Source organism: Scyliorhinus canicula, chromosome 16, assembly GCF_902713615.1.
Source record: "Scyliorhinus canicula chromosome 16, sScyCan1.1, whole genome shotgun sequence".
NCBI lineage: Eukaryota > Metazoa > Chordata > Chondrichthyes > Carcharhiniformes > Scyliorhinidae > Scyliorhinus > Scyliorhinus canicula.
The window spans coordinates 117,215,842-117,335,993 of NC_052161.1; the positions used below are offsets into that span (position 1 = coordinate 117,215,842).

The window sequence follows — 120,152 nt, forward strand, 5'->3', positions numbered from 1 at the left end:
AGCATCTGTTACAGTGTCAGAAGCTTCCTCCAAAGTCCACAGCACTTGAAAAAACTTCAAATCCCCTGACTGCCTTGTAAATGCTAAGCATCCATTACATTTCAGAGCAATACCTCACTAGCAGCTCCTCACCACTTCAAATGCAGCTAAGTTATTGCTGCTGTGAGAAAAGAGGAAGAGAAACCACTTAGTTCCTTTGATATGGTGAGGAGCTGTCAATCAATGTTTATAAACATTGTGGTTAGCATCAAAGCAGGGTACTTGAGATGCATTCAAGCATGAAGGGAAAGTTAAATAAACAATCCACCAAGCAACTGTCTCTGAATCATTAAAATGTGAATCACAGGTCAGTGAGGTATTCCTCTGTGAAATTAAATGGATGCTTAGTATTTGAAATGCTGTCAGGGAATTTGAGGTATTTCAAGTGCTGTGGGCCCTCCGGGAAACCTCTGACACTTGTAAAACTGCTGTTTTAAAGGTTTTTATCTGAAGGAGCAGATGTGAGGAAAGGGAAAGAATTTCTGCATTTATTCTGCACTAGACTGCTCTTCAGCTGTCAGGCAGTTCAGAGTGTAAAGACACATCAGAATTTAAAAACACAGACCAGGGGTCTGCTGTTGAGCAGATGGCTGCCTGAGATCACCATGCCAAGGTTGCCCAGGGCTAGAAGGGGTAAACCGGACACGGGATCCCTATCCCGGTGGGGGGGTGGGGGGGGGGGGTGGAGAGGGGGGTATCCCGGGTCAACCCCTCACCTACAGCCTGAGACTACCCACCCCCCAGAATCATTGGGTACCCCCCCCCCCCCATAGCCTGGCAGCAGCAGAGGGGAACATGGCTTGACCCCCTTGGAATCCACCATGCTAGATGTGGGTTTCATGCCATGGTGCCAGGGGAAGTGCACTGTTGACAATGCCAGGGCGGGGGACAGAAAGGAGTGGATGAAGGGAGTCTCAAAATAGCAGCCCAGTTCCCAATGGAATCCAGTGACCTGTCCTCCATGTATAAATAGTTCAGGAGTGAGATCCGTACCTGGGCGCTGCTCCAGGCGCCAGCAGAGACCTATCCAGATTCTCCGCAGGCAGGAACACCTAGTCTCCAGAACGGAGAATCTAGGCCTAAGGGCTCATCGTATCGGGGGTGATATATTAGCATGGACACAGGATTGGCTAACAGGAATGAGAGAGTCAGGATAAATGGGTCATTTTTAGGTTGGCAAATTGTACCAATACAGGGATCAGTGCTTGACTATTTATGACATATGTTAATGACTTGGACTGCATTGTAGTCTGATTTTTGAGGATAGGTAGGAAAGCAAGTTGTGAGGAGGATGCAGTTTGCCAAGGGATATAGATATGCTGAATGGGCAAATATTTGGCAGAGTATAATGTGGGAAATTGTGAGGTTGTCCACCTTGGCAGGAACAATAGAAAAACAGAATAATATTTAAATGGCAAGACTCAGTAGTACCAAAGGACCTGGGCATCCCTGTACATTATTCCAAGAAGTTAGCATGTCGGTATAGCAAATAATTATAAAGGCAAATAGACTGTTTGCCTTTATTGCAATAGGTTGGAATATAAAAGTAGGAAAGTCTTGCTACAACTGTACAGGACATTGGTGAGACCACACCTGGAGTACTGTGTACAGTTTTGGTTTCCTTATTTAATGAGTACTTGTAGTGGAAGCAGCTCAGAGAAGGTTCACCAGGCAGGTACCTGAGATGAAGGTATTGTAATATGAGGCAATACTGAGCAGGTTAGGCCTATATGTTAGGAAGAATGAGAGGTGATCTTATTGAGATACCCAAGATTCTGATGTATCTCAATAAGATAGCTTGATAGCGGATTTTCTTGTTGGGGAACCTAGAACTACGGGGCAGACTTCAAAAATAAGAGGGGCGGGATTCTCCGTTAGCTGACGCCACAATCGGGAATGGCGATTGGGCAGGGAATCGGTTTGGATGCCAAAATCGTGGCAGACATCGGTTTGACGACAAATCGCAATGCTCTAGCACCTCGACAGCGGCATCCATGCATTCCAGAACTCACGTAGACACCGTTTGCATGTCATTAGCCGGCCTGACCCAGTATCCTCTGGGCCTCCACGATTCTCCGCTTCCGATGGGCCGAGTTCCCTAAGGCGTGGTACACTTGTGTTTTAAAAAGTCATAAAACCAGCGTGGCAGCTTCTGAGGGAGAGAGAGGGGTACGGAAGGTGTCCAACATCGCCATAGTTGGCTGACTGTTGTGCCTCTGGCCCGGGGGTTAGGGGGATGGCCTGGGCTATGGGGTCGGGCTGGACGGGCACGGAACACCATTGCCGCAACCGGCAAGGCAGCCATGCAGCTGCGCACACCGCTAACAACCAACTTCGAACCTAGTGGTATAGGTGCCCCCCCGGGGCACCCCCCCCCCCCCCCCCCCGGTGCCCTCTGGCCCCAGCCGACCCATTAGCTGTACGGGCACGCTCCAACACAACTGGTACCATCTTGTTGGCTGGGATAAGTGAGTGTGGGGAGTGTAATGTGTATGTGCGGCTACAGCTTGTCAGCCCCTCGAGTGGCGATCACGGACCCGGCGAATCCCGCACCGCTTTTCATCGGTTCGACTGTGTTCCACGTGGCACTGGGGCTAGCCCCCCAAGAATCGGTCCACGTACGGCGCCGGTTTTTCTGTCGTAAAAGTCCACGGATTCTGTGTTGGCGTCAACACTTAGTCTCAGAAACGGAGATTCCCGCCCGAGGTCTTTCATTTAAGTCAGAGACGAGTAGGTTTTCTTTCTCCGTTGGTCTGTGGAATTCTCTTCCTCAGAGAGCAGTGGAGGTTAAGTCAGTGAATATATTCAACATTGAGTAAGACAGGTTTCTGATTGATAAGGCAGTTAAGGGTTATGGGGTGACAAACAGGAAAGTGGAGCTATGGACACAATCAGGTCAACCATGATCATATTGAATAGCGAAGCAGACTCGATGGGCCAAATGGCTTACTCCTGCTCCTATTTCTTAAGATCTTGTGCGTGCAAACCAAGTATTGTTGATTATGTTCTGCATTATTCAGGGCAATTCAAATTCTTGTAAGCTTCAATATTAGTGTTCATCTGAATGATGTGACAGTGTGGTGTCTATCATATTTCAGTGTGGGCAAGGCGAGAGGGTGGGTAGCCTGTAGTCAATGTTGTGAAACATTTGGGTCAAGAGTAAAGGTTGCTACTTCGAGTGCTTGGGTCTTTCTCAGGGTGCAATTAAATCTAGACAAGAGTGAATATTTTGTGGTGTCTCGGCCAGCGGTGGGGGCAGGAGTGGGGGGGGGGGGGGGGGGGGGGCTGCCATTCCGTAAGGCAGGGTCTCACTTTAGATATCTGGGGGTGCAGGTTGCTCGGAATTGAGGGGGGGGGGGGGGGGGGGGGGGGGGGGGGCTCCGTAGGTACAACATTTCTAGTTTGGTGGGGAGGGTGAAAGCTGATCTGGCAAGGTGGGATGGTCTCCCTCTGTCATTGGTGGGTCGGGTACAGGCGGTTAAAATGAATGTTCTGCCGCGATTCCTGTTTATTTTTCAATGCCTGCCGATTTTCCTGTCAAACGCATTTTTAGAGAGATTGAAGGGATGATTACCTCATTCATATGGGGAGGGAAGTTGGCCAGAATTAAAAAGGTGGTACTATAGAGAGGAAACAGGCAGGGGATTTGGGTCTTCCGAACCTGATGTATTATTACTGGGCGGCGAATGTGGAGAAGGTACGGAGCTGGGTCAGAGGGGTTGAATCCCAATGGGTCAGAATGGAGGAGAGTTTAGGTTGGGGGACGGGATTGAAGGCACTAGCGAAAGCGCCGCTCCCGACGGCCCCGGGGAGATACTCAGGGAGTCCGGTAGTATTGGTTTGTTGAAAATTTGGAGGCAGTTTTGACAGCACTTCGGGTTGGGAGCAGGGTCAAGGGAAATGCCGATTCGGGGGAACCATAGATTTGAGCCAGGGAAGTGGGCTGGAAATTTTCAGAGATGGGAGGTGAAAGGAATTAGGACACTACTAAATTTATTTCTTGGGGGTCGTTTTGTGGGATTGAAGGAATTGGGAGGGAAGTATGGGCTGGCACAGGGGGAAATATTTAGATACATGCAGGTTCGAGACTTTGCCAGAAAGGAGACACAGAGCTTCCCAGTAGAACCGGCTTCCACATTGCTGGAGGAAGTGCTGACGACAGGGGGACTGGAGAAGGGGGTAGTATTGGCGGTTTACGGGGCTATTTTGGAGGAGGAGAAGGTGCCGCTAGACGAGATCAAGGCAAAGTGGGAGGAAGGATATGGAGGAGGGGTTCAGGTGTGACGAGTTCCAGAGGATGAATGCCTCCACCTCGTGTGCGAGGTTGGGGCTGATACAGCTGAAAGTGGTATATAGAGCACACCTCACAAGGTCGAGGATCAGCCGGCTCTTTGAGGGGGTATAAGATGTATGTGAGTGTTGCGGGCCGGGGGGGGTGCAAACCACATTCATATGTTTTGGACCTGTCCAAAGCTGGAGGATTACTGGAAGGAGGTTTTTAGGGTAATCTCTAAAGTGGTGCACATGAAACTGGACCCGGGCCCTCAGGAGGCCATATTCAGGGTGTCAGACCAGCCGGGGTTGGTAACGGGTGCGGACGCAGATGTTGTCGCCTTCGCCTCGTTGATCGCCCGAAAGCGGATCCTGTTAGGGTGGAGATCACCTCTCACCCTGTGCCCTGGCGTGGTGGGTGGACCTGCTGGAATTCTTAAAGCTTGAAAAGGTCAAATTTGAACTGAGGGGAAGGATGGAGGGATTCTACAATTCATGGGCGTTATTGATTATGCACTTTTGAGAATTGGATCACATCGAACATTGGGCGGATGGCTGGTTGGGAGGGGGGGACTGTATGTGTTAATGGTGATTATGGGTAATTCCTGATTCCTTTTTGTCATTTGTTTATGTTAACGTGCGGGCCAATGTTTGGGGTTTGGTGGGAGGATGGGATCGTTGTTATTGATGTGGGGATAGACATTACATTCGTTACTGATTATTGTTTATTGTTGGGTGTAAATTTGGCAGTAAATGTGAAAAAGTAGAATAAAAAATATTTTTTAAAAAGAGTAAAGGTTACAGCTGTGGCACATGATTCCTTTCTTGTCATGCATAAAGTTACAATATTCACATTGTAGGAGAATCAGGATTTAAGGATATTGCATTTTGCTGTTAATATGAATTAAAGAGTTTGGGGGATCCAAATTGAAAAAATAAATAAATTTAGAGTACCCAATTCATTTTTTCCAATTAAGGGTCAATTTAGCAAGGCCAATCCACCTACTCTGCACATCTCTGGGTTGTGGGGGCGAAACCCACGCAAACACGGAGAGAATGTGCAAACTCCACACGGACAGTGACCCAGAGCCGGGATCGAACCTGGGACCTTGGCGCTGTGAGGTTGCAGGGTTAACCCACTGTGCCACCGTGCAGGGGGATCCAAAATAACAATATGTTTTTCAGGCATCAGAGATTTGTTCTGCACAATGGGTTTACTTAAAAAAAAAATTATCTGGATGTGGGCATCAGCATTTCTTGCTCATCCCTAGTCGCCCATGAGAAGGAGGTGGTGAGTTTCTTTCTTGAATCATTGCATTCCACGTGGTGAGCGTTCACCGACAGTGCTATTAGGTAGGGAGTTCCAGAATTTTGCTTCTCCAGCAACAAAGGAAGGGTGAATATATCTCCAAGTCGACGCGGTATCTGACTCAGAGGGTTGCTTGGAATTGATGGGTGTTTTGACTTCTAGGTGGTGCGCTTGGTGAGTTTCATCCTGTAACTGGTACAGACTATAACCATGTTGCACCGGCCGTGAAGAGCTAAAATTTTTAAGAAGGTGGACAAGCTGGTAGATGGCTGCAGATCAAGTGGATTTGTTGGAATTGCATAGAGAAGCGTGGTTAAGGTACCTTATAAATGGCATCAAGCCAGGTAATCTGTATGAAGTCTGTGCCCTGTTTAAATCAGGAAGTGTCTGTTCAGTTTGGTGATAAAGATTGATTACGAATTTCCTAATTGGCTTTGCTAATTAATGGGTAGATGTAAGCACACAGCTTTCTCCAGTGGACTGGCTGCAGCCACAAATCAGTAACTTGGTAAAGAACCTGGATGTACAAGGCACCAGGGACTGACGTGTTCCTGATGGAATTTTACAAGAAGTTCGCGGACCAGCTGGTTCTGTCACTGATGGGGATGTCAATGGCTATTTGGCCCAGAGTTCCCTTCCTGCGACACTTGGGCAGGCATCCATCTCCTTTCTCCTGAAAAAAGACACGGTTCCTAGGGAATGCGGGTCATACGGTCCTATTTCACTGCTTAACGTAGACACAAAGCTGCTAGCTAAAGTTCCAGCATTGAGGTTGGAACCCTGTCTCCTGGAGGTGGTTGGGGAGGACCAGACAGGTCCTGCTGAATGTGGTTCTGGCAACTGCTGAATGTGGTTCTTACCCCAGCAGACAGGCCGGAGATAATTGTGTCATTAGATGCAGAAAAGGTGTTTGATAGGTTGCAGTGGAGGTAGCTCTGCGATTTTGGAGAAGTTTGGATTGGGCCCCAGGTTTGTGTTGTTGGTACGTCTGCTGTACAATGCTCTTTTGATCAGCATGTACAAATACCATGGAGGAATTTTCCGTCCCGTCCATGTTTTCTGGTGCGGTGCTCTGACAGCAGGATGCTCTGTCCCAGCAGGCTGCCAATGGGGTTTCCCATTGTGGGCACCCCCACTCCGTCAGGAAATCCATGGGCATGAGTACGCTGCCAGCGAAACGGAGGATCCCGCTGATGGAGAATTCAGCCCCATGAGTTTGGGATTTTTTTCAATTGCACAGGAGGATGAGACAGGTGTGTCTTATGTCTCCCCTCTTGTTTGCATTAGAGATTGAGCCATTGGCCATTGCCCTGAGGGCTTCGGGCAAGTGGAGCGGGATAGTTAGGGGTGGAGTGGAACATAGGGTGTCCCTGTATGCAGATAATCTTTTGTCATATGTGAAGGGCCAGTGTCCACCATGAAAGGTGTAACGAGGATAACTGAAGAGCTTTTGGTCCTTTTCCGGATACAAATTAAATTTGGGGAGGGCCAGTATTTTCCGGTCAACACCCTGGGGAATGAAACCAGTCTGGGGATACTTAAAAAATTTTAAGAAAAAAATAAATTTAGAGTACCCAATTATTTTTTCCAATTAAGGGGCAATTTAGCGTGGCCAATCCACCTACTCTGCACATTTTTGGGTTGTGGGGGCGAAACCCACGCAGACACGGGGAGAACGTGCAAACTCCACACAGACAGTGACCCAGAGCCGGGATCGAACCTGGGACCTCAGCGCCGTGAGGCGGTTGTGCTGCCCACCAGTCTGGGGATACTTGCCTTTCACTTAGCCAAGTCCAGCTTCCGGTATCGAGGGGTCCAGGTGACTCGATTGTGCCTGACTCAGTCAGCTGAATTATACCAACCTGGTGAATAAGGTGAAACTTGACCGACAAACGTGGGACAACCTTCCTTTGTCTCTGGCGGGTACGGTCCAGTCAATTAAGGTGAATGTTTTGCCAAGGTTTCGGCTTCTATTCCAGTGTCTTCCATTCTTTCTTCACAAATCATTCTTTGGGGAAGATGGGGGGGGCGGGGGCGAATGGAACAGTTAATATCAGCCTTCCATCGGGCCCCAAATCTCCGAGGACTTGGAGGGTTATTCTACAGAGGGATAGGCAGTCAGGAATTCTCCCACAGCCAAAACCAATATTCTATTCCTGAGCTGCTAAGGCAGAGGTGTTGGGATGGTGTGGGAATCCGGGATCTACCTGGGTGCAGATGGAGTCTGGGTTGTGCTGGGGGTTCCAGTTTGGGTGCACCGATGACGGCTTCTCTTCCATTCACGCCGGCAAAGTACTCAAAAAACTTAGTGGTGGTCTCCACTTTAAAAATATGGAGGTAACTGTCAACATTTTAAACTGGGGTCAGTATCAAGACTGGCTGGCCCCCATTTGAGCTAACCACATGTTCAAATCAGCCACATTTGGAGTGTAGAAGGAGAAGGAGCTGGAGATGTGATTTATTTTTGGAGGGATGCTTGGCAGCCTGGAGGAATTGAAAGAGAAGTTTGGGCTCTTGGGCCTGGACGTGTTTAGATAACTTCAGGTATGCCATTTTGTGACCCGGCATTCCCAGAGGCACCATCATCCTCCTTGGTAAACAGGATGCTTTTGTGCGCAGGGTCGAAGGAGGGTAGCATGTCTTGCATATAAGGACGGATTCTGGTGGATGACTCAGTTTGGGTGGAGGGGGTGAAAGCCAAGTGGGGGCAGGAGCTGCGGCCCATATTAGAGGATGAGGTGTGGAGTGAGGCCCTTCGCAGGGTGAACGTTATGTCTTTGTGTGCGAGGCTGAGCTTGATCCAGCTTAAGGTAGTGTTTAGGACGCACCTGACCAGAGCTAGAATGAGTCGTTTCTTTGCGGAGGTTGAGCTCAGGTGGGTGCGCTATTTGAGGGGGCCGGCTAACCACACTTACATGTTTTAGTCCTGCCCAAATTGGTGGGATTTTGGATCTCCTTTTTCCACACCATTTCAACGATTCTGAACATCGAGTTAGAACCCTGTCCCTTAGCAGCCATATTCAGGGTATTGAACTTTCCGGAGCTGCAGCGGGAGCAGATGTTCTTGCCTTTGTCTCGCTGATTGCTCGGAGGCAAGTTCTGCTGGGATGGAGGTTGACAACTCCACCCAGTGCCTTGGCTTCGCTAGGTGACATAATGGAGTTTCTACACCTGAAGAAGATCAAATACATCCTTTTTTAAAAATAAATTTAGAGTACCCAATTCATTTTTCCAATTAATGGGCATATTAATGTGTCCAATCCACCTACTCTGCACATCTTTGGGTTGTGGGGGTGAAACCCACGCAAACACGGGGAGAATGTGCAAACTCCACACGAACAGAGCTGGCATCGAACCTGGGACCTCGGCGCCGTGAGACTGCAGGGCTAACCCACTGCGCCACCGTGCTGCCCTAAAGGTCAAATACATCCTGAGGGGGGTCAATTGAAGGATTCTATTGGAGATGGTGACTGTTTATCATGTACTGCTGGGGGTGGGGGGCTTATTCTTACCATGTGAGGTGTGGGGGGCTATGCTAATTGTTGGGGTCCTTTTTTCTTTATTATTGTGGGGGGGGGGGATATTATGCAATTTGGCTTTTTGTTTTCTTTTACTATTGCTGTTTCTATTTGTGTACTTTATAAACTGAAAAGGGTAAATAAAAATATTTTTAAAAGAGCCTGGATATACGGCATTTTTTTTGAGCAATTCTTGTGAGCTTCAATATTAGTGTTTGTCTGAATGACATGACAGTGTGGTGTTTTTCATATTTCAGTGTGGGCAAGGCAAGAGGGTGGGCAGCCTGTAGTCAATGGTGCAAAAGATTTGGTTCAAGAGTCAAGGTTATCCCTGCGGTAACCTTCGTAATTGAACAATACCTTACCTCTCCCACGTTTGAGGTTGGGGGTGGGACAGGGGAATGAAGCAGAGCAAGGGATAAAATTGAAAAGGCACTGGGCACAACAGGATTCACTGAAAGGTAAGATCTGAAACATTGACCTATCTTTCTCTCAGATGCTGATTAGCCTGCTGGCCACTTCCTGTTTTCCCTTTTCTGTCTTATAATTGCGGTCAGTTTTGCATTGGCAATGTTCTCACAGAAACAGACCTATGGAGGTGCACTCTGAGAGCATCCAGATTTATTTGGCTACAGCTGCAGACTTCACTATGAGATCCTGAAAACAAGACCAAATGCAACTGCAGACAAGTCAAGTCAAATCCCGATGCATCAATGACTGTATAATATGACTCATAACATCAACAGTTTGCATTAACAAGAGTCAACCAATACCACTGGTCAAGAAAAGTCATTGCCAAGTGTACTAATGACTTGGTGACAACTGAAGCTGACTGCCGGTGGCATTTGATATTCATGGCAACTTCCAATTCGACACTGGGGAATTTTAAAACATTCAGTTTGGAGTTTTATGGCTCTGAGCTGTGCTCAGTCAGGACTGGTGCAGTGAAACACTTCTCTGATACAGAAACAAATCTTTGACCAATATCTGAAGTTAGAGAGCTGACTTTTGGCACAAATGATATCAAGATGCCACCGATGTACTCCTGGAAGGAGCATGCTTTGTTTAGCTTTAATACAGTCGACCCAAATGTTTCATTCTGACTCACTGAATATGTGAAGGCTGACCCCATCTGGAGAATCACTACTGATAATCTTTCCATCCCTCAGATCGAGGTTAAGGCACAGTGGATGAGTACACTTACCATGTCTTTTTGAAACCATCATGATTTTCTTTCAGAATATGAATATTTCTTAAGTCCACTTCAGAAACCAGAAAAATTGATAATGTTGCCAAAGTATTCCCAGGAAAACCTGAATATAGCTAGAATAATAAAACCACCTGTCATTGATGAATCCATTTTTTGTACGCCATGTGAGGGGTCATAAGAAAAACAAAATCAAGGGCGAGAAAAGACGATTTGGCCAAAGTTCACGCTTCCAGTCTTTATCTGTCCAAACCTGGTAACCAGCTGTTTTAAACACCTACAAGTAGCTGTTTCTCGTACCTGGACTATCACCAACCTTTGCCATTTGTGTCCTATCCTATGTGCTACGTAAAGAATCCAACTGAAGAAACACAGTAGAAATTTTGAGAAGACATCCTGACACCTGGAGATGTGTGTTGGTGAGGGTAGGGGGCTGTGGCAGGGATGGTTGGCAGAATTTAATTGCAAGGCTCCTATCTGCAGGGTTTCTGCCCACTCACAGACCAATTTGACAGGCTGGAAGTCTTTCAGGCAGGAAGCTGGCTTCACTGGGCCGAAGCCTATGAGAACAGCTAGGTCTGACAGATCCTTTCTTTTACCCTACAATAGTGCAGCTTAATTCATAAAGCACTAAGATTTTCAGAAATGAGTTATATTTTGGTGTAAGCTCATTATAGGTATTTGTTTAATCTATCTGCAATTATTGTAAAGAGAAAATTTCCAGACCTCTGTCAGGACTAAGAATTACCTTCAGAGTATTGAGGGAGTAGGAGAATACAATGGGGTGAGGAGTTTCATGGTGGCCTGGGGGGGGTCCCAATCATGGGTGAATGGTGGGATGGTCTTGTCGGACACACACATCCCAATCGCACTTGAGCCTGATCATGTTTGGGACAGTTCACGTGGGGATAAGGGGAGGGATGGGTGCAGTTTACTGGGTTAGCTTGTTGGGTCAGGAAGAGGCACTCCTGCTCTTCCTGACCCACACGCTACATTACGGATGCAACTCCACTTTCCTCCTTTTTGCCGGGTCTCCTGAGGCCTGGCACTGAGTTGAGGCCACATCAAATCAGCCACGATCTTGTCAATGCTGGAGCAGCCTTGTGGAGACGAAGGTTCTACTCCTGTTGCAATTCATATGCCTGGCTGTCTGGTTAAAAATAGACTACCTGTTAAAATGGAGGCACGCAACCTCATTAAAATAGTTAAATGAGCAAACTCTTTCCACTCTTTCAATTGGTTGCCCGCCCCTCATCCAAAGTTGAGTTGGGTGGGAGGGTGAGCTGTGAGGAGGATGCAGAGATCCTTCAGTATGATTTGGATAAGTTGAGTGAGTGGGCAAACGGTAGCAAAAACAGGAAGGCAGAGTATTATTTGATTGCCCATAAATTAGGAGAGGGGAATGGTGCCATGAAACCTGGGTGTCCTCATACATCAATCTCTGAAGCCAAGTTTACAGGCGCAGCGGGCAGTAAAGGAGGCAAATGGCATGTTGGCCTTCATTGTGAGAGGATTCAAGCACAGGAACAGATTTGTCTTGTTGCAATTATACAGGGCCTTGGTGAGGCCACTCCTGGAATATTGTGTGCAGTTTTGGTCTCCTTATCAAAGGAAAGATGTTCTTGCTCGAGAGGAAGTGCAACGAAGGTTTACCAGACTGATACCTGAGATGGCAGGATGGACATATGAGGAGAGACTGAGTTGGTTAGGAATTGGGCAGCATGTGGTTAGCACTGCTGCCTATGCCGCTGAGGAGCTGGGTTCAATCCCGGCTCTGGGTCACTATCTGTGTGGAGTTTGTACATTCTCCCCGCGTCTGTGAAGGTTTCACTCCCACAACCCAAAGATGTGTAGGTAAGGTGGATTGCCACTAAATTGCCTCTTAATTGGAAAAAAATAATTGGGTACTCCAAATTTATTTTTTTTTAAAAAGGATTGCATTTGCTGGCGTTCAGAAGAATGAGGGGGATCTCATAGAATTTACAGTGCAGAAGGAGGCCACTCGGTCAATCAAGAACCTCGGAAAGAGCATTCTACCCAAGCCCACACCTCCACCCTATCTCCGTAACCCCACCTAACATTTTTGGACACCAAGGGCAATTTGGCATGGCCAATCCACCCAACCTGCACATCTGTGGGAGGAAACCCACTCGGGGGAAACACACACAGACAGGGGGAGAACGTGCAGACTCCACACAGAGAGTGACCCAAGCAGGGAATCAAACCTGGGACCCTGGAGCTGTGAAGCAACTGTGCTAACCACTGTGCTATCAAAGTTTATTATTTTTTCATTGTCTCCCCAAGTCCATTTTTGGCAAAGTCACCAATTAATGTCCTTCTTTATTTGGGAGGGTAAGACTTCAAGGATCCCTGGGTTATTTCTCCAAAGAGACAGACAATCATGAAGCTTGGCTCTACCCAATTTATTGTTTTACTATGAGGCAGCCAATATTCAGAAGATATTGTTGTGGTTCCGCAATCCTGGTTCCATATGGGGACAAATGGAAGCGAGCTCCTGCACCGTTTCTCGTCTTTGCGTAATGGTTACTGCATCAGTGCCTTTTTCTTGAGTGAGATTTTCCCTGAATCCAGTGGTGGTCTCCACGCTGAGAATTCGGAAGCAGTTCAGGCAGCATTTCAAGCTCTGTTCCCTGTCTCCGCTATCCCCCATCTGCAGTAACCATTTTCTTCTGCCTGCCGGTTTGAAGTCATGGGAGGGGAAAGGCCTGAAGAGGTTTAAGAGACCTGTTCGTGGAGGGGAGGTATGCTAACTTTAAGGAGTCGGCAGAGAAATTCCAACTGCCTAGTTCCAGCCTTGTCAGGTATTTGGAGATTTGCAATTTTTCGCACAAGGCTTTCCTCCCCTTTCCCTTGCCACCACCCTCTTCCCTTTAAAGAGTATTTTGTCTCTGGTCGGGTCTGATGAGCGGACTATTTCAGCCAAATATGAATATATCCTCTCAGTGGAGTCAGCTCCATTGTGTGAGGTGAGGGTGAAATGGAAGGACGAATTGGGTCCGATTCTGGATAGGGAGATGTGGAGTGAGGCCCTTCATAGGGTCAACTCCACATCTTCATGTGCTTCGCTAAGTTTGATTCTATTTAAGGTGGTGTACAGGGTACATCTGCCTAAAGCGAAGATGAGCGGATTCTTCTCTGGGGTGGAGAATCAATGTGCGCACTGCTCTCATGGGGCCGGCTAAACACACACGTGTTCTGGTCTTGTCCCAAATTGGTAAGCTTCTAGGCCTGGCAGCACAGTGGTTAGCACTGCTGCCTACACTGCTGAGGACCCAGGTTCGATCCCAGCCCTGGGTCACTGTTTGTGTGGAGTTTGCACGTTCTCCAGGTCTGCGTGGGTTTCACCCCCAAAGATGTGCAGGTTAGGTGGACTGGCCACGCTAAATTGCCCCTTAATTGGAAAAAAATAATTGGGTACTCTAAATTTATTTTTTTTAAAGTTGGTACACTTCTGGGCCTCTTTTTTTAAACACCATGTCGGAGATATTCAATGTACATTTGGATCCATGTCCGCTGGTGGCCATATTTGGGGTGTCAGACTCGCTGATGCTTCAACCGGGGGTGATCTGTTTTTATTTAAATAATAATATTAATAATAATAATCGCTTATTGTCACCAGTAGGCTTCAATGAAGTTACTGTGAAAAGTCCCTAGTCATCACATTCTGGCACCTGCTTAGGGAGACTGGATGGGTGCTTCCAGCTGCTCCCGTATTTTGCTCTCAAACAAAAGTGAGTTATTGTTATTGAGGAACTAATCCCAGGCAACAATATTCCTGAATCTCCCAACCTGTTGAAACAGGGCCGCACAGTAGCATAGCGGTTAGCAATGTTGCTTCACGGCACCAGGGTCCCAGGTTCGATTCCGGCTTGAATCACTGTCTGTACAGAGTCCGCACATTCTCCCCGTGTCTGTGTGTGTTTCCTCTGGGTGCTCCGATTTCCTCCCACAAGTCCCAAAAGATGTGCTTGTTTGGTGAATTGGACTTTCTGAATTCTCCCTCAGTGTACCCGAACAGGCGAAGTGTGGCAATTAGGGGATTTTCACAGTAACTTCATTGCAGTGTTGATGTAAGCCTACTTGTGACAATAATCAAGATTATTATTATTATTAATAAGGCGGATGTCCTCGCCTTTACCTCATTGATAGCCTGGTGACGAGTTCTGCTTGGATGGAGGTCTCCTACTCCACCTAGTTCCTTGGCTTGGTTGGGTGATCTCATGTCTTTTCTACATTTGGAGAAGGCTAAGTATACCATTACAGGGTCGGTAGAAGGGTTCTACCTAAGGTGGCCACCACTCATTTCCTTTTTTAAGGAGCTAGTCACCGTCAGCTGTTAGAGGTTTAGTTTAGTTTGGGGGGGTTAAAGTTAATGCGTCTTTGCTTATTTGTTTCTTTTTTTAATTGTGCGATTTTGGTTAATTGTTTTGGATGATTTTGTTTAATATTACATTTTTTTAAACTAACATTAGTTAAAAATTCTAACAGGACTAGACAGGGTAGATGCAAGAATGATGTTCCCAGTGGTGGGCATGTCCAGAACCAGGGGTTCGGAGGATGAAGGGTAGACCATTTAGGACAGAGATGAGAAGTAATGTCGTCACCCAGAGAGTGGTGAGCCTGTGGAATTTATTACCACCGAAAGTAGTTGAGGCTAAAACATTGTATGTTTCCAAGAAGCAGTTAGATATAGCACTTGGGCAGAAGGAGATCAAAGGATATGGGGGGGGGGGGGGAAGGCGGGATTAGGCTATTGAGTTGGATGATCAGCCATGATCATAATGAATGGTGGAGCAGGCTCGAAGGACCAAATGGCCTCCTCCTGCTCTTATTTTCTATGTAAAACTGGAAGTGGGCTATTTCAGTTCCTGTTACAGATTTTGTACATTTTAATTTCTCACATGAGCTCAACCCACCCGTCTTTGAGAATTAAGATTGAGCCCTGAGAGTCCAGCTCACCGCGTTAATAGCTTCAGAGGTTTCTATGTCAATATTGAATCAAAGTTTTCTCCTTGCGTTATTCTCATCTGCCATCCTCCACACCCATCTGCCATCCTCCACACCCGTAACTTACTAATTCACCATTGTACCTTTGGCTGAAATTAGCTTTTACAGGCAAGAAATTGAAACAATTCAAATTTCTAGCCTTCTTCATACAGACAACACTAGCATCAGGTGACACAATACCAATATATTGTTTGGCAATAACGTTTTTTAATTATTTGGTTTTTAAAAAAAAGAGAAAAAAAACAAAGACCAGAGGTTGCACTAAGCAGCCATTGAAGATTACAGCAACATTACTACTGTCAATTAAGGAAAAAAATAGCACAAACACCTTCATAAAACAATTTTTACCAACTGTGAATACTGAATGTGCCTCAAATGTGACAAATACCCAGCTGAGGTGGTGCTGCTGTGTCAGGTTTGACAAAGGCTATAAAAGAGTAAAAGAATGCTAAACATTTGTATACCCAGAAGGTGAGATACATGAACTTTATGGAGGAAACATGATAGACTTTCCACTTCTCCCTATGGCTAAGCCAAACATTAAGCAACCTCCAAAATCCATCCAATGTAGACGACTACTGACCTTGCTCAAATTTTAAATCTATGGTAGCATAGTTGTTAGCACAATTGCTTCACAGCTCCAGGGTCCCAGGTTCGATTCCCGGCTTCGGTGACTATGTGGAGTTTGCACGTTCTCCCCGTGTCTGCATGGGTTTCCTCCGGGTGCTCCGGTTTCCTCCCACAGTCCAAAGATGTGCAGGTTAGGTGGATTGGCCATGCTAAATTGCCCTTAGTGTCCACAATTGCCCTTTGTGTTGGGTGGGGTTACTGAGTTATGGGGATAGGGTGGAAGTTTGGGCTTGGGTAGGGTGCTCTTTCCAAGAGCCGGTGCAGACTCGATGGGCCAAATGGCCTTCTGCATTGTAAATTCTATGAAACATGATTCCACCATGAATACTGCACGTACACATAGATCATCTTCCAAGGATTCAAACCTGCTACTTTTGTCCTACCTTCTCCTTGCTGCGCCAAACCAGCTTTGAGAATATTCATTAAAAATCATAGGCAGCTTAAACAGCATTAGGGCCGATATTTAAATAGACCTGGGATTGTCTGGCTTATGGGCTACCAGTGAATATTGTGGAGTGAAGCAGTAACTCCAGAATGGCACTGAAATAAAATACTAATGTTGCTGAAACTTGACCACAAGAACCAGTTTGCCAGTGGTAGAGGATATCTGCAGTTAAAACAGGTTTCCCCCAACAATATCCTAAAATAATGATTCTGACTGAAATTGGCTTCCTTTCAACCAACAGATACCCATTTGCCAGCCCAAATGTCAAAACAGTGCCAGCTGATTACTGTCCGACACAGCTCTTATTGGGCAGCATCAGATAGGAACTACTATTTTCCTTGCAAGGAGAACCAGAAGAGCCAGGTCTGTATTGCCATGAAAACGTTCAAGGGCCTCGACTGCTTCTTGCTGAGTAAATCCTGATCTTCTTATTCGTTCAACATTCACAGCTGGGAAAGTCCGGTTTGATAAAGACGGGGAACGCAGTTCCAGAGGACTATCCAAAAAATGTCTATCAGACGGATTCACGTTTGCTTCCATGGTCCCTTCCCATGTTATCGGAGCAGGTGAAACGTCTGTGACCTCTGAAGGGCATGGTACATTATCTGTCATCACTTGTGAATGTGCCCCACTACTTTGTGACATCTTTGCAGCCGCTGCAGTGTCAGCTGTATATACCATGCTCTCTACCGATAATTCCTGTGTCTGCAATGGTTCCTCAGGGGGAGAAACTTCCATTTCCTTTGTTAGATCCTCGGACACAATAATAAAAGCTGCAGCCGTATCCTTTGTTTCTTGTATACACATCTCCTCAGATTCAACTCGCGTCACATCCGAGCTAAGGTTTGCTGGAAATACATTAGAGCATTCCACACTGTTGTCACTTTTAGGAGAAATTTCAGAATTAGCTGCAAATAAAGGTTCTCTTTCCATTTCCACAGCAACAGTTTCCAGCTCTGTGCTAACACACATGCTGCTCAAAGCATCATTATCTGAACATTCTTCATACACTTCCATTAGTTGAACACATTCCTCTTGATTTGTTGTGTCTGCCTGATCGCTGTCCGCTGAACCGGCTGGTGTCTTCCAGGAAGCTTTCTGACATGAGGTGACTAACTCGCGATGCAGTTCAAATAAAGTAGCTACAGGGGAGAAGTGTGAATCAGAATCTGATGCCTGATCCTGCTGATAGGAAGACTGTTTAATCTCAGTAAACAAATGTACCTCTTCATGCTTTTTATCGGCATTGAGGGCAATTTCAGACTTTTCTCTTGCGTAGCTACTTGTAAACTCAACAGGTACATCCACCTGAGCAATAGAAGTGATTGAACTTCCACGTCCATCTTCAAATTCCTGATCTGAAACATGGACTTTCTCATTTTGAGAATTGCTTTCTGTTTTTTTAGATGCTGAATGTCTAATTTCCTCAATTTCATCGCCACAGGATTCAATGTTGCCAATTAAAGAATCCAATGATGGTCTTTCACCAGTCTCAATTTTCCTTTGCCAGCTGCATAGATCTTCTTCAGCTATTTCAAGGCTCATGTCTGATGGCTCAGTGACTTGCTGCACTTGGCTGCCTGGCTCATTCATCTGCTTTCCAGTTTCAATGGGCTGCTGCACTTCATCGGTGTTAGAAGGAGGATCAGAAAGGATTAGTTCAGATGACGATGGCTGGATTAACCTGTCAGCAACACCCTGTTCAGGCACTGGATCACAAACTGGTTGTACAGCTGAAGAAATCTCTCCAACTCTTCTTAGGGGTGATTCCTCCAAACCTTCATTGCTTCTGCTATCCTGCCGAGTTTTGGTTTTAAAATTTGGAACAGAGTGTTCTTCCTGTGCAGCGTCACCCATTTCCATGCCAACCTCGGGTGGACTCAGGTCTGACAAGACACGTTTTGGCAGTGACTCGTCATCAGTATCGGAAGTTGAATGTTTCAAGAGGCTCTGTGAGCTACAATTAATGCTTTCACACCGTGATATGTGCTTTTTCCTTAATGATGCCTGAGAAGGAGCAGACAGATTAGCAGGAGACAGAGGAGTCAATAAACTGCCCAAAGATCCTGACAATGTCTGTTTTTCTGCCTGTGTTTCCATGCACTCCGGAGTGACCTGAACGTTTTTTACACCTGTAAGTTCAAACTTGTTCTGGCTTTGTGAAGGAAGGCTAGCAGGGACGGAAAGTGAACGGTCCAACTGACTTTGAGTTTGGGGGGCTTGAGATTGGTCACTTCTTGTAATGGGAAGAGGGAGATGAAGATGATGAGGTGCTGGTAATGAAGGGCTTTCCAATGAGGTAGTTTTGCCATTTTCTTTCCCTAAAATAAAAAAAAGAAAATTTGAGTACTAGATTACAGCTATACACATTGTATTCCAAAGTATCTTGTACCAAAATGACCCAGCAGTTCCAATATCGTTGTTTTATTGTTTCTATTCATTACAAAACCAGCACCACATATACAATTTAAAAAATGTGGGTTACTGATTAAGCTGCTTAATGGCCACTTACAGGAAGTCAGTTGCAGTTTTCCAGGAAGCCTTCAGGTTCCCAAAGGCTGCAGAGGCCAGTTTAGCCACCTGGAGATGGCCTCTCGGCAGCAGACAGGAGGGTCAGTGCTCCAGGCGGGCTGAGATGCACTTGTTGCCTGTCTGGGTGCATCAGCCCCCAGGGCTGCCCCTCTGCAGTGGTGACTTGGCTGCAAGAGCCATTTTTTAGTTTAAGTTTTTATATTTTGGAGAGAGTATCTTCCATTTTTTATGTGCCCTCTCCCTCACTTGCCGATCACTGCAACCTGCTGTTGTTTCCAATCTGGAAGATCTCTTAGAACATAGAACATAGAACAGTACAGCACAGAACAGGCCCTTCGGCCCTCAATGTTGTGCCGAGCCATGATCACCCTACTCAAACCCACGTATCCACCCTATACCCGTAACCCAACAACCCCCCCCCTTAACCTTACTTTTTTTATTAGGACACTACGGGCAATTTAGCATGGCCAATCCACCTAACCCGCACATCTTTGGACTGTGGGAGGAAACCGGAGGACCCGGAGGAAACCCACGCACACAGGGGGAGGACGTGCAGACTCCACACAGACAGTGACCCAGCCGGGAATCGAACCTGGGACCCTGGAGCTGTGAAGCATTTATGCTAACCACCATGCTACCCTGCTGCCTCTTATTGGCCCTCCAGCTTCTAGAGCCTGCTCATTGCCCTTAATTGAATAAGCTCACCCTCTGGCCAACAATTGGCTACTCAAGGGAAAATCACAATAAGTGGCTGTTTCCCCAGAGTGTGGGCTTCTGATCCACATTTGAGCCTGACAGCAGGGTTCAGAAATCCACAGGAAAATTCCGGCTCATTGTAACAGGAAAGTTCAAATGAACGGTGCTTAATTGAATCACAGATGCTTGTAGTTAGTGATCAACCCTGCTCCAACCTAGTCTCGGCCATAATTACTTGAAGGCTGACTGTTAGGTGGTGAGTGCAAGCAGCATTGGATCTTAAAAAGTGAGATTATGCATCAGTAAATTGTGGAATACTTATTATAGGATGCACATTATTGTAGGATGTAAAACATTTGTTAGTAGAGTGTCACACAGAAATGCAAATATCCTAACATGTGACAGGCGATTTTTCGAATTTCCAGATGAGCAACAGAACCACAAGCCAAGTATTAATTCAGAGGTTTTCAGTGTGTTAACCTAACATACCTGTGCTAACTTTATATAGGAGCAGGTGAACAGACAGGAAGCCAAGAATTGTGCAGATGTTACACCAAAGACTGGAGATAGATGGGTAACTGTAAGAGGGACTGGGAAGAAGAAGCAGTCAGTGCAGGGACCCCCTGCGGTCGTTCCCCTGAGTAACAAGTATACCGTTTTGGATACTTGTGGGGGGGGGGACTTACCAGGGGTAAGCCATGGGGTACGGGCCTCTGGCACGGAGTCTGTCCCTGTTGCTCAGAAGGGAAGGGGGCAAAGGAGTAGAACATTAGTAATTGGGGACTCAATAGTCAGGGGCACAGATAGGAGATTTTGTGGGAGCGAGAGAGACTCACGTTTGGTATGTTGCCTCCCAGGTGCAAGGGTAAGTGATGTCTCGGATCATGTTTTCCGGGTCCTTAAGGGGGAGGGGGAGCAGCCCCAAGTCGTAGTCCACATTGGCACTAACGACATAGGTAGGAAAGGGGACAAGGATGTCAGGCAGGCCTTTAGGGAGCTAGGATGGAAGCTCAGAGCGAGAACAAACAGAGTTGTTATCTCTGGGTTGTTGCCCGTGCCACGTGATAGTGAGATGAGGAATAGGGAGAGAGAGCAATTAAACACGTGGCTACAGGGATGGTGCAGGCGGGAGGGATTCAGATTTCTGGATAACTGGGGCTCTTTCTGGGGAAGGTGGGACCTCTATAGACAGGATGGTCTACATCTGAACCTGAGGGGCACCAATATCCTGGGGGGGGAAATTTGTTAGTGCTCTTTGGGGGGGTTTAAACTAGTTCAGCAGGGGGCATGGGAACCTGGATTGTAGTTTTGGGGTACGGGAGATTGAGAGTATAGAGGTCAGGAGCACAGATTTGACTTCGCAGGAGGGTGCCAGTGTTCAGGTAGGTGGTTTGAAGTGTGTCTACTTCAATGCCAGGAGTATACAAAATAAGGTAGGGGAACTGGCAGCATGGGTGGGTACTTGGGACTTCGACGTTGTGGCCATTTCAGAGACATGGATAGAGCAGGGACAGGAATGGTTGTTGCAGGTTCCGGGGTTTAGGTGTTTTAGTAAGCTCAGAGAAGGGGGCAAAAGAGGGGGAGGTGTGGCGCTGCTAGTCAAGGACAGTATTACGGTGGCGGAAAGGATGCTAGATGGGGACTCTTCTTCTGAGGTAGTATGGGCTGAGGTTAGAAACAGGAAAGGAGAGGTCACCCTGTTGGGAGTTTTCTATAGGCCACCTAATAGTTCTAGGGATGTAGAGGAAAGGATGGCGGAGATGATTCTGGAAAAGAGCGAAAGTAACAGGGTAGTTGTTATGGGAGACTTTAACTTTCCAAATATTGACTGGAAAAGATATAGTTCGAGTACATTAGATGGGTCGTTCTTTGTACAATGTGTGCAGGAGGGTTTCCTGAGGACAGGCCAACAAGAGGCGAGGCCACATTGGATTTGGTTTTGGGTAATGAACCAGGCCAGGTGTTAGATCTGGAGGTAGGTGAGCACTTTGGAAACAGTGACCACAATTCGGTGACCTTTACGTTAGTGATGGAAAGGGATAAGTATACCCCGCAAGGCAAGAGTTATAGCTGGGGGAAGGGCAATTATGATGCCATTAAACATGACTTAGGATGTGTTGGTTGGAGAAGTAGGCTGCAAGGGTTGGGCACACTGGATATGTGGAGCTTGTTCAAGGAACAGCTATTGCATGTTCTTGATAAGTACGTACCAGTCAGGCAGGGAGGAAGGGGTCGAGCGAGGGAACCGTGGTTTACCAAAGAAGTGGAATCTCTTGTTAAGAGGAAGAAGGAGGCCTATGTGAAGATGAGGCATGAAGTTTCAGTTGGGGCGCTTGATAGTTACAAGGAAGCGAGGAAGGATCTAAAGAGAGAGCTGAGACGAGCAAGGAGGGGACATGAGAAGTCTTTGGCAGGTAGGATCAAGGAAAACCCAAAAGCTTTCTATAGGTATGTCAGGAATAAAAGAATGACTAGGGTAAGAGTAGGGCCAGTCAAGGACAGTGGTGGGACGTTGTGTGTGGAGGCTGAGGAGATAAGCGAGATACTAAATGAATACTTTTCGTCAGTATTCACTCAAGAAAAAGATAATATTGTGGAGGAGAATGCTGAGACCCAGGCTATTAGAATAGATGGCATTGAGGTGCGTAGGGAAGAAGTGTTGGCAATTCTGGACAAGGTGAAAATAGATAAGTCCCCGGGGCCGGATGGGATTTATCCTAGGATTCTCTGGGAAGCCAGGGAAGAGATTGCTGAGCCTTTGGCTTTGATTTTTAGGTCATCATTGGCTACAGGAATAGTGCCAGAGGACTGGAGGATAGCAAATGTGGTCCCTTTGTTCAAGAAGGGGAGTAGAGATAACCCCGGTAACTATAGGCCGGTGAGCCTAACGTCTGTGGTGGGTAAGGTCTTGGAGAGGATTATAAAAGATACGATTTATAATCATCTAGATACGAATAATATGATTAGGGATAGTCAGCATGGTTTTGTGAAGGGTAGGTCATGCCTCACAAACCTTATCGAGTTCTTTGAGAAGGTGACTGAACAGGTAGACGAGGGTAGAGCAGTTGATGTGGTGTATATGGATTTCAGTAAAGCGTTTGATAAGGTTCCCCACGGTCGGCTATTGCAGAAAATACGGAGGCTGGGGATTGAGGGTGATTTAGAGATGTGGATCAGAGATTGGCTAGTTGAAAGAAGACAGAGAGTGGTAGTTGATGGGAAATGTTCAGAATGGAGTTCAGTTACGAGTGGCGTACCACAAGGATCTGTTCTGGGGCCGTTGCTGTTTGTCATTTTTATAAATGACCTAGAGGAGGGCGCAGAAGGATGGGTGAGTAAATTTGCAGACGACACTAAAGTCGGTGGAGTTGTAGACAGTGCGGAAGGATGTTGCAGGTTACAGAGGGACATAGATAAGCTGCAGAACTGGGCTGAGAGGTGGCAAATGGAGTTTAATGCGGAGAAGTGAGGTGATTCACTTTGGAAAGAATAACAGGAATGCGGAATATTTGGCTAATGGTAAAATTCTTGGTAGTGTGGATGAGCAGAGGGATCTCGGTGTCCATGTACATAGATCCCTGAAAGTTGCCACCCAGGTTGATAGGGTTGTGAAGAAGGCCTATGGTGTGTTGGCCTTTATTGGTAGAGGGATTGAGTTCCGGAGTCATGAGGTCATGTTGCAGTTGTACAAAACTCTAGTACGGCCGCATTTGGAGTATTGCGTACCGTTCTGGTCGCCTCATTATAGGAAGGACGTGGAAGCTTTGGAATGGGTGCAGAGGAGATTTACCAGGATGTTGCCTGGTATGGAGGGAAAATCTTATGAGGAAAGGCTGATGGACTTGAGGTTGTTTTCGTTAGAGAGAAGAAGGTTAAGAGGTGACTTAATAGAGGCATACAAAATGATCAGAGGGTTAGATAGGGTGGACAGCGAGAGCCTTCTCCCGCGGATGGGGGTGGCTAGCACGAGGGGACATAGCCTTAAATTGAGGGGTAATAGATATAGGACAGAGGTCAGAGGTGGGTTTTTTACGCAAAGAGTGGTGAGGCCGTGGAATGCCCTACCTGCAACAGTAGTGAACTCGCCAACATTGAGGGCATTTAAAAGTTTATTGGATAAGCATATGGATGATAAGGGCATAGTGTAGGTTAGATGGACTTTAGTTTTTTTTTTCCATGTCGGTGCAACATCGAGGGCCGAAGGGCCTGTACTGCGCTGTATCGTTCTATGTTCTATGTTGACTTAGCAGTGTGATTCCCTTAATCTACTGCTGGTCGTGAGGACCATCCAGGTCCTCAGGACAGTGCAGTGAAGAACAAAGCAAAATCCCAGGATCACAGGGAAGAGAAACATAAAACCTGACCAGCTATACATCTTCGACCTCAAAAAATGACAACTCAGAGAGAATCTTATGTTAACACGCAAGATACATAAAGGAGGAAAATGTAAACTTAGGGCAGCGAACACAGTAGTCAGCATTGCTGCCTCACTGCACCAGAGATGCGGGTTCAATTCCGGACTCAAGTGACTGTGTGGAGTTTGCACATTCTCCCGTGTCTGCGTGGGTTTCCTCTGGCTGCTCTGTTTTCTCCCACAGTTCCACAGTGCAGGTTAGGTGGATTGGCCATGCTAAATTGCCCCTTAGTGCCCCAAAGGTTGGGTGGGGTTGCTAGGTTACAGGGATAGGGTGGGAGCCTGACCCTAGGTAGGGTGCTCTTTCAGAGGGTCGGAGCAGACTAGATTGACCAAATGGCCTCCTTCTGTTCTGTAGGGATTCTATGAAACCAGGAGAGTAGCAAAAAAAGGGACAAGGTCACTGTTGTGAAGGACAAAGTATGGTCCACTGTTGGGATGAGATTTTATACAAAGGTGATTGACATGTTTCCAAAATTACAATTGCTGCCACATGTTGCTGGATTTTTTAAGCACTGATAACAGCATGCACCAAGAACTTGTCATTATTTTACCAGAAAATTTTGGGCTTACTTACAAGAAGAGATTTGCTTTGACAGTCCTTCACTGAATGACAGTGGTGAGCTCAGGTCCAAGAAGTGGGCTACAGTATTGAATCCCTATCACTGTGTGTTGTTAATTCCCTAACAATTACTTGAACTTTAGAGCTCTGTTACTGATACATGTACTTTATAGTGAAACATGGCATCGTAACAAGAACTGAAGGAGTATCTAGATGTTATATCGTTATTCCTGATTTGATATGGGAATTGGAGGATACAAATGGTTGAGATTTTCCAGGTATGGCTGTCCCACTTCTACTCAGGGCTACATAACCCCACTGAATTGCGAAGATGGCTGGGAACTCTTTACTTTATTGGGTGATTGACACACAGGAACAGTCCACCTCAACATTTTGTTTTTTTCCATCAAATGCAATATGAAGTGCTAGGAGAGGGTATGGAGGCGGGGTTCTGGTGTGAGGTGCTCTGGAGGGTGAACGCCTCCACCTCGTGTGCGATGTTGGGACTGATACAGCTGAAGGTGGTATGTAGAGCACACCTCACAAGGGCGAGGATGAGCCAGTTCTTTGAGGGGGTAGAAGATGTGTGTGAACGTTGCGGGGGAGGGCCCGGCAAACCACGTTAATATGTTTTGGTCCTGTCCGAAGCTGGAGGATTACTGGAAGGAGGTGTTTAGGGTAATCTCAAAAGTGGTGCACGTGAAACTGGACCCAGGCCCTCGGGAGGCCATACTCAGGGTGTCAGAGCAGCCGGGGTTGGAAACGGGTGCAGAGGCAGATGTTGTAGCCTTCGCCTCATTGATTGCCCGAAGGCGGATCCTGTTGGGATGTAGATCAACCTCTCCACCCTGTGCCCTGGCATTGGGGGGTGGTTTGGGGGGGGGGGGGGGGGGGGGGGGGAGAGAGAGAGAGAGAGAGAGAGAGAGAGAGAGAGAGAGAGAGAGAGACGGACACCTGCTGGATTTCTTGACTTGAGGAGGGCAAATTTGAACTGAGGAGAAGGATGGAGGGGTTCTACAATTCATGGGCGTTACTCATTATGCACTTTCGAGAATTGCATTACATCGGGCATTAGGAGGGGGGTTGGGAGGGGGACTGTATGTGTTAATGGTGACTATGGGTGATTCCATATTCCTTTTTGTTTTTTGTTTATGTTAACATGCAGGCTGCTGTTTGGTGGGAAGATGGGATTGTTGTTATTGATATGGGGATTGACATTACATTCGTTACTGATTATTGTTTATTGTTGATGGGTGTAAATTTGGGAGAAAATGTGAAAAAGGAGAATAAAAATATATTTTTTAAAAAAGCTATTTGAAGTGCAATTCTGAAAGTGACTGTTCTACTTTCCAGCACAAAAGGCATTATTCATTTCAGTACATAAACAGAAAAATAAGAAGTTACGTTGTGAAACGAGCCATGTGACTCGACAAAGTATCTCTTGTGTACATGTTTGGCTGTTGTGCCGCAATAAGTTAATTATAAGTAAAAGAGCATTAAATACCTGGGCTATGATCATCTTCAGGGGCAGCAAAAGTGCAACATGCATCAGTGATGCTGGCGTCCTGTTAGGATAAAAAAAAAACCCAAAACAAACCATACAGCAAACTTGATTAGCGAACGTACACATGCAGCATGCATATACTATTACAAATCACTATGGATATCAAACAGATCAACATTCCACACAAACAGCACAACTATGAGCGATATTATTAGACAGTATTCATTCCATTAACACCCCTAGCTTCTGGAGCTGATCAGAGAGGCTGGACTGACCAGAAAAAAAAGCACCGGGGTGGAGGTATCAATGTTTTGTTAATTACAAATACACACATGTTACAGACACACTGAAACCTAACAAAATGGAGTAGGGAATATAACAGGCCGACACATCTCCCAGGTGATAGTGTGAATCAATGTGGTTTTGACTGTGAATGGCTAAAGGCTCTGTCTGACGTATCATCTTGTTCTGTGTACCTTAGTGCTAAGTCCAATCTCCAGTAAATGCCGAGTAAGTCAATTTTGTCTGTGGCTGTGGCAGGGGTTACTTAAATTGGCGCCCGAGAGGAAATCAGCCATGATTCCTGCGCTTGATTACTATGCAGTAGCTCCAATCTTGTCATGCATGTAGTCTTTGGATGGGAGTAGGATTGGACTCAGCTCTGATCCACTTTATGGTCAAAGGCCTGTGAATGTTTACTGTCGGATCTCAGGCTAAAGTTTGCCCCTTTGAGAGATAGTGGAGGCTGCCATGCCCATGGGGTTACACCCAAGCAAAAGCCAGCCACTTTCACAAAGCCAAAGGAATAACAATGGCACAAAAAATTTAAGTACGCTGTGCAAAAGATAGAAAAGGTTTCTACTTACCCTCCCATGAACAATCATGAGACCAGGACGTCACCCAGGATCTACCAAGTAAAACCTTTACTAAAGACTAATTTGGGTGGCTGGGTTATGGGACATTCTGCCTGCAGTCCACTGGGGCGCCAAATTCTAAATCACTGCATTTCATAACTAAATCTACATTTACACAATTCTGGTAATAGGAAACGACTTGTTGCAAATTTACCAGATTCCTCTGCCGATCTGTGTAGTGCCTCGGCCAGCTCTGCATCTGCCAGCTCCTCAGGTTGAAGATCATCTCGTGGAGCACCATATGCCAACCTGGCACACTCTGGCAGCTCTGCTTCAGATAAAAAGCGGGTCTCTGTTCCTGTGGTGCCAATAACTAACACGTTGCGTTTCAGGTCAATTGAACACTGCAAGCAGACAGGAGTAAAGAGCAACTGCATTTATTTCACAGGAAATTAAAATAATCAGTGAATCAAAAAAAAAGCAAACAGCTAAATCTTTAGAGTTAGTTTTTAATTTTCATAAATGAGACAAAATGCTGTCTTAATAGGCAGAGCCTTTCATCATCAAACAGGGTTCACTCTGGATCGCTATCTCTCTGCGTGTCTACACTGGTTGAGACAATAGTTTGAGGGGTGTTCTCTATCCAATTTCTCTCCTTTCCTAAACACACTAACTCTTGCTGGACCACAAATTTAACTATTGTGTGGCACCTCCAGTAGTTCACCAAGGTTCTATATCTTCATATTAACTTGGACACTGAAGCCCTGATTTTAACTAATGCAGTAATGCAAGGGCATGTCAAGGCAGCTAGTGACCCAGTTTAACATCAGCAGAGGGGCCCAGCCTCATCTGCATACTTCTAAGTCAGGCTCCTGCCCAAAACTGGCTGCAAGCGACAGGTATTCAGTGGGTGAGAGCACCATTTTAAGCAGCAGCAGCATGGACCAAGTGACAGGAAAGGGATTCTAGAGGGTCTCAGGATTGGAGTTGGGAAGCTTGGAAGAAGGTTTGGGGCAGGAAAAGTCTTAGCTTTCCTTGCGGGATCCAGAGGAGTAATCAAACTGGCCCAGATTTATTCTTCTCGCTGGTCTAGCCAAGTGAGAAATCTACAACAGCTCACTTGTGCAGAACTCTGGTTAAAGTAACAGGCGGCAATGATGTTATCGGAGCCCGATCTACATATTTAAAGAAGGTACCCACCTGTTTCCAGCTTTAGTCTTCCTACCTGCCCAGAACAGTAGGCTAAAATAGGAGATTGGGAGAGGAGAGTGGACCTGGGGTAATTAAGTCCAATGGCAATTTTAACTATCCACCCAGTTTTCATTGGAAAATACAAAACAGAAAATCGATGTTGCCAGTTATAGCGGGAGCCGGTGAATTCTGAAAGAGCCTCGGTGTGTTTCATGCCGTGAAAGTAGAAGTTGCAGTTGCACGAATGGGTGAATGGCCTAGCATAATTAGAAACAATGGCTTACTATGACTGGCCTATTACGATCAGAAACAATGCTTTCATATGAATGGCCTAGTATTATCTGGATCAATGTTGACAGTTTATGGGATATCAGCTCCAGATTTTGGACTGTGTTACCTTCACCCTAATGAGTTTGGCTCCACTGTCTAGGATTGTTGCTCGCCTCTTACCTGGTGTCTTTTGAGCATGTCAAGTCCAAGCAACATATCCATTGGTTGGTCTTCCAGGAGAGAGAAAGAGCAGGGAAGGAAGTCACCTTCAATCTGAACCTGGGCTGCAAAAAATAAAACATTGACTAAAGCCAGGTGAATTGAATGCCAAAAACAAATACGGAACACTTTTCCCTGTCTCTGTGCACAAACACTTGATTTCACCCATGTTTCCCTTCCTGTGACTAATGACTTTCTTTCTGAAGCTGTTGATAACACTGCTCTGAAACTAATGGGTGGTATTTCTGCTCTAAAAACAGAACAGAAAGTCACACAATTATTTTTTTTTCTCAATTAAGGGGCAAGTTAGCGTGGCCAATCCACCGACCCTGCACATCTTTGGGTTGCGGGGGTGAAACCCACGCAGACAAAGGGAGAATGTGCAAATCCATACGGACAGTGACCCAGGGCCGGGTTTTGAACCCGGGTCCTCAGCGCCGTAGGCAGCAGTGCTAACCACTGTGCCGCCCTGTTGTTGAGCATATTCAAGATGTGGACCAATAGATTTTTGGATACAAAGGGAATTACAGGATATCAGTAGAGTGTACTGAATGGCGGATCAAACTCAGAAGATCAAATGGCCTAATTCCTGTTCTTTTTTCTTATATTCTGATAATATTTTTGTCTTGGACCACTACACTATTTTTAGTTATTTTTCGCTGTATTGTTTCAACTGGATTATATTCTTTCTTGCATTTTTTGAGGAATGGGAAGTGGGACACTGCACTACTCAAATGTTACATCAACTCACAGCCGATCAGAAATAGTGAGATACCAAATAAAATCTTCTCCAATGAGTATCTCAAGGACAGATGAGGGACAAAAACTGGAAAGAAAAAAAACCCATAAGAACTAGAAGCAGGAAAACATGTTCTGTGAAACCCCGCCTCCACATCATGTCCATCACTATTACCTTTGCAGGAATGGTAATTTATATGTGTGGACAAATTAAGTGATCTCCTCCAGCCATTTCCAATTCATACCATTACACGTATTCTGCTTTACTTCCCAAAACAGTATTAGTGGAAGCCTGTTGCAATTTTTAAAAAAATCAGATACGTACAATCTCAAACTACTCACCCAAATGAACTCTGCCAATTATTTTTTGTGTTCCAACACCTTTAGCGATTCCCGCCCACCGCCTATCAACCAAGCGCATAATGTTGCACCTCTCAGCACATGCCTGGCTCATGATTGTCATCTGTGCTCCTGTATCAGTGACAGTATAAGCTTATTAACAGACTTGGATGCACAATTTCACTGTTAGATCACTACCTCACAGTATCAGTCCCATTTACTGACGTGCTCAAAGGTAATTTGATCATTCCAATTTAAATATTTACTCCAACACTTGGGAGTTTTTTCCTTGAGTGCTAATGGTGAAATTATCTGCAGGACACTTGGAAGGAACAGCTATGAGGTTCAGTAATAGGCATTAATGATTGTGTACTAATGTGTAAGTAGAGAAGGGATGGACAAAGCAGCAATTGTGCATTTAATGTTTGTCCAGAGGATAGCTTCAAGTGGCTATAGCATGTGTACAACAAATACAGCATTTACACATGGAATAATGGTGCTGTAATAAACTTTGCTAAGTGTAACAAAGCTGTAGCTCACATGTATCTGTTACGTCAGACACTGGGATCCTGCATATCTGATATTATTCAACTATATAGTTTCTCTGCATTTCCCAACCTGGCCTGCTCTAGTGCTACCAAGAGTTTTATAACTATTGTTTCAAGGTAGCTCAGAATCTATATAAAATGTAATCATAAGAGAACATATGTACTCACCTGAATCCACAAATGCTTTAACTGGCATCCCATTAACCTTGCAATTGATGTAGAGCATAACCACCTGACCAAAGCTCTCCGGCGATTCTTCCATTGCAATTGTCATGTTCTCCTCAATGTTCTGCTGCCTGGAGAACAAAATTACCTGTTAACAGGACAACAGAAGAAGGTAGAAGAGCTGCCAGCACCACAACTACAGGCTAGACACAGACAATTAGCTATCAAAATTCACTAGCAGAGGTCGCTTGAAGTATGTGGCTAAAGCTAGCACAGCACTGTCAATTCACCCCTTTTCTGTGTCTACTGTTATTCTTATCAGGAGAGGGATGTGGTGAGAACCACTGAGTAGCCACAATTAGACCAGAACATACACAGTGAACCAGATGGAGTGAAGAGGAAAACAGTGTTTAACTCATCCAAGAATTTCAATTGACATCTGAATGGCGGGCAGGTGCTTCCCAGTGGGAGACTGATGATGGTGGTGGATGGGTTTGGGAAAATCAAGCAGTGCATGGACAAAACTCTCCATTATTTCTCAATACTGCAGCAAAATGTGCAGAAGATACTTGTGGCCTAAGTAATAAAAAAAAAATTATTAGTGTCCTAGGACCAGCAAAACATTACCCCAGCTCTGCAAGCTCAAGTATACTTCAAAATATTCGCTTTCTAATTTTCTCCCACTCTCATTTAAAAGCACTGGATTTCTTGCCAGCGAATGATTCCATGGGCTCGAAACGTGCCCTGATACTATGTTCAGGTTGCCATGGTTCTCATGTAAACCAAGAGTGTATCCAAATGCTATTCAACTGTAGAATGCATCACAGTCTCGCCTAATTTTGTCCCAGTCAACGTCATACACTTTCCAGCAGAGGGGCACCTGGAAGCAGGAATAATGCTTGATTTTTCCCAGCCTAATGTAGTGCGCCGAATCTGGTGTCTGTGTTGTGTTCTTGTGTTCAGACAGAAACCACTCAACACAGACAATCTTAGATGTATAAGGAAAATAGGAAGAATAAAGACAAATAAGTCCCTGTGATTACTGAGCATCTTATCACCACCAAAATGTCTTTATAGTGTTCCACAGAATTAGTTACTTTTGGGTGCAGCAAGTGTTAAGTCGGAAAGTTCAGAGTTCAAGCAGCTCTATACCTGATGTCTTCCTCAATTTTGGCCTGTGCCTCCAGATCAAAGGGGTCAGCATTCAGAAGTCGGATCCTCTCCTGTTCCCGCCGTGCCCGTTCGAGCTGCTGTTCTCGTAGCACCTTTGTAAACTTATCTTATGGAGATATAGCACAAAGTGGAAAAAACTGCTTAACCATTGCGACAGTACAAAATAGAGAACAGCCATGGGTGAGTTGTAATGAGCACAGCCAAACAATCAATCACTTAGCTCAACATTAATTAATAACATAGCAGTCTTTCTGCCTCTGTTTAATGAGCTGTGAGGAGAGCACTCCATTAATACTATTATTCATTTTGGTTGTATTGTTCGAATTTGCCCAAAAGATTCTTGGGGCTCTTGTGCAAATGTCCTTGCCGCCATGTCTAAAGGCACTAACTCTACCAGAGTACAGTTCCACATGCACCGGTTACCCTATGGGTATTCATCCAAGTGATCATTTTTGTGCCATAATGAAACTTCGAATTGGTCATGACCATTAAAGAAGCTGAATTTCTATAGTGCTTTCCACATTCTCCAGACATCTCAGGTGCTTTACAGCTATTTATGTGTTTTTTTAAATTCGAGATGCTGCTGTAATATAGGGAAATGGCAACAAGCAATCAGTGCACGCAAGGTCCTACGAACAGCTATGAAATAAATGACCGGGTCATCTGTTTTAGTTTTGTTGCTTCAAAGATAAAGTGACTAGGGCAGTGGGAGAACTGCCCTGCTCTTTGAATCATGCCAGGAGAACTTTTACATCACTTGAGAGGTTAAACATCTCGACTGCAAGACAGCACCTCCAACAGCACAGCACACCCTTGAGTTTCAGCCAAGATTGTGCGCTCAAATCGCTGGAGTGGGGCATAAACCCAAAACCTTCTAACTCAGAGGCAAAAGAGCCACCTCTGAGCTATGGTTAGCACCGAAAACTGAATTTTCTTCCTCGCTGGTTAAGGATCTGGAATCTTATTTTTAATTTGGCAATATTGAAAGCAGAAAATAACTAATCATATCCTGCAAAGCCCCAGCCTCCAATTTCCCATTGCATTTGACAAGAAAAATGTGGAAGCCACTTTGCTTCTACACTATATATCCTCAAAACATAATTCATCATATAACTCATCAATATATAAACGGTCACAACCTCATCCCTCACGTTATCTTCTTTTTAAAAAATAAATTTAGTGTACCCAATTAATTTTTTTTCCAATTAAGGGGCAATTTAGCGTGTTCAATCCACCTACCATGCACATCTTTGGGTTGCGGAGGCAAAACCCACGCAAACATGGGGAGAATGTGCAAACTCCATACAGATAGTGACCCAGAGCTGGGATCGAACCTGGGACCTCAGTGCTGTGAGGCAGCAGGGATAACCCACTGCGCCACCGTGCTGCCCTCCTTATCTTCAACAATTCTCTACCCACCCCTGCTCCCACTTCCACTTCCATCAAGCAGCATGGCACATCCTGCTGAGCTTTTGAACATCCTCCTGTAACAAGGCAAAATTTGTACCAAATGCATCCTTTAGCAGCCACAGGACTACAAATCTGAGGAGCCACGACTGTAACACAAAAGCTGACTGAAACAAACACGCATTACAATGCAAAAGCTGTGCTCTGAAAACCTTTTTTCTAACACAACACATTTGTAAGCTCATTATATTTACCACAGTTATTGAATTCCATTTCTCAACATTTTAATTAAGAATCAATACTGTTTAATAAGCCAAAGCCGATCATTACCCAATGAGTAACTCTTACCAGTCTACTGAGTGGAAATTCCATAGAGATGTCTTACAACAAATTGTGAGCTGTATTTGAACCACCTCAAGGGTCAATTCAATTGTGAAACAGCAGGACAAACACAGAGGGAGACCAGCAGAAGTAACAAGACAGAATTTCCATATTTACCAAGATCTCCGCTTAGAAGCGCGTCGGCTAATGGAGGATTCCGTTCCTTCAGCAGCGAGAGCTCATGAGGGTTGGCCAGAAGCATGTCCCGCAGTAAAGTGGGATTATTTTCCAAACTGTGTGGAGCTGGAACAGGGGGAGGAGAAGCAGTAGAGCTACTGGGAGTTGGCTTTGGTGGTTGCTGATCAGCTACTTGAGAGTCAGGCATTCTGTGGCCCACTGATCCAGGCACTGAGATACCACTGAAATCAATCCTGGGAAGTCCTAAGGGTAGGGTAAAAGACCAAAATATCAAAATACAATGGGTAAACCCAACACTACCAATGTTGAGAGACAGTGTGAGAGACGTGTGAAACTTACGAGCTAGCCATACCTCTGGTATTAATATTAAAAACACGTTTGTAAGCAAGCTAAGCTAAGACATGTGCAGCAGAGGCTGTACTACAGGCATGAACAGTGATGGAAAGCTAAATTCCCCTTGGCAGGACCTTTATTCATCAGCTTCAATCATCCTTTACTGATTATACCACATAAGATCCTTGGCTTTATAAATAGAGGCATTGAGTATAAACATAAGGAAGTTATGCAAATATTTTATAAATCACTGATTAGGCCCTGTCTGGAATACATGTCCAATTCTTGGCACCATCCATATCTTAAGAGGGATGTCAAGGTCTTGGAGAGGATTTGCTTGAACTATACCAGGAATGAGGAGCTTCAGTTAAATGGGTACATTAGAGAATCTGGGAATTGTTCTTCTTGAAGCAGAGGAGCATAAGAGGAGATTTAATAGAGGAGATTTAATAGATAGGGCAAAACTGTTTACATTGACAGATGAGTCGGAAACCAGAGGTGCAGGTTCAGTTGGCAGTTAAGAAGGCAAATGCAATGTTAGCATTCATGTCAAGAGGGCTAGAATACAAGACCAGGGATGTACTTCTGAGGCTGTATAAGGCTCTGGTCAGACCCCATTTGGAGTATTGTGAGCAGTTTTGGGCCCCGTAGCTAAGGAAGGATGTGCTGGCCTTGGAAAGGGTCCAGAGGAGGTTCACAAGAATGATCCCTGGAATGAAGAACTTGTCGTATGAAGAATGTTTGAGGATTCTGGGTCTGTACTCGTTGGGAGTTTTGAAGGATGAGAACGGATCTTTTGCAACTTACAGGATACTGCGAATCCTGGATAGAGTGGAAGTGGCGAGGATGTTTCCACTTGTAGGAAAAACTAGAACCAGAGGACACCATCTCAGACTAAAGGGACGATCATTTAAAACAGAAATGAGGAATTTCTTCAGCCAGAGGGTGGTGAATCTGTGGAACTCTTTGCCGCAGATGGCTATGGAGGCCAATTCACTGGGTGTCTTTAAGGCAGAGATAGATAGGATCTTGATTAATGAGGGGATCAGGAGTTATGGGGAGAAGGCAGGAGAATGGGGATCAGTACAAGGGTTCTTTAGGTGGTGGCAGCCTTTCCTGGACTGGGGGGGGTTTGGTTCGGTGGGAGGGAGAACTGTGTACATGGGTTTGTGGCGGGTGTTTTCTCTTTCCCTTTTGTTGTTTGGGTGTCCTTTTGTTTTTTCTTTTGTTTGTAGTTGCTTTTGAAGTTGGGTGGGTGTTGTTCTTGGGTTTTTACCGCGGTTGTTTTGTTAATATTGTTGTGATGTTTATATTTTGTAAAAATTTCAATAAAAATTATTTTTTAAAAAAAAGAAAAAACATCAGCCGTGATTGAATGGCGGAGCAGACTCGATGGGCCAAGTGGCCTAATTCTGCTCCTATGTCTTATGGATTTAAGATAATTGGCAAAAAAGCCAGGTGAGACGGGGAGAATGTATTTGACACAGTTTGATGTTGTGATCTGAAATGCACTAACTGGAGGTGTGGTGGAAAGAGATTTAATAATAATTTCAAAAAGGAATTTTACGTATACTTGTAAAGGAACTGTTTGCAGAGCCATGGGGAAAAACACTATGGGGAGTGGGACTAATTGGACAACACTCTCAAAGAGCAAACATAGGCTCCTTCTGCACTGTAAGATCCGAAGACAATAAAGCCATTATTAACGGTGATATTTTCATATAGACAATATATTAGCATGGCTCTGCCCACTGGACTCTCCATTTGACCTGTACAAAAAAATGGAAAAATATTTCCAATCGAATCATACATAATATCTGAACTCTAACGACTTTTGAATAGACAAAAAACAGGCTAGCTCAGATATTGTGTTGAGCATAGTGTCCTTTGAAGAATTAAGAAAATGCACCAATATTTTGCCCTAAATATATCTTTTTTAAAGAGATTCATGAAAACAATCTGTCCTCTCCTGAAGGCATTGACTCCCTGCAGAGTACAGTTACATGAGGGTTGAACATTCTTCCGGTAGCACTCCATCCAGGTAAGTACGGACAGTGATGCCCACAAACTATTGCACCATAGAATTTATCATCTAAGCCCAACCCTGCCCTCATCCAAAATCCACACTTGCCCAGATTGTTTTCAACATGATCGCGATCAGGACCAAGAAATTTGAGCTGATTTCCTCTTCACTAATCCAAGATTACTAAATTTAACAGCAACGCGTTTAATGCTAACTCAGCAATCATTTTAAAAGAATGATGTAATTCCCTTTGTTGTCAAGACAGCATTGGGAAGGATTCAAAGATGGACTTTTACAAGAGGATTTGCAGGCAAGATGGATAATCAAATCATGGAAACTATTGGCAAAATTATTAACACGCTGTTCTTACAGGATCTCTCACCTGATACACCTGGTTGTGGTAGACCAGACTGCTGTGGTCTATCCAACTGTCGCAATACCAGTACATCACCATCTTTCAGTCCGTACGCTGTCAGTGTTGAACGATCATCTGTCAATGGCCTCTCTGCAAAGATTATCTAACACAGAAACAGCACTCAGGTTTAACTAACACACAGTGATTCTGCCATTGGCAGACACCTCACCCAGACATGTTGGCCATAGTCTCAATTGCCACCATGTTGGAAATTATTTGTCAGTTGTAAGATACGAAGCATAAACTCAACTCAGTGTTCCTTCAGGGAATGGAACCTACCACATCTACTGAATGTGCTTTGCGTGTGACTCTAATTCCACACTATATTCTTGAGTTTTAAAACCTGGCCGGGTGACCACGAAAGCTAATCAGTTGTACAAACGAATTGTTCAGAAAGCTGGTCCACCGTAACATTCTCGGGGTAACCAAAGATTGGCAATCAATACAACCGTGTCAGAGTCATTAACAACCTGAGAACAAAGTCAGTAAGAGACTGGAAAACAGGTTTTTTGATTGGTTCCAGGTTAAACACAGGGGTAGACCTCCAAGACATTGCCCTCCAAAGATTTATAGCACTGAACAGACAACGGATAAGACAGCTTTAAGTTCTCTTGGTCTGTGTTGTGAGCCTGAAGCTCAATTTGTAAGGGTGCTTGGTTAGACCTTCAATTGTTGGGTTGGGATTTCCCAATTTATTGGTAATTCTTTTAATCCTTCCTGAGCAACTACTGTCCATGCAATACACAGCAAACCTCGTTTCAAAATACATGTGGGCATCTTTCCTTTATGAACAAGAACACAAGAATGAGTAAACCATTCAGCTCCTCAAGCTTGCTCCTCCATTCAACAAGATCTTAGCTGATCTGACAGTAACCTCAAATTGGCGGCACAATGGCACAGTGGTTAGCACTGCTGCCTCACAGTGATTCTGACCTTGGGTAACTGCTTGTGTGGAGTTTACACGTTTGCCCCGTCTGCGTGGGTTTCCTCCCACAGTGCAAAGTTGTGTAGGTTAGGTGGATAGCCATTGTCCCTCAGTGTTCAAAAGGTTAGGTGGTGTTATGTGGTTACAGGGTATGACATGGGCATGGGCCTAAGCAAGGTGCTCTTTCGGAGGGTTGATGGAGATTTGCTTGGCCAAATGGCCTCTTTCTGCACTGTAGGGATTCTATGATCTGATTGAGGCCTCAACTTAAAACTTTCCTGTCTGCCTTTTCTAATCCTTGACATCCTTGTCGATCAAAAATCTTTCTAACTCAACCTTGAATATATTCAATGATCCAGCCTCCTCTGCAAAAGAGAATTCCACAGACTAATGTGAGAAAAGATTTCTCCTTATCTCCATCTTAAACGGGAGACCCCTAATTTTTAAACCGTGAGTTCTAGACTCGCCTACAAGAAGGATCTTCCCTGTCAGGATCTTATGCATTTTTACAAAATGTACCATAAAACATATGAACCAGGAGCAGGAGTAGGCCATTCAGCCCCTCTAGTCTACTCCACCATTTAATAAGATCATGGCTGAATCTGATAGTAACCTCAAATCGGCATCCCGCCCACCCCCGATGACCTATCACCCCTTTGCATACCAAGAATCTGTCTTTTAACGTCCAAAGACCTTTTCAGGAAGAGTTCAGAAAAAATATTTTTCCTCATCACCGTTTTAAACAGCGACCCTTATTTCTAGATTCTCCCACAAGAGGAAACATCCTCTTCGCATCCACCCTGTCAAGTCCCCTCAGGATCTTCAATCAAGTCACCTCGTACTCTTCTAAATATTAAAATAACCGTTTAAATTCCAATGGGTATAGATCTAACCTGCTCAACCATTCCTAATAAAATAACCCACTTCATCCCAGGAATTAGTCAAGTGAACCTTCTCAGAACTGCATTGATCTCAGCAATATTCACAAAGCTGGCAGTCCCTAGCTATTTGGACCCAATCCCTTCTTAAAGAACCTACAAGATGACTGCCTTTTCGATACAAAGATCTGAAAACAACATGAATGCTTTGGGCCTCTCCTTGAGATTAATTATGAAGTAACTATAGTATATACAAAGATTTATTTGTTTATCAATGCAACTGTGAATTGATTCACTATTCCAGTCATTTAATTTCCTCAAGGTAAAGAATAAACATCCAACATTTTATGAAAGTAACAACTGAAAGGTCATCGACTCGAAATGTTAACTGTTTCTCTCCACAGATGCTGCCTGACCTGCTGAGCATTTACAGGAATTTTTTGTTTTAGTTTCCAATTTCCAGCATTTTGCTTTGGTTTCAACATTTTCTGAAGTCGCTAACTTGGAGAAACTGAACCAATGTATTTCACTACAGTCAACGGTTGCTTCCAACATTTTGTTTGGCTTGACAAGCAGATGGAATACTTATTTCTCATGTATTTTAAATTGTATTGATGACTAAGAGCTTGAAACAAACAACTGTCCAAATAAACAGATCTATTTATTAAATATTTACCAAAAGCCACATATTTTACAGTCCTTACATTTCACTGTAAACTTTCAGCAGGGGGCATCAAAGGCACCTCGAGTGATTTGCTTCACCTCACCTTGTCGTCGTTACATTTCAAGGGAAGTGGGTATGAATTTGAAAAATATATGAAAAGATAGGAGACGGTATGGGAATTAAATTACAGGACATAACGCATACCAAGGCGATGTGCCGTAATTTCTAAAGAACTGGCTGCCCATTTTTGATCTATGTATTTTTAAAAAATACACAATTGATCATTTTAACCTTGCTTGCTGATTGGTGTGGGGACTACACATTCAGTTGCTACTTGTTGCTGATCTAAGGATTTGACATTGCAATCAATAAATTGCAAACAGCTCTCATATGTTTGAGGTCTTCCATGTAGCATCACACATCAACCCAGTCCCTGCCACACTTCGGTGATTTGACAAGCAAGATTTGGCTTATTCAGTCACTGAAAATCAGTGACGCTAAAAAGATGGAACACATTAAATGGCATAACATCACTTTCATTGTAAAAAGTATCTTCCAAAACAAAATGAGCAACATAGGAGCTTCCCATGATGTATTTTATTATTAGCAGCAATTCATTAAATTGCTTATGGTGGGTTGGACAATACATTATTTCATGTAGGCAGGAATTTATACTATGCATTGCACAATGGTATTATTTGGATGATGTGGTGCAAAAGTGTCCCTTTAAAGTCATAAAATCTAACCCTGAGATTGACAATGTCTCAAAATTAATTGCATTTAATTGTTGTTAGATGAAAGAAGTTGAAATGCGGTGAGTTTCAAACCTCATATGAGCACAATTGTTACGATGGTTTTGCAACAATAAATAGGTGTCACGCCTGTGTGTTGCTTTATTATATTACCGGATTTCCTACAGCACACAGTAAGTTGCAGGATGTTTGCGTTCTTACAGTAAGTTGCAGGATTTTTGAGTTCTTTTTGGTGTACTGGACTATGCAAAGGGTATGCTATCGCTAAAGTGGAAGTGTAGATCATTTTACCGCTGCAAAGGAATTGCTAAGCATTCTTGAAATCAATCACATGCTGATTACTCAGCAAATCCTCAGGTCAATTAGGAGTCAGATGGTTTTCTTTCAGTTTCCTTTTTAAGATGTGGCAGATCTGTCTGTGGATGTATATGCAGACAGGTGCAGTTATATCTGATGCTGTGTATGATTCCTGTTGCATATATCTAGATACTTACGAGTGCATGTGTGTTTATATACTCATTACTTTTTTCTAATATAAATTTAGAGTACCCAATTAATTTTTTCTAATTAAGGGGCAATTTAGCCTGGCCAATTCACCTACCCTGCACATCTTTGGGTTGTGGGGGTGAAACCCACGCAAACACAGGGAGAATGTGCAAACTCCACACGGACAGTGACCCAGAGCCGGGATCGAACCTGGGATCTCGGCGCCGTGAGGCTGCAGTGCTAACCCACTGCGCCACCGTGCTGCCCATATACTCATTACTTTTTTTTTTTTTTTTTTTTTTAAATTTAGATTAGCCAATTATTTTTTTTAATTAAGGGGCAATTTAGCGTGGCCAATCCACCTACTCCGCACATTTTTGGGTTGTGGGGGCGAAACCCACGCAGACACGGGGAGAATGTGCAAACTCCACACGGACAGTGACCCAGAGCCGGGATCGAACCTGGGACCTCAGCGCCGTGAGGCGGTTATGCTAACCACTAGGCCACCGTGCTGCCCTTATATACTCATTACTAAGGATAACCATTACAGGCATAGTTCGGGATATGGTTGTATAGTTCCAGTTATGCATATCTGGTTTACCAAGAACAAAGAACAATACAGCACAGGAAGAGGCCCTTCAGCCCTCCAAGCCTGTACCAGTCATAATTCCACCCTTGCCCAAAACCCTGAGCACTTCCTAGTGCCGTTTCCCTCTGTACCCATCCTATCCATGTATTTGTCGAGATGCCTTTTGAACACCATTAATGTATCTGCTTCCACAACCTCCCCTGGAAACGAGTTCCAGGGATTCACCACCCTCTGTGTAAAAAACCTGCCTCGCACATCTCCTCTAAACTTTTGCCCCACTGACCTTAAGCCTATGCCCCCTAGTGACTGACTGCTCCACCCTGGGAAAGAGTGCCTGCCCATCCATTCTATCCATGCCCCTCATAATTTTTAGTGGGTATATTTTCATATGGGAGTATGGATGTAAGCAGATGCAGGCATAATTACATATCGCATTTTATATACCATTAGTGCCCTTTTTAAGCTGTTTCACTTTAAACTCGGTCAGCTTGTGGGGCTGTATTCTCATTTAGCATAGCAAGTCATATTTTAAAGTCGTTTCGTAGGGGCCTGTGACCAAACTCCATCATTTTGGAATAGCCTCTGCTGTTCCCTGATCTTTCCTCTCACTGTTAACCCTCCGACTTGTCACTCCACAACCCTCCCTCTCACTGTTGACCCTCAAGTTTGTGGCCTCTGAAGCTTCCTCTCAATGCTGTCCCTCCCTCTCACCATCTCTCCAGCCTATAGCTTACCTCCCACTGCTCTCCTTCCCTCTTATCTCCAGAGCCCTTTCTCATAGTGAGGGTTCAGGAGAGGAAGGCAGTGAGGTGGGGAGTGGCTGGTTTGATGAGAAGAAAGGCCTCTACGAAATGGGAGGGTGGGGAAGGAGCAGAGGCTGTGAACTGGAGGGTCCATAACAACCAGGAGGGAGGAGTTGGCTGTGTGGTGAGTAGGAGGTTTTGTAGGCATTATCAGCAGTGACCAGGAAAGGTGGTAAGTAGAAAGTTAACATATTTACAGTAACGTATATCAACCTACAGGGTATAATATTTTAATTTATTTTTCTGGTGACAGGTCCTTCAGAACCTAACTCCAGCTTTTACATTTGTTTTCATGGGCAAATCTTATTTGCTTAAAGTTGATTTATGTAAAGTTGCGGTTTTCAGGAATACAAGTATAGTTTTAACTGAGGTTTTAATGTACCCTGATTTGAGGAGTCCTTGTGGCACAGTGGGTAGCGTCCCCTGCCTGTAAGCCAGAAGCTCTGGGTTGGAGCCCCACCTTCCTTGATGACCAAGGAAGGTGTATTCATAATGCGCCAAGCAGCTTGAATGTGTCAACCTGTAAATTCTTACAATAGCAGACAGGAAGAGCAGGAAAAGCTCATGGTCAGCCATGTGACGGAAAGAAAATTGGAATCGCTACCATCACTACTCAAAGCTGTAAAATGCTTGTTGTCAAGCAACTCAGGGGCCCTGTGTGTGATAGGATCCCACCACCACCCTGTTTTTAGTACTCAAGAGTATGTATGTGGGTGTAATACTGGAGGATCATCAACTCAGTGAAAGATGCTCTTTGATCTGCCCGAAACCTATTGGTCTTCCAGTGCAACGATTTATCTATAATCAAGTGCGCAGGCTTGAACTTTCCAGTCCAGGACTACACACTGAGGGTCAATAAAGCTTGGGGCAGTTGCCACAAAGGTATAGTGGGTAAAGACCACCATCTAAGGCCTTTTCACCGAGTGACTTGTAACATTGTAGGACTCCCGGGGCTATGTTTGTCATTGATATAGTAAATATTACATGCATCGCAACTGTACTGAGGTGCCTCAAGAGCACAACATGCTATATGGACAGAAGTTGAATATGATTGCACTTTCCATAATGTCCAATTTAAAATAGGCTTTTTTGATATTTTATGGATAAAGTACATTTTGGGTAAAAGGAAGAATGTGGAGATGTATACATGGTGAAATGCAAATATGGCTGTGAAGAGAATTCAGCCCAGTTGTACTAGCGAAGCTTGTACTCAATTGTAAATATCTGGGTTGTTTTAGTGTATAGTTAATTCCAGTGGGAGAAAAGAGAGAATATACCCCAACGTTATATAAGAGGCAGATCTATATTTGGACTTGCTTAGGTATATATGCGCCCTGGGGTTTATTTGCCACAAATCGGTGTTTATACTGCAGTGTACAGCTCTAGGTCTGCTATATATGCTTGCCACCAGATGTATACAGGATTGATCCTAGTGGGAATATCCCGGTTGACAGATTCAGATGCAGGGTTTCAAATTACAGTATATATGGGTGTGGTTGCATATACAGTTTCACTTAGAAGCCCCATATAGAGCGGGTCTGATTATATATAATGCCGGGTGCTGGTGTGTGTAGTCTGGTGCGGGTATATACGCGGGTGTGGCAGTATACTTAAACCTGTACGTGCCCCCTTCCTCTATTCCCCCCTCCCTGCTCTCACCTGGCTCTCTGCCGCGGGGATATTGCTCTCCATTTCACACAGAGCCCGGAAAGTCTCCAGCTGCATGCCGCCATTCACCTGCAGGGTGAAGGTGATCTCGCTCAAGTCGCGCCGCACGCAGTAAACGGTGACCAACATGGCGGCAAGCGGCTGCCCAGCACCAGAACGCAGCACAGAGCGACTCCTGGACCCGGGGCGGGAGGTGGTGAGAAGGCGGCCCAGCAGACCGAGGCCCGAAACGGCGACTCCACCAAGCACTCAACACACCAACTCCGCGCTGCACAATCTGCCTGACCGCAGCGCCGCAAACCAGCCCCGCCACTGTCGCAAAATGAGCCGCACACCGCCGCAAAGCTGGAGTACATGTCGCCGTCCCACCGCCATCTTGATGAGGAAATATATTCAGTACCCATTATACTGTTACCCCCCATCCCATCCTAACAAGTTTTTCACTGCATTCCATATTATAACCCAACGGTCCAGATAATAATCTTTAATTGTCACAAGTAGGCTTACATTAATAATAATCTTAATTGGTGTCACACATAAGCTTACATTAACACTGCAATGAAGTTACTGTGAAAATCCCCTAGTCGCCACATTCCGGCATCTGTTCAGGTACACAGAGGGAGAATTCAGAATGTCCAATTAACCAAACCAACATGTCTTTTGGTCTTGAGGGGGGAAACCGGAGCATCCAGAGGAAACCCACACAGGTATGGGGAGAATGTGCAGACTCTGCACAGTCAGTGACCCAAATCAGGAATCAAACCCAGGTCCCTGGCACTGTGAAGCAACAGTGCTAATCATGACACCCGTCCATTGATGAGGACTTTACAAAAATGCATCCTTGCTTTCAGATATTATTCCACAATCCAAAACAAAGACACCCATTTAGCATCAACTGCAAGAGTTCCCAGTTATTTGCTGCATTAATTCAATTAATTAAATCCCAAATGAAGCACAATTTAGGAATTACACCCTTCTGTCAAACATTGCTTCCCTTTCCCTGAAGGAATGTAGGTTGTTCAGAAATTGAAATACTTTTGAATCAGCAGCTAAAAACCTCAGCCTCAAAAGCTAGTTTTAAATCTAATCCTTTCAAGGCACAGTTCTAACACTCTGCCTTAACACTGATTAAAGCCTTTTGTCAATATGAAAATGTACATTTTCTATTATATCTTACTTTGAACCATCTGGCCTACTGAGCCACTAGCACTCAGCCAAAATGGCAGTCTGGTGATAAACTGCTCTCAGCATTCATAGGCAAGATGGGTTATGCGATGATTGGCCTGTGAATTGTATTGTACGCAAGTTAGCAATGTGACCTCCAACCAGCTGATGGAGTGTCAGACCTGGAATCATAGAATTTACAGTGCAGGAGGCCATTCGGCCCATCGGGTCTGCACCAGCTCTTGGAAAGAGCATCCCACTTAAACCTGCACCTCCACCCATCACCCAACCCAACCTTTTGCAACACTAAGGGAAATTTATCATGGCCAATCCACCTAACCTGCACATCTTTGGACTGTGGGAGGAAACAAGAGTACCCAGAGGAAACCCACGGAGACATGGAGAAAATGTGGACTCTGCACAGACAGTGGTCCAAGCTTGAATCGAACCGAGTACCCTGGAGCCGTGAAGCAACTGTGCCACAGTGCCACCCTTGATCACATGACGTGGGACACTCACCAGTTGGTAGTAGGACATACAACAGGACAGTCGCACTTAAGAGTAGCTCCCAAGTATTTCAAGTAACTTTGTCCATAAATCTGTTAACTATCTTTCCACATGTTTGACAATAAATCATCGTTTCAGTTAAACAAATATATGTTGTGTGTATTCTTGATAACGATGACACCACAGAATACAACAGGTTATAGCTTTGATGTTCTCCCACCACCGTAGTAAAATAGCCAGCTGACATTTGACAGATGATCACAAAGAGCAATGTAGGAGGTCTGCGCTCCAGCAAAAGTGAGTACAAAAATAATGACCATTTACCAGTCTTCTAAAACGAACACAATGTAGGCTTCGTCCTACTGCATATTTAGCAGCAATGGAAGTCTGGGCCATTTTGTTGAATATCAAGACACCACCTCATGGACAGTAAGTGAGACAAAATTTATGCAAGTGGACCTGACCATACAACACATCTGGAGTTAAAAGAAATGGAAACCACAATAAATGGAATGTTCAACTTTATTTCCGATGGTCTGGAAAATTAATTTTGAGCAAAGTTACATCAATGTGGGTGCAGAGATTGGAAAACTGGAGGGAAACATTATAAATTAAACAATTGTCAACAGATCAATGAAAATACATTTCTCCCAGCTCATTTTAATCTCTTATTGGCCAGAAGGGGTAGATCCCTCTGAAGAGAGACCAAGTGGTTAAAGTAACACACTCAGGCACCTGATTTGAACTGGTGATAGACAAATGCAAAGACTTCCTTTTTTTCTTATTCTTGTGTTTATGGAGCTATCATTTTAAATAGTGAAGAACCAAAGAGATCTAATAGTTTCCGACAGTTTCCATCTGACCAAGCCACAAAACAATGATAATCCTCCGAATGGACTATGAACACCTGGTGCTCAGCCAACTTTTATTCACAAAAGTATATTTATCTTCCTTAGCAAAATAAGAATCAATACAGAAATTCAACAATTAGCACCAGGAGAATGTATGCATCCACTTTCAGTAACCTGCAGTTCATGGTTAACCTCTGAACAACGAAGGTGTCAACAATAAATGGGACGTGAAGCTTAGTTGCAACCTAGATTGTATGAGCTCCAGTATCACCAGTACAAAAGGCCAGAATTTGCACCCATCCATCACCAATTTAAACCAACTGAACTCTCAGCATTGCTGATGCCAAGAATGTAGCACACTGCAATCCCAGCTCACTCTGCCTTTTCTTTCTCTTTCATGTGCAAGAAGACCACTGAGAATAAGAACAGTCCGACCATCATGGAGAAGGTGCTGGCGTAATATGGGTAAGCAGAGGGAATGAAACGTTCATACTGAGTGTGCTGGAGAGGTCGAACAGATACCTGGGAGAAAGAGAGAGAGACAGATTTGGTTAGGTTTAGAGTAAGAAAAGTCATTCTTCTATTCGCCTCTAAACGGTCACATGAAACAATATCTGCCAACTCAATCATGGGTTGTAAATACAAGGCCCCACACCAACTTCGCATTCTCTGTCCTTCCACTACAGATGACTGGGCATCAGAATGGCTGACGGTAGAGAATAAACAAAAAAAAAGATATTCCCCTGCAGTGAAATACAGCCCTACAAAAAAAAAGTTAATGACACGAAAGTGAAACAGTTGCTAATCACGAAAACGGATATTACCTGCAAATGCAAAATTCTATTCAGGGCCTTTTCTTGGTGATTCATTTAGTATAACCTGTCCCCACAGCTGACATGTAGCATCACCCCCCTCCCCACAAACCAAACAAATGATTCAATCCCATGATTCACATAGCTCCCAAGGACCATAGATGCAACGTGTATTAAAGCACCACGCTATCAAAATGTACAATTTCATAAAGCCTTGGTAAATATGTCCTTCTGGAGGTGTGATGCCCAAAACACAATTAGTACTCTAGATGGAGTCTAATCAAGGCTCCTATACAACTGAAGCATAACAACATGCTCTCTGTACTCTACTTTGCTCTCCTTTGTTGTTCAGCCCTCTTGAAGTCAAGGCCAACATTCCATTAGCGTTTGTGACTGTTTTTTATTCCTGCCTACCAGCCATGTGTGTGCCTGCCGCTCTGGAGTTCCTAGTATCTCACCGGTTAGAAAACACAGCAGTTTATCTTGCTCTCTCGGGTCCAAAGTGGACGACCTCAATTATCCAGATTGAATTCTATTTGACTTTTCCCACTCAATTTGCTCATGTCCCTTTGAAACTTCCTCCTCCCATCTGTCCCTCCTAATTTGGCGTCATTCCCCCAATTTATTTCCCCTGTTGCCAGTGAAAGCTGCCTGTCATAGGAATGATTAGCAGTTGCACAAGCAGCGGCATCATACTGTAGGATCACGTGTCTGTATGGGTTGCACCCCCACAACCCAAAGATGTGCAGGGTAGGTATGTGGGCCACGCTAAATTGCCCCTTAATGGAAAAAACAACTGGGTACTTTAAACTTTAAAAAAAAAAATCACACTCTAGGATCAGAACGATTCCAATTTAAACATAATAGAGCAGTGAATGGGAAATTATTTTGTTTAACAAAGACCCAACGAGGTAACGGTCTCCACCAGCATTTTCCATGTGTCACCAGCATTGACTTCAGGTAAATATTTTTGATATTTGTGAGGCTTTTATATACCTATACACAATGAATTCAGTTAAACGTCAAGCAATGTTGCTACTCAGTTGTTTAGCAGATGCATACCTGGGTGGAAGAGTAAAGATGGGTGTATCCAAGCCTGTTGTAATCTACTTTAAACTGAAACACACCATAAACGTCAGGCAGTTTGAATTGCACGCTGTATTTGCCACCTGGGAAAACAAGATAGATAGATTACTCGTGATGTGGAGATGCCGGCGCTGGACTGGGTGGGCAAGTCACCTAATGAAGGAGCAGCGCTCCGAAAGCTTGTGATTTCAAATAAACCTGTTGGACTTTAACCTGGTGTTGTAGAACTTCCTCAATTTAGATTTTTCAACATTTTCAGTCTGATAACCTGCATGGATAAGCTCTACATCCATTGCAACAAAATCCATTCTCAAGCTGAATAGATAGGAAAGGTAGAAATAAGGTAAACAGAAGTGGATAGGCCAACAAAAAGGAGAGAAACAAAGTACTTTACATGGCAGATGCCAACTCCAGCACTGCATTTCCTGGCTTTTTCTCCTTGCATTCTTTCCTCCAATCTAGGTTGATGAGATCAAAGTCTCCCATCTAAAAGAGACCTTGAATTGAGTTTGTCAATTTGATGTTGCTTGACGCTGACAGATACCTTAAATGGAAATAGCTCCATTTCCCAGCACTAACATCTCAAATCAAACGCTAAATATAGAACATAGAAAAATACAGCACAGAACAGGCCCTTCGGCCCACGATGTTGTGCTGAACTTTTGTCCTTGATCAAGAACAAATTAATCTACACCCTTCCCGGCTGGGTCACTGTCTGTGTGGAGTCTGCATGTCCTCCCCCTGTGTGCGTGGGTTTCCTCCGGGTGCTCCGGTTTCCTCCCACAGTCCAAAGATGTGCAGGTTAGGTGGATTGGCCATGCTAAATTGCCCGTAGTGTCCTAATAAAAGTAAGGTTGGGGGGGGGGGGGGGGGGGGGGGGGGGGGGGGTGTTGGGTATAGGGTGGATACGTGGGTTTGAGTAGGGTGATCATGGCTCGGCACAACATTGAGGGCCGAAGGGCCTGTTCTGTGCTGTACTGTTCTATGTTCTATCATTCTACCGTAATCCATGTATCTATCCAATAGCCGCTTGAAGGTCCCCAATGTTTCCAACTCAACTACTTCCACAGGCAGTGCATTCCATGCCCCCACTACTCTCTGGGTAAAGAATCTACCTCTGACATCCCTCCTATATCTTCCACCATTCACCTTAAATGTATGTCCCCTTGTAATGGTAGTCTGTAATTTCTCGCAATTTTCCTTTCCATTGTGAACAAACCTTGCTTATAATCTTTCAATCTCCTTCATTGTTTGTCCCTAGATTATGATTCTTAACTTTTCCCACCAACATCCTCCATGTAATTCATGACATCCCTTTTCCCACCATTTCTAAATTCCAAAGTGCCATTAACCTGGAATGTTAATTGAAGGGGGGGGGGGGGGGGGGGGGGGGGGGGGGGGGAGAGAAAGAAGAGAGAGAGAGAGCGAGCGTGAGGGAGAGAGAAAACGGGACTTTCTGCTTGGAGGCAATGGAATCTCTATTCTAAACTAGTTCAATATTTTACACTTGCAGCTTCTCTCAGAGCCAAACCCCAACTCCTTTCTCCATTCCACACTCCTCTATGGGAGCAGCACGAACATATTATCTGATTTATGGTAAAACATTAGATATTGAACATGCATTGTAAGGGCCCTTCCTGTTGATTCTGTTAGTTCCAATTTCTTTTATTTTGTCTTTATCATTTTTGGTCCATGGATAGTTAATTGAGACATAAGAACTCAAAAGTTGCAAAAATAATACATTGTATTATGAAGTTCTGTTTTTTGGGCAGAAGAGCGCAGACTTTATGCGACCCAGCAGATTGGAGGGATTAGTTTCAATTGGTAGGCTGGTGGCCATGGATTGGCCAGGGACAGTATCCTGCCCAGCAACAGACAGTGATTGGGTCCTGCCAGGTGGTTTTTTTTTTGGGAGAGATCCCGGCAGATGTCACTGGACCCTCAAAGTGAAACCAGCTGTCTCTCTGCTCTGCTTCCTACTGCTGAAGGCTGAAGCCTCTAGACCCTGACTCTCTCCTTCAAATGCTGCTGCCTGCTATTTCTGTGAGACTAGTGAAAACCATTACAAGCCAAAAGAAGAGTTATCTATTTGAAAGCCTGGACTGACAAAAAAAACAATTGGAAGATGGCTATATGAAACAAAGATTCTTATTTTTTTACTTTTATCATTATTTTACACCCCTTTTTTCTTTGGTGTGTGTATGTGTATATAATACATTATAACGGGTGGGGCAAGTTAAAAGGGAAGGGGGGGCTAGAGATTAAATAGTAGTTAACCAGCTGTACTTGTTGCCTATTTAATTCTAGTTAATGTTAATAATAAAAAGTTAATTGTGCTTAAATTTACAAACCCGGTGACTGTAGTTATTGGGCAGCCGAAGACCTCGGGTATTTAAAAATAAAAGTTAATTTCAACAGTGTTGTGACTCCGGGTCAAGTGGGCCTGGAATTGACCACACACTAGCACAGGGTGCCATAACAGCAAGGTCAAACTTTATTCGTATATTTATACTCCGCTCTTTAGTCCAGAAACAGCTAAATTTCACAATGTTTTCCAATCATTGGCGCTGTACAGATTCTACTCACCCTTTTTCTTCAAGTAAGTTCTAACAAAGGGATCGATTCGAACAAACTCCAACTGAATGTCATCGCCATCGAATGGGACCCATTTCCCGTTGGAGAGCCTCTCAATAACAATGTTATACTCCTGCGCCAAGACACATGACATATCACAAAACACGCCTCAAACTCTTGCAGTATCATAGCTAAGTCTTTGCTAGAGAGAACTGTTATCAGACTTTAAAGAAACTTAGGTACTTGTATGTGAATAATAAAAAGGATAAAGTGCAAATCAGAAAGTCAATAAAATGTCAGCAGGTTGTGATAATTACATTATAGTATTGCTTTTTAGTGGTGTGTAACAGTCTCTGCCCACATACACAATTTGATTTAACCGATGGAGTTTATCCAAAATGTTGAGAGGCAATGGTGTTGCTCTGTATCCACAATAAGTTATATATGTCAAATATCAGTATCAAATTAATTAGTACTTACCACCAGGTCAGTTATGGTGTAGGCATTTGGTGGCTTGGTTTCTCCCACCGGATTGTGAGACACCTTTCCAACACGGAGAACTCCTTCCTCTTTGAACACCCAGCGAGACAGTGCCACTGCCAGCTCATAGTTCCCAGTTTTTGAGAATCTATATTCAAGAAAAAGTTTATATTCCATCAAACTCTAGCATAATTTTATACTGTCAAATTCACACCGCAGAGTGGGCAGTGACCTGCACACCTTGCTCCAAATTTTATACTCTACAATTTTTGAACAGTAAAGGAATAAAAGGTTACGGTGAGCGGTTGGGTAAGTGGAGCTGAGCCCACAAAATTATCAGCCATGATCTTCTGGAATGGCGAAGCAGACTCGAGGAGCCAGATGGATTGCTCTTGCTCCTATGCTCTTCTCACTGACTGTCCCCCTAGCAATGTTACAACCAGAAAATTATGCATTCCCTATTCTCAGCTTCACAACTTCAGAGATATCCTATAATGGCTACTGCCAGGAGTGACACTTATTGGTGTTGAATTACAGTATACCACCAGACTAATCATTCAGCACACCAGATGCACAACTGCTCCTGATCAAATAAATTCTTGGGTTCAAAGATGTTACTTGTTTAAAATTTCACATTCCCAAAATCATGCTTTCGATGAAAAGTATTCCCTGGAAATTGAACAACCAGCAGAAGAAAGAGGTTTCATTGCACAGCAAAATCTGCTACAGACTGAAATTAGATTAAAAACCACCCTGGAGTTGTATGTTAAAGATGGCTATGGGCAATCCCGGTTTCCTTTTTTTTCTTTGTCATTTGTTTATGTTAACATGCAGGCTGATGTCTGGGCATGGTGGGAGGATGGGATCGTTGTTACTGTTATGGGGTTTGAGATATTTGTTGTTGGTTATTGATTGTTGTTGGGTGTAAATTCGGGAGAGAAATTGTGAAAAAGGAGAATAAAAACATATATTTTTTTTAAAAACCACGCTGAAGTCAAAATATGCACAATCCCCACAATCTCATTATAAAACATATTCATTTAGTTCCCTTTTGCAAAGTATTTGTTAGCTTACCAAGCCACAATATATTGTTTTTAAAAAATAATTTCAACAACTGAATATATAATTTTTAAATAGCGTTTCACATAATAAAACAGCCCAAGATGCTTCACAATTGTAGAATATCACTGAGTCACATAAGGAGATATCAGGTCAGATGACCAAAAGCTTGACCAAAGAGGTAGAGATTACTGTGCGTCTTTTTAAAAATAAATTTAGAGTACCCAGGGGCAGCATGGTGGCACAGTGGTTAGCACTGCTGCCTAAGGCACTGAGGACCCGGGTTCGAATCCCAGCCCTGGATCACTGTCTGTGCAGAGTTTGCTCATTCTCCCAGTGTCTGTGTGTGTTTCACCCCCACAACCCAAAGATGTGCAGGCTAGGTGGATTGGCCATGCTAAATTGCCCCTTAATTGGAGAAAAATAATTGGATAGTCTAAATGCATTTATAAAATAAATAAATAAATAAATTTAGAGTACCCAATTAATTTTTTCCAATTAAGGGGCAATTTAGCTTAGCCAATTCACCTACTCTGCACATCTTTGGGTTGTGGGGGCAAAACCCACGCAAACACGGGGAGAATGTGCAAACTCCACACGGACAGTGACCCAGAGCTGGGAAAGGAGCGTCTTAAAGGAGGAAAGTGAAGTAGAGAAACGGAGAGGTGCAAGGAGGATATCCTCTAAAGCTCAGGACCCAGGCAACCAATAGTCACCAATGATGCTGAGATTAAAATCAGGAATGCATAAGAGACCGGAATCAGAGGCGCTGGCTTTGAAAGCAGACCAAGGCAGGCCAGCAGCACGGTTCGATTCCCATACCAGCCTCCCCGAACAGGCGCCGGAATGTGGCGACTAGGGGCTTTTCACAGTAACTTTGTTTGAAGCCCACTCATTACAATAAGTGATTTTCATTTCATTTTGAAGGCTTGTCAGAGTGTAAACGGTTACAGAGATAGGGAAGGGGGAGACCATAGAGGAATTGGAAAACAAGGTTGAGAATTTTTAAAATGAAGACAATTTTTGACACCCAACTCCTCCATTTAAGCCTACGCGTGACAATAAAAAGATTATTATTATTATAATTATTATTAAAGCTCATGAAATCCAGACTATGATGTAGCCCAACAAGTATCAGGTAATGCCCATACAGCTCTCAATTAGTTTCAATGACACCAGTGAGTCCCTCCATCAACATCCTTCAGTTCACAACTGACCAAAAGCTGAACTGGACCAACTACATCAACAATGAAGGAGAGGCTGGGTACTCTGCAATTAGTGGCTCACAACTCTTGATCCCTTAGATTTCCTCATTATCCATAATGCTCATGTCAGAACTGGAATACACACCATGCGCCTGGGTGGGTACAGCCACAATTTGACACAAGCTTAGCACCATCCAAGGCATGATAGTTCACTAGATTGCTGTCCTCATCATAAGACTCAATATCCACTCCCTCCTCCAATAGCTGCAGTATGTACCATCTATAAAAGGTCCAATGTAGTTACTAGCAAAGCATGCTTCAATTACACATCCCTCATCAGGACCACGATCACCAAGAAAAGCAACAATCCTCTTAGAATCCCATCATCCCCAAGTGTTCATCCAGATTGACCATATATCATCATTGCTTCATTGGCAATTCAGGTATTCCCTATCTAACACTATGGAGAGAGTACAAGAACTGCAATGGTTCAAGAAGCGAGGCCACCACCACCTTCTTGGGGACAATAAATGTAACTTTGTCTGTATTACCCACACTCCCAAGAACAAATATTTAAAAATGACAAGTTTTCTTTTTGCAATTCGGTGACATGAACCAGTAGGAGTACAAGTTATTGATGACAAATCTTATAACTTGCAAGTATTTTGATCCTCTGGCACCCGTCTTACCTCTCAGCTCCTGGGGTGGCCTTTTGTACAGGAGAGTTAAAGAAGGCATCGCTGAAGAAATCAATCGAGCCACTGAAGACCATACGAGCGTTGTTCCGGGCCTGGAGTCCAGCAATCAGTAAGGTGTTTTTACCCACACCGTGAGGATACTAGTACAAGAGGAAAAAGCTAGATGTTTGTCACAAATCTGGTTGCCTTTTCCCTTCCTATTTTACAGTTAGCTACCTGTTATTACAGATGAACTATTGGCCGTCACGTACTCCATGCAGTACTATTTGAAGCATGTTCAGCTCCAACACATGTTTTAATTGGAAAAGAACTCAAACGAACAGCACTAAACAAAAAGCTCTGAAGTTCTGTTTCTCTCTCCAGATGCTGCCAGTCTTTGTGAGACTTTCCAGCATTTTCTATTTTTATTTCAAATGAAGAGGATGGTGTACATGGATAGAGCACAAAATTATGCCCAACAGAACATTATATACACAGGAGTGCCCAATATGAACTCAGTGTACCCGGTATGTCACTTAAACGCAGAGCCAGAGATTGCCTGTGGAACCATACTCCAGCAGCGAGTTCAGCGGGAGAAGAGGATCATTCCACAACTTGGAGTTTGAACACAAGAGTTACCTGTGTGATAGGCTTGTCTGGAAAGAAGGAGTAAGAGCTGGAGGATCCAGTCAGGATATCTAGTACAAGCGGGTTATCAGGATCTGCCACCATACTAGAAAGAAAACAAAGAAACATTTGAGGTTTTGGCTGATGGATGCAAGTTGCTCTAATTGCAGGTTTTAAATGAAACAAAGAGTTGGTCTGCACAGAAAATCTATCATAATTTTCTGACACATGATGCTAATACACATCAATGCACAAATGTTAACCTCAGCATTCAAGCTTGTTCCTTGAACAGATAACAGTGCCTCCCTCTCCCCTGGTGTACTTACTTAGTTTCTTTGTTGGTTCCTGTATTACATTTCCTCCAACTCCAAAACAATGCTCAGAGCTGCTTTTGCCTCCAGAATCACAGAAAATAGGAGGTGGTCATTCAGCCCTTTGAGCTTGCTCTGCCATTCATTATGAACATGGCTTATCATCCAACTCAGTCTGTTACCGCTTTACCCCCATATCCTTTGATTCCTTTCGCCTCAAAAGCTATATGTAACCCCTTCTTGAAAAACAGAGTGTTTTGGCCTCAACTGCTTTCAGTGGTAGAGATTTCCACAAGCTTACCAGCCTTTGGGTGAAGAAACTTCTCCTCATCTCAATCCTAAATGGTCGACCCCATATCCTCAGACAGTGACCCTGGTTCTGGACTCCCTCAATAATAATAATAATAATAATCTTTATTGTCACAAGTAGGCTTACATTAACACTGCAATGAATTTACTGTGAACGCCCAGGTGTCGTCTCACAAGGTCCTGTATAACTGCAGCAAGACAACCCTGCTCCAATACTCAAATCCTCTGGTTTAGCACAGTGGACTAAGACAGCTGACTTGTATTGCAGAACAAGACCAGCAGCGCGGGTTCAATTCCCGTTCCAGCCTCTCCGAACAGGCCCCGGAATGTGGCAACTCAGGGCTTTTCACAGTAACGTCATTGAAGCCTACTTGTGACAATAAGCGATTATTAACATACCATTTGCCTTCTTCACTGCCTGCTGCACCTGCATGCTTCTGGTGTACAAGGATACTTTGGTCTTGTGCATAGTCCCCTCTCTCAATCTATAGTCATTCAGATAATAGTTTATATTTTTGCTACCAAAGTGGATAACCTCACATTTATACGGCATCTGACATGCATTTGCCCACTCACTTAGCTTGTCCAAATCACACTGAAGCATCTCTGCATCCTCCTCACAGCTAACCTTCTCACCCAGGTTTTGTGTCCACTGAAAATTTGGAGATACAGTATTACATTTAGTTCTCTCATCTAAAATCATTCATATACATTGTGAATAGCTGGAGTCCAAACACTGATCCCTGCGGTACCCCACTAGCCAGTGCCTGCCACTAGGAAAAAGCACTTTCTGCTCTTTTGTTTCCTGTCCCCAACCAATTTTCTACCATCTCAGTACACTACCACCATTTCCATGCGCTTTAATTTTACATGCTAATTTCTTATGTGGGACCTTGTCAAAAGCCATTTGAAAGCCAAATAAACCATATTCCCTTTTGTAAGTCCATGCTGACTCTATCCGATGCTGCCACTGTTTCCAAGTGCTCAGCTATTAAATATTTTTTAATGGACACTATAATGTTCCCCACTACCAATGTCAGGTTGATTGATCTATAATAAGAACATAAGGAGCAGGAGTAGGCCACCTGGCCCCTCGAGCCTGCTCCGCCATTCAATAAGATCATGGCTGATCTTTTTGTGGAGTCAGCTGCACTTACCAGCCCACTCAACGTAACCTTTTATTCCTCTACTGTTCAAGAATCTATCTATCCTTGTCTTAAAGACATTTAACGAGGTGGCCTCAACTGCTTCACTGGGCAGGGAATTCCACAGATTCACTATCCTTTGGGTGAAGACGTTCCTCAGCAACTCAATCCTAAATCTGCTCCCCTTTATTTTGAGGCTATGCCCTTAGTTCTAGTTTCATCCGCTAGTGGAAACAACCCCCCTGCTTCTATCCTATCTATTCCCTTCAAAATTTTATATGTTTCTTATAGAAACATATAATTCCCTGTTTTCTCTTTACCTCCCTTTTTAAATATTGGGGTTACATCAACTACCTTCTAATTTTTTATAATCTGTAGGAACTGTTCCAGGGTCTACAGAATCTTGGTAGACGGCCACCAATGCATCCATTATTTTTCGGGTCACTGCCTCAAGTACTCTGGGATGTAGATTATCAGCCCCTAGAGATTTACTGGCAATCAATCCCATCAATTTCCCTACTAATACCAATTTCCTTCAGTTCTTCCCTCTCACTAAACCCGGTGTTATCCAACATTTCTAGCAAGTTATTGGTGTCGTCCTTTGTGAAGACAGAACCAAAGTTTGTATTCAGTTGGTCAGCCATCTCTTTGTTCCTCATTATAAATTCCCCAGTTTCTTACTGTAAGGAATTTATATTTGTCTCCACCAATCTTTTTCTCTTCACATACCTACAGAAGTTTTTACAGTCAATTGTTATGTTCACAGCAAGCTTACTCTCACACTCTATTTTCTCCTTCTTAATCAATTCCTTTGCTGAATTCTAAACTGCTCCCAATCCTCAGGTCTGCTGTTTTTTTCTGGCCAATTTGTGTGCCTCTTCCTTGGATCTAAAACCATCTCTAATTTTTCTTGTAAGCAATGGTTTGGTGATCTTTGCCGTTTTGTTTTTGCAGCAGACAAGAATGAGCAATTGTCACAGTTCACCTATGCGCTCTTTGAATGGTTGCCATTGCCTATCCACCGTCATCCCTTTAAGTATCATTCCTAGTGGGCAGCACAGCGGTGCAGTGGTTAGCACTACAGCTTCACGCACCGAGATCCCAAGTTCGATCTCAGCCCTGGGTCACTGTCCGTGTGGAGTATGCACATTCTGCCCGTGGAGTTTGCCCCCACAACCCAAAGATGTGCAGAGTAGGTGGATTGGTCACGCTAAATTGCCCCTTAATTGGAAAAAATTAATTGGGAACTCTAAATTTATTTTTTTTAAAAGTAAAGTATCATTCTATCATAGCCAACGCACGCCTTATACCATCTTAGTTTCCTTAATCTAGATTCAGGACCCCATTCTCAGAAACAGCAAGGCAACATACTATCCTGGAGTCTCACTTACTGCCACAGAAACACCCATCTATTCCTCTTATAATTGAATCCTCAATAACTATTATTATTGCATTCCGATACTTTTTACTCCTCTGCTGTGCCGAAGTGCAACAAAAGCGGCTTTCTCCCGAGGGGCCACAGGCAATTTCAGCATGCTTGCCCAGTCCTCTTGCTCTGCATGGTGGTCACCCATTCCATGTTCTCCCACTCACTTTATCAATGCTAGAAGACCCTTCCGTTATCGCTCCTCCACACTCTGGAATGTTCCCTAGATTTTCCATGCTGTTTTGTTATATCTCCTCCTCCCCACCATAATGGTGCCTCAAAGCCAGCCTCCTCGATGCCTTTTGGCAGCTCCCATCACTTCTCCCCTCCTGTCTGACCCGCGACTGCAGAGCACCTGGGAATTTTTGTTGCATCAAAGACTCAGTAGGAACAGTTTTAAAAAATTTTTTAGAGTAGCCAATTTTTTTTTTCCAATTAAAGGGGCAATTTAGCATGACCAATCCAGCTAACTTGCATACCTTTGGCTTGTGGGGGTGAAACCCACGCAGACAAGGAGAGAATGTGCAAACTCCACACGGACAGTGACCCAGGACCAGGATTCATACCAGGGTCCTCAGCGCCATAGGCTGCAGTGCTAACCACTGTGCCAAGTGCCGCCCTTTTCATAGTCATAAGAGTCCAAATGGCATATAGTTGATAAGTAGTATCAAATTTTTTAAACCATCCAATCAAACTAATTTCTTTCACAGGCCAATACGTAAAATTTCCCACTCATCATCAGCTGCCTTCATTAGCATGGCTTCGCCACTGGGCGATCAAAGAGTACAACAACTTGTTTCAATTCCACAACACCCATATCATTTGACGAGCCTTCTGGCTGAGTTTCACATGACTAAATACCTTTTGGCTGGTCAAATCACTTCCTTACTCTTACCCTCCCAACATGCCAAACGTTAAAACTACCTACATTCACTACAATCTGGTCTGTTCCAAGTAACAGTAAAGAGCACATACTACAGTTAATTATAATAAATCTAGGGCAGCACGGCGCCAAGGTCCCAGGTTCGATCCTGGCTCTGGGTCATTGTCAGTGTGGAGTTTGCACATTCTCCCCGTGTTTGCGTGGGTTTCGACCCCACAACCCAAAGATGTGCCGTTTTAGGTGGATTGGCCACACTAAATTGCCCCTAAATTGGAAAAAATGAATTGGGCACTCTAAATTTTTTTTAAAATTATAATAAATCCCTCTGATTGCTGCCAACCTCCTTTATCCTTGTTATTTTTAAGTTGTTGTAATTTCAACGTATTTCTCCAGTACGACTTGTTCTTGTATTCATTCTACATGCCTCCAAGTTCGCAATTTTGTTTTCCAATTAAGAGACAATTTAGAGTGGCCAATCCACTTAACCTGCACATCTTTCGGTTGTGGGGTGGAGACCCAAACAGACGCTGGGAGAATGTGCAAACTCCACACGGACAGTGACCCAAGGCCGGGATCGAACCCGGGTCCTCGGCGCCGTGAGGCAGCAGTGCTAACCACCACGCCACCCCTAAATCATAACAGAGCTGTGTTTCACGGTCAAGTCTGTAACCAATTGTTGATTTTGTTTGGCTACAAAGTAAAAGAGCAAGAAACACCTTTTCTACTTACCCAACTCCCAGAAATAAAAGGGGATTCTTTGGCTGTTTCCCCACAACAGTGGGAGCCTTCAGTAGTTGTTCATTATCAGCGATGATCAGTGTATGCTTTGGAAACAAAGAGGCATTTAGAGTCAACTTTTCTTTCTTATGAATCAGTCTTTGAGATTATTTAACAGTTCTTTTTAACCACTTTGTGGCACAATTCATAATTACTTTAAAAATATGATGTGGGGATGCCGGTGTTGGACTGGGGTGGGCACAGTAAGAAGTGTTACAACACCAGGTTAAAGTCCAACAGGTTTGTATCGGATCACTAGCTTTCGGAACCCAGCTCGTTCACCTGATGAAGGAGTTGCGCTACGAAAGCTAGTGATTCGAAACAAACGTTGGCCTTTAACCTGGTGTTGTAAGACTTCTTACTTTAAAAATATATTGAAAGTTGTTGGAATTTATTAAATATATGTCCCATAGCTGACGGACGAGTTTGATTCTCAAATTAGGTTGCAAAATTGGAAATGCGTTCCATTTCTCAGCACTAGAGGAGGCAATGGCTTAAGTGATATTGTCGCTGGTGACCCAGAGGTAATGATCTGGGGACTGTTGTTCGAATCCCACCACAGCAGATGGTGGACTTTAAACTCAATAAAATATCTGGAATTAAAAGTCTAATGATGACCACGGAACCATTGTCATAAAAAACAATCTGTTTCACTATAATGTCCTTTAGGGAAGGAAATCTGCCGTCTTTACCTGGTCTGGCCTGCATGTGATTCCAGGCCCACAGCAATGTGGTTGACTCTTTAATGCCCTCGGAAATGGTCTAGCACAGTGGTTAGCACTGCTGCTTCACAACACCAAGGTCTGAGGTTCGGTTCCCGGCTTGGGTCCCTGTTTGTGCTGAGTCTGCACGTTCTCTCAGTGTCTGCATGGGTCTCCTCCCACAAGTCCCGAAAGACGTGCTTTTGGGTGAACTGGACATTCTGAATTCTCCCTCAGTGTTCCCGAACAGGCACCGGAGTGTGGTGACTGATGGGTTTTTAACAGTGGCTTCATTGCAGTGTTAATGTAAGCCTACTTGTGACAATAATAAAGATTATTATTATAATCTTCAGCCAGAAATGCCGAGTCAATGGTCCATCTTGGTCTCCTCCAGAAGTCCCCAGCATCACTGATGTCAGTCTTCAGCCAATACGATTCACTCCACATGATATCAAGAAACAGGTGAAGGCACTGGATACTGCAACGGCTATGGGCCTTGACAATATTCCAGCAATACTGAAGACATGTACGCCAGAACTTGTCACATCCCTAGCCAAGCTGTTCCAATACAATCCAACATTGGCATCTACCCAACAATGTGGAAAATTGCTCGGGTGTATTGTACACAAGAAACAGGACAAATACAACCCAGCCAATTACCCCCTATCAGTCTACTCTCCATCATCAGCAAAGTACTGGAATGATCATCAGTGGCTCTATCAAGCGACACTTACTCAGCAATAACCTGCTCACAGATGCTCAGCTTTGGTTCTGCCAGGGTCACTTAGTTTCTGACCTCATTACAGCCTTGGTTTAAACATGGACAAGAGAGCTGAATGCCAGAGGTGAGGTGAGAATGACTGTCCTTCAACATTTGACTGAGTATAGCATAAAGTAGCCCAAGCAAAACTGGAGTCAATGGGAATCAAGGGTAAAACTCCCCGCTGGTTGGAGTCATACCTGGCACAAAGGAAGATGGCTGTGGTGGTTGGAGGTCAATCATCTCAGATCCAGGATATCACTGCAGGGGTTCCTCAGGGTAGTGTTCTAGGCCCAACCATCTTCAGCTGCTTCATCAATGGCTGCCCTTCCGTCATAAGGTCAGAAGTGGGGATGTTCGCAGATGACTGCACCATTCACGACCCCTCAAATAATGAAGCAGTTCGTGTCCAAATGCAGCAAGGGCTGGACATGTCCAGGCTTGGCTGACAAATGACCATCTTGTACGAAAGAGGATCTAACCATCGCCCCACGACATCAACGGCATTACAATTCTCTGATGATTGTATATTGTTCAGCGCCAGTCGTGACTCTTCAAATACTGAAGCAATCCAAGTCCAAATGCAGAAAGACCTGGACAATATCTGGACTTAAATGGCTACAAAGTGCCAGGCAATCCCCAGCAAAAGAGAATCTAACCATTTCCCCATTACATTCAATGGCATTACAATTGCTGAATCCCACACTATCAACATCCTGGGGGGTTACCATTCATCAGAAACTGAACTGAATGAGCCATGTTAATATTGAGGTACCTGGGACAGCACGGTGGCGCAGTGGGTTAGCCCTGCAGCCTCACAGCGTCGAGGTCCCAGGTTCGATCCCGGCTCTGGGTCACTGTCTGTGTGGAGTTTGCACCTTCTCCACGTGTTTGCGTGGGTTTCGTCCCCACAACCCAAAGATGCGCAGGGTCGGTGGATTGGCCACGCTAAATTTCCCCTTAATTGGAAAAAATGAATTGGGAACTCTAAATTTTAAAAAAAATACCGTGGTTACCAGAGCAGGTCAAAGGCTAGGAATCCTACGTCGAGTAATTCACCTCCTGACCCCCCCCCCCCAAAAGCCTGTCCACCATCCACAAGGCACAAGTCAGGAGCTTAATGGAATATTCTCCACTTGCCTGGATGAGTGCAGCTCCAACAACACTCAAGAAGCTTGACACCATCCAGGACACAAAAGCTCGCTTATTTGCTACCGCTTCCACAAACATTTAATCCACCACCGATGAACAGTGGCAACCATGTGTACTATCTACAAGATGCACTGCAGTAACTCACCAAGGTTCCTTAGGTAACACTTTCCAAGCCCACAACCGCTACCATCTAAAAGGACAAGAACAGCAGATATCTGGTAACCCTACCACTGGAGCTCCCCTCCAAGTCACTCACCACCCAGACTTGGAAATGTATCGCCGTTTGTTCACCGTCGCTGGGTTAAAATCCTTGAACTCCCTCCCTAACAGCACTGCGTGTGTACCTACACCTCACCTCAGGGGCTGCAGCATTTCAAGAAGGCAGCTCACCACCACCTTCTGAAGGGCAACTAGGGATGGACAATAAATGCTGACTAGACAGTGACGCCCACATCCTGTAAATTAATTTAAAAAAAGAAAACTTACATTTCTCAGTTTAACAGAGGTAAAATTAATTACGTATTAAACTAAAAAGTCTTAAGATCTACAGTTCCAGATTTTTTGGGGGGGGGGGGGGGAAAAAAGAGAGAAGAATGTTCAAATTCAATTGCTGTCACTTTGCAGTGACCTTTCATATCATTAGTCAGGTTGCCTTGTGAAGAATACACTACTATTAGATCAAGCATTACAATTTTTTCCTACGTCCTTACCTGGCCAGGATCAGAAATATCATAATTATGATGGTCAATAACAAACGTTTTCTCCTCATCAAATTCGATTCCACATTCACTACCCAGCTCTCGTAAAGGGTCCCCTTTAAACAAGAATACAAAAATTAAACTCATCTTCAGGGATACTGGAAATTTCTAGCTGCATTTACCCTTCACCACTCCTTACCCCAACCCCAAAGAACCTGCAAAAATTGTGCCATTTCCGAATTTCCGTGTTTCCCATCTTTGCAAATGTAATCATGTTCCACCTATTACGTCCCTTATTCTTGCCCCAGCACCTAAATGATGTTGCTGCTTTGCTCCACAATTAACTCTAGAGTGCTCTTATCATAGGACATAAGAGCAGGAGTAAGCCACTCAGCTCCTTGAGCCTGCTCTGCAAAACAACTAAATTGTGGCTCGTCTTGTACCTCACTATCCCTATATCCATTGATATCTTTACTATCTAGAAATGTATTGATCTCTGTCTTGAACATACTCAATTACTGAGCCTCCAAAGTCCACTGGTGTGGGAAATTCCAAAGGTTCACCACCCTCCGAGTGAAGAAGTTCTTCCTCAACCCAGTCCTAAAAAATCTGCCTCCTATTCTTAGACAAAGTCCCACGGTTTTCGACTCCCAGCCAGGGGAAAAATCCTTCCTGCATCGACTCTGCCGGGCCCTGTAGCAATTTTATATGTTTCAATGAGGTCACATCTCATTCTTCTAAAATCTGGAGAATTCAGGCCCTGTTAACTTAATCTCTCCTCATTTGGACAATCCTGCCTTCCCAGGGATCAGTCCAATGAACCTTCATGACATTCCCTCGATCGCAAATATATCCTTTCTTAGGGAGACCAATGCTACACACATATTCCAGGTGCAGTCTCACCAAGGCATAAAGGCCGATATAATATTTTCTCAATTGCTTGCTGCATGTTAGCTTTCAGTGACTTGTTAACAAGGCTGCCCAGGTTCCCTTGGACATCAACACTCCCCAATCTCTCACCATTTAAGAAATACTCTGCATTTCTGTTTTTCCTACCAAAGTGGGTAACCACATTTTTCCACATTATATTCCATCAGCCATATTCTTGCCCACTCAGTCTGACTAAAACCCCTTGAAGCCTCTTTGCAAACCCCTCACAACTCACGCTCCCAACTAGTTTTGTGTCATCAGCAAACTTGGAAGTATTCTTTTGGTCCCCACATCTAATTCATTGATATGGATTGTGAATCGCTGGGGCTCAAGCACGGACACTTGCGGTACCCTACGACTCACAACTTGCCAACATTTATTCATACTCTGTTTTCCATCTGTTAAACAATCCTCAATCCATGTCAGCACCCCCAATTCCATGTGCTCTGATTTTGTTTACTAATCTCTTGTGTGGAACATTATTGAAAGCCTTCTGAAAATCCAAAAGCACACATCCACGGGTTTTACCTGATCTATTCTGCAAGTTACCTCCTCAAAATACTAATAGGTTTGTCAAACATGGTTTCTTGTTCATAAATCCATGCTGACTCTGCACAATCCTACCATTATTTTCCAAGTGTCACATTCTTTATAATAGACTCGAGCATTTTCCATCTTACTGGCAGGCGAACAGGTCTGTAGATCCCGTTTTCTTTCTCCTTTCTTAAATACAGGAAGCCCTAGGACTTACAACACAACTGGTTCCTGAAAATAATGTTGTACATCGAAATGTTGTAACTCGGAACCAGTTTTCCCTTAAGAGCATTGCTTTAAATGGGGGATTTGTCCCTGAACCAAGGTTCAATAACCTATTTTCACTGAATAGTGAGAAGTTTGAGAGATCTTGCGTCAGTATAATCGCCTTACAGTACGAAACAGGGCTTTTTTTTTAATGTTAAGTGCCATTTGTTGTAACTCGAATGTTGGAAAGTCGAGGACCTGACTGTAGTGGGGTTATGTTTTCTACATTCCAATCTGCAGGAACCGTTCCAGAGTCTATAGCTGACAATTTTGGAAGATGTTGATGGGTGTGGGTGAAAAATGGAGGGAACATGTATAATTTTGAGAGATTAGGAATTCTTTAGGCCAAGTGAATTTGAAGTCTAAAAAAATTATGAACCTTTGGGGGCTGTATTTGGTTTTACAGTGGCACACAAACTGTTTACTATGGATTTGTGACACAGTTATGGTGGCATGTGGAATAGAGACAAGTATCAATGGCGATGAGGAATAAGATTGAAATCGCAGCAAATATACGGGAAAATCAGAAGCAAAAGGGAAATTGGAAGCATTCGTGGAGATGACCTAAGTGAACAGAAAAGCTAGGTGGAGTCAGTGGAGATAAATTTATTTTGAGCAAAGGGAGGCCAACAAAAGCATTAAAATATTCAGTTCCTATTGACATCTAACCAGCATCACCTTAAATTATTGTACTTTCTGACAACAGAAAAATACACTTATTTAAAACACATCCAGGAAATACAGATCAGACAAAGGAATAGTACTGACCAGCTACTTAAAGGGCCAGATTTCCAATTGATATAACACTACACCCACTATATGTTTAGTTTAATTATCAAAGCCGGTAGATATGATCAATGAGAACATTGCTATCCAAACAGATTACTGCTATCCCACAACATTCTATCCCTACCGAGTCCAGTTTTCAAAAGGACGGTAAAGGAGGTGGTGAAGCAGGCAGGGAAAGAATCACCTCCATGCAGTGTTAGCTGCATTTCTATTCTAAAGGGACACAAAGACCCTGCACTAAATAGGATGGCAGAACTATTTCTGTTCTTTATTTAGGTCATATAACTCTGGAGGAGGAAAGATCTGTCCAGGAACAGCCAACGACAGATAATCTGTATCTATAATTTTGTTCCCAGTTAATGAAAACAAGTTTATACTCTCAATTTACAGCATATTCATTCTGAGAAAATCACAATTTATAAAATGTGCAAAATTAAGATTTTGGATCAAAATGAGATAATGAAACCTTTAATGGATTATAAAGATATTTGCATTAATGTTTGCACAATGTGTCAGTCTTGAGTGTGTCAGAGGAATGTGGTCCCCCCCACCCCCTGCACTCCAGAGACTCAAGCACATAATCTAAGTCTATGTATAGATACAGTATTGAGAGGGTGCTGCAGGGTTGGAAATATTTTCTTTCCGTTGAGATGTTAAAACTGAAGCTCTCTCTGCCCCTTTGAATGGATGTATATAAGATTTCAGGGCACTCACTATCTGAAGAGCAACGGAGTTTGCTGGTGTCCAAGTCAACAGCACCAAGACTTTCGTTTGTTTTGTTTTTTAAATTTGGAGTATCCAATTATTTTTTGCCAATTAAGGGGCAATTACTGTATGGCCAATTCACCTACCCTGCACATCTTTTTGGGCTGTGGGAGGTGAGACCCGAGCAGACACAGGGAGGATTTGCAAAGTCCACAGTGTCAGTGACCCGGGCCAGGATCCAACCCAGGTCCTCAGCGCTGTGAAGCAGCAGTGCTAACCACTACACCACCGTGCCACTCTTCAACATCACCAAGATAAAGTATCATGCCATTTATTTCAGTAATGTTTATGGGACCTTGCTGCGCACAAATTGGCTGCCACATTCTCTATATTACAACAATAATGGCACATCAAAACACTTTATTTACTGTAGGTCATTTTGGGACATCCAATATATTGATAGGCTTTATAGATGCAAGTTTGTTTTTTCTTTACTAAGATTAAAATGCATAAAATAACGCTTGATGTTCTTCATATTACCAAAATCACCACATTTCAAATGTAATAATTATTTATTTTTCTTTTACCAATGTCTGAGCTTGCAGCAACCAATACATTTCCACCACCATCGATGAACGTGGAAATAGTATCAACATTGATGTTGCCTCCAAAATCTGAAATCAAAACAAAATTGAATTAATCCAAGCTGTATACCCTTTATTCCCCCCCCCCCCCCCCCCCCAAAGTAGATCAGATGTTGTTTCATGGAAGAATACGCTAACCTACATCAGCCTGAGGTGTGTGTGTTCGGGGGAGGGGGGCAGAGAATGTTAGAGTCTGAACTACAGCACGTGGTTTTATTTTGGGAGTTCTCTGCTCAGTGCCTGATACAGCACAAGGTACACTTGTGGCAAGTGTAATGCCCACTCTATAATCCTTCTTTCATATTAGTAAGCAGATGGCAGCGTAAAGCAACCTCTTTTTTCTAAATTACACTTGAGTGAATTTATTAAACTGACTGAAGTAACTTGCATTTCCATGAGCTTGTTTTTGGCTTTCTCCCAATATTCAAATTCCTTATTTCATTGATTTTTCAGTTGGGAAACAAATGGAGAAATGCCAAACCTGCTCCCAGCTCTCTTATGGGCTGACATTTGATATTTTATCATTCTTCAGGGGCAGCACGGTGGCGCAGTGGTTAGCACTGGGACTACAGCGCTGAGGACCTGGGTACGAATCCCGGCTCTGGGTCACTGTCCATGTGGAGTTTGCACATTCTCCTCGTGTCTGCGCGGGTTTCGCCCCACAACCCAAAGATGTGCAGGGTAGGTGGTTTGGCCACGCTAAATTGCCCCTTAATTGGAGAAAAAAAATAATGAATTGGGCACTCTTGAATTTATTTTTTAAAATTATTGCTAGTATTCAGTTTGGAAATTTTCCAAAAACGGACGCAAGTGTATTTTGACTGTATTTCGATGAAGCGAGGAAGACACGGACCCACTGAAAGTTGGAAGTGCATGTGGGCAGTTTTCCAATAAAGACTATAATCTTTGGAGAGGATTTTGTAATGGGGTGTGGTTATCAGTCATGTTAAAGCATTAATAAGGGTCATCTTTTCCGTAGTTTACGGTATTATTTGCCTACTAAATAATGCTTTGTTAATGTTGCTTTTAATTTGTTCGCTATAGTAAAAGTCTTAAAACATGGAATATTGAGAGAGTCTTTTAAATTGGTCACAAAGAATTCAAATATATTTTTTCAAAGTCACCGGTCTCTACAGGTGATCACAAGATACATTTGAGGGCAACAGGGCAGCATGGTTGCGCAGTGGTTAGCACTGCTATCTCACAGCCCTGAGGTCCCAGGTTCGATCCCAGCTCTGGGTCATTGTCCGTGTGGAGTTTACACATTCTCCCCATGTTTGCGTGGGTTTCACCCCCACAACCCAAAGATCTGCACGTTTAGGTGGATTGGCCACGCTAAATTGTCCCTTAATTGGAAAACATGAATTGGGTACTCTACGCTTTTAAATTCGAGGGCAACACCATTTCAACAAATTACAAGGCGATATTAAACATGCAGAATGGTCAAATAACTGACAAATGAATTTGAACTCATTTATGTATTTTGGTAAATGCTGATCAGGAAAATAAGATTAATAGTCACAACAAAAAGCAAATTATGTCACATTTCTAAAGGAATAGAGTTAAGAAATTACGCTAAACTTGTATTGAACATTAGATGGACCATAAATGTAGAATCTCATGTACATTTCCGATTGGCAAATGATAAAAAAAAGGATAAGGATAAGAGGCACTCGAGAGAGTGCAAAATGTTGTACAAGGCTCATATCAAAACTGTGAGCAAAGGATGAACAAGCTGGGTCCCTTCTTTTGAAAAGGGAGGGCAAAGAGATAACCGAATAGAAGTCTCTTAAAATTGGGAACGGTTTTATAATAATAATCTTTATTGTCACAAGTAGGCTTACATTAACATTGCGATGAAATTACTGTGAAAATCTCTTAGTCGCCACATTCCGGCGCCTGTTCGGGGACACAGAGGGAGAATTCAGAATGTCAAATTCAGTTAACCAACATGTCTTTCGGGACTTGTGGGAGGAAACCAGAGCACCCGGAGGAAACCAACGCAGACATAGGGAGAACGTGCAGACTCCGCAGACAGTAACCCAAGCGGGAATCGAATTTGTGACTCTGGAACTGTGAAGCAACAGTGCTACCCATTGTGCTACCATGCCACCCACGATACTAGACAGAAATTTACCACTTGTGGGGAAGCATAAAACAAAAGGCCATAATAACTAAGAAATCAATAAGAATCTTTATTACTAATAGAGTGCTGTTCATCATCACAGGTTTGTGACCATTAGCATTGATACATTTAAGGGGAGGCTAGATAAGCACACACGGGAGAAGAGAATAGAGGAAGGAAGGGTGGAATATAAACATTTGCATGGACTGGCCACGCTGAATGCTATGTTCTATGAATTCTATAGCGGATCTCAAGTCAGCCAGTATGAAATTTACAAGTGGCCTCAATGACCTTGAGAAGGGAGAAGAAACATGGCCAAGGTATTGGAGAAATTGCAAAATCAAAAAGCAGTTAGATGTCTCTTAATGAGGGGAAATTATTGGTGGGAAATATCCCCTAGCACTAAACCTTGCTGACTTTACATTACATTAGAATCCCTCCAACATTTTGGCAGATAGGGTTCATTAGAAGCTACAGCGTTCCAAGGAGGCCATTGCAGTCTACCAGTGAACTTCTTTAAACAGAGAAGCTCAAGAATGCTTGGCGGGGTGGGGGGTGGTGGTGGGGAAGAAATAAATCAAATTGCAATATCCAAGTGAGAAATCTACTGCAGGAGAAACAGACATCTTTACCTTCCACCGATGGAGAAAAAATGATGAGGTGGTCATACAGAAATTCTCCGTATTTAATCAAAGACAAACCAGGATCATCCGAAATCTTGAATGTCAAGTTAAATCCTAGATCTAATTGGAGATTTCAAACAAAGGTATAGGTTAGTGCATTTCAGTAATTGATGAGGAACATACAAAGATACACAAGTGAGTTACAGCAAGATATAGCATAAACTAGTATTCATACAGTGCATATAGAAAGTTGTTCTTTTAAAGTTGCTCATTGCCTTAATTCTCACAATTACAACTCCTCTGCAGTTCAGTCAAGCTTTGTGACTAAATTTGGAGTTTCTCTCCCATCCAACCCGGACGCTGGACTCCAAAAACCTCTGGTTTAATGGCCTGGTTACACCCCACCTAACTGCACATCCTTGGATACCAAGGGGCAACTTTAGCATTGCCAATCCCACTAAACGGCACATCTTTGGACTGTAGGGCAGCACGGTGGCACAGTAGTTAGCACTGCGGCCTCACGGCGCCGAGGTCCCAGGTTCGATCCTGGCTCTGGGTCACTGTCTGTGTGGAGTTTGCACATTCTCCCCGTGTTTGCGTGGGTTTCGCTCCAACAATCCAAAAGATGTGTAGGGTAGGTGGATTGGCCATGCTAAATTGCCCCTTAATTGGAAAAATGAATTGGGTACTCTAATTTTTTTAAAAATCTTTGGACTGTGGGGCAAAACCCACAGACATGGGGAGAACGAGCAAACTCGTTACCCAAGACAGGAATCGAACCCAGGCCCCTGGTGCTCCAAGGTGGCAGTGCTAACCACTGTGCCACCATCAATATTGGCACTGGTTCTTTTCCCCTTGTTTATTTTGACCTCTCCCAGGACACTGCACGGCTGCAAAGTTTGGGAGGGGTATGGGGTGGGTGCAGAAGGTAAACGTTTAGCCGTGATGATCCAGCCATCACGGTATGTGACAGGTTTGCTGGATCAACTGCTCTTTTTTTTCTGCCCATTAATGAACGTTAGCGCGTCTCCCCCAGACTGAGCTCCTTTGCTATCTCTTCAGGATCTTACACGCCACCTCCACTGTGCCCCCATGATTGAGGTCACCCTTCCAGCCCCGCTACTAGCTCCCACCTGTCAGGCTCCTGAAGAACATGGAGTGTGTCTCCTTCATGTTGGTGTTCTCCAGCAGCACCAGCATCCGCCCGGCCCCCTGAGCCACGGAGAGGAGGGAGAAGAGCAAAAGAACCCATGTCCCCGAAACCCGGTGCGCCCCCATTCCGCTCTGGTTCCGATCCACCGCCATTTCCAGGACCGCACAGAGACCGGAACCGGAAACATCCAACGTCCCACCTCCCCCTAGCAACCGCAGTCCCTCGCGTCGCTCTCCTCGCTTTTTATTATTATTCCCATTGGATTTACTATTTATTTTTAGATTTCGAGCCCCAAAACTTTTTAACCGTGAAAATGCGTCAACGTGAAAAGTCAACCCCCCCCACTTCTCAAATCAACCAATCAGCTCCAGCCAACTTGTCACTAAAGCCTACTGCAACACTGGCAGAGGTCCCCGGAAAACCAGAATGTGGTTTTGGGTTCCCAATTACTACCAAACACAATAAGATGTCTTACAACACCAGGTTAAAGTCCAACAGGTTTGTTTCAAATTACTAGCTTTCGGAGCACTGCTCCTTCCTCAGGTGAACGAAGAGGTTGGTTCCAGAAACATATATATATATATATATATATAGACAAAGTCAAAGATGCAAGACAATGCTTTGAATGCGAGCATTTGCAGGTAATTAAGTCTTTACAGATCGAGAGAGGGGTAATCCCAGGTTAAAGAGGTGTGAATTGTCTCAAACCAGGACAGTTGGTAGGATTTTGCAACCCCAGGCCAGACGGTGGGGGGTGAATGTAATGCAACATGAATCCAAGGTCCCGGTTGAGGCTGTACTCATGTGTGTAGAACTTGGCTATAAGTTTCTGTTCGGTGATTCTGCGTTGTCGCATGACAATTGCCAGGCAGGAATGTTCCCTTCCAGTCGGGGAACACTTCAGCAGTCAAGGGCATTCAGCCTCTGATCTCCGGGTAAGCGTTCTCCAAGGTGGCCCTCAAGATGCGCAGCAATGCAAAAATACCTTATTTCAAGTAAATTCAAACAGAAAAAATCAGGTATAGCTGAATAGGTAGGGGATGGATGCACAGCCAAAGAAAGTTACCCGGAGTAACTAGAAGCTCGTACAAAGACTTTTAAGAGGATCTTAAATGAAACTCAAGAAAATGTTTCTGAAGAAAAGTATGGTTGCTGTGGTCATATGCCTGTAGACAATATTATATATCGTTGATGGTGTGACCTCCAACCAGCAGGTGGCGATACAGATTTACCATGTGGTCCTGAGACATCGGTCACATGACATCCAACTTTCATCATAAGGTTGTAAGGCGTACATGAGGAGAGTCGTGCATAAGGGTAGTTCCAGGAGAGTCTAATGTAACTCTATGATAACTTGATTCTGATCGTTAGCTTACCATATGTACATTAATAAATCCTAATTCTGGCAAACTCACCAGCAGTTCTGTAGATTCATTACTCGATAAGATCACGGAACACAATAGTGCGCAATATGATAAAGAAAAGGGAAAGTACATACAAGAGGCCAGAATTAAGGAAGGAGCAACAACAAACTCAATAGTCTACAATTCTGATAAATTAATTATTAACAGTAAACTTGAGTGTCATTTGTGCAACAACAACCTAATTATTAGGATGAAGAAGATCCTGACTGACTGTAATATTTTCTATGTTCGTGGATGACGATGTCTTTGTAGTTGAAGTGATCAGAGAACATAAGGCTTTGTAAATGAACTAAATTGTTTATTAACTAACTAAAACACTAAAGAGTTTCTATGATGTCTACTATGATTACAGTTGGATACTATGGCTAAACACAAATAACTATGATTAACTAGTATTAATTACTATTGACAGAGTTACTTGATTTGCAACTGGACTCTATGCCTGCTATCCATGTTCTGCCTCACATGTGTCTGCATTCCAGTAATGTTCTCCTGTTGCCACGCCGCCTGTGGTCGGATGCTAGAATTGTAATCTATACATGCAGGCACTAATGTTTCTATACAGTTTGGTTATATTATATGCACAGATGATAGTTCACATATCATCACACCGACTAATCCCAGCTCTGAGAAAGTGACAACCTTATTCAATCGTGGCATACCCTATGACATGGCATACATCAATTTTCAAAACACAATTGATAACACTCCACTTGAAAGATTATGAATTAAGCTCAAAGCTCTGGAAATTCATTGAAATCTTGAGTACAGTTAAGAAATTGGCTGAGGGCGAAAGGTTAGCAGCCTAATGTCCAGAGGTTGGGTGGGAGGTAAGTACTGATGTCGTGCCCTAGAACGTGTTGGGACCACTGGTATTTCTAGGCAGTATCAATTACTTGGATCCAGAACCTCAGTGGAAATTGGTCAAAATTAACTTTTCAAATGTGGCTGCTCAGAAGCTGGAGAATGACCTAAATACACTAAATACAATATAAGCTAAATACACTAAATACAATATCAAAACTGCAGATAAAATTAACACAGGCAAGAGTGAAGTATTGCAAAGAGAAAAGAAAAATTGTCAGTTTTCAATGTTTTGATCAGTTTCAGCATTAACAAATTTTTAAAAAAAAATTTATAGTACCCAATTCATTTTTCCAATTATGGGGCAATTTAGCATGGCCAATCCACCTACCATGCACATCTTTTTGGGAGAATGTGCAAACTCCACACGGACGGTGACCCAGAGCCGGGATCGAACCTGGGATCTCAGCGCCGTGAGACTACAGTGCTAACCACTGCGCCACCATGCTGCCCGTCGCATTAACAAAATTAATATGAATAATTTTCTGCATTGCATTTAAAAATGCTATTTTTAGTTTGCTTCTATCACAGAATCATTACGGTACAGAAGGAAGTCAGTTGTCCGATTTGTTTCTACCAGCTCTCTAAATCAGCATTATGACTGCCTTTATCAGCATTCTCCTGCCTTTCCCCCATAGTCCTTCACATTGTTTCTATTCAAATAATCATCGAATGCCCTCTTGAAATCTTCGATTGAACCTGCCTCCAACATACTTCCAAGCAATGCATTCCAGACCCAAACCACTATTTTTTGCACATCACATTTGCTTCTTTTGCAAATTACTTTAAATCTGTGCCCTCTCGGGGCAGCATGGCGGTGCAGTAGTTAGCACTGCTGTTTCATGGCGCTGAGGACCCGGGTTCAATCCCAGCCTATGTCTGTGTGGAGTTTGCACATTCTTCCCGTGTCTGATTGGGTCTCACCCCCACAACCCAAAAAATATATGTATGGTAGATGAATTGGTCACATAATTGGAAAAAAAAGAATTGGATACTCTAAATTTATGAAAATATGTTTTCAAAAATCTGTGCCCAGGGCAGCACGGTAGCACAGTGTCACTGTCCATGTGAAGTTCACACATTCTCCCCGTGTCTGCGTGGGTTTCACCCCCACAACCCAAAAGGATGTGCAGGGTAGGTGAATTGGCCACGTTAAATTGCCCCTTAATTGGAAAAAAGGAAATAATTCAATACTCTAAATTTATATTTTTTTTCAGAGTACCCAATTCTTTTTTTTCCAATTAAGGGGCAATTTAGTGTGGCCAATCCATCTACCCTGCACATCTTTTGGTTGAGGGGGTGAGACACATGAAGACACAGGGAGAATGTGCAAACTCCACACGGACAGTGACCCGGGAGCATTTTAACATGTTACAAAACAAAACAAAAACATGACTCCCCAAATTCAACAAACCCTACATCAACAAACCCCTCAACAGTTGATGATAACTAGCTCTCCGGAATGCAAAATAAACAAACTTCATCTCTTGTGGAACCCCATATTTGTCCTCTTAGGGCAAATTTCACTTTCTCAAGATGTGAGAACTCCATTAGATTCCCCCAGTCATACTTCCCTACTTTTGTATTCAATTCCCCTCACAATAAATGGAAATATTCTGTTAGCTTTCCTAATTACTTGCAGTACCTGTATACTAGCCTTTTGTGATTCATGCATTAGGGAACCCAGATACCTCTGCGCCTCAGAGCTCTGCAATCTCTCACCATTTACAGAATAAGCTTTGTTTATATTCTTCCAACCAAAATGGACAATTTCACATTCACCCATGCCATGCACCATTGCCAGATTTTTGCCCACTCACTTCACCTATCTATGTTCCTTTGTAACCTCCTTAAGTCCGCTTCACAACTTACTTTCTTACCTATCTTTGTGTCACCAGCAAATTTAGCAACCATACCTTCAGTCCCTTCATCCAAGTCATTATATAAATTAGAAAAAGTTGAAGCCCCAGCACTGATCCCTCATCACATCCTGCCAACCAGAAAAATACCCATTTATACCAACTCGGTTTCCTGTTAGCAAGCCGATTTTTAACCCATGCCAATATGTTACCCCCTAAACCATGAGCTTTAATTTTCCACAATAATCTTTGATGTGGCACCTTATCGAATGCCTACAGGAAATCTAAGTACAGTACATCCACTGGTTTCCCTTTATCCATAGCACATATGACCCTTTCAAAGAAATCAAATAAATTAGTTAAATATGATTTCCCTTTCACAAAACCATGTTGACTCTGCCTGATTGCTTTGAAATTTTCCAAGTGTCCTGCTATAACACTTGTAATAATGACTTCAAACATTTTCCCTACGACAGATATAAGGCTAACTGGCCTGTAACTTCCTGCTTTCTGTCTCTGTCCCTTTTTGAATAAAGGAGATACATTTGCTACCTTCCAATCTAATGGAACCGTCCCTGAATCTAGGGAATTTTGGAAAATTCAAACCAATGCATCAACTATCTCATTAGCCACTTTCTTCAAGACCTTAGGGTGAAGTTAATCTGAACCTAGGGAATTGTCCGTCCGCAAACCCAACAATTTGCTCAAAAATACTTCCTTGGTGTTTGTAATTTTCCTGAGTTCTTTCCTCCCTTTCATTTCCTGAATTACAGCTATTTTGGAATGTTACTCTATAGTGAAGACCGAAGCAAAATACCTGCTTAACTTACTTGCCGTAGCTATGCTTTCCATTATCAATTCCCAGATGAACTTTCTGCAGGACCAATGCTCACTTTGTTAACTCTTTTCTTATTTAATATCTATAGAAATTCTTTCTATCCGTCTTTACATTATTGCTACTTTCTCTCGCACTTTGTTTTTCTTCCTTATCTTTTTGTCATTCTATGGTGTTCTTTATATTCTTTCCAATCTTTTTACCTGCCACTCGTCTTTGCATAAATATATGCTTTTTCTTTAAATTTAACATTGTCTTTAACTTTTTAGTTAACCATGATGACAGGTCCTCCCATTGGACTGTTTCTTTCCCATTGGAATGCGTCTGTGTATTCTGAAATAGCCCTTTAAATGTCTGCCATTGAGTCTTTATTGCCCTCTTAAGCATATTTGCCAGCCCACTCTAACTAGCTTCACTTTCAAGCCCTCATAATCGCCATTTTGTAAGTTTTAAATATTTGTCTTGGACACTCTTCTCTCCCTCAAATTAAAATTCAATCATATTATGCTTATAGGGATGCCTTCACTATGAGGTTATCAATTAATCCTATCTCATTGTACAATACCAGGTCTAATATAGCCTGTGCTGTGCATGGCCCCAGAACCTGCTGTTCTAAGGAACTATTCCCAAAACATTCTATGAATTCCCCATCAAGCAACTTGCTACCAGTTCGGCCAGGTTTTGCTGGTATTATATACTCAGGCTTGTTTAATTTCTGAGTGGTAAACACTTTGCAAGAATCTATAAGTTGGATTGTATGTCAGTGCTATTTGCCACTCTCTGCCCATGTCCTTAGCTGTTAGCCCAGCTGCGGCCTGCTCTGGGAGACTCCAGCAACACAGCCTGAACCGCAGCCCAGCCCATCCCATCCCCGGAACTGACTGGCCGCCATTTGCCGTGGGGCAGGCCGGCCCCGACAGTCGCCGGTTCGGTTCCTCCTCAGTGCCGGGGAGCCGGGGCCGGCACAAAGATGGACGAGGTTCAGAGAAAAATTCTGCAGCGGCATCGCGTCCGCCTGGTGACAAGCCTGCGGCCCGACCCCCTCTACGATCCCCTGGTGGCGAAAGAGATCTTCACCCAGGACATGATCGAGGAAATCAAGGTGTGCGAGGGATACCGTGGCGGGGCCAGGGAGGGAACCCGAGGACCCCGTCAGTCGGCTTTTCTACTTCGGGCCTGAAATGCTTCAAATGCCGCTGGGCGGGGAGCGGAGTTGGGCTCGACTGTGACGCAGCACACAGTTGAATATCCCAGTTCACGGGTTCGTGGACAGCGGAGGACTCCTGTGGACGCTTTTTAAAAATATAAGTTTAGTGTACCCAATTGTTATTTTTTTCCAACTAAAGGGCAATTTAGCCTGCCCATACATCTTTGGGTTGCGGGGTTGAGACCCACGCAGACATGGGGAGAATGTGCAAACTCCACACGGATAGTGACGCGGGGCCGAGATCAAACCCGGGACCTTGGCACTGTGAGGCAGCAGTGCTAACTACTGTGCTCCCGTGCCCTCGTGTGGCTCCCGTGCCCTTGTGTGGCTCCCGTGCCCTCGTGTGGCTCCCGTGCCCTCGTGTGGCTGCCGTGCCCTCGTGTGGCCGTCGTGCCCATCTGTGGAAGCTTTTCATGTCAGCAAGATTTTATATATCTGTGTGTGTATAGGTAATGATTCACAAGGGACCTGTATGCCTTGAGGAGCACCGTTCTGCATCAAGCATTGGGCAGTCAAGGAAGCAGCTCCTAAGAGGACAACTAAAAAAGCAATAAGGGGAGAGAAGATGAAGTATGCGTGCAAGCTAGCTGGTAATATAAAGGAAGATAGGAAGAGATTTTTTCAATATATGAAAGGTAAGAGAGAGGCAAAAATAGACATTGGACCACGAGAAAATGTGGCTGGAGAAGTAATAATAGGAAACAAAGAAATGGCAGACGTACTTTGCATCAGTCTTCATGGTGGAAGACATCAGTGGGATGCCAGAGCTCCAGGAGAACCAGGGGGCAGAGGTGAGTGCAGTGACCATTACTAAGGAGAAGGTTCTGGGGAAACTGAAAGGTCTGAAGGTGGATAAGTCACCTGGACCGGATGGACTACACCCCAGGGTCCTAAAAGAGATAGCTGAGGAAATTGTGGCGGCATTAGTGATGATCTTTCAGGAATCCTTGGAGGCAGGAAGGGTCCCAGAGGACTGGAAGGCGGCTAATGTAACACCACTGTTTAAGAAGGGAGGGAGGCAGAAGACAGGAAATTATAGGCTGGTTAGCCTGACTTCGGTCATTGGTAAGATTTTAGAGTCTGTTATTAAAGACGAGATCGCAAAGCACTTGGAAGTGCATAGTGAAATAGGACTGAGTCAGGCCAGCTTTGTCAAAGGGAGGTCGTGTCTGACAAATCTGTTAGAGGAGGTAGCAAGCAAGTTAGACAAAGGAGAATCAGTGGATGTGGTTTATTTGGATTTCCAGAAGACCTTTGACAAGGTGCCGCATAGGAGACTGTTACATAAGTTTAAAGCCCATGGTGTTAAGGGTAAGATCCTGGCATGGATAGAGGATTGGCTAACTGGCAGAAGGCAAAGAGTGGGGATAAAGGGGCTTTTTCAGGATGGCAGCCGGTGACTAGTAGTGTGCCTCAGGGGTCTGTGCTGGGATCACAACCTTTTACAATATACATTAATGATCTGGAAGAAGGTACTGAAAGCACTGTTGCTATGTTTACAGATGATACAAAGATCTGTAGAGGGACATTTAGTATTGAGGAAGCAAGGGGGCTGCAGAAGGACTTGGACAAGCGAGGAGAGTGGGCAATGAAGTTGCAAATTAAATACAATGTGGAAAAGTATGAGATTATGCACTTTGGGAGGAGGAATCTAGGCATAGACTATTTTCTAAATGGGGAAATGCTTCGGAAAGCCAACACACAAAGGGACTTGGGAGTCCTTGTTCACGATTCTCTTAAGGTTAATGTGCAGGTTCAGTCGGCAGTTAAGAAGGCAAATGCAATGTTAGCATTCATGACGAGAGGGCTAGAATACAAGATGAGGGATGTACTTCTGAGGCTGTATAAGGCTCTGGTCAGACCTCATTTGGAGTATTGTGAGCAGTTTTAGGCTCCATATCTAAGGAAGGATATGCTGGCCTTGCAAAGAGTCCAGAGGAGGTTCCCAAGAATGATCCCTGGAATGAAGAACTTGTCGTATGAGGAACGTTTGAGGACTATGGGTCTGTACTCGTCGGAGTTTAGAAGGATGAGAGGGGATCTTATTGAAACGTACAAGAGACTGCGAGGCCTGGATCGAGTGGACGTAGAGAGGATGTTTCCATTTGTAGGAAAAACTAGAACCAGAGGACACCATCTCAGATTAAAGGGACGATCCTTTAAAATAGAGATGAGGAGGAATTTTTTCAGCCAGAAGGCGATGAATCTATGGAACTCTTTGCCGCAGAAGGCTGTGGAGGCCAATTCACTGAGTGTCTTTAAGGCAGAGATAGATAGGTTCTTGATTAATAAGGTGATCAGGGGCTATGGGGAGAAGGCAGGAGAATGGGGATGAGAAAAACATCAGCCATGATTGAGTGGCGGAGCAGACTCAATGGGCCAAGTGGCCTAATTTTTTTATTTAATAAACATTTTATTGAGGTATTTTTGGTACAGTAACAAAAAAATAAACAATATACATGAAACCACAAACATAGTGCAAAAGAGTACAGGTCCCACCCTTTTTACCCCGCTACTCTAACCTAAACTACCTCCCCCCCGCCCCCCATCTGCTGACGATTAATTTTCCACAAAGAAGTCGACGAACGGCTGCCACCTCTGGGCGAACCCTAACAGTGAACCTCTCAAAGCGAACTTAATTTTCTCCAAACAGAGAAAGCTATCCATGTCCGATAGCCAGGTCTCCAACTTCTGGGGCTTTGAGTTCCTCCATGCCAATAGTATCTGTCTCCGGGCTACCAGGGACGCAAAGGCCAGAACATCTGCCTCTTTCTCCTCCTGGATTGCCAGATCTTCTGACACCCTGAAAATCGCCACCTCTGGACTCCGTGCCACCCTTGTTTTTAAAATTGGACATGACATCCGCAAACCCCTGCCAAAATCCCCTAAGCTTTGGACATGTCCAAAACACGTGGACATGGTTCGCGTTTTGTGCTCCTGTCCTTCACCCCAAAGAATCTACTCACCCGGGCCACTGTCATGTGAGCCCGGTGAACAACCTTAAATTGTATCAGGCTGAGCCTGGCACATGTTGCGGACGCGTTGACTCTACTCAACGCACCAGCCCATAGACCATCCTCTATCTCACATCCCAGCTCCTCCTCCCACTTGCGCTTCAGCTCCTCGGTCTGCGTCAAGTGGCCTAATTCTGCTCCTATGTCTTATGGTCTTATGGTCTAAGTCTATCTTGGCTGTAACAGGCTGGCGCCAGTGCAGTGTGAATGTAGGAATTTCAGATAAATTGTATTATATGTAGTTGGTACAGTAAGGGTTATAAGCCTGGGTTAGTATGTGACTGCTGCAGTCATGTTTTTTAAAAACTCTGGTTTGAAAGGCAACTAGACCTTTTGGAATCAGAGGTGCAATTAAAACATCATAAACGTTTGGGCTAATGGACTTTTTTTTTATATTAAGCGGGTTCCCTGGCGAGTAGATAATTAGAGACATCGGGCAGGATTCTCTGTCTTGCCAGCCATCAGGAAAACCCCGGGCTGCCGGTGAAACGGAGACTCTCGACAGCGGAGAATCCAGCCTATTGTATAGTTTTAGTAAGATGATGTAGGTAAAGGGAGGAGCCAAGGGTTGAAGCAGCCAGGTATTGAGTTTTTCAGTTTTGCAAATTAGTTTTTAGATTGGGATGTGAACAGACAAGAAGCTGTGCTCACAATACAATGAGGTTAGATCTGCCTGCGGACAGACCAGCCACTGATCTCAGGAGTTAAAGATTTGCCTGAACGGGATAGCAGGAATTTCAAAGGTTGGCAGTTTAAACAGTAGTTGAGAGGGGCAAGAATCAGAAAACTGGGTTCTGAAGGATATCTTTTTCTCAAAGTGGTTTTGTCCAAAATATCTCTACAGCATGCATTCCTGAGTCTGCCAACTGTAGTTAAAAGCGGATTTTGACCTGAGATTGATGTTATTTGAGTGGAGATAAATGTAGGGGTTAGGATTGTTTAACTGGTAATTGAAAGCTATGTGTATTTATTTTTTTAATTTTATTTTTAAAAATAAATTTAGAGTACCCAATTAATTTTTTCCAATTAAGGAGCAATTTAGCGTGGCCAATCCACCTAGCCTGCACATCTTTGGGTTGTGGGGGCGAAACCCACGCAAACACGAGGAGAATGTGCAAACTCCACACGGGCAGTGACCCAGAGCCGGGATCGAACCTGGGACCTCGGCGCCGTGAGACAGCAGGGCTAACCCACTGCGCCACCGTGCTGCCCTAGCTATGTGTATTTATAACGTTAAAGTTATTAATACTGTGTTAATAATAAAAGGTTATTTAACTTAATATTGTGTTAATTTAAGTTGTTAATAGGTTTTGTTGTTCATTGAGGATGGGTGAATGTTTATGACTGTTATCGTTATTGTTGGTATTTTATTGCGGTTCGTTGTTGTTATATAAATACAAAATTTTTCAATAAAAATTATTTTTTTAAAAAAAGTTTGTTTTAACATACCATGTCCCTATTTGTGCGTGAAAGCACTCCCGGAGGGAAGTATCCTTTCCGAACAGTCTTACAAATTAAATAAAATATTGGGGTTTCTGTCCGGTATCCAAACAACTGTTGGTGTCTGGTCCGGGATTGTAATAGCAGACACAATGGGTCAAATGGTCTCCTTCTGTGCCGTAACAATTTTGCAATTATTCTAAACCACACGCCAACTAACCCCCTATATTGCAAGTACAACTTGTCAAATATATAAACTTGCACAAAAATAGGATGAGCTCTTATACCTTTCCTAAGTTCTGTTTACCTCCTTTGATATACAGTTGTTTATGCATTCTTATTTGGATTTTACTAATTAAATATACTCGTGTATTAACTGTTCATATTTATTGCTTCTGTGGTGTATCAAAATATTAAGCACTGCAACCAGTACTGTACAACAAAATCATTTTAAAAAATCAAGTCCGGTTGAATAAAATATTTTAATAACTTTTGTCTGCTTGCCTTGTTTCTTTTCTATTCTCTTCTCTATATTTATTATTTTGTACACAAACCCCAAAACAAATCTATTTTCTTGTGCCTACAGTCCTGCCCTTCATTCTCAAGCTACTTTCGGCGTCTCTTTGAATCCCAGACTGGAATATTTTTTTAAAAATCGAATTAAGGGGCAATTTAGTGTGGCCAATCAGCTTACTCTGCACATCTTTGGGTTGTGGGGGTGAGATACACACGGACACGGGGAGAATGTGCAAACTCCACACGGACAGTGACCCAGAGCCAGGATCAAACCTGGGACCGTGGCGCCCGGAGGCAACTGTGCTAACCACTTGCGCCACCTTGCTGCCTTAGCTGCGGCAGTAATAAGGTATCACAACAATCTTTAGTAGAAGATCAAACCAGCTGTACACGGTTAAAAATTAACATTTGTGGCTGGGGACAATATTGAGACAGGACATGTCCAAGAAACAACAAAAAAAGGTCTTTTGGCCAAGATCAAGGGATCAGGTGTGGTGCTTGTTCTTGCCACCTTGGATCGAGTGTGTTCCTGTTATGAGGACCATGAATTGGATTCAATTTGAATTCAAGGTGTTTTTTGGAGAAGGCAGGGAGATGAATTGGGGGTTTGCCCTGTCCACTTTTTGAGTTGGCTTTGTAGCTCTGAGAAAGGAATAAAATTAATTTTTTTTAAAAAAGGAAGAGTAAAGAATATAAAAACATCATGTTTGAGACCTAGCCAGACACAGTTTAGGAATAGAAGTGCTTTATCTGCATGTTTATACAGTATTATTGTAAACTGGGCTATGAATGTGCTGAAGATTTGTAAGCGATTGAACTTCAGTTTCCTATTTCTGTTTGTAATCTGCCTTTGGTTTCTGTTTGTCTTGACGGAATTTTGGAAGATTAGCCATTGAAATAAACCAAATGCCGGGTAATATTGTGACTGCTTAAGTTTGAAATTATAGCATTGAAATACTGATTGTCGAAATACTGATTGTCAAAATGCAGTTTACAGAATTTTCTTTCACTGTAGAATTCGGGCACACGCCGGGACCAAGCCCGCCAGTTGGTTAATGATCTGCAGACTCGCGGGACAAGAGCATTTCCTGCTTTTTTGGAAAGTCTGGAGGAAACTGGACAACATGAGCTTATTGAATTACTGCGAGAGGGGCTCTCTGTCCACGACACGTCCTTCACCGCTGTTCAACCAGTTGAGCCCTGGAAAGGATATAAACCTGTACCGAGGGAGACCGGGTCTTCTCGTCCTATCCAATGTACGCAATTTGTGTTTGAAGAAACTGATTGCTTGACAATATGGATTTACCTTCAATCTGTTCGGGTTACTATTTAGTGGCTAATTTGGGACCAGTTTGTAGCTACTGAGCTTGTGACTATAAAACCCACAGCCATTGTGTTTGGGCAGGTGTAGAACAGTTGCTTCTCCCTCCCTTCTCTCTCATTGGGAAGCTGTCTAAAGGATTAAAAAGGAAACTAAAGGGCATAAGGCTTGAATGGTGCACAAAAGGCACAGCAAACCTGAGGGGGATCTGATTTATTAAGTGATTCAGAAATTTAAGAAGACAGCCGAGGACAATGAAACTGATATATCAAAGAGACATTGGGAATGAAAGATAGGGACTACACTGCTTGATGTCAGTAAAGCATCTGACATCATCGAGGCAGTGGAAAGGTTGAGAGATGTGTTTTTGAGGTTGGGCTGGACATCATTAGCATACATGTAGAAGCTGAATAAGGAAGTCTTAATTGTACAGGCTTTTGATGAGGCTACACCTGGAGTATTGTGTACTGTTTGATCTCCATATTTAAGGAAGGATGTACTTGCTTTCTTGAGACAGTATAGCAAAGGCTCACGCGATTGATCCTATGATGAGAGGCTGAGTAAATTGGGCCTATACTCGCTGGAGGTTAGAAGACTCTCTAAGGAACAACATGTAGATCAGGAAGATAGGTGTGTCAAGGATCGATTCAGAGACCATGGCGTTGCGATGGATGGACACAAAAACTATAGCCGGAGATGCACTTGCTGCACAAAAGAGAGGGGTTGGAGGAGAAGAGTGCGAGAACCATGTTAAGGGCAGCAGGTGTCTGAGAAGAAAAGTACGTCACAAAGAATATCTTTTGTGTCTCAAATTTAGGCTGTTTCAGGGTGGAAACCTGAATGACCAGCTTAAAATTTGTGGTAAAAAATTTTGGAAGCAACAAGCACAAGGAATTTGGAACCGAACTTGAGTCTGGAGCCTGGGTTGTAGCTTGGGATGACCTAGGGTTTGTGGGTTGCTTTTCTTTGAGCCAGTTTTGAAAGAGACGAGAATGATACTTATGGCGAGGAAGAGCGGTTAAATGGTAGGAATGTGGTCAAGACAGCAGAAGGTTGTTTTCATGCACAAGGTGAACTTGGATAGGAAAAATAGAACACAAACATGAGAATGAAACAGGATCAAGATCAGTGGAGGAGAAGCTTGAAGGTGAGAGGTTTGGCATGGTGGGTGAAGGAAAGGGAGGTTTGCCTTGGCGACAAATCTTCACAAACTTGAGAGGTGAGGATGGAAGAGACGAGGGGAAAAGATTAAAGGGACAATTATTAATGAAGAAAAGTAGACAGAGATTTTGTTTTGCTCCCCAGAAGGAATAGGCATATTTGGTCGAGGACAATGAAGTCTAATTGCATTTGTATGATCCAGTCAGATTTGGTGGTGGATGTCTGAACCAGTTGTGCGTCAGTTTTCATTCAGTCTATATCCCTGAGAGAGAAAAGACCTAAACCATGAGCAGTGCTCAGAGCCAGAGAGAATAAAGATTTTTTACCAGGGATAAAGGCATCAAAATGTTGAGAGGAGACAGTGTCAAATGGGGTGGTTGCTGCAGAAATATTGTGGCGGATAGAAGGCCAAAATGCTGGGCAGTTGGGAGTTTTGAAGTATAGCTGTAAAGTACTTGAAGTTAAATTGTCATATGGAAAAAGATGCACCACAATTTTCTGTTCTTGTGTTTCAGGTACCGATACGGATCACATAGTTCCAAGAAAACCAACTATGAAAAAACTACAGGATGACATGGTGAGTGATTATATCAGTCTTCTATACAAACTGGTTACATCAGTTGTTGAGATCTGAAATGAAATTAAATAAAAATCGCTTAATGTCACAAGTAGGTTTCAAAAGCCCCTACTCGCCACATTCCGGCGCCTGTTCGGGGAGGCTGGTACGGGAATTGAACCATGCTGCTGGCCTGCCTTGGTCTGCTTTAAAAGCCAGCTCTTTAGCCCTGTGCTAAACCAGCCCCTTGCAGTTCAAGTGCAGTCTCGCATACACTTTAAAACTCCGGTAGAAATTTGAGTTACACTTCTCGAATACAAAATAAGAATATTTTATTGCGTCTACTGATTACAATTGAAAGACATTGGCCGGGATTGTCCCTTACCTGGCGTGGCGGGGGGTCCCGGCGGGACGGAGTGGTTTGCACCCCGCCGGCCGGTACGGAAGGCCTTTGGCGTGATGCCAGCTGGGGGCGAAGGGACTCCGCCAGCCGGCGAGAGTCCGCGCGGGTGCGTCAGCGGCTGCTGACATCATCCCCGTGCATGCTCAGGGCGGGGGTTACCTATGCATCAGCCATCGTGGAGGCTGACAGCCGATACGTAGGAAAAGAGTGCCCCCACGGCACAGGCCCGGCTGCGGATCGGTGGGCCCCGATTGCGGGCCAGGCCATCGTGGGAGCACCCCCCCAGGGCCAGATCGCCCCGCACTCCCCCAGGACCCCGGAGCCCGCCCACGCCGCCAAGTCCTGCCGATAAGGGACCTAGTCTGATCCACACCGGCGGGACCGGCAGAAAACCAGCGGGTCTTCGGCCCATCACGGGCCAGAGACTTCGGGCAGCCCCGGGGCCCATTGAGTCGCGCCAGTGCCCGCCATTCTCCGGGGCAGGCGGTGCGACTCGCCTGGTATGACATGCAGATTAGTGGGGCTCCTGTGCACTCCTCCCATCCTGGTCATAACAGGTGTCTCAAGGATTCCAGGGATAAGGAGAACAGACAGGAAATTTAAGTGAGGCAGAAAATCAGCCCTGATCATATTGAATGGCAGAGCAAGCTCAGTGAGCCGTGTGATCTACTTCTGCCCCTTTTTCTTATGTTCTTTACCAACATAATAATCAAACATAGATGCAATTTATACTTTGTTAAATATTTAAAATGAGAACTGGCTGATAACCACACTTGTTATATTCTGGGCCATGTTCTATTAATTTTAATTTGATGGATAGTCTGGCTGTAAGGTCCGTGTATGAAATAAATTGATTTGACTCAACCCAGCTCATGGTATACATTTCTTTATGGTACATGCTTTTACTATTTGGTTGTGAATTGGTGTTTCTCCTTTGAGTGGTCAAATACATATAGTTTGTTGGAAGTCGAAAAATTCCCACTGTGCTATAAGATCTGATAATCTGATGCTACAGTTTAAAATATATATTGTTCCCTGTATCTGTTGTTCCCGACCTGATAGATCTTGACTAACCTGAGAATTCCATTTATTATCACTGACACCCTTCCCTGAAAGTGAGAAATAATTTAAGCAATAACATAAGACATTTGATTTTGTGCTGATTGTCTTAATTCAAAAGTGTTCAATTCGGGCAGCACGGTGGCGCAGTGGTTAGCCCTGCTGCGTCACGGTGCCGAGGTCCCAGGTTCGATCCCGGCTCTGGGTCACTGTCCGTGTGGAGTTTGCACATTCTCCCGGTGTTTGCGTGGGTTTCGCCCCCACAACCCAAAAGATGTGCAGGCTAGGCGGATTGGCCATGCTAAATTGTCCTTTAATTGGAAAAAATTAATTGGGTACTTTAAATTAAAACTATATATATAATATAAAAATAGTGTTCAATTTATTTGTTTCTGATTTTTGACAACCAAATGCCACTTTGCGTTATTAACATAGAATTTACATCACGGTACAAGGGCAAGTATTTATTCTTAACACAAACTTAACAACCACTCGATTTACTTTCAGGTAACTCTATTCACCACATGCTTCTATTCCGTTCTCCCTTACAAGCTAATCTAATTTACCCGTGATGCATCTATGTTATTTGCTTCAACTACTCCCATGTTCCACATTCTCATCACCCTCTGAGGAAATAAATTTTCCCCTTTGATAAACAATTTTAATGAGGTATTTTTTGGCATTGTAAACAGTAACATTACAGAACGTGAAAACAAAAGGGCTGTACAATAAACAAAGTACACAGTGCAATTGCCCTAACCTGTCCTACCCAGATCTGCCTAATTGACCCCCTATACTACATTCCCCTAACCCCCCGCCCCCCTGCTGACTATTAATTCTCCGCAGTCAATGAATGGTTGCCACCTCCGGCCGAACCCTAACAACGATCCTCTCAAAGCGAACTTGATTTTCTCCAGGCCCAGGAAACGCGCCATGTCTGACAGCCAGGCTTCTGACTTTGGGGGCTTTGACTCCCTCTAAGCTAAAAGTATCCGTCTCCGGGCTACCAGGGAAGCAAAGGCCAAAACGTCGGTCTCTTGCTCCCCCCGGACTTCCAGGGCCTCTGAAACCCCAAACATCACCACCTCCGGACCCATTGCCACCCTTATGTTCAATACTCTAGACATGACGTCCTCGAACCCCTGCCAGTATCTCCTAAGTTTTGGACACGCCCAAAACATGTGGACATGGTCTGCCGGTCCTCTCAGACACTTTACACACCTGTCCTTTACGCCGAAGAATCTGCTCATCTGGGACACTGTCATGTGGGCCCAGTGGACGATCTTAAATTGAATCAGGCTGAGCTTGGCACATGTTGCAATCTCATTAACCTGCTCAGCGCGTCTGCCCACAGGCCTTCCCCAATCTCCCTTCCCAACTCCTCCTCCCATTTATGCCTCAGTTCCTCAGTCTGCGTCTCTTCCGCCCCCATGGGCTCCTTGTAAATATCCAAGACACTTCCCTCCCCCACCCATCCTCTAGACACGACCCTATCTTGTATCCCCCTTAGTGGCAAGAGTGGAAAAGATGGCACCTGCCTGCGCAAAAAGACCCGCACCTGAATATACTGGGATACACCCCCCCCCCCCCCCCCCCCCCCCCTCGTCAACCCAAACTTGTCCTACAGCACCCTCAAGCCAGGGAAACTCCCTTCCAAGAACAAATCTCCCATCCGCTCAATCCCCGCCGTCCGCCATACCCGATACCTTCCCGTTCAACCTCCCCGGAGCAAACCAATGGTTGTCACATATTGGGGACCGGACCGATGCTCCTGTTGCTCCCACATGCCTCCTCCACTGGCCCCAGATCCGAAGGGCTCCCACCACTACAGGACTGGTGGAGAAGCGCACCGGTGGGAACGACAGAGGCGCCGTCACCAACGCCCCTAGACTGGTGCCCCAACGTGAGGCTGCCTCCATCCGCTCCCAAGTTGACCCCACCCCCCAAACCACTTCCTTATCATGGCTATGTTAGCCGCCCAATAATAGTTGCTGAAATTCGTCAGTGCAAGCCCCCCCCCCCCCCCCCCCCCCCCCCGGCTCTGCTCGAGCATCACCCTCTTTACTCATGGGGACATGCCCGCCCATACAAAGCCCAAAATGATCTTGCTTACCCTCTTAAAAAAGGAACGTGGAATGAAAATGGGGAGACACTGGCTCACGAATAAGAACCTCGCGAGGACTGTCATTTTAACTGTCTGAACTCTCCCAGCAAATGACAGTGGGAGAGCATTGCACCTCCGAAACTCCCCTCGCATTTGATCTACCAACCGGGACAGGTTCAGCTTGTGCAGTCGACCCCATTCCCGCGCCACCTGTATTCCCAGGTACCTGAAACTGTTCCCAACTAGCCGGATCGGCAGCTCCCTCAGCTGGTCCCCTTGGCCCCTCTCCTGGACTACAAACATTTCACTTTTTGTCATATTCAATTTATACCCCGAAAACCGGCTGAATTCCCCCAGGGTTGCCATGATTCTGCCCATCCCCGCCATCGGGTCCGAAACATACAAAAAAAAGCAGGTCATCTGCATACAATGAAACCCTATGCTCCAGCCCCTTCCAACCCCCTGAAGCCCTCAGAGCAATTACCAGCGGCTCTATAGCTAGCACAAACAGCAGTGGTGAGAGGGGGCACCCCTGTCTCGTCGGAAGTCGTCCTGTTTGTCCTCGCACTCTCCTCCGGGGCCTGATATAACAGCCTGACCCAGTCGATGAAAACCACCCCAAATCCAAACCGTCCCAGCACCTCCCATAAGTGGGACACTCTACCTGGTCAAATGCATTCTCGGCGTCCATTGCCACCACTACCACCGCCTCCTTTCCCTCCGGGGGCATCATGACCACATTGAGCAATCTTCTTGTATTCGCCCCCAGTTACCTACCTTTAACAAACCCTGTTTGGTCCTCCCTAATATCACTCGGCACACAATCCTCAATCCTGGTGGCCAAAAGCTTTGCCAGCAGTTTGGCATCCACATTAAGAAGGGAGATCGGCCTATAAGAGCCACACGACTCCACGTTCTTGACCCGTTTTAAAATCAAAGAGATGTCAAAGACATCGTCTGGGGAAGCACCCCTCTGTCCCTTACCTCATTAAAAACCTTGACCAGCAGCGGCCCCAATATCCCAGAGAACTTTTTATAAAATTCTACCGGGTACCCATCCGGCCCCGGGGCCTTACCTGACTGCATGGCCTTTAAGCCCTCTAATATCTCCTCAACTCTGATCGGGGCGCCCAGCCCTTCTACTAGCTCCCTGCCCACTTTTGGGAATGTCAGGCCGTCTAAGAAGCGTCTCATCCCCTCCGGCCCTGCGGGGGGCTCCGAGCTATAAAGTTTGCAATAAAAGTCCTTGAAGGTTCTGTTCACACCAGCCGCATCCCCTACCAGGTTACCGCCTCCATCCACCACTTTACCTATTGCCCTAGCCACCTCCCTCTTTCTGAGCTGCTGAGCCAGCATCCTGCTGCCTTTCTCTCCATGCTCATATATCGCACACGTCGCCTTTTCTGAGCTGCTCTACTGCCTTACCCATGGACACCACCCCAAACTCTGCCTGCAGCCTCCTCCGTTCCCTCAAGAGCTCCGCACTCGGGGTCCACACATACCTCCTGTCAATCTGCAGAATCTCCGCTAACAGTCGGTCCGTTTCTGCCCTGTCCGTCTTGTCCCTGTAAGCCCGGATTGAAATCAGCTCCCCTCTCACCACTGCCTTGAGCGCCTCCCACACCACCGCTGCTGAGACTTCCCCCGTATCATTGACCTGCAGGTAGTTTTGTATACACTTCCTTATCTTCTCGCACACCCCTTCATCCGCCAGCAGTCCCACATCCAGCCTCCACTACGGGGGCTGGAAGCTCTCTTCACTCACCTGAAGCTCAACCCAATGCGGGGCATAGTCGGAAATGGTGATTGCCGAATACTACGCATCCACCACCCCTGTCAGTAGATCCCTACTCAGTATTAAAAAATCGATCCAGGAATAGACCCCATGAACGTGCGAGAAGAAGGAGAACTCCTTCCCTGTCGGCCAACCAAACCTCCATGGATTCTCCCCCCCCCCCCCCCATCTGCTCCATGAACTCCATCCGCTCTTTTCCCATTGCTGACAGTCGGCCTGGTTTTGAGCACGACCGATACAGGCCTGGATCCATTACTGTATTGAAATCACCTCCCATAACCAGCTTGTGGGAATCCAGGTCAGGTATCTTCCTCAGCACCCTCTTTATGAAATCTGCATCATCCCAGTTTGGCGCATAAAGACCACCTTCCTCCCTTCCAGCTTACCGCTAACCATAACATAGTGACCGTCCCCATCCGAAACAATATTCCCCACCTCAAACTGCACCCGCTTGTTCACCAGAATCGCGACTCCCCTGGTCTTAGCGTCTAGACCTGAGTGGAATACTTGACTAACCCAGCTCTTCCTCAACCTGATCTGGTCCGCTACCTTCAGGTGCATCTCCCGCAACATTATCACGTCCGCCTTTAAAGCCCTAAGATGCGCTAAGAACACTTTAGCCCTCTTCACCGACCCATTTAGCCCTCTAATGTTCCACGTAACCAGCCTAGTTGGGGGGCACCGCGCCCCACCCCCTTTGCCGGTCAGCCATCTCCTTTCCTGGGCCTGCCCCGTGCCTCTGTAGCCCCGCCTCCTGGCAGCGCCCATCCCCGACCTCTTCTCCACTTCTAAAATCAAATCCCTCCCTTGTCAGCCAAACAACATCTCCTCTCCCCCCCCCCCCCCCCCCCGCAAGCAACAACACTCTGTAACCTAACCTCATCCCTAATCTGATTGTATACAGACCCCCCCCACTGCGCACCCGCAGTCTAGCTCACCCAGCTAGCCTAGTGGCCCACGGCTTCGGCGCCAGCATGTCTCCCACTTATTGTTTCCTACCTGCCCGCCCCTCGAAACCATCGCCCTCATCAACCCAGCCCCGACGGCCGCCCCCTTTAAGAAACCGACGCCAACCAAAGTCAGTATAAAGAAAAACAAAGCCAAACTCTCGCCATAATACAAATCAAAGTTACCACTCAAATGAATACAAAGTCAAAAATCCCCACCACCATCCCCCTCACAACACAGGAAACCCACCGAAATCAAATAGTTTTTTAACTACTTTCCCCTTCTTAAACAAAACGCAATTATCTAAGAGAAAAGCCAAGAACGAAAACAAACAAACGAATAAATCCGTGCAAACAGCATTTGAAACGAGCAGGAAAAACAGTTTCCCAAGCTTAGAGCAAAATGTTCTCAAGTTGGCACTTTCTTCCTGGCAAACTCCACAGCGTCCTCGGGCGACTCAAGGTAGTGATGTTGGTCCTCATGCGTAACCCAAAGTTGCGACGGATGCAACAGACCGAACTTAACCTGCTTCTTGAACAGGATCAACTTGACTTGATCAAAGCCTGCCCTCCTGCTGGCCACCTCCACGCTTAGATCTTGGTACACCTGCAGAATGCTGTTGTCCCACTTACAGCTCCGCGTGCGCTTGGCCCATTGGAGAATATGCTCCTTATCCAGGTACCTATGGAACCTGACCATCATCGCCCGAGGGGGGGGTCTCCCTGCCGCGGCTTCCTCGCCAGGGCTCTGTACGCCTGATCCACCTCCAATGATCGGGGGGAAAGCCCCATCTCCCAGCAGCTTCTGAAACATGTTCGCCACAAACTCCCCGGGATCAGCCCCCTCCACCCCCTCTGGGAGGCCGACAATCCTTAGGTTCTGCCTACGGGACCTGTTCTCCAAATCCTCTACCTGTTCCAGCAGCCTTTTTTGCCGGTCCCTCAGCATCCCCACCTCCATCTCCACCGCCGTCTGGTGTTCCTCTTGTTCAGCAAGCGCCTTCTCCAGTTTCTGGATCGTCCAGTCCTGGGTATCCAGCCTCTGCTCCATCCTCTCCACCGTTTCCTTAATCTGGTCCAGACATTCCCCTTTCTGTCTGGCGAAGCCTTCCCGGATGTCCTGCATCAGCTCCTCCGTTGATGGTTGGGTCAAAGCCCCAGGGATCTGGACACCGGCCATCTTGTCCGCTGCCGCAGCCAACACCCAGCTCAACCCTGATTTTTTTGTTTCTTCCCTTTCGATTTCTTCAGGCTCTCTGTTCCATAAACCAATATATACACCGAACACTTGTTCTCTGTTTCTTCAAATCCAGCGCTTAAAAACGCAAACAAAGTCGGGGGGGGAAAGGTCCGAATGTCTAGCCAGAGCGGGAGCCACCAAATGTGCAACCTACTCCCTCATGGTCGCCACCGGAAGTCAGCATAAATTTTCCCTTTAATTGAATTTATTAGTGCTTATCTTATATTAGTGGTCCCAAGTCTAGGCACCGCAAATGTTCCTCGCAAAGGGAAACAGTTTTTGTATCTCTTCCTCACTGATCCCTTTGTACCTCCCACTCTTCGTTTCTTGATTTATGGTCCTTAATTTTTAGATCATTTACATTTTTAGTACAAAGAAAAGGACATTGACTTATCAAGTAGAGACTGTACTGAGTGAAAATTACATTTGCATTTTCAGAAAGCGTCGAGTTTCTGTGGATTTGACCTTTCCCTTTGCCTATGTCCTAGATTTACAAAATGGACGCTGACCCTTCTGGCTGTTGTTTGATCATCAACAATGTGGATTTCGTTCAAAGCAGTGGTTTGACTTGTCGTGCAGGCTCTGACATCGATTGTGAAAATGTGCAAAATCTCTTTCAGAAATTGCACTGTAACGTGATCGTTAAAAGAAATTTGACCAAACACGTGAGTATTTCCACACACTGCTAATAATCTTTGATTTGTATTTTTTTTAAATATAAATTAACAGTACCCAATTCATTTTTTCCAATTAAGGGGCAATTTAGCATGGCCAATTAACCTAGCCTGCACATCTTTTGGGTTGTGGGGGCGAAACCCACGCAAACACGGGGAGAATGCGCAAACTCCACATGAACAGTGACCCAGAGCCGGGATCGAACCTGGGACCTCGGCGCCGTGAGGCAACAGGGCTAACCCACTGCGCCACCGTGCTGCCCTTGATTTGCCATTATTGATCATAGAGAGCACACGTGCTTGTCCAAGGCAGCACAGCCTTGCCTCAGACACTTTACCGAAAGGAACCTGTCGCTTCAGAACTAACCAAGTGTGTTCAAAAGAGCCAGAAAAAATAAATTATTGTGCTTGCTCAAAGCATGATTTCCCCCTCTGTATTGAATAGCACTCTTAAGAGTTACAGCTATCCAAATTTACTAGGAGTCTTACATAATCTCTTATATTTTCATAACTTCAGCCAGGCCAAATTCTGTATAGTGCAAAATCTATTCCGAGAATTTAGCCAGGCTTTAACAAAAATCAGGTCGGCAAAAGGAACATAGGAACAAGGGCCGTTTAGCCCCTCAAACCTATTCCGCCCATTCAATTAAATCATAACTGATTTGCGACCATATTCCTTAATACTTTACATCAACAAACCTTTATAAATCTCCGATATAAAAGTAAGGATTGGGCCACAGAGTCTCGATTGCCATTTGCAGAAGAGAGTTCCATACTTCTCTCAGTCTTTGTAAGTGTTTCCTAATTTCACTCCGAAAAGTTCTTTCTCCAGTTGCTGGAGTGTGCAGCCTAGTCTTAGTCTACCCAACCAACGGCTGGAGTTGGACATAGCAGAAGGTTTAATATTTATGTAATGGCTTTATTCATACCAGAATCTGTGCATGATACCAATATTTGGAAAGACCTCGTGCCTTATGGTTTTCTTCTTCCTGGACTCCCAACTACTTTTCACTTCCTCTGGTAAAACAGAACAACGTCACCATGATTCCGTGTTCCCTGTGGTGACTTGATTTGTGAAAATCTCCGTTTGAACAAATGTTGCATCATGGATTGTCGGTGTTTCCTCAATCTGTTATGTGTTTCTCTCTGACAGTTGATGATAGAGGAGTTGAAGAATCTAGCTCGCAAGGACCATAAGGATTTTGACTGCTGTATTGTAGTTATTCTTTCACATGGCAGTCAGGTGGGTCAAGTTTCTGATTTCAGCAGTACGTACAGTAGCTGCATGGCATAATTTAGTCTAGTAGGTCAGTAATATTTAAAGTAAGTAGTCTTAAAATACCAGGTTAAAGTCCAACATGTTTGTTTCAAACATTAGCTTTCGGAGCACTGCTCCTTCCTCAGGCGAATAAAGAGCTGTGCTCCGAAAGCTAGTATTTGAAACAAACATGTTGGACTTATATAACCTGGTGTTGTAAGACTTCTTACTGTGCTCACCACAGTCCAACGCCAGCATCTCCACATCACAGTAATATTTAAACAGTAGGGTAAACATGTTTTGTTTTACTTCTGTTTGGGTGTGAGTATTTTTCTCTTTGGTTTCGTCATTTGCTTTCCATTTCTATTTCTTTCTACATCCTACTTCTTTTACTGCACTAGTTTTTCTGTTCTTTTCCTGCTGAACCTGACTTGGAAAAATTCCTCTTCAATAATCTCAATGATTGTGCTAAATGCACAATTGTCACCACTGTCTGTTATGCACTTCCCTTGCGTGGATTTTTACAAACAAGTTTGTTCACAACCTTTGAGCTGCTACACTAATGTGGAAGCGTTTCCCTAAGACCAGCATGTCCCTTCAGGTCCCAGTTCCTGTAGTGTTGCTGCAACGGATAGAGTTCCCAACAAGATTCAAAGAATGTCCTTCACAGAAGCCATTCAGGAGAACTGAAGCAAAGACAAAAATTGCCAGAAATACAGCAGGTTCATCAGCGCCAGTCAAAGAGAAAAGACAAATTAATATGGTTATACTCCATTACTCCAAGAACTCCATTAAATCCCCAGCCATACCGAGGCACAGGGTGGAGAGACTGAGCTCCACCCCAACAGGACCCACCTGCGAGCAATGAGCGAGGCAAAGGCTAAAACATCTGCCCTCCGCTCTCGTCTGCAACTCCGGCAAATCTGACACCCTGAATATGGCCCCAGGGGACTGGGCTCTAAATCCACGTGCAAGATCGGCGACAAGGAGCTGAAGGACGACCTCCAAAATTTCTCCAACTTCGGGCAGGACCAGAACACATGTACCTAATTGGCTGGGCCCCTTCCACACCACTCACGAATATCTTCCACCCTCTCATACAACCGGCTCATCCTCACATTCGTCAGGTGCGCCCTCTGCACTACCTTTAGCTGTATCAACCCCTGCCTCGCTCTGAGGTCGAGGCTTTCGCCTTCCGCAACACCTCACACCACAACCCCTCCTCCAGCGCCATTCCCAGCTCCTCCTCCCACTTGGCCTTAACCCCCCTCAGAGGTGCCATATCCTCCACCAAAATCCTTCCATAGAGCATCGAGATGAACCCCACACCCCTCCAGCTCATCACCGCACCCCCCCCCCCTCCAAAAACGAGGAGGGCGGTGCTGCCGGGAGAGTCGGAAAAACCTTTTTCGTGAAATCCCGCATCAGCATGAACCTGAGAGTCTTCCCCCGTGGGATGTCAAACTTCTCCCCAGCTCCCCCAAACTCGCAAACCGCCTTTCTAAAAACTTCATTTCCATCACCCCTCGCTCCTCCCATCCCTGAAACCTAGCATTCATCCTCACTGGATAAAACCCATGGCTTCCTCTGATTTCAGGCACTTATGAGAACCATCAAGCCCTATCTGGTCAGCATAGGTTAGACACAGAGTGAAGCTATCCTAAACCTTACTCCAATAACATACCTCAGTAGCATCCTCAGAACGTACCTCTTACAGCAACAATGGCATTTTACGTCTTTTATTTCAGCCTCCCTTGTCTGCCCTCTGCGCAAGAATTACCGTTTACAGTACGTCTATCAGACAGGAGACTTTCACCCTGTTGTTACGTCTACTATACACGTCAGTATAGAACAAATATTTGTGTAAATCATCCTTTTTTCAGCAATTAGCATTAGTTGGGTATGGGTTTACACTGCAGTGTAAATACATTAGCTACATTTCCTGGGTGTAGATGCAGACTATGCTGTTCTAATGTTGAACATTATACACATGTTTCCCTACTCAGGCTCAGCACAGGCAATTTCCTGGTGCAATTTACGGAGTGGATGGGGGTCAACCAGTGCCAGTTCAGCATATTGTCAGCTACTTTGATGGTTCACACAGCCCGACACTGCGTGAAAAGCCCAAATTATTCTTCATTCAAGCTTGCGGTGGAGGTAGGTGTCATAATTGTTGCTGAGTTATGGAAATGGATCACTTATCAGAAACATTTTTTTCTCCAGTGTAATTTTATTCAGTGTCAAGATCCTAATGTATAGAATGTAAAATAATACAGCTTGTATGCTCATTTCTTTCATACATGAAAATTCAAATATAGAAACTAATTCCATTTGAGATTTTGGCTGCTTTCTTTTTTAAAAAAATATGTTTTCAAGAAATTTTTCATAATCAGAACAATCTAAAACAATCAAACAGAAAAATACAACAGAAGGGGGTAAAAAGGTAAAAACACACACAATATCCAATTAACTTGAACATTAAAAACTAACCTAAGCCCCCTAACAGCTGATGGTGACGAACTCCTTACAAAAGGAAATAAATAGTTGCCAGCTTAGGTAGAACCTCTCCAAATTCAGATATGACAGTAGGTCACCTGGCCACGCAGAGGCACTAGGCGGAGTGGGAGACTTCACCCAAATAACACCTCTGGGCTGTCAGCGAGGCAAAGGCAAGGAGATCTGCCTTCACCCCAGACTGCCTTCACCCCAGACTATCACCAGCAAACCGGACACCCCAAATATGTCCACCAGCGGCCATGGATCCAAATCTACACGGACTATCTCCGACGTGCTGTTGAAGAAAGATGCCCAGAAGCCTATCAACTTCGGACAGAACCAGAACATATTCATATAGTTAGCCGGCCCACGAGAACACCGCTCACACTTATCGTCAACCCCAGGGAAGATTCCGCGCATCCTAGCCTTGGTCAAGTGCATCCTATGCAAAACCTTAAACTGAATCGGGCACATGAAGTCGTGAAACTGACTCCACATCTCACCATTAAGAATAGGACTCAATTCACCCTCCCATTTTGCCCTTGCACCACTTAACAGAGCAGAATCCGTTGAAAGGATGTGACCATCTATGTCCGAAATAGACCCCTTCTCCCCCCTCAGGCCTAGCCAGCGATAGAATCCTCTTCATCAGGGAAGAGGGTGGCGCCAAAGGAAAAGAGGGAAATGCTTCACAAGAAAAACCGCAAACTTGGAAATACCTAAAAAAAAAAACTGTAGCTGGAATTTCTCAGCTAACTCTTTAAAACTAGGAAACCTCCCCTTCACGAACAGGTCACCAAACCGCTTCAGACCCTTCACTTCCTAAAATGTAAACGTCGAATCTCAACCATCTGGTAGTAAAAGGTGATTATTACATATGGGGGCCAGCGAAGACGGGGAAAGATGGTTGAAATGCCAATGCTTCCAAATTCTCGGGGAGAAGACCACCACTGGATACGAGGAAATTCTTACAGGGGAAAATGGCAACGGTGCAGTAACTATTGCACAAAGATTAGAGGTAGTGCGGGATTGCGCTTCCATTTGTCCCCATATGGCTCTGGGATCGATAAACCACAACAATATTTTTTGGAATATTGGTTGCCCAACAATAAAACAAAAAATTGGAAGGGTCAGGACCTCGATAGTCTGTCCCTTTGGAGCAGAACCCCACAGATTCTGAGTCCTACCCACCCAGATAAAAGAAGATAATAATTTGTTGACCTTAATAAATAACGGATTGGGTGAGAAAAATGGGGACACTGAAAGAGCAATAGAAATCTCGGGAGCACATTCATTTTAATAGTTAAGGATCGGGGGAGATTGTACCACCTCTGCAAGTCCACCTTAATACCACTAACTGGACTGGAGTAATTTAACTTATGAAGTAAGGCCAGCTGTGGGTCACCCAGACCCCCAGATAACGAAAGCTTGTCTTGGCAAAATGAAAAGGTAACATCCCCATTTGGGCTCTCCTCTTTGGAGGGTTAACCAGGAAGCATTCCCTCTTGCCTATTTCAACTTGCATCCAGAGAAGGAGTGAAAAGTGCGAAGAAAGTTTGTTATGTCATCCATGGGGGATACTGGGTCCGTAATATAGAGAAGTAAGTCATCCGCGTAAAGGGACACCCAATGCTCCACCCCTCCCCGATTAATCTCCCTCCACTTAACAGAGGACTTCAACACTATAGTAAGCGGCTCTATTGCCAGAACAAACTGGAGTGGGGACAGTGGACACCCCTGCCTTGTGCCCCGAGTCAAAGAGAAATAATCAGAGTTCAGGGCATTCGTACGAACAATAGCTGTGGGGGGGGGGGTCTTGTACAATAGGCGAATCCAAGAAATAAATTTCTGGCCAATTCCAAACCTCCCAAGAATCTCAAATAAATACTCCCACTCCATTCCATCAAATGCCTTTTCTGCATCCAGATGTACAATCGCCTCTGGTTCGGGGCACTGAGGGGAGAATAGGACAACATTCAACAGGCGACGTATATTGGCTGACAATTGTCAACCCTTTTTTTAAAATTTTTACGATATAAATTTAGAGTACCCAATTCTGTTTTTCCAATTAAGGGGCCAGGGTTCAATTCCCTGCTGGGGTCACTGTTTGTGCGGAGTCTGCACATTCTCCCCAGGTCTGCGTGGGTTTCCTCCTACAGTCCAAAGATGTGCAGGTTAGGTGGATTGGCCGTGCTAAATTGCCCTTAGTGACCAAAGAAGGTTAGGAGGGGTTATTGGATTACAGGGATAGGGTGCAAGTAAGGGCTTAAGTGAGTCGGTGAAGACTCGATGGGTCGAATGGCCTCCTTCTGCACTGTATGTTCTATGTAATATAGCATGGCCAATCCACGTACCCTGCACAGCTTTGGGTTTGTGGGGGTGAGACCCACGCAGACATGGGGAGAATGTGCAAACTCCACACGGACAGTTACCCAGAGCCGGGATCGAACCTTCAACGTTCCGAAGTGAAATAGGACTGCACGAACCACACTCTGTCGAGTCCTTGCCTCCCAACAGTTGGGATGGGAAGGCAGTCCAAAAGTCAGACGTGACCGATCCATCCACAGGTGGCTCTGATCTATGGAGATGGCAGTGAAAAGATTCAAAGGCTGCATTACCCTGAGGAGGGACAGATACGGGGTTACCCCTTGAATTGCCTATCTTTGTGATCTCCTGCTGTTTCAGCTGGTGAGCCAAAAGACCCGTATTCATCGAACATACCCTTTGAACATTGTAATTGGCTTACTGCCCTGTTAGTCGACAAAAGTGAAATGTGTTTTCAATTTCTTCCTAACACCAGCAACTCTAGGGTAGAATAAGTGAGACTGGTGGTCCATCTCAAGAATGGAGTCCACCAGCCTCTGCTGCTCCACCCTCGCTGTCCTCACCAAATGCACTCTTGTAAGAGATAATTTCCACCCCAAAGGGCTTCCCACAGTATGGAAGATTAGACTGACCCGGTTTTGTTAAATTGTATATCGTTCTAATGGGGAGCAGGGTAGCATGGTGGTTAGCATAAATGCTTCACAGCTCCAGGGTCCCAGGTTCGATTCCCGGCTGGGTCACTGTCTGTGTGGAGTCTGCACGTCCTCCCCCTGTGTGCGTGGGTTTCCTCCGGGTGCTCCGGTTTCCTCCCACAGTCCAAAGATGTGCGGGTTAGGTGGATTGGCCATGCTAAATTGCCCGTAGTGTCCTAATAAAAGTAAGGTTAAGGGGGGGGGGGTTGTTGGGTTACAGGTATAGGGTGGATACGTGGGTTTGAGTAGGGTGATCATGGCTCGGCACAACATTGAGGGCCGAAGGGCCTGTTCTGTGCTGTACTGTTCTATGTTCTATGTTCTATGTTCTCTGTGGCAGTGGACATATAATCACAACATTTTTTTATCCGCTAATAGTGTTGTGTCTCACCTCCATGGTGGTCGTTGGGTGGGGCCTGACCCTAGCGACAAACTAACAAAGTGCAGGGCATGGTCTGGAATAACAATTGCTGAGTACTCAGCCGCCACTGCTGAAGGGAGGAGAAAAATTTAATTGGGTACTCTAAATTTGCGAATGTACGTGATGGGCATGCGGGAAAAAAACCTCTTTATCACGTGGGTGCAAGAAGTGCCAAGGGCTGGGCCGCTCCCTCCCATCTGCGTCATGAAAGACCACAAAGCCACGACCATACCTCTAGTGCAAAGGATTTAGGCCTGGGACCATCCAATCAAGGGTCCAAGACGCAATTCAAGTCCCCACCTAAAATAAGCTGATGCAAGTCTAAATTGGGGAGAGAAGCCAGCAGGATATTAATAAAATTCATATCATCCCAATTGGCAGCATAAATCATAACCATGACTGGGGTGCCCACAAGGGGACCACAGACAATAACGTATCAATCATTGCGGTCGTCTATAATTTTACAGGCCAAAAAGAAATATTGCCGCACCTCTCGTCCTACCATAGAAACCAAATGAAAGACCTGCTCAACCAACCCCTTGCGTAACCTAGTTTGATCTCTGACCCGCAAATGGGTCACTTGCAAAAGCACCACGTCGGATTTTAAACCCTTTTAAGGTAGCAAATGCCCTCTATCCTTTCACTGGGCCATTCAGACACCTAACATTCCAAGTGGAGGTCCGTCTCTTTCTCCCCCCCCCCCCCCCCCCCCCCCCCCCCAAATCAGGAATCGGCATTTTCCACCAAGAAAGATTACCCAAGGGATACTTAAAAGGTACAACAAAAATCTACAGACACCAACAGCAAACTACCTCTCTCCCTCCCCCCCCCCCCCACGCCTTCGCCCTTGAATACAATCACACCCAAGTACAAATACAAACAAAAGCGATACAAACAAAAACTACTAAAGCCCAAACAAAACAAAAACTCTGCTCGTTATCTAAAAAACTACTAGAATGAGCTGCAGCGAACCCCTCAAAACCGTTCTAGTTAACCAATTCTTGGTTAGCAGGGAAGCCCCCGACTGGAGAAAAAGAAAAATAGAAGTAAAAAAACAAAATACCAAAATCCATATACCTTGTGCACCGAAATGATGCTTATAGATTACCATAACGAACAAAACTCCACATAGTGTAAAAACCCAAATCTGAACAAGAACTCAACCCCGACAAGAACAAGAAAAAATCAGAACGAACATATAGCCCAAAAATATGGGACTTCAACAAGCCCATTGACAGAACCGAAGAAAAATAATGGCACCTCGCCCAACTTGTGTCTTTTAACAAAAGAGTCCGCCTTTCCCGGTGCGTCGAAGAACTGCTAAGCTGGGTAAACCACACCGAACCGGACTCCACTCTTGTACAGAGTTGCCGTGACTCCATTGAACGCGGCCCTGTTCTTTGCTAGCTCTGCACCCAAGGCCTGATGGAGTGGCCATCCCACTTAAAGTTGCGGTGCTCCTTTGCCCATCTCAAAACCTTCTCCTTAAAGGTGAATCCTTCGTGGATCTTCAGGACAAGGCCTTGGCCAAAATGTACGATGGGCTTGGTCCAACTCAGAAGGGGATGTGAATTACCCTCACCCACCAACTTGCCAAACATGCCAGAAAATGTACTCAGTGAGCGTTGTACCCTCCACCTCAACGATCTATTCATTTTGATCACCGAAGACAATTCCAGTGAGGCATTCCGATCGCTGTGGCCCGACAAGGCCAACTCCATATCTTTGATCGTGGCGCCTTGCGCATCAACGGTCTGACTCGTTTCCCCCAGAGCCGTTTTGATGGGGACAAAGGCCTCTTCAATTGATTCCTTGACGTCTTCCGACACAATTGATCGGTGCTTTTCGAATTACTTCGCCAAGATACTAGAAGGCAGCTCAATCATTAGTGGAGTGGGGGCAGCACGGAGGCACAGTGGTTAGCATTGCTGCCTACGGCGCTGAGGACCCGGGTTCGAATCCCGGCCCTGGGTCACTGTCCATGTGGAGTTTGCACGTTCTCCCCATGTCTACGTGGGTTTCACCCCCACAACCCAAAAGATGTGCAGGGTAGATGGATTGGCCACGCTAAATTGCCCCTTAATTGGAAAAAATAATTGGGTACTCTTTTTTTTTAAAAAAAAACAAATTTTTAAAAAACCATTAGTGGAGTGGATGGAGGACCAGAAACTGACTCTGAACTCCGAAAGGCCTCAGAATCTGTTGATGCGTCTCTGCTCCAGCCACCTATTCCCTGATTTATTTTGCGCATTTTCAGTCATACACGACCTTTATTCGAGTAACTATGTGGGTTTCTGAGAGTAAACAATCTATAGGGCTAAGAAAAGGGGCAAAAAGTACAATACTCCAGCAGTTGCCACCTCATGCCCTTCTTCCCCCTCCACTGGAAGTCCTCTACCTATTAGAAACATTAAGAAGAATCAATGTAGTGACTCTTGATGTTTAGTTAAGCTACCAGTGTCTGTTCACAAATTGTCAGCTATACAACTATAACCAGAGTCCTTGTAGTTTTGTTCCGGAGTCTCCAGTGGGCACTATTAGTCTCCTTTTATTGCCCAGTTCAGATGGATTATTACTTTAACTCAGCCTTAGAAACCATGTTCAAATCCGCACTAAAATATTTACTGTCAAAATACGGTGGTCGAGTGGTTATACAGCTGGACTTGTGACCCGGTGGTCTAGACTAATAAACAATAGAATCTGTGTTCAAAACCCACCGGGATGGCAATTTGAGAATTAAAATTTTGTGTTGAAACAGGATCAGAGGATAACAGTGTCAATAAATGTGACTATGAAGCTTTCAGATTGTCATAAAAACCCAACTGTTAGTTTTACGGAAGCAGACCTGCCATCTTTATCCCACCTGGCCTGTATGTGACTCTGGACCCACGACACTCGGGCTCACTGTTAACTGCCGCCTTAAGTAGCTGAGCAAGACGTAATCAAACTGCTGCAAGGAATAACAAAAGTAAAACTCGTCTGCAACCGAAGCAACAAATCAGGACTTAAGAAAAGCACACAGCCCAGAGGAATCCTCAAAGTCGTCCTCACAACATCAAGAGTCTAGTGCCTAAATTGAAGGACTGTCCCACAAACTAGTTAACCTGACATTTTTTTTTTTTAAAAAGGACTTTCATTTGGCACTTTTCATGACCACCGGGACATCTCAAAGTACTATACAGCCATTGAAGTAGTCTCCGATCCTTTTACTGCCATTAATGTGTATGCCTTGCCCCATTAGCTGGTCAGATCAATCAGAGATGGGGGAATTGTGGTACGCAGTCAGGAGTGGCAACAATGAGTCTGAGCTCCATGGTGCCTCATGTGACAGGTCAAACATAGGCAGAAAATCACCTGGTGATTACTGTCTACCACCCTCCTTCTGATAAGAACATAAAAACTAGGAGCAGGAGTAGGCTATTCAGCCCCTTGAGCCTGTTCCACCATTCAATATAATCATTGTTGATCTCATCTCAGCCTCAACTCCACTTTCCTGCCCATTCTCCATAACCCTTTGACCCATTATTAATTAAAAATCTGTCTATCTTAAATTTACTCAATGTCCTGGCATCCACCGCGCCCTGGGGTAGCGAATTCCACAGATTCACAACCCTTTGATAGAAGTAATTTCTCCTCATCTCTGTTTTAAATCTGCAATCCCTTATCCTAAAACTATGACCTCTCGTTCTAGATTGCACAAAAGGAAGCATCCGCTCTACATCTACTTTGTCAATCCTTTTATCGTCTCATATACCTCAATTAGATCTCCCCTCTCGTTCTTCTGAACTTGAGAAAGTATAGGCCTAAACTTCTCAATCTCGCTTCAGAAGACAAATCCTATATTTCTGGAATCAATGTAGTGAACCTCCTCTGAATTGTCTGTAATGCAACTACATCCCTCCTCAAGCAAGGGACCAAAGCTGTACACGGTACCCCAGGTGCGGTTTCACCAATGCCGTGTACAGTTGCAACAACACTTCCCTACTTTTAGACCATGAGACACAGGAGCAGAATTAGGCCACTTGACCCATCGAGTCTGCTCTGCCATTCAATCATGGCTGATATTTCCTCATCCCCATTTTCCTGCCTTCTCCCCATAACCCCTGATACCATTTTCCTTTAGCCAACAATGCCAAAATTCCATTTGCCTTCCTTTCTTAAAAAAAAAAAGAAATTTTGAATTAAGGGGCAATTTAGCGTGGCCAATCCATCTACCCGTCGCAAATTTGGGTTGTGGGGGTGAGACCCACGCAGACAAAGGGAGAATGTGCAAACTCCACATGGACAGTGACCCAGAGCCGGGACCGAACCCAGATCCTTGGCGCTGTGAGACAGCACCACTGCACCACCATGCCACTCCCATTTGTCTTCCTTATTACCTGCTGTACCTGCATACTGATTTTTTGCGATTCATGCACGAGGACACCCAAATGCCTCTGCACCAAATCAATCTGAAGTTTCTCTCCATTTACCTTTCTATTTTTTCCAACCAAAATGGATACCTCACATTTATCCACGTTAAACTCCATCTACCATATTTTGACCCACTTACTAACCTATCCATATCCATTTGTAATATCATTTCCTCATTGCAACTTACTATTCCACCTATTTTAGTGCCATCTGCAAATTTGGTTATAGTACCATCTTTCCCTGCATTCAATATTGTAAGGATCCTCCTGAATTCCTGTTGCTAGTGCGATGGTACGAGTGTCCTTAACCATGAAAATATTGATTTAGTATCTCTGCCAATTTGGGTTCTTCACTATTAAATCTCTGGTCCCATCCTCTAAGGGACCAACATTCACTTTAGCTACTCTCTTCCCTTTTATATACTTATAGAGCTTTTGCTATCCATTTTTATATTTTGCATTAGTTTCCTTTCACAATTTTCCGTTCTTTTTATTACTTTTTTAGTAACCCTTTGTTGATCTGAAAAGTTTGACAATCTTCCATCCTGCCACTGGCCTTTCCAATATAGTATGCCTTAGTTTTTGTCTTTGTTATGTTTAACATCCTTGCTTAGCCATGGTTGTAATTTCCTCCTCTTACAATCTTTCTTCCTCTGGAATGTATTTTATTTGGGAGGAATTGAATATCTCAAACAACAGCCCCTGGATCCTTAACTATGGCGTCATTAATTAATTCCTCCTCATTACACAATACCAAATCCAGAATAGCCCACTCCTTGGTTGGTTCCACAACATTGTGCTCCAAGAAACAATCTAATACATTCAGTAAACTCGTCCTTGAGGCTATCCATGCCAATTTGATTAATACAGTCTATATGCATATTAAAATCACCTATGCCATACCTTTCTTACAAGCCTCCCAATATTTCCTCTTTTGTACTTTGCCCCATTGCAGAACAACTGTTTGGGAATAGATTACTCCCACCAGGGACTTCTTTCCCGTGCCATTTCTTATTTCTACCCTGGCTGATTCCAGGTCCAATGCCTATATCATTTTTCATTACAGCACTGAGCTCTTCCTTTACCAGCAAAGCTACACCACCTCCTTTTCCTTCTTGTCTATCCTTCCGAATATTGAGTGCCCTTGATTATTCAACTCCCAGACCTGGTCTCCTTGTAACCGTGTCCTAGTAACGGCCACCAAATCATACCCCTTTGTCTCTATTTGTGCTGTTAACTCATTGATTTTATTCTGAATGCTTTGTACATTCAGATACAAAGCCTTTACGTTTGTTGTATTATCAAATTTCCCAACTCTTGTTTCATTCCTTGATGTAATATGACATTCACATGTTATGTCCTTTCCTTTTATATTCTGGTAACAACCAGCCTCATCACTAACCTGCTTTCTCCTTTAACTTGGATTTTCTAATTTTCCACGCAACTGAACCCTCTGCCTCCAATATTTAGTTTAAAGCCCTATCTACAGCCCTAATTATGTGATTTGCCTGGACTCTGGTCCCAGCATGATTCAGGTGAAGACCGTCCTATCAGAAAGTTCCCTCATTCCCCAGTCCTGGTGTCAATGTCTGATAAATTCGAACCCATTTCTCCCTCACCAATGTCTGAGCTACCTATTTACCTCTTTAATCTTATTGACCCTGTGCCAATTAGCTTGTGGCTCAGGTAGTAATCTGGAGATTATTACCTTTTTGGTTCTTTGTAATTTAGCCCCTAGCTGCTCGTATTCATTCAGCAGAACCTCTATTCTTGTTCTTCCTATATCGTTGGCACCTACTTGGACCACGATTCCTGGATCTTTCTCCTTCCACTCCAAGTTCCTCTGCAACCCAGATTAGATATCCTGAACCCTGGCACCAGGCAGGCAACAGAACCTTCAGGACTCTCGATCCTGGTCACAGAGAACAGTTCTTTCTCTCCTCCCCCCCCCCCCCCCTCCCCCCCCCGCCACTTAAATGACTCCTTACACCAGTGCTATGGTCAGTTTGACTGTCTCCTGAAACAGTGATCAGCTAACTCTCCCCCTCCCTGATGTGTCGCAGCATCCAAAGCTCAGACTCCAGCTCATCACTTCTGAGCCGAAGTCCCTCGAGCAAGCAACACTTGCTTCAGATGTGGTCACTAGGAACCACAATGGGGTCCACCAGCTCCCACATCATGCAGGTACAACACATTGCCTGGCCTGTATCTCTATTTAATTTAATTTTTAAGTCATGTTCTTTTTAAAATTTCCAGTTGGTGTTTAGTTTTTTAATTTGTAAAATATTTAATCTGAAAGCAATTTAGAAGGGGTAATTCAAATGAGCAGTTACTTGCCAGCCATTGAACTTTCTGTGATGTCACCTTTGTTTTTCCCATCCATTTCCCCGCTGTCTGAACTCAGAGTCCACCTCTCCTGCATTGTTATGAAATTATATGAAAGCTGCTCTCCCTTTCCCTGCTGTTTTAATTCACTGAGTCCACCTCTTTCTGCGCTGTCTCCTCCAGAGACTTTACTGCAAGGGAGGCATCAATCAGCAATGATATTTCATGAGTACCACCACTGACCATACTACCTGAGTCCTGAAGGATGTAGTTAACAGTCTGGGATTGTGACTGATGGTAAGTGAATCACGTCACTGGGAATAACCTACTTGATCACATCCTCACCACTCTAACTGTTATGATACATTAGTCCACAAAAGCATTGATACATATTATGGCTACACAGTCCTTATGTGGCACAGTCCTGACTTCACACTGAGGATACCCTCCATTATGTCATGCAGTGCTAATACTGTGCTAAGTGGGATTGACCGTCATCTGATCCAGAATAAATGAAGTAGCTCAAACTAAGCAACCGTGAGACAACAGTCAGCAGAATTCTATACCACCACAATATGTTGTCTCATGCCTCAGAAATACCTCAATCCTCTATCACAAGCAAGGCAAATGATTCACTCCCATTCAAATGTTGTGCAGGTGAGCTTGATGTACCCCTGGTGAAGCAGCAGCAAAGGATTTTATTCATGCAGATCAGTGAAATCAGCATAGTATGGACATAGCTATGCAATCTCACAACAAAGACATCAGGCCAAACCTCTCCTGACCAGTCACGAAAGGAGCTAAGTTGTCCACCACCAAACAGTGAGAGTTCATTGGTATTCCAGGTTCAGTGTAGTCCAATGCCTGGATACAAAAGCAGCAGAATGGCAGTGGTCATTCCTTCCCAGCTTAATTTCTGGGAAGTAGCTCCAGGTCTTATTAAATAAATATATAAATAATATGTAAATAAATATGGGCACAAAAACTGAACAATTATATGAAAGCTACCCTATTTCCATTTTTGATTTAGTCCATGCTGTGAACGTTCAGGTAAAAATATTAGTTTTAATTTTTAACATTTGCATCGCCATTTGCATTTTTTCATTGAAGTATAGAAATTTTAAGACCGGAAAAGGTCATCTCAGCTTTGTGCAGGAATTAACTTTTTGAACTGTGCTATTTACTCCAGTCCCATAGTTCCACGCGTTCCCTACATGTTTTTCTACTCTTTTTCAGATCCTTATCCTTCCTTTTTTTTTAAAAAGAAATTTAGAATACCCAATTAATTTTCTCCAATTAAGGGGCAATTTAATGTGGCCAATTAAACTACCCTGCACATCTTTGGGTTGTGGGGGCGAAACCCACGCAGACACGGGGAGAATGTGCAAACTCCACACGGACAGTGAACCTCCTTATCCTTCCTATCCAATACTTATCCAATTGTCTTTGAAATTCTTTGCTGCTCTTCATTTCCAAACTCTTTGGTCATCTACTGTCTCGTCATTGTTTTTCTTAAATGCTTTCACTCTAACTGCTTTTTATGTGTTTCATTTGTCTCCGTCTATGGGACCATCTGTTTAGCTTATTGCTTGGGGAAGCGTGGTCAATGCAGTTTTGAAAGAGAGACCAGAGGGAGAGGGAAAGGGCAAAAGAACACACAAGCGGAATAAACCAGCAATGCAATCACTTTTTAAAAATAAATTTAAAGTACCCAATTCATTTTTTCCAATTAAGGGGCAATTTAGCGTGGTCAATCCACCTACTCTGCACATCTTTGGATTGTGGGGGCGAAACTCTCACAGACACGGGCAGAATATGCAAACTCCACACGGACAGTGACCCAGAGCCGGGATCGAACCTGGGCCCTCAGCGCCGTGAGGCAGCAATGCTAACCACTGCGCCACCGTGCTGCCCCCAGCAATGCAATCACAGCGGTTCTGCAGTGAGATACACACTATCTCAGAGCATCTGAGTTATTTGAGGAATTAATCCAATGGGTTTGTACTTTCACAGCCTTACAATGAAATGTTTTCTTTCTTACAGATCTGAAGGATACAGGATTCAGGACAGCCGAGGAGGTGGATAGTGCTATTAGTACACCCAATGACCCCATTAGTTTGCAGACAGACGCAACTCCATGTCCAGCAGAAGATGAGCCAGATGCAAGACCAAGCTTACCAACCACTAGTGACATTTTGGTTTCATATTCTACCTTCCCAGGTACCTTTACTTGCCCAGTTAGTGCCTTTGGATTGATGTGAACCATGTTCCATGTACGGATCCAATTGAATGTCAACACTGTTGCATTTCTCAGGCTCTTAACAGTGAGCATCAGTCAGATTATATGACCTATGTTAATTCTGTCTTGTGATTTTCATGCTAATCAAAATGATGAATATTAACGCTGAAAAATTAAGCACTTCCAGTTCTGGCAAGCCAACTGGTGACATTTTCCATTCACCATTCAACATTTGTACTTCATGAAGTGATAGTCATAGCTCTTATCAATTAGCAACGGAGGAGTTATCCTGTACACCCACCTTTGTAAGATAAAATAGTACTGCATCATTGTGGGGGGGGGAACTAAGTTTCCAAATAAGTTTGTAAAGAAATTACGGTTCTGAAATGAAGTCATTTACATTTTTAGATAGAATGAAGTACACAGAAACAGGCCAATTGGGGCTCCTGGTGTGTGCCAGTGCTTATGCTCCACACAAGTTTCATGCCACTCCTTTTCAACTGACCCTAAAAGCATCACCTTCTATTTCTCCCTCCTTCCTGTGTTTATCCAGCTTCCTCTTAAATGTATTTATGTCGGGCAGCACGGTGGCGCAGTGGTTAGCATTGCTGCCTCCCGGCGCCGAGGTCCCAGGTTCGATCCCAGCCCCGGGTCACTGTCCGTGTGGAGTTTGCACGTTCTCCCCGTGTTTGTGTGGGTTTCGCCCCACAACCCAAAGATGTGCAGGGTAGGTGGATTGGCCACGCTAAATTGCCCCTTTATTGGGAAAGAAAATTAATTGGGTACTCTAAATTTATTTTTTAAAATGTATTTATGCCATTCACCTGAATTGCACTTTGTACATTCTCACTCTCCAAGTAAAAATGTTTCTCCTGAATTTCCCATTGCATTTCTTGGTGACTGTCTTACATTTATGAATCTAGTTTTGGTCCTCCTTCCAGGGGAAATAGTGTCGCTATGCCCACCTTATCAAACCCTTTCATAACCTTAGAAGCCTCTATCAGGTTACCACTTAGCTTTTTCTAGAGAAGAGAGCCACAGCCTGTTCAAACTAACCTGATAGGTAGAACCTCTCAATCCTTGTATAATGCTTATAAACCATTGAAACTTCACCAGTGCCTCTATACTTTAAAAAAATATAATATTGAGACCAGAACTGTGCATCGCACTCCATGTATTGTCTAACCAAGGTTCTATGCCAGTTTAGTGTCATCTTTGTGCTTTTAAATTCCATTTCTCTAGAAATTAGCCCTTGTACTTTATGACTTATTTTAACCCGTTACTACTTTTAACGTTCTTGTTATCTGTACACCTGGATCCCTTTGCTCTTCTATCCCATTTAGACTCTTGCTTTCCAAGGATAATATAGCTTCTTCACTCTTGTGGCTAAAGTATACCATAACCCTTGATCCCATTCGCCTCGAGTGCCATATCTAATTTTAATTTTGTAATAATCTTTATTGTCACAAGTAGGCTCACATTAACACTGGTATTGTGAAAAGCCCCTAGTCGCCAGAATCCGGTGCCTGTTCGGGTACACGGAGGGAGAATTCAGTATGTCCAAATTACCTAACAAGCACGCCTTTTGGGACTTGTGGGAGGAAACTGGAGCACCCGGAGGAAACCCATGCAGACACAGGGAGAATGTGCAGACCGGATCTGCACAGGCAGTGACACAAGCCAGGAATCGAACCTGGGACCCTGGAGCTGTGAAGCAACAGTGCTACCCACTGTGCTATCGTATCTAGCCATCTCTTGAATGTATTCAATGTCTTAGCCTAAACTACTTCTTGTAGTAATGAATTCCCCGGGCTCCCAACCCTTTGGATGAAGAAATGTCTCCTCATCTCTGTCCTAAATGGTCTACCCCAAATCCTCAGACAGTGACCCCTGGCTCTGGAGACACCAACCATTGGGAACATCCTCCCTGCATCCATCCTATCTAGTCCTGATAGAATTTTATAAGTCTCGATGAGATCCCCCCCCCCCCCCCCCCCCCCCCCGCCATTTGTCTGAACTCCAGAGAAAACAATCCTAACCTAGTCAATCTCTCCTCATACATCAATATATAATTGTTATTGAAGTTTATTGAGTGGCATGAAATTGCTAAGACCCGGGGAACAGCAATGATGCTAGGATGTCTTGCTGCACCAGCTTTTGGGCCTGTACCGTGCACAGTCACAGCTTTGAGAGTAACTTTGTGACTGTCTTGTGGGTGTTCAGCTTGACAGAATACTTGGCTACATAAATAAAATAGTGACTAAGATTTTTTTCCTTCTTATGCCAAGTAACAATGATTATTCCAATATTTGTGAACTCTTCCTTTAGGCTATGTATCCTGGCGAGATAAAAAGGAGGGATCTTGGTATATGAAAGCACTAGTGCAGGTTTTCAGTAAATATGCTCATTCAGATGATCTACAAACACTGCTAACGTGGGTGAGTTGTTTTATTTTACTATGAGCAACAACAAGCTAAGAAAGAACACTTGGGGGGCAGCACCCGACAAGTGCATTGTATTTGGCACAGGTTTTGATGTTTCTAACACCCTCCTGATTGACCTCTAATTTTCCATCCTAGACGTTCATCCAAAATACTGCACTCTCTTAACTCGCATCAAGTCTCGTTCTCTCATCACTCCTGCTGACTGCACTGGCTCATAATCCAACAATGCCTCAATTTTAAAATCATTATCAAGGCCATTCCTATCTCTGACCTCTCCCAAAGCTACAAACCTTCAAGATTTCCGCACTCCTCCAATTCTGTTCCCTTGCACATTCCCTATTTTAATCGCTCCACCATTGGCAGCCGTGCTTCAAGCTGCTTTGGCATTAAACCCCTCCTAAACCTCTAAGCTTCACTGCCCCTATCTCTGCTAAGATATCTCCTAAAAATCTATTTCTACAATCAAATCCCTCCCGGGCCGGAGAATCGCCAGGGGGCGGCGTGAATCCCGTCGTCCCCCCCCCCCCCCCCCCCCCCCCCCCGACGATCTCCAGCCTGCGATGGGCCGAGTGGCCGCCGGTTCAGGTCCGTACCGGTGGGACCTGGCTCTGCAGGCGACCTGCGGAGTCCTCGGGGGGGGGGGGGGGGGGGGGGGGGGCACGGCGGCCTGGCCCGCGATCGGGGTCCAGCCAATCCGCAGGCAGGCCTGTGCTGTGGGGGCATTCTTTCTCTCCGCGCCAGCCAGTGTAACGGTTCGCCATGGCCGGCGTGGAGAAGAACCCCCCTGTGCATGCGCTGGGATGGCGCTCCCGTGCATGTGCCAACTTGCACCGGCTGGTAGAGGCCCTTCGGTGCTGGTGGTGCGGCGCCAACCCCGGGCGGTCCGACGCCGGAGTGGTTCACACTACTCCTCGGCGCCGGTAAGACCCGCCCCGCCGGTTAGGGGAGAATCCCGCCCCTGGTATCTACGGTGTCAAATGTATTATTTTTTTAAATTTGGAATACCCAATTAATTTTTTTCCAATTAGGGGGCAATTTTAGCGTGGCCAATCCACCTACCCTGCACATCTTTTGGTTGTGGGGGCGAAACCCACGTAAACACGGGGAGAATGTGCAAACTCCACACGGACAGTGACCCAGAGCCAGGATCCAACCTGGGACCTCGGCGTCGTAAAGTCGCAGTGCTAACCCACTGCGCCACCGTGCTGCTCTGTCAAAAGTATTTTTATTGATAATGCTCTTATTTAAGTGACTTGGAATGTTTCTTACGTTAAAGCAATCAGGAGAGAGGCCCTTGACCAGTTCACCCTATGTAATACTCTACTCATATTAGAGGTAAATGTACCTTCATCTGAAGTGTTGTAACCTGCAAGGCTACAGACCAGGTGCTGGAAAGTGAGATTTAAAATGATTGTCTAGTTTATTTTTTTCACATTTCTGGCTGGCGCAGAGATGGTGGGCTGAATGGCCTATTTCTGTACTGTATCTTTTCTATGGTTCCATGTTTTTTTTTAAGGGGCAATTAAACGTGGTCAATCCACCTACCCTACATATCTTTGGGTTGTGGGGGTGAGACCCACGCAGACACTGGGAGAATGTGCAAACTCCACAGGAACAGTGACCCGGGGTGGGGATGAACCCGGGTCCTCGGTGCTGTGAGGCAGCACTGCCGCCCATATGGTTCCATGTTAAATCAGCTGAATTGCAAAGCTGTAGCTTCCACCAGGGTTGTAATCTGGGAACCCAGGGATCAAATCCCAGTGCTTCCTATGGCTCAGGTTCAGGGGTAGCTGCATACATATTAGGCTTTTTACGAGTTTGTTTTACAATTAATTTTAAAATATGGAACAGTACAAGCTGTTGGGCCTCAATAGCATTTTGTGGTTTGCCGGTGAGAATTTTGAACAGGTGGTTCAGAATGTATCTATTTTCCAGGTAACGAGAAGCATTTCAGAAAACGAGGAAGCTAAAGGAACGTACAAGCAGATCCCAGGTTCCTTCAACTTTCTTCGCAAACATTTTTACTTCTTTGACAAGGAGAAGCGGTGACATTTTCGGATTATGAATTGACAAGTATTTGCTATCATCTTGCTGTAAATCACTCCAAAATAAATCTCTCATATCTGGGCGCTCTGGTTTTTCAAGGAATTAATTATCACAGTGTACTGATCTGTTCCTTTGTTCTGGTTGTATATTTCTATTGCAGCAGATTTGTGTGATGTAAGGAGAGTGTTGGATGGCAATTAATCATTGAATATATTTTAATGTACAGGAGACATTGCACAACAGATATACTAACCAGTATTGACACATTCATTGTGCTAACATACAAACAAAATAAATCTTATCTTTTTGGAGAGGAAAACTATTTAAATTACCTTTAATTGTTCAGTTGGGGAGTAACAGAAAGCCAAATTTGGTTCAGCATCTAAAATTTATATGCCTCTATTGGATGCTTGTATTGATGAAAGAACAATTGGATTCATCCCATCTTAGTGAATAGTTCTGAAGCAGTTATGTTTAATTAATCTTGCCCTATCCTAACTGCCTCATTTCACCATCCACTCATCTTAGTGGTCCCAGGGCAGCACGGTGGCCTAGTGGTTAGCACAACCGCCTCACGGCGCTGAGGTCCCAGGTTCGATCCCAGCTCTGGGTCACTGTCCGTGTGGAGTTTGCACATTCTCCCCGTGTCTGCGTGGGTTTCGCCCCCACAACCCAAAAATGTGCCGAGTAGGTAGATTGGCCATGCTAAATTGCCCCTTAATTGGAAAAAATAATTGGGTAATCTAAATTTAAAAAAAAAAAATCTTAGTGGTCCCATGTGTTTGAAGCAGAACTATTTACTAAGATGGGTTGGATCCAACTGTTCTTATATCAATATAAGTATTGTTGAAATAAGACAGTTATATTTGATTAGTCTCTGTGCCTCAATCAGGATGTGAGAGTGGTAAAAAAAAACTTTATCTTTCTGTCTGAGTTAGCTAATCATAGCACTCCCATTCCAGCGACAGCTGGCTTCCGCCTCCAGGGAAAGGAAGTTAAAAACTGGCCAGTGTGCCTATCCTTGATCGCTATCCATGACACTTGCTGGAAGTTGAATAAAGACATGATTGGGTTGAGTCGTGGTGCCCTCCATCTTTGAATAACTGGTCAGTGTTCACTGTCTGCATTTGGGGATAAAATAGGTCAAGGTGGAGAAGTTACCAAAGCAAATTTAGCACCTTTGGAACTGTAATCCAATGTGTGAATTGAATAAACTGTGAAAGCTTGTAAAATATTTTATATTTCACTAATTTGTAACTTTATACTTTGCAGAACCACAAATGCAGTCACGAATGGTGTATTTTTATTTTAAAATAAAAATCCTTCTTTATACAAGAATGCTGCATTGTTTCAACCTCAGTTTGTGGTATTGTTGGTAATCTTTATCGTTCCCTCACCTATGCAGGACTCCCAGAAAATAATATCTCTGTAGCCCAGCCCTCACTGCAATATCTTTTTGTTTCATAGTATATATTTTGTATAACAGAACTTGCTCTGTTTGCAGCACTGGGCCAGGTCGTGCCGGGTGAAACCACAGGGCATCAGGTACATGACTCTATGTATGGAGAGACGCATAGAGAAGCGTATGGGCCCTGCCCAGTGTCTCCGTACAGGGGGCAGCTGAGAAATGTATTACAGAGAGTCGTAGAGAGACATGTATATGGCCTTCCCATTGGCACCATACAAAGAGTCCACATACAGGTCTGATGAGGAGACTAGTGCAGTGGATGAATTCAGGAAATTGTCACCACAGCGCCAGGCTGCACTGATGGAGATGTCAAAAAACTAGGAAAGCCCACCTTCAGTCTCCCTGTCCTTAACTCTCTTCACGCCTTGATTGACAACAGGAGAGATGAAATGTATGTATCGTTGAGGGAGGCGGTAAAAAAATAGACTGTCTTTTTGATACAGGGGCGAAGTTAACATGTCTTCCTCTTGTATATGCAAAACTGTTTCTTTTGGATCACAACATAACTGTAGCCAATGGTGCAGGAGGTAATACACTGATTGTCAAAAGAACTCATCCCAATCGAATAGAATTTGGCCCACGTGAATTGATTTTTCCAGTCTGGATAGGCCCAGTGGACCAGGCCATTCTGGGTCTTGATATTCTAGCCCAATTGAATTATTTTCTAAACTTTGAGACTGGAAAGGTAACATGGTCAATTAGAGTCTTCAAGAAGGATCAGCTCAACTGAAGGGTTTTATGGAGCAGATGGGGGTGTGTATCCCTGGAGGTTCGCGCGGCCGAGAACGAAGGAGTTCTCTTTTTTTTCTCCCACGTTCATCAGGTTTATTGACCACATAGACTTCTTTGTCTTGAGCAGGGCGTTAATCCCAAAGGTGGTGGGGACAGAATACTCAGCAATCACAGTCTCGGACCATGCCCTGCACTGGGTGGACCTGCGGCTTATGAGGAGAGAGGGCAGCGCCCACTCTGGAGACTGGATGTGGGGCTGCTGGCGGACGAAGAGGCGGATTAGCAGGAACATCCAGGATTACCTGGAAACAAATGATATGGGTGAGGTATCAGCGGCAATGGTCTGGGAGGCACTGAAGGCAGTTGTCAGAGGGGAACTCATCTCAATTCGATCCCATAGGGAAAAGAGAGAAAGAGCCGAGAGAGAGAGACTGGTGAAGGAGATACTCAGAGTGGACAGGAGATACCCGGAGGCCCCCTAGGCAGGGCTACTGAGGGAGCAGCAGAGTCTTCAAGCGGCGTTTGAACTGCTGACCACGGGGAAAGTGGTAGCACAGCTGAGGAAGGCAAGGGGGGGTGGGGGCAGTCTATGAGTATGGGGAGAAAGCGAGTAGAATGCTGGCACACCAACTGTGAAAGAGGGAGACCGCCAGGGAAATCGGGGGAGTAAAGAATAAGGAGGGTAACACTGTCTTGGATCCAGGGGGGGTGAACAGAGTCTTTAAGGAGTTCTATAGCAAACTATACGAGTCGGAAACCCCGACGGGAGCAGAAGGGATGAGACGATTTTTGGACCAGTTGAGGTTTCCAAAGGTGGAAGAGGACCTGGTGGAGGGGCTGGGGGCCCTGATTGAATTGGAGGAGATTGTCACGGGTATAGAGGGCATGCAATCGGGTAAAGCCCTGGGGCCAGACGTTTACCAGGTAGAATTGTATAAGAAATTTTTGGAAATATTGAGCCCACTCCTGATGAGGACCTTCAATGAGGCTAGAGAGAAAGAAGCCCCCCCCCCCCCCCCCCCCCCCCCCCAACATTGTCACAGGCTTTGATCTCACTCATTCTTAAATGAGGGAAGGACCCGGAACATTGCGGGTCATACAGGCCGATTTCGCTTTTAAACGTGGATGCCAAATTGCTAGCTAAGATTCTGGCCATAAAAATTGACGATTGTGTCCCAGGGGTGATAGAGGAAGACCAGACTGGGTTTGTTAAAGGCAGACAACTCAATACCAATGCCCGGAGACTTTTGAATATTATGATGCCCTCAGAGGGAGGGGAGGCGGAGGTGGTAACAGCAATGGACGCAGAGAAAGCCTTTGACCTGGTGGAGTGGGAGTACCTGTGGGAAACGCTGGGGAGGTTCGGGTTTGGTGAGGGCTTTATTGGCTGGGTGAAATTGCTGTACCAGGCGCCTGTAGCAAGTGTATGTACAAACCGGCTGAGGTTGGGGTACTTCGAGCTTCACCGGGGAACGAGGCAGGGGTGTCCCCTCTCCCCGTTACTATTTGCCCTAGCTATAGAATCACTAGCTATGGCGCTGAGAGCCTCAAGGAACCGGCGGGGACTGGTTCGCGGGGGGGACGGGGACATCGGGTCTCGCTGTACGCGGATGATTTGCTCCTGTACATTTCGGACCCTGTGGAGGGGATGGGGGAGGTTCTGCGGATCCTGAGGGATTTTGGTAGCTTTTCAGGGTACAAACTGAACATGGGAAAGAGCGAGTTGTTTGTGCTCCAGGCCAAGGGGCAGGAGGAGAGACTGAAAGCTGCCGCTCAGGATGGTGGAGAAAAGTTTTTGTTACCTGGGTATACAGGTGGCCAGGAAATGGGATGCCCTGCACAGGCTCAACATGACACGGTTGGTGGAGGAAATGGAAGGGAACTTTAAAAGGTGGGACATGCTCCCGCTGTCATTGGCAGGGAGGGTGCAGACCGTGAAAATGACTGTCCTCCCCAGATTTTTGTTTGTCTTTCAGTGCCTCCCCACCTTCATCCATAAGGCCTTCTTTAAGCGGGTGAGTAGGATCATTACGGGCTTTGTGTGGCCGAGTAAGACACCGCGAGTAAGGAGGTCGCTGTGTCGCTGCACCGCGAGTGCAGTCGGGGGGGGTTGGCGCTGCCGAATTGCAACTACTACTGGGCGGCCAATATAGCTATGATTAGGAAGTGGCCGATTGGTGGGGTGGGGGGGCGATGTGGGAACAGCTGGAGGCGGCATCATGTAAAGGTACTCGTCTGGGAGCTTTGATAACGGCTCCTTTGCCGTTCTTGCCGACCCGTTACTCCACAAGTCTGGTGGTGGTGGGGACAGTGGAGGAGGTACAAGAAGGTAAAGGGAGCGTTGGTCTGGACCCCGATATGCAACAACCACAGATTTGTCCCGGGTAGGATGGATGGTGGGTTCCAGAGCTGGCAAAGGGCAGGCATCAGAATGATGGGAGATCTGTTCATAGACGGAAGCTTTTCCAGTTTGAAGGTGCTAGAGGACAAATTTAATCTGCCACCAGGAAATGCCTTTAAATATCTGCAAGTACAAGCCTTCCTGAAAAAACAGGTAGTGGCCTTTCCCACACTGCTGCCAATGAGGATACAGGATAGGGTGGTCTCTGGCACCTGGGTGGGGGAGGGGAGGGTGTCGGATATCTATCAGGAACTACAGGAGGCGGAGGAAACACCGGTGGAGGAGCTCAAGGGCAAGTGGGAGGAGGAGCTAGGTGAGGAGTTGGAAGCGGGTCTGTGGGCAGAGGTCCTAGGCAGGGTTAATTCCTCCTCATCATGTGTCAGGCTTAGTCTAATTCAATTTAAGGTGGTCCACTGGGCACACATGACAGCAGCAAGAATGAGCAAGTTTTTAGGGGTAGAAGACAGTTGCATGAGGTGCAAGGGCAGCCCTGCAAACCATGTCCACATATTTTGGGCATGGCCAGAGCTTAGAGTATTCTGGCAAGGGTTCGTGAGGGCAATGTCCAAGGTGCTTAACACATGGGTGGTGCCAAGTCCAGAGATAGCGATCTTTGGAGTGTCAGAAGACCCGGGAGTTCAGGGGGCGAAAGAGGCCGACGTCTTTGCATTTGCCTCCCTAGTAGCCCGGAGACGGATTTTATTAATGTGGAGGGACTCGAAGCCACTGAGTGTAGAGACTTTGGTTACTGACATGGCTGGGTTTCTCAGCCTCGAGAAAATAAAGTTTGCCTTATGGGAGTCTACGATCGGGTTCTCTCAGAGGTGGCAGCCGTTTGTCGACTTTCTCGGTGAAAATTAAAATGTCAGCAGCAGCAGCAATACGTGGGGGGAGGTGGGGGGGTTGTTACTGGATATTCTCTGTTTTGTTATTATGGTTACTTCTGTTTTATTATGAAAAATTCTGCAAAACCTTAATAAAAATACTTTTTTAAAAAAAGGATCAGCTCAACGAACATCCAATTTGGGCCAAAGATAAGAATGATTGTACTACACATGGAACCGGAGTCATTTACTGGAATTGCTTTACCATACACCAAACAATATCCCATCAACCTGTCCTCCATTGAGGGAATGCTACCTATAGCAAAGCAATTGGAGGAAAGGGGTGTATTGATTAAAACACACAGCTCATCGAATAGTCCAGTTTGGCATGTGAAAAAGGTAAATGGCACATGGTGCCTGACTGTCGACTACGGAAAGCCAAACCTGTGCATTGATAAGAAAGCTCTTTTGGTGGCTGACCCTTGCACAATTTTTAATGCCCGAACAACAGAACTTGAATGGTTTTCAGTTATAGACATGGCCTATGGCTTTTGGTTGGTACCACTAGCACAGGAGGTGCAACCGTGGTTTGCCTTTACCATTCGACGTGGATGTCCTGGTCCACCCACGTCGACGCTACCACCAAGAAAGCACAACAGCGCCTATACTTCCTCAGGAAACGAAGGACCTGCACATCTTTGGGTTGTGGGGGTGAGACTCACACAGACACAGGGAGAATGTGCAAATTCCACATGGATAGTGACCCATGGCTGGGATCGGACCGGGTCCTCAGTGCCCTGAGGCAGCAGTGCTAACCACTGTACCACCGTGATGCCTTCCAGAGAAGTAGAATTGAGAAACAGAGACATTGGGCAAAGTTTAATGGAGGCAACAGGTCTTGCCCATCAGTTGGAGAGCTAGCATGAGCCCTGTTTATTCTCTGTTAGCGAACACCCACTATATTGCTGTCACTCAGCCTAGGCACTTGGTTGGACAGTGGCAGACTTCCCCGGGATCATGGTCTCCTGGGGCAGATATCCCACCTGCCAAGTATTGTCATGCAATCAAGAGCCCAGCATTTCTATTGACTGGCAACACCAGTGGTGAGGTGGTGCTGCTGGTACGACATCTACCCAAGGCCTAAAAATCATCACTGGATCCTAGCAGATGCTGGAAGTTGTGGGATAGAGCCGCAGTGGATATAGAAAGGAAATAGAGGCATTGAAGCTGCAACAAAGATCATAAGGTTGATACCCCTGTTATAGAAATGGGAGGTTACAATGACGAAGGAAAAATTGAATAGGCTTGGAACTCTAAAAGAGAAAGCTGAATGAAAGTTAACCTAATCTTAAGATTATGAAAGAGTTTGATAATGCATAGATAAATTTTTTCCACTTTTAGGGGAGACAATAAAGAGGCCATAAAAATAAGACGTGTGACCAATAAAGGAATTCAAGAGGGACATTTTAACATACCTAGAGTGGTTAGAAGTGGGTGAGTAATTGAGACAAACAACATTGAAGCAATATGACCCGGGTTCGGATCCCGGCCCTGGGTCACG

General features: G+C 44.7%; 3 protein-coding genes across 7 annotated transcripts; 1 reads left to right on the forward strand and 2 right to left on the reverse strand.

Annotated features, from left to right (window-relative positions):
* Window positions 1-15,560: 15,560 nt before the first annotated feature.
* On the reverse strand, window positions 15,561-43,402 carry ddi2 (DNA-damage inducible protein 2). Of its 3 annotated transcripts, XM_038821660.1 has the most exons (10): window positions 43,107-43,402; window positions 36,318-36,453; window positions 33,559-33,822; window positions 31,633-31,759; window positions 30,484-30,611; window positions 29,771-29,899; window positions 28,652-28,755; window positions 27,225-27,414; window positions 26,157-26,217; window positions 18,571-18,769 (listed from the first exon to the last, which is right to left on the reverse strand). In XM_038821660.1, exons 1-9 carry the CDS (start codon window positions 43,242-43,244, stop codon window positions 26,201-26,203), a joined length of 1,233 nt encoding a protein of 410 aa, XP_038677588.1. In that variant the 5' UTR covers window positions 43,245-43,402; the 3' UTR covers window positions 18,571-18,769; window positions 26,157-26,200. The 3 variants fall into 3 exon arrangements, with proteins under 3 accessions (XP_038677587.1, XP_038677588.1, XP_038677589.1); XM_038821661.1 differs by lacking the exon at window positions 18,571-18,769 and having other exon boundaries at window positions 26,156-26,217; XM_038821659.1 differs by lacking the exons at window positions 28,652-28,755; window positions 29,771-29,899; window positions 30,484-30,611; ... (2 more) ...; window positions 36,318-36,453; window positions 43,107-43,402 and having other exon boundaries at window positions 15,561-18,769; window positions 27,225-27,294.
* A 1,888-nt stretch (window positions 43,403-45,290) lies between these two features.
* On the reverse strand, window positions 45,291-70,289 carry ddost (dolichyl-diphosphooligosaccharide--protein glycosyltransferase subunit (non-catalytic)). The gene is made up of 11 exons (XM_038821904.1): window positions 70,070-70,289; window positions 68,946-69,056; window positions 66,132-66,218; window positions 62,332-62,435; window positions 58,961-59,055; window positions 54,170-54,263; window positions 53,543-53,691; window positions 50,590-50,737; window positions 50,122-50,242; window positions 47,512-47,618; window positions 45,291-46,159 (listed from the first exon to the last, which is right to left on the reverse strand). Exons 1-11 carry the CDS (start codon window positions 70,239-70,241, stop codon window positions 46,010-46,012), a joined length of 1,338 nt encoding a protein of 445 aa, XP_038677832.1. The 5' UTR covers window positions 70,242-70,289; the 3' UTR covers window positions 45,291-46,009.
* A 5,004-nt stretch (window positions 70,290-75,293) lies between these two features.
* Window positions 75,294-113,249, forward strand: casp9 (caspase 9, apoptosis-related cysteine peptidase). Of its 3 annotated transcripts, XM_038822060.1 has the most exons (9): window positions 75,930-76,173; window positions 82,264-82,504; window positions 84,246-84,307; window positions 92,323-92,499; window positions 93,662-93,751; window positions 95,773-95,923; window positions 108,481-108,657; window positions 111,005-111,114; window positions 113,056-113,249. In XM_038822060.1, exons 1-9 carry the CDS (start codon window positions 76,042-76,044, stop codon window positions 113,167-113,169), a joined length of 1,254 nt encoding a protein of 417 aa, XP_038677988.1. In that variant the 5' UTR covers window positions 75,930-76,041; the 3' UTR covers window positions 113,170-113,249. The 3 variants fall into 3 exon arrangements, with proteins under 3 accessions (XP_038677989.1, XP_038677990.1, XP_038677988.1); XM_038822061.1 differs by lacking the exon at window positions 82,264-82,504 and having other exon boundaries at window positions 75,294-76,173; XM_038822062.1 differs by lacking the exon at window positions 93,662-93,751 and having other exon boundaries at window positions 75,927-76,173.
* Window positions 113,250-120,152: the final 6,903 nt, after the last annotated feature.

Bases quoted from the DNA above. Each gene is read 5' to 3' on its own strand.
- ddost (XM_038821904.1), bottom strand. From the start codon at position 70,241: ATGGCGGTGGATCGGAACCAGAGCGGAATGGGGGCGCACCGGGTTTCG. The intron at 66,219-68,945 runs GTAAAGATGTCT...TTTTGATTTCAG, and splicing joins TTTTTCTCCATCGGTGGAAG to ATTTTGGAGGCAACATCAAT. The intron at 54,264-58,960 runs GTAAGTAGAAAA...TTTTCTTTCTAG, and splicing joins CTTTTATTTCTGGGAGTTGG to TATGGTGGCAGATCCTGATA.
- casp9 (XM_038822060.1), top strand. From the start codon at position 76,042: ATGGACGAGGTTCAGAGAAAAATTCTGCAGCGGCATCGCGTCCGCCTG. The intron at 82,505-84,245 runs GTACGCAATTTG...CTTGTGTTTCAG, and splicing joins GTCTTCTCGTCCTATCCAAT to GTACCGATACGGATCACATA. The intron at 95,924-108,480 runs GTAGGTGTCATA...TCTTTCTTACAG, and splicing joins CATTCAAGCTTGCGGTGGAG to ATCTGAAGGATACAGGATTC.
- ddi2 (XM_038821659.1), bottom strand. From the start codon at position 27,269: ATGCAGAGCTGGCCGAGGCACTACACAGATCGGCAGAGGAATCTG. The intron at 26,218-27,224 runs GTAAATTTGCAA...TTATCCTAACAG, and splicing joins CAGATCGGCAGAGGAATCTG to GACGCCAGCATCACTGATGC. The intron at 18,770-26,156 runs GTATTTAATGCT...TTTTTATTTTAG, and splicing joins TGAAGATGATCATAGCCCAG to GGAAAGAAAATGGCAAAACT.